Source organism: Anthonomus grandis, chromosome 9 (assembly GCF_022605725.1).
Source record: "Anthonomus grandis grandis chromosome 9, icAntGran1.3, whole genome shotgun sequence".
Lineage (NCBI taxonomy): Eukaryota > Metazoa > Arthropoda > Insecta > Coleoptera > Curculionidae > Anthonomus > Anthonomus grandis.
Genome location: NC_065554.1, coordinates 9,429,071 through 9,567,004, shown reverse-complemented (window position 1 = coordinate 9,567,004; position 137,934 = coordinate 9,429,071). Strand labels below are relative to the sequence as shown.

At 33.0% G+C, this 137,934-nt stretch overlaps 5 protein-coding genes and 1 long non-coding RNA gene across 9 annotated transcripts; 2 read left to right on the top strand and 4 right to left on the bottom strand.

The window, feature by feature from the left end:
* Positions 1 to 2,964: 2,964 nt before the first annotated feature.
* On the bottom strand, positions 2,965 to 10,505 carry LOC126740779 (cytosolic 10-formyltetrahydrofolate dehydrogenase). The gene is made up of 17 exons (XM_050446951.1): positions 10,359 to 10,505; positions 8,598 to 8,751; positions 8,368 to 8,536; positions 8,247 to 8,312; positions 8,047 to 8,181; positions 7,859 to 7,994; positions 7,312 to 7,476; positions 7,142 to 7,244; positions 6,901 to 7,081; positions 6,707 to 6,847; positions 5,209 to 5,460; positions 4,932 to 5,153; positions 4,579 to 4,772; positions 4,331 to 4,524; positions 4,067 to 4,277; positions 3,788 to 3,947; positions 2,965 to 3,462 (listed from the first exon to the last, which is right to left on the bottom strand). Exons 1-17 carry the CDS (start codon positions 10,368 to 10,370, stop codon positions 3,207 to 3,209), a joined length of 2,751 nt encoding a protein of 916 aa, XP_050302908.1. The 5' UTR covers positions 10,371 to 10,505; the 3' UTR covers positions 2,965 to 3,206.
* Positions 10,506 to 30,871: 20,366 nt separating this feature from the next.
* Positions 30,872 to 72,743, top strand: LOC126740778 (uncharacterized). 4 transcript variants are annotated; one of them, XM_050446949.1, is made up of 29 exons: positions 30,872 to 31,105; positions 31,157 to 31,364; positions 31,422 to 31,649; positions 36,604 to 36,871; positions 37,240 to 37,438; positions 44,750 to 44,930; positions 44,991 to 45,141; positions 45,196 to 45,370; positions 45,412 to 45,626; positions 45,677 to 45,820; positions 45,871 to 45,982; positions 46,036 to 46,185; positions 46,243 to 46,368; positions 46,418 to 46,556; positions 52,140 to 52,231; positions 57,343 to 57,519; positions 57,602 to 57,740; positions 57,793 to 57,940; positions 58,556 to 58,707; positions 58,762 to 59,035; positions 59,094 to 59,349; positions 59,406 to 59,602; positions 59,663 to 59,911; positions 59,969 to 60,234; positions 60,617 to 60,900; positions 60,952 to 61,121; positions 72,064 to 72,249; positions 72,299 to 72,407; positions 72,492 to 72,743. In XM_050446949.1, exons 1-29 carry the CDS (start codon positions 30,973 to 30,975, stop codon positions 72,716 to 72,718), a joined length of 5,355 nt encoding a protein of 1,784 aa, XP_050302906.1. In that variant the 5' UTR covers positions 30,872 to 30,972; the 3' UTR covers positions 72,719 to 72,743. The 4 variants fall into 4 exon arrangements, with proteins under 4 accessions (XP_050302906.1, XP_050302904.1, XP_050302905.1 ...); XM_050446947.1 differs by having other exon boundaries at positions 45,421 to 45,626; positions 72,299 to 72,743; XM_050446948.1 differs by having other exon boundaries at positions 59,460 to 59,602; positions 72,299 to 72,743.
* A 2,258-nt stretch (positions 72,744 to 75,001) lies between these two features.
* LOC126740782 (uncharacterized) lies at positions 75,002 to 75,952 on the bottom strand. The gene is made up of 3 exons (XR_007661999.1): positions 75,897 to 75,952; positions 75,217 to 75,332; positions 75,002 to 75,164 (listed from the first exon to the last, which is right to left on the bottom strand). It is a non-coding gene; the product is annotated as an uncharacterized LOC126740782 (long non-coding RNA).
* A 3,909-nt stretch (positions 75,953 to 79,861) lies between these two features.
* Positions 79,862 to 119,468, bottom strand: LOC126740214 (phosphoglycerate kinase). The gene is made up of 10 exons (XM_050446147.1): positions 119,283 to 119,468; positions 116,184 to 116,387; positions 116,016 to 116,131; positions 103,644 to 103,793; positions 103,513 to 103,591; positions 103,322 to 103,460; positions 103,130 to 103,264; positions 93,144 to 93,265; positions 88,312 to 88,412; positions 79,862 to 80,222 (listed from the first exon to the last, which is right to left on the bottom strand). Exons 1-10 carry the CDS (start codon positions 119,432 to 119,434, stop codon positions 80,083 to 80,085), a joined length of 1,338 nt encoding a protein of 445 aa, XP_050302104.1. The 5' UTR covers positions 119,435 to 119,468; the 3' UTR covers positions 79,862 to 80,082.
* LOC126740213 (uncharacterized) lies at positions 80,229 to 88,295 on the bottom strand. The gene is made up of 2 exons (XM_050446146.1): positions 85,369 to 88,295; positions 80,229 to 85,182 (listed from the first exon to the last, which is right to left on the bottom strand). Exon 1 carries the CDS (start codon positions 87,140 to 87,142, stop codon positions 85,616 to 85,618), a length of 1,527 nt encoding a protein of 508 aa, XP_050302103.1. The 5' UTR covers positions 87,143 to 88,295; the 3' UTR covers positions 80,229 to 85,182; positions 85,369 to 85,615.
* On the top strand, positions 112,915 to 114,693 carry LOC126740216 (uncharacterized). The gene is made up of 2 exons (XM_050446148.1): positions 112,915 to 112,951; positions 113,191 to 114,693. The coding sequence occupies exons 1-2, from the start codon at positions 112,930 to 112,932 to the stop codon at positions 113,742 to 113,744; spliced, it is 576 nt and encodes a 191-aa protein (XP_050302105.1). The 5' UTR covers positions 112,915 to 112,929; the 3' UTR covers positions 113,745 to 114,693.
* Positions 119,469 to 137,934: the final 18,466 nt, after the last annotated feature.

Here is a 137,934-nt window from a genome sequence, read left to right as displayed (position 1 = left end):
ATATAGTTTAAATATCTAATCTATTCAGGATATACACTGACATACTAATAGTATATTCCATGTATTACCTAGTGTAGTGTACGTCAGTATTTTATGAATATACTTAGCATTTACATCTCATATATGTTTGCTATGTGGGAATAAATGTTGTTTTCAAAAAATATGTATATATGAAGAGGTTTGAAACAAAACCGAATAAATCCATTTTTTACAAAAATTTAGTTAGCGGCGAATATTGGTGCATCTTGCTGAATTACATCATATTAGCTAAATATTGGCGTGCAAAAACGAATAAATCCTACTTAATTTTAATGGCAATATTGATGTTTTCATGCAAAACCAAATAAATCCACTTTTTGTTTAAACCCGAATAAATCCATAAATACATTAATTCTATTTAAAATTTCTTACTTTATCTTATTATATAAATGTATAATTTGAATAATAGATGGCACTATCACTAATTCACTAGCGATGTCGCAAAAATTTGAACATGCGTGGTCAGCCATTTTGTCGTTGATTCGCCTCTACGTGTTTGCGCACATGGACTGGACAGTAAAATTTTTTTTTAAGATTATTTATTTTATTTTAGATACGAAGATCCAGATCCAGATCTAAAGAAATTTAAGCGTCCTTGTTTATATGATAATAAAACATATCGATGCCAAAATGTTAAAATATCAGATATTAAAAATGTAAGAAGCTAGCTGTATAGCGTACCAAACAACAGTGTTCAAGATGTAAAACTATGTCATATGATAAGCGTTTCTGGTACTGTAAGAAAGAGGTCTGTTAAAGATAACCCTATTGACAAAGAAGAAGGGCTGCAAACTTCTTTTTAAAAATTAAAAAGAACAGATCAGCAGAGGCAGTTAAAGTCAGCAGGACTTTTTTCATGGCAGCAACAGTTGTTAAAAACTACAGGTTGTTTATAGTATGTAAGATTGTTGACTCAGGGGACTGTCCTAAACAGCGAAGAGGAGGTGGCCATATTTCAACAAAAAGTTTGGACAAAAGGGAGAGAGTACGCGAATTCATTTATAAATTGCATGGCACTGAAAGTCATTATAATCGGAAAAAATCTCAGAGGGTTTATTTACCTGCCCATCTAAGCATTAAAAAGTTACAACGTATGTATAATGAACAGGCTGAAAGTAAGTACCAAGTTGGCTACCACATGTTTAGAAAGGTTTTTCTAACAAAACTTAATATTGGATTTTCGTCCCCGGCTTCTGATACCTGTTCCTAATGCACGCGTCTAAAGCATTTAGGTCTGAAAAAGGCCAAAGAGAGGAAACCAAGTATATGACTGAATATAAAGTTCATACAAGAAGAGCAAAAGCATTTTACGAGCTTGGTAAGCAAGAGCCAGAAAATTCCCTGACATTTTGCTTTGACCTGATCCTTGGAACTGGATAATATAACCCAGATTATATTGTTCTGCAATGGATGTGGGGGCTAGAACAAAAATTCCCATTTGATTCATATGTTAATATTTTGGCTGTTAAAGTATTCTCCTGAAAATATCACAAAAGTTTGTATCACCTACCCAGTAAGAGGCCACGGTTTTATGCCAGTAGATAGAGTTTTTGAGCGACTTGAAAAGATATTTAAAAGCAATTTGGACAGGAGTGGAAAAGTGACGAAACTTTTTTGTGATACAAGAATCTGTTATGTGAAAATAAACAAGTTATACATACTGCGGATATAACTAAGGAAGATGAAGAGCTAAGAAATGAGTGTGACTGTTTAGAAGAAGAGTTTGCACTTCATATTTAAATGCACCGTTGCTTTTGCCATAATGTTTCTGTTTGTATTAGTAGTAAGAATAACACTTTTGTTAATTTTTTCTAATAAAGTTGTGAGCAAAATCAAATAAATCAAGTTATTTCAAGCAAAACTATATAAGCCCATTTTTATTTTTATTTTTATTTTATTTTGTACTAATTTATTTTTTTTAATTTATATTCTAGCAAATGCTTTATCATGATGTCTCTAATAGTGCTTGCTAGTAAAAAAAATTAAAAAAATAATACTTTTCTCGTTACAGAAAAATAGTATTTTTCCAAAAAATCATTTTTGGTGGATTTATTCGGTTTTGCTCTAAACCTCCTATCCAATATTATATCTCAGTTAATGAAAGTTCTTCCTGAGTTAAGGGAAGAAAATATTATCTATACTTTAGTCAGACCTTGGATGTAATTAAGAGTCAGAAGAGAATGATATGGACTAATAATATTATAATTCTTCCAACAAAAATATAGAATTTAGTATTTGCAAGCCAAAACATAGAAGGGAAAGTCGGACTCAATTTTTACTGAAGTATATAATTAGCCTAACTAAAATTAACTAATTTTAATAAATAATGATAACACTAAAACATATATTATAAATAAATAAAAGTAACTACTGGGTATTATTAGAACGTAAAATAATTAATCACAAAACTTTAGAAGAACCACCTTACTGAAAATGTTGAACGAGATTTTTGTGTAAGTATTATATGCGAGAGTATACAGGGTGTGCACGAAAGAGCCAGTGTATGTTAACGAGTTTCTAACAAAAGTTATTCGCACGCTAAATAATAACATAAGAAAAATATTTTATTTTATAGAAGATCAATTCTAGTTAGCTAAGAATATTATGAAATTTGTAAAGATGTGAACACGAGGTTATTTAATCTTTTATCAATTCCTTTTTTAGATTAAGATTTTGATGGCTGGAGAATAATTTTAGTCATCTGTCGATGACCATCAATTTATTAATAATAGTTAAGTTTAATGAAAGACTAGGATCTAATTAGAGCTGATGATCAAGACGGGAATATTATCTCCGCTATTATTCCCTTCATTATTGCATTATGTTTGAAGTAAGGGAAAGGTTTAATTTTTACTGTAACTTGGGTCTAAGTTACATTAAAGTCATACTTAGACCTTTTTTCATAAAAAATTAAAAACATATAAATACGTTTATCTGTCAAAACTATTCACATTTATTCATACTTAGAAGCAATGTCAATAAATTTCTTAAATCTATTTATAAAATTAAATAATTTAAAAGTAATATCTAAACTAATATCATTTCCATAAGATAGTATAAATACATTATAGCTGTCATATAATAAGTAGTCAAGAAATCACCTAGTTGGTGAATCTTACCAAGGAACGCCTTAAATGCAATCGACATTTTTCAACAAACTAACTACTCTAATACTCAACAGTAACGCATTTCGTTTTCAAATACTCGTTAAGCGCTTCCTGTCCGAGGTCTTTACCGAACCCACTTTGTTTGAACCCTCCAAATGGAGCAGCAACATCGGTTTTATTGTAGGTATTAATAAACACGGTTCCAGCGTCGATTTTTTCAGAAAATTTCAGCGCTTTCGAGATGTCTTTGGTAAATACTCCTGAGGCCAAACCATACTCTGTCGCGTTTGCTCTTTTGATAACTCCATCCACGTCTCTGAAAAAAGTTACGATTTGGCTATAGTTAATTTATAATATTCAGCAGATATGAATATTTAATTCATAATTCAAAAACCATATAAAAGCAGGATTTTAAAGTTTTATAGTAAAGCAGAAAAATCACTGAAGAAACAGTATGTTATCTAGCTACTAATTCTGACCACGAGAACAACATATTTAGATACTCATACTTTTCGATACTCATCCTTAGCTTTTGGGTTTGGTTAATAAGAATAAGGAAATTAATTTTACGTCATTTAAAAAGAAACTATTTAATAGTTTTTTGGGATTATGTATGTATTAGGTGACCAAATAATACCTACCCATTCGTAAACTTGCTGATGATCATAATGGGTCCAAATGATTCCTCTTTGGCTATATACATGTGATCTTCTACATTAGTAAATATCGCCGGTTCAAAGAAATATCCTGGCTTGTTCACCCTTTTGCCTCCGTATTCTAATTTTGCACCTTCTTTAATCCCTAAAAAAGGAAAAATTGCCTTGTAGCTATAAATATTTAGGATTAATGTCACTGTATGTTCAATTTGGATTGACGTGATAAAAATTTAATGAAAGTTTTTTGAGTGTGCAGATTTTTACCTATTTTTACATATTCCAATAGTTTGTTTAAATGCGCTAAATGATTTTGAGGTCCGTGTGAGGTCGATTTGTTAAGGGGATCACCTATGGCAATTTTCTTAGTTTCTGCTATGACTCTCCTTACAAATTCATCATGTATACTATCTTCTACAAAAAGTCTACCAGCAGCAATGCAGTTTTCACCCTTATTGAAGAATACTGATTGCATGCCCTAAGAGTCTTTGTGTTAGCAATAGTCCTACTTAGTATCAATAAATAACTTACCAATCTCACAGCTTTATCTAAATCACAATCACTAAAAATTACTAAAGGAGATTTGCCCCCCAACTCAAGTGAGACTTTTTTCAAATTTGAATCTGCACAACTTCTCATTATTACTTGTCCTACTTCAGTGCTGCCAGTGAATCCCAGTTTTCTTACTAAAGGATGGCAAGCTAAGGCATTTCCTGCTTCCGAACCTATTACAAAACTATTATTAGAGCCAGTGTTAAAGTTTTTGGTTATTACTTTACCTTTTCCAGGTACAACATTTATAACTCCAGGGGGTATTCCAGCTTTAACAGATAATTCTGCAAACTTAAGAGCTGTTAATGGTGATACTTGGGCAGGTTTGATTACTACAGTGTTGCCAGCCGCTAAGCACGCTGCCATTTTCCATGACAACATCATTAACGGGTAGTTCCAGGGAGTGATTAACGCGCAAACGCTAAAAATTCAAGTTTCTTTTTAACTGTTTAGAAATCTCTTAATAATAATTAAAAGTTTAAATAAGAGTTACAGTTGGTATGTAAGGAAATTAAAAAAAAACTGTAGGTCAGGAAGACTTTAAACCTGCCACCAACAAAATTAATCAATATTTATTTACCCAATAGGTTCCTTCTTTGTAAAACTTAAGTTTCTATTTGGTCTAGCATGGTTAACAGGAATAGTGGATCCATGAATCTTATCTGCCCAGCCAGCAAAGTACTTCCATGTATCAATACTCATACCAACATGCGTTTTCAAGGCTAAAGTATACACGGCTCCAGAGTCTATGCTTTCGATAGTTGCAAGTTCTTCTTTGTGCTGTTGCATCAGATCTGCCAACCTATAAAATTTTAAACATTAGTGGAAATCAAAAATTTGATTTTCAAGCCTCTTACTTAAATAATAATTGTCCTCTTTCTCTAGGGCTAATTTTACTCCACTCTCCTTCCTCAAACGCTTTTTTGGCAGCCAATACAGCTTTGTCTACGTCATTAACTGAAGCACATTGCACATCACAAATAAGTTGTTCAGTTGCGGGGTTTATTGTTGGTAAAGTCTTTCCTCCTTCAGCATCAATAAACTCCCCGTTGATAAACAGTTGGCAGGGAAATTTAATTTTTCGTTTGTTAACATCTAATTCAATTGGTCTGAAAATTAAAAATATACATTATAGCGGGTTATGCAATTCGAGGTTGGCTAAGTACAACCCTGCCGTTTGACATTTGTCAGAAATAAAAGTCATGTGAAGCGTTTCTTTTTAGTTAAAGGTTTGCCATTTATAAATATGGATCGTTTAACAGTCGAACAACGTACTAAAATTATTAAATTGTTCTATAAAAATGGTGATTCTCTTGTGTCAACGTTTAGAGCTTTACGAGCTGATTACGGTTGACATAATCGTCCTACAGATTCGAACACAGTAAGAAAATTTGAAGAGACTGGATCGGTTACTGATATTGTAAGGTACGTACATCACCGTAACGTTCGTTCAGCTGAAAATATCGCTGCTGTGGCTCAAAGTGTGGAGGAAGACCCAAATTTGTCAATTCCTCGGCGTGCTCAAAATTTGGGTTTGTCTTACGGCTCACTGTGGCGAGTTTTGCATTTGGATTTACAGCTCCATCCGTACAAAGTCCAACTCACTTAAGAACTTAAGCCTACAGACCATGGACAACGCAGAACATTCGCAAATTGGGTGCTTGAACAACAAGCTGCTGATGCTGATTTTGCGCTGTGTGGCTACGTAAATAAACAGAATTGCCGCATATGGGGTTCTGAAAATCCTCAAGTGATCCTAGAAAGGCCTTTGCATCCCGAAAAAATGACTGTATGGTGTGCATTAGGGTCTGGTGGTGTCACTGGTCCGTATTTTTTTGGAAACAATCGTGGGAGAGCCTTAACAGTAAACTCTGAGCGGTATGGAAGCATGTTGACCAATTATTTTTGGAGAGAAATCGAAGAAGAAGATCTGGAATATATGCTGTTTCAACAGGACGGGGCTACAAGTCACACAACACAGGTCAACCGAGCTCTTTTGCAAGAGAAGTTTCCGGGACATTTAATTTCAAGACTAGGTGATATCTATTGGCCCCCAGGATCCTGTGATCTCACACCTTTGGATTTTTTTGTGAGGCTATACGAAAGATCGTGTCTACGCCAATAACCCTCAAACTCTTCAACAACTTAAAGCCAACATTCGTGAAGTTCTACCGGGATATCACCTGAAATGTACCGAAAAGTGATTGAAAATTTTCTTAAAAGTTTCAATTTTTAAAACAAAATAAAAATTTCGTCTCTATCTGAATATCTTGTGTGTTTTATTTAACTTTACTTTCCCAAGCATAAAATGGATAACCCTGTATGAAAATGTATAAGGTTAAATACAAAACTAACCTGTATTGAATTTCCACATTACCGGAGGCACCTCTGGATTTTAGTACAACATTTTGGACAAATTCTGAAAACACGGGAGCCAAGAAGACGTCTTCGTTTTCCAATTCAGTCTTGAAAACATCTTTTACTTCTTCCACTAGCCTAACAAAAAATGTGGATTAATTTTATTTAAAAAAAATTTTTGTCTGTATTACCTTACTACATCCATGGATCCAGCTCCTGAAGCAAAAAAGTCAGTATCATCGTCAACATCAATACTCAAAATTGATTCCCAAATATTTTTAATTTCCTCAATTTGCTCCTTTTCTTCTGGAGTGAATTCTATATGGATCTGTTTAGTTTGCTGATCCAAAGTAGCAGCATTTTTCATTCGACCTATAAAGTGAATTGACAAAAATAATTTAAAATGTTTTCGGATTTAAAATGTTAACATACCTCCAACTTTTATTCGTTTGACACAAACATATTTACCATCACCTCCCTCCAAGAGTAAACCTTCGTTAAAAATTATTCCAGGCTTCGTTCCTTCAATCTCTATCTGCAATAAGAATATGAATATTTTATTATTATGAGGTTGGTTTAATAAATGACATTATTAATCATACTTCTTTTCCTATTGGTAGTGAAGATTTCCATAAAGTAGACCCAAATAAACGTGCTTCTTGGAATTCTTCACTTCCTGGTAGTTTAATATTGCACATTGCGCCAGGTACAGAATCCATACCTCTGATAAAATTGTGGAGTTCCAGGGCATATTTAGAAAAGTCAATCTAAAACAATATAAAAATATATATTTAATATAATATTATTAAAATAATGTATAAGGGTTTCGATTTTAGAGATTTTTTTTTAATATAGCAAGAAGTTATAATCAATATAAAAAAATAAAAAGTATTCAGTAGGGTAAAGCTTAGATGGTTTCTCAGATGTAATGCATATCAGACAAAATCTCAACCATATTAAATCAATTGTTTTTCTCCATTATAAATTATGATTTGCATTATCTAACTCGACATCACAAAATCATGACTTTCATTATTCACCTTGAAAATAAAAAATTCTGGTTATTAATTTGTAATGTATACCAACATGCACTGTTTGCATCATCATACAAAATTAGCGTAAAAAATTAGCGGAAAATTTAAAAGTCACCTTATGTAACTCCGGTTTATTCAACATAGGATCGTAGGTAGCGCCCTTTTCGCTTTGTGCAATTTGAGGGGCTGTCCCATTTGCAACCATGTCAACCGCTCGAGCTAAAGCAGAAATACCAACTGGATACAAAAATCTGAAAAGAAAAATATTCAAACATTTATAAATACCAAAATTATATTCAATACCTTTTGTAAAGTGAATCAACAGTGTCGTCTTCAAGAATTTCACATTCCTCTTGCAAAAGTATTGGACCAGTGTCAAGTCCATCATCTGCCCAAAATATTGATAGTCCACCCTTTTTGTCTCCACATATAAGGGTCCTATAATAGTTATGAAATATATGTTACTTATTTAAAAATTAAAAATGGCAAAAAATCGCTCATACCAATTAATGGAGCTGGCGCCTCTATGTCTTGGTAAAATGGATGGATGGTAGCAAATACTTTTTAATCTGAAAAAAAATGTTTTTTACAATATATTTGAAAAAGTAATTTGCCGAAACATACCTAGGGTAGTTAATCACCTCCATAGGAATAAACTGAGAACAATAAGGTAAAACGTTTAGATCGGCATTGACACTCTTGTATTGGCTTAAAACTTCTGGTAGTGGCACCCCTTTGCTTCTCCACGCTTTAATTTTGAAGCAAGGAATGTCATTTTCTTTAGCTGCCTTTGCTAAAGTGAAAACAAAAGTTGATTGTATCATTTTTAATAAAAAATAAAAGTTTAAACTTACCTAAAGGGTCTTCTTTCTTGCCTTTATCCATTATGGTAAAGACACCGACGATTTTATGGCCGTGGCTGACCAATCTCTCCATAACTTCAACAGCAAAAGGACTTTGACCGATGATTGCCACTTTGAGAGATGTGAAGGTAGCAATGGCATTTTGCTGTAAGTGAATTTTAAATGATAATATAGAATAAATATTTGTTCAGGATTCACATTTGTTATATTTAAAGTATTTGTTCGGGAAATCACTTGGGTGTCATTTTTCAATCCATTTCTTTACGGCGACTTTATTAATTTTTTACATATATTTTAGGAATCATATAAGTAAATATATGTTTTGTATTGAATGCTCCACCGTTTGACTTACTTCATTTTCAAGACACAAGCATACATACAAAATTACTCTTCGTGAGAGTAAAAGAATAACTTAAGTAGTGCCTGTGAGAAAATTGGTCTATTTGCATCTTTCTTCCGTTTTGATCATAAAATAATGAAATTTCCAAATAACGATTTGGAAGAAAAACTCAATATAGTTATTTCTTATCAAACGTATTAATTGACATTGGCTTTGTACTCCATCATCCGTTTTCTACTATTTATTTAAGTCAGAGCTAGTATATGTTGCCTAGGAACAGCAAATTGGTTATTAGTTGACAAGTATGACATTGTTATTCAATAATAAAACCAATGTGATATTTCTAACATGTTTGTTGGATTTTCTGGTAAGTTAATAAATTGGAGTTAAAAATAGATATTCAATTATCAATAGCACTAATAGTTTCATGGAGGGAGCTAAAGAGGTTGATTCTGTATATCTCGAATCTTTGAGTATTTTAAAAGCCTTTACTCTCTAAGTAAGTGCACTCATAAAACAGTCATTTTAATAGGATGAGCCTTCCATCAGGAAATTGACAGTACAATCTTGTAGAACAATATTGTATTTCGATTTTTTTTTATATTAAACCTAACTTATCTATAAAGGAAGGCTATTAAAGCGATAAAATATTATATTTAATAAACTGGTTGCAATACTATAGAAATAAGTGTACAAAAGTCTTTATTAAAAGATTTACATGTCATATAGTTGAAAGAGATTTTTTTTTTAATTTTACTTAATTAATTATAACTACATAAAATGAAATAGAAAAATAATTTATAGAAAATTATAAAACCAAAATTTTAATTATTGGCCCTATAATTATTTTTTTTTCTAAATGTAATAAATTACTCAACCTTTTAGATTCTATATAATATATCTAAATACATTTTTTCTAGAAAAAAGTTAAAATTATAAAAAGGACACTTAAACTACAAGTTTGCCGTTGAAAAAAATCTGAAGCAGAAAAAGTGAAACTTTAAATAAAAATAAAAGTCTAATAATAAAAAAACAAAAAATATAGAGGTTTGGGTTCTTATTCTACAAGCATAGACATTTTATTTTTAAGAAATAAAATTGAAAAAAGAATTTAAAATAAGAAAAACAGCAAAATTTTAATTAAATAACTAAAACCTTTAAAAGAAGTTGAAAGTTAATATTAAATATGAGTAAAGATATAATAATGTAACTAAAACAAAATACCGATGCCAAATAGCCATATAAGTTTAAAGCAATTTTTTGTTTTTTTTTGCAAAGATTTAGAACAATGAATCTTAAAAAAACCTTAAAAGAAAAATTTATATATAGCAGGTATTTTATACTAATTAATAAACTTAAAATGATGAAAGAATTGCAAATAAAAAAAAAACAATATACAAAATTATACTTACATTTGGCGGCATTTTTAGTGTTCTATTGGCGATAAAAAGTCACTCACAAAAAAAATCACGAATTAAAATTTCAAAATTTAACGCTCTTCTGTCAATTTATTCATTTGTTAATTCCAGCGTTTCTCGTTGACAACTGAATGCGAGTCTATTCACTGGTCATAATTTATACTAAATTATTACGTGTTATCATATAAAGCGAACGCACACCGTTGACTTTTCCTAAAGATAAATTTAGCGAAGGAGATTTATTTAAATCTAAAATTAGGCTTATTATTAGATTAAATTTTATTATTCATTTAATTTGTTTAGATTTTTTTGAATTAATAGTAATATTGCTTAGAAATTTTTATCTTAAAATTACTGTACTTGGGGCTTGTGAAGAAACTAAACAACAGTGAAGTGAATCCTTATTTCTCATTTAATGATATTAATAATCAATTAAGGCCATATAGTTAAGGCAATAAATATCAAAGTTATATTAGTTTGGCGTTATAATGGGCAGTCTAGGCTGGGTGACGATAATTTAATGTAATTATGTAAAACTAGACATTTAAAATATATTTGATTTACCTGAAATGTTTAAACCACAGTTTATCATTACCTTTTATATGCCATTTTCGATTTATCGATCGTAGGTCAAGTCGGTTTTTTTTTAAAATTGATTGACAAATTAAAAAATTGGTAATATCACTTTTTACCATTTAAAAAATGAATTTCACCTGACAACAGGAATTTTAAAAACTAAAGGTAGGTAACAAGTATGTACCTTATCTTTTTTATAACAGGATGTAGCTGAGCCTTATAATTTGTATTTTCTTCGTTTTTTCTATAATTTACGAGATTTACAAATTATTGGATACGAAGGTATTAAATGGAGTTTCAAATTCGAATTTTTCTTTACAAACATATATAATTTATGACTTCTGAAATCATTTATTTTGCTGCTTAATATTTTTTTGTATTTTACTAAAAAATTTAATAGTATTAGTGGAATTATACACTCTCAATGACTGAAAAATGACAAATTTGTGTACATATATTGAGGTTCCAATACACCCTTTCAGCGGTTCAATATTTATAAATTGTACGTTTTGTAATTTTCTTTTAATTTTTTTAAGTTTTTCTTAAATTAATTTAATGTTTTTTATATCAATTTACCTTACTTTAGGATTTTTATATTAAACTTTTAATAACCGACGAAACTATTTGATGTAAAACTTAAGATTGTTGTGAACAACATTAAGTTCACATTTTTCAGTAGTTCATTGTTATATATCATCGAGTTGAGCATGGCTTGTCCATGTGGTTAAAATGAGGATTTTCTGTAAGATTCTAATGTAAGTTTTACTAAGGTATTATTTCTTACTTCTGAGGTATGTACTTATCTTCTTCTATTCAGAGCATGTTATACACAGAGTGAGGTTACCCTTACATATATAGTTAGATATTTTTTTGTAAAAGTATAATTTTGTTTGAAATATTATTTTGACCACAAAGCGTACGTATGTACCATGTAGCCCTTTTATTTATAAAATATTGGGTTAAAGCGGAATCCAATAGTTAAATCATCTTCTAACTATTGGGTGCAATGCAACAATTGCGTGCAGTGCAGTATTGCCACCGTTAACATAATTGTTGATATAAGTACAGCATTGGCTAGACTTTGTTCTCCAATGTGGCACCAACTTTACAAAAACATCAATATATTTAAGGTCGTTTAAGAGCATCCGTCCTATTTCTACAATCTCCCTTGAACCATCTAAATAGGGTTCAAAATGTTATTCTATGTATAAACTGTTTCAAATAGTTGATGTGTATCTATACTTCTTTAGTTTTACCAACCTCTGCATTCCCGCTTAAGGTTTTTTTGTGTCACATATTATATGACTAGCTTTCTTGGGGTCGAGTTCTGGGTATTACATTTATTAGCACACTTATATAGAAATCACTAAGTCAGGACTGTAAAATGAAATCTATGAGCCGATTTATTTTATGCGTATATAAAAAGACCTATAATAAAGACAATTGTTGTATGTATCAATTGACTGTAAGTATGTTGCTCTACCTCGCATATTTAGTATATGTACGTATTTATTTTTTTTAATTTAAGGAATCCACACAATTAAATCGACTTACATAAATTGATGATTTATTATGATTACCAAGCCATGTATATAATTTACAAGATTACGTTGTCATGTAATATAATATGTATATTTTTTTATGATGCTAAGGTTTACTGTAATACCGAAGCACGTATCGTTTTATGCATATCTTGTAATATTATCCAGTAATATAAGTTGCTCAGAAGTATGAGTTATTGGGAATAAAGGTAACAAAACAAAATTTGAAAGACGAAATAACATCTTATTATGCAAATGTTAATTATCAGATTGTCAATGACTACTTTAGTACTAATTGGATATGTTTTAATAGCAATTGAAGCTTTTGCGATTTATTGCAGATTATAACTATTTGTTTTCACAATTAAGTATTTCTACCGACAACCGTTCTACCTTGCATTATATGCAGTCTATATTAATGCCCTTGCCCTTGCTACCAACTACGGCTTGAAGATTGGCGGAGCTGAAATTAAATAGTAGATAGTTATGTGTACCTTGGCCATGACGTCAGTACCTCAAGGAATAACCAGACATACGAACTAAAGAAAAAGCTCACTCTCTCATGGACAGCTTTTGAAAGACTTAAAGGCGTTTTCAAGAGTGACATTCCTGTCAATCTAAACAGAAGGATTTTCGATCAGTGTACTACTAGTAATGACATATTGCTCAGAAACTCTAATACTAACAATAGCAACTGCTAGGAAACTTAGGGATAGAGAGATACATACTTGGTGTCACCTTGAGAGACCACATAAGAAACGAGGATTTGTGTAAAAGAACCAGTGATAGCTATTGCGAAGCTTAAGTGGAACTGGGCTGGCTACGTTGCACGGATGATCCATAAGAAAACAGGCCTCTTCAGTTGAGACCCAGAACGGACAAGTAGAGGAAAACCGTCTATGCCTTAGTCGGGCCATATTAAGAGGATCCGCAGCAACTGGATACAAACAGCACAAAATCGAAAAGGATTGGGAAGGCCTATGTTCAACAATGGAGAGAGAGGGCTAATTGATGATGATATTAAATCCTCACATTTTTAACATGACTGCTGGGCATTTCTTGATGACTTGTCTATGGTAGTTTCCTCCTTTTCCTAACGCGTAACCACACTCCGAGTTGCCCACGATCGAGTGTGATGGCAGCGTCCTGAATACCAGTGTCCCATTGATAATCAGCGTCTTTTATTTAAAAAATTACATAGAATAACTAGTTTTAACAAACGGCGACATCTAGCATACTTACACCATCTAAAATAAATTCATGAAATAATATTTTTAACTTAATTCACAACAGAACTAATGAAAAAGTGTTTCACTGCCAAAATAAGAATATTAGAAACAAATGAAAGAAGTAAAATAAAACTGAAATATAAATAATTAAATTGCATATTCAGGACTGGTTGATATAACTAAGATCTTGACTTTTGAGATTGATTGAAAAGCAGAACTTTTTTAATCTTATGTTTAAAGTTATTATGTTTAAAATAGGCATAATATTTTAAATCACTGGAGCAACAGCATTATAGCTAAATGATTTTTTAAAATTTAAAAGTCTACTCTTTAGTAATGACAAGTCTAATGCAGTTACGTATATGTCGTGGTGTGGAACACAGCATTATTAAATTTAAATTCCACTTTTATTCAGTGCACTATCATAGGTAATTTTACAGCTTCAAAAGTCATATAATAAAATATAAAACAGGGAAAATTGTTATATTCATTATTAAAATCCCAAATTCTAAAAAAGTGCTACCGTAAAATGGTGTTATTTGGGACGTCGGGGTTATTTGGGACGCAAGATCTCATGTTCTAATTTTGCTAGTGGCAACAACGCAAATATAAACTTAACCTCAATTTAATGTTTTCGGTAGTTGAAGAGCAACAGGTTAATGAATAAATTACATTAATTTTTTCTAAATTGATGATATTTCAGAAGTATAAAAAATACATAAGTGGTGGTCAGAAACACGGCAAAAATAAGTGTTCAAAACTTTATCTGGAAAAGGTAGTCGAAAGGTAAACAGGTAAGTCCAATTATTTTTTTTATTTAATTTGGTATGTTTTCTAAATACTGCTAATATTGTTACCTGCTTTTAGACCTTTTTTTTTAGTTCAGGTCATGGTCATGATTTTGGGTACCTTGGGAAAACCATTGTCCCATGTTAGCCCGTGTCTTAAGTTACCCCATACTATTTAAGGTTTGTTCCAATCCATCAAAAAACCTCCCGAAACGGTCCCAAAAGTGTTTTCACACGCATGCGCAGTGATTATATGCTTTTTTATTAAACCACTGCGCTTGAGACCGTTTCAGGGCGGTTTTTTGATGGGTTGGAACAATCCTTTAATCTGTTTTGTTTTCAGAAATCAACATGCCAAGAAAATATATTCGCAAAGTAGGCTCTAAAAAATATCATGATTTTGAAGAAAAAAATATGGAAAGTGCTATAGAAGACGTGCAATCTGGAATGTCCTATAGAACAGCTTCTGAAAAATGGAAGGTAACCAAGTCAACTTGACAGAGAAGATGTACAAAGCAGAATTTAGGGAGTTATGGAAGACCTACAGTTTTGAAAAAGCGGAAGAAGACAAACTTATTAGAGGGCTAACTACAGCAGCTGAATGGGGATTTCCCTTATCTCACTTTGAAATAAGGTGCATGGTGAAACGATATCTGGATATTAAGGTTGTCATAGAAAAACGATTTAAAGAAAATTTCCCTGGGCCCGATTGGATTTTATCATTTTTGCGTCGACACAGAGGTGAGCTATCCACAAGATTATGTGAAAATATCAAATCATCTAGGGCAGAAGTGGATGAAAACGTGTTAAGGAAATATTTTTAAAATCTAGCGGTTTCGTTGAAGGAATTCCACCGTATCTGATAATAAACTATGATGAGACTAATCTGACCGATGACCCTGGGAAACAGAAGGCCATAGTTAGGCGAGGCTGTAAACGTCCCGAAAGATGTACGTTACAAAGCTAAACATTTGTACGACACTTGGCGGCAAAGAGGTCCAAGAGGAACCAGGTATAACCGATCGAAGAGTGGTTGGTTTGACAGGGTGATTTTTGAAGATTGGTTCAGCAAGATTGCTCTAAAATACTTTCAAAAATATGACAGGGATGTTCCAAAAATGTTAATCGGGGACAACTTAGCTTCACATTTATCTATACATATGATAAACCTCTGCAAAGCATTTAATATTCGTTTTGTGTTACTCCCACCAAACAGTACACATATTTGTCAACCCCTAGATGTTGCTGTGTTTCGACCATTCAAGACTTATTGGAGGCCAGTGATTAATAAATAGAAAATGTTTCATAGAGGGGTATTCCAAAAGATACGTTTCCCAGTCTATTAGCAGAGACACTAGAGAAGCTTAACATAACTATCGAGGAAAATTTAATAAGTGGATTTAGGACAACAGGAATTTTCCTTCTTGATGAGGAGCAGGTATTGAAATGTATCCCTCGAAAAGAACCACCAATGGTAGTACAAGCACTTTATGGTCAGAAACTTTTGCTGATATGCTATCGCAAAGAAGGATAAACCAAAACCCAGAAAAGAAACGGAAAAAGAAATTAAAAGTTCAACAAGGACTAAGTGTAGCTTGCTCTAGCCATAGCAGTTCTAGCGGAGATGAGAGCAGTGGGAACGACGAACAGTTTTCATTGCACGATTCCGAATCCTTAGTTGGCCAGAGAGACTTTGACGATGTGGATATAAACGAAAACCGCGAAGATTTTGACCAAAGTGATATAGAGGAAAACATGACATTAGTTGAACTACGAGATAAGATTAACCAGGAAAGAAATAATAACTAACAAAATGGACAAAAACAAATCATTGATAAGGAAATTAGAAAGGTAGGAATTTCAATCAACGATTTTGTTATTGCCAAATTTACCTTTTCAGCTTCAACAAAAAAGAAACTCGACAAATATTATATTGAACTTGTCAAATCAATCCACACTAAAGACGGACATAAATCATATTTATGCAATTTTATGAGAAAATCTTTAAAAAATAACAAACATTTTGTGTTCCCACATTTAGCCGATGAGTTTGATGTCCCAGAGGATAAAATTGTAGGATTGCTCAAAGCAACGAACGTGAGCATTACTAGAGGCCGCCATACATTTAATGAATTAGAAAATACAGATTGGTTACAATAAGGAGAACGCAAATAATGATTTTCTCGGTTTAGAGAAAGTTTTTTTTTGTTCTTGTGATATTTTTTTGTGTTTAGAGAACATTTTTTTCCTTTCTATTATTCCTTGCGATACAAATCGACAGGCTGTGATTTGGAATTTATTTTTTTTGTTTCTTTTTGCTAATTATGATACAAATCGTAGAGCGATATTACAAGTACCTACCATTATTTTTTTACACAAGTGCCTAGATATGCATTTTTGTAATAAATAAATAAATGAATTTATGAAATTCGTATTAACTCAGGGTTTCCTTTCCTCTGAATAATTATATAAGCAAAAAAAAATCAACACAAGATGTGTGCTGGTCTATTATGTGCATATTTCTGCTGTCCCAAGTAACCACTGAGTAGTTTAACATGCGTTTTCGGCGTAAAACGGGTAGAGTCCCATTTAACCCCAATGGCGGGTTACTTGGGACAGTAAATATTAATATATTTTTTGACAAATATTCTTACATTAGGAGTCATTTATGGTGCTATATAGTTTAAGTTCATATGAAAGAAATTTCTTACGAAGGGATGATCGCTTTTCCTCCCTACAAACTCTGATAAATTACCACATTATTGAAAAAATTAAATTGAATTTGTCCCAAGTAACCCCATTTTACGGTACCTATTTATGGTTCATTAACAAATAAATTTTAAAATTCCTATACTATATATTACGTCGCACAGTAGAATAAAAATTCTACAAATAAAAATTGACACGAGCACAGTAAAATATAGAAACATGCATCAAAGTGTAAATTCTGTAGCGTTTATGAATTCTCCGAAGTCATAATAGAGTTTATTAGTGAGAAGAACCATAATATTTAAAGGACATTCTAGATCATTCTAGCCTATAGTGATTAGGTCTGATCTGATTTACCTGACTTGTTGGATAATGATGGTAGTTAAAATTAAGACTATATTCCTCATAATTCCTGCCGGTACACTAGGTATTTATAAATATACCTGCAGGGTATGGTGATGATACTGTATAAAACTAGGTCTTGCATCAGCCGTATAGTCCACACCAGTGACAACTCTGACTGCTCTCCTTTGCAGATCAAAAATTCTGGACAGGCGAGATGAATGTCCCTAAGCCAAAAGAGTATAGGAAGCCACTGATTGAAATAGAGCATAATATGTCTACAATAAAGAAGAAACTGAAAAAACTATTTTAGACGGACGCCCAGCCAGTAAATCAACATGTCGATCAAACTTCAGAAATGGATCAAAGTATATTCCCAGAAATTTCAAATAAAGAAGGTTGGGCTCAGCAATATCCATCAGACCAAAAGTCATACTCTCAGTTTTAGAATTTTTTAGGGTCAATTGATTTGCACAAAACCAGTCCCTCAAAACATTCATACTCTTATTTTTCTCCGCCTGTCCAGATTTTCTCTATCAAAATCTTTAAAAGTAAAGGTTGTATCACCAGCAAATAATACTAGTTTGGATTGAGGTATAGAGTGATGTATGTCAATTATATAAATCAGAAAAAGCAAGGGGCCCAACATTGATCCTTGAGATGCTCCGGGGATTTCTCGATGGAACTTCATCCGAGGTGCTTTGTCCAAAGGACGTGACTTGATCACACAGGTAGCTGCTTAGTAACTTTACACCAATCATATTTACGCCAGATGCTTCTAACTTCATCACAAAAATGGCCTGTGAAACACAGTCAAAAGTCTTTAAGAGATCACAGCATGTGGTGTTCAGATACAGTCCTTCATCTATAAACTCCAGAAAGAGATAGAGAATTTGTCTCAAAATAATGGTAGAGCTTATTTTTGTAGTATAGTCTCAAAAGTCTTTAATATTATAGGAACCAATGAAATTGGCGGGTAATTTCCAATCATTCTTATCACGTTTTATACTTGATCTCTTCAGAGAGGAAGAAAAATTACTATTTATATAGTAATTATACCATTTATACATGTGTAAAAATTACATTTTATACACATATATATGTGTTTCGTGCAAAGGACTGTCCCTGAATTTTTAAGAGCCTTTAGTATACTAACATTCATTCCTGGATCTCAGAATTGAATAAGACTTACTTCGGAGAAATTAAAAGTTGCAATCAAATGCCTCACTGAGTGATTTAAGGTTAAGCTGTAATTAAAAGACATGTAGGAGTTTTTCATAATACAATTTTGTAAGTAGGATTAGACAGATGCATTAAATACCTATACCGGGTGGTGCGTCGCCGAGCAGAACATAGGAAAAAATAGGAAGAGACCAATCTGGCAAACCCTTGTGTAAAGTTTCTTTTCAAAGAAAATTTTAATAAGCGAATCTTGAATTATTCAATTAAATGTAATTGCAAAATTAGCAAGATTTCGGTTCAGGTGAAACCAGACACCAGCCACCAGCAAACAATTTATTATAAGGCTTTGTCAAATCTGACGTACAGCCGAATACAAGATATGTTTTTTTTCGTTTTATCAATCTCACAACCATACATTCAAAGTAAGACACGTTAACATTACTTTTTTATCTGTTTTCCGCATTGCCACTTAATTATAGCTATTTTTTCGTCGATTGAATAATTCATACTTGTTTTCAAATATCGACTGTCACTGATTTATTGACACTTTTCCTCACGTCAGTGACAATATTCATTTCACTGGTGCCCGTTTGGTTTTACCTGAACCGAAAATTTTCTACTTTCGCAATTACATTTAATTGAATAATTCAAGATTCGCTTATTAAAATTTTTTGAAACTTTGCACAAGGGTTTGCCAGATTGGTCTCTTCAAAAAGTTATCTTACATTTTTTCTATAAAATATACAGGGAAGCCAATAATTGACCCCCTTAAAATTTACATGGGTTTTCCTATGTTGCGCTCGGCGACGCACCACTCGGCATAAAAGCGTCACATAGTCAAAATTCCTACTCAAACTTATAACAAAAATTCTGAAATTTTGCAAACTCTGCTTTACCTTTTTGTTAAGTGTAGGCCCACAGCATATATTACCATAAGAAAAACTAGATAAAACTGATTAATCACATAATTTTAGTTTAACATTGGTTAAAAGAATAGGACCATGAATTTAAGTAGTCAAAGCTTTTTGCATATTTGATTAATTTGTTATTGTCGCCTTTGGTCGATCGAAAAATTGATTAAATCAACTCGAGCTGATTTAAGTAGACTCGTGGTATACTAAAATATCGTTTTTTGTATATTATTAAGTTGACCGATTTAGTGCGGATTATTGTTATTGACGTTTTATACCAAGGCAGATCATTTTGTTACCCCTTTAAAATTATGATCACACAATTTTATTTTTTATTTCAAATACATCATCAATACTTAATTTCCAAGATCTTGCATTATTGATAAACATTCTTTCAAACACACGACCTCTCATATAAAAATATTATGATGGAAGAAGTAAACGAGATTTTAAACCAAAGATGGCATGAATTTCATTCTGAACAAAATTAATGCATAATTTAAAAAATATATAAAATCCATACATAAAAAAACACAAAGTCGCTTATATTCTTAAAAGTCATAAAGATCTTAATTTATGCCTACATGAATAATCCAATTTTACCACAAGCAACTCGACCTATGACGCTAATAAACAAATATTCTAATCACATAAGTAAAACAAAAAAAAATATGTGAAAAACACGCTTTAATTATTACAAGATTTCTTTGATCCGGTTATATCCAGTTTCGGTCTATAGATTACTTGACCTGCTGTTGTTAATTATCATTATTTAATTATTGATTTCATGGTAACGTTAGTTTATACCGGTTAAACTGAAAATAGAAAGTTATGCGGTCTCAGGTTTATTCGATTTACGTTAGATGCAGTTGTTTTAGATGTACGTACATGAACATATTTTATTGTATGTTGTAATCAATTGATAATTGGACTATTTTTATCAAAATAATGAAGATGTTAAAAAAAGATATGAGTTAACGTGGCTGTGATCAAATATTGTAATCAATTTAGATTTTGCAGATTAAAACTCCTATTTGCTTAATGAAAACACAGATTCTTCAACCTGCATCATGTGAGTGTCAAGGTCATTTTAAGACCCAGCGAGCAAAAAATCAACTCCCTCCTTTTCCATTCTAAGCATTTTCAGCTTCTTGAGAGCAGAATGGAAGGGGAGTTGCAATTTTTTTAAGTCCAGAGTATACAAAGTGATTTTAAAATTAAGTCATTTATTTTAACTGCTTGTGGGACTCGTCAAAACGAGACGATATACCAAACATTACCTATATAAAAGTTTCATAATAAAATAGATAGCCAAAAGTAGTTTATTGTTTACTGCTTTTACCGTTTATCAAAATTTGTATTACTAACATATGTTCCTCTAAATGTGAGGCAGAATATGTGGTTCTTAAATAATGGAGCTCTATCACATTTTAGACGGTAAATTCATGAATATCTAAATAATGAGTTTCCGAATAGAGACCCATTTCTAGACCTCCTAACCCTTTGGATTTAACGCCTGGAGAACAAATGGAAACAATTTTAAACATTTTTTATAAAAACGGTAACCATATATAGTTAAATATGAATCTTCTTTTGAATATCTTCTATTCGTTAAAATATATAGTTAAATATGAATCTTCTATTGAATATCTTCTATTCGTTAAAAAGCCTTAGCCATCATTTTTTATGATAAATGGCAAGACTCATACAACGTTTAATATAATTTCTTTATTATCATATCTTCAACATATTGAAGGGGTATTAAAAATTATGATATAAACTATTAAAACGCGTTACACGAGTTCTTAAGTGCTTAATATCTGATGCAATTCGTTATTTTATTGACAATAAATTTTTCGTTGACGATATTAAATACACAAGCTAAATTCGTAGATATGAAATTAAAATGATAAGCTCTATTTAGTGACAAAAGAACATAATTAATATATTGCATTCCTTAACAATTATGAACATATTTCGATGACTAATAAATAGAAATTTTATTAAAAACATGTATCTTGCTCTATTATTTAATTATTTCAAGTTACATAGTTTTAGTTATTCTTCGATAACATAACACAAAGACTTCTTGTGCAACGTGTCTACCCCAAGATAAGAGACTTTTAACACATTATTGTAATGACCTTACACTGCCCCCTTCTGGTGATATTATCGCATATAAACAGTCTTAACTGGATATATCCAGAATATTGGGACTTTTTCGTTTGTTTATAATTTCAACATCAGAATTGTGAAATTCGGATAATAGTTAGTGAAAAAAAAAACATCACGCCGCAGTCATTAGGCAATTGATAACCTACATAAATGAATATGGTTTTATTATAATTAGTAAACTATTACAGGACATATTTTTCCACATCTTTCATTACATTTCTTTCTTTGCTTCTGCCCTAAAGACTATTAATATCAATGATTTTTAGCAAAAAAATTAATAACAAATATTTGAAGGCATTCTAAATGTTTTTTTTTACAATTAAACAGCATTATTGGTCATGGCTCTGTAATTCTGCGTAAGCCTGTAGAGCATTTATTGTATAAAATAAATAAATATACAAATAAGTAAGTTACTACCACTTTACGCACGCAATGACCTTATTGAACTCTGCGAACCAAGGACGGATATCGAAAATCTACGTGCTTATTGACGCAAAACTAGAGTCTCACTCTCCTTCTGAGTTTTAATCTTTCCCTTTATTATTCTTCTAGGCCTAATCTACAGTGTTCAGACAAGCCAATGCCTTTGATATAGTAAGGGAATACCACGTAGTCTTCATCTTACGCATTGCCTATAGAAACGGACCTATTTTGAATAAATCTTTTAGTGACGCTCTAATTGTAGAACTATTTAGGATAAAATAAAGCAAGTCAGTCAATAATATTGATAAAGATACTTCGACTGAATGCTGTGCTTTAAAATGTGCAATGGTAGAAAACAATCTCGGCAGTAGTATTAATGACGTCCAACAAGTAAAATACATAATGTTTCAGAACTATGGGATCAAACTTCTGGGGGTTCTTCAGTGCAACAGAAGAATCCATTTGAGTATAGGAACCTATGTCCGGAAATGCGTCACTACGCCATTACGGCCCTAAGACGCGTTAAAATTTATAAAAAACATTAATTACCTACATAGGATCCGCTGCATTTATTTTTACCTTTTGTACATGATACCATAACAACAATTGCTTAAAATCAACGCTTATCAATGTCAATTCTCAATGTCATGTTTAAAAATTTTATAGCTTTCAATTTTTAAACATTTATTGCTAATGGAAAACTTTACCAATCAAAAATTGGCAGATATGCATTTGGCATACGGAGCAACAAACTGCAATGCACGAGCAGCATCGCGGTTGTATCATGAATGTTATCCCAAACGACAGCGTCCTGGATACAAAAAGTTTATTGCGGTTCATCGGCGGCTCACTGAGACAGGCATGTTTAAGACCAAGATCCATGATACTGGTGTTGCTCGAACCGTAAGAACGGTCGAATTTGAAGAAGAGGTGCTTCAGCGAGTTGCCGATGAACCATCAAATAGCACACGAGACGTTCGATGGCTTCTGGATCACATCATTGAAAATGATGGAAAACATCAGAATCGTTGGTCTGTCAACGTATGGGCAGGCATTGTCGATGATTATTTAATTGCTTTGCCGGCTCACTTTGCTGTACAAGTACGCGAGTATTTGGCTCAGCGGTTTGGGCACTGTTGGATTGCCAGAGGTGGAGCAGTTTCTTGGCCTCCTAGGTCACCCGATTTAACGTTGCTCGATTTTTTCTTGTGAGGACATATAAAGTCTTTAGTCTACGAAACTCCAGTAGAATCAGAGCTAGACTTAATTGGACGAATAACAGCAGCATTTGAAATCATTCAAAACGAGGATCAAATTTTTAGTGTAGTCTGCAAATCATTTGCGGCATTTAAATCGGTGTATTGAGGTTGGAGGAAGACATTTTGAACAATTGTTGTGAGGGTATCACATACAAAGGGTAAAAATAAATGAATCAGATCCTATTTAGGTAATTAATATTTTTTCTAAATTTAAACGCCTCTTAGGGCCGTAGTGGCATAGTGACACATTTATGGACATGGGTTCCTATACTCAAATGGATTCTACTGTTGCACTGAACAACCCCTAGAAGTTTGATCCCATAGTTCTAAAACACCCTGTATAAAAGCGCGATAGGAAGCTACAACCACACTTTTCTTTAACTCTATCTCTGCAATGCATTTCTTCGATAAATGCTATAACCAAAAGTTGAACTCAGTTATCAGATTTGACATTCGTTTATCTACATTTATATAGATTCCGGGTAGGAAATACTACAGAGACTAATCTATAGTACATAGAATATATCAGGTGTGCTTATAGTAGTCACATAAAGTAACGATCTTATAATTTCCCTATAGAGTACATTTTTATTAAGTTTTTGATGTTGCAGGACCTAAAGATTCTATCTAACTATTAATCATTTTCTTAATCATCATTGTTTCGTTAATGATCATTCCAAGGTCATTAATTTAAGTTTTCATTCACAAAATTGCTTAATTTTCCCAGGTTTTTGGCTTTAAATTTCTCGTCCGAACCTGTTCATATATTTTGATCATGTAAGGATGAGGTCGTCAGATGAAGTAACAGCCATACTCCATTCCCGGTATATGTATAAGCAAAAATCAGTTCCTGATCTCTTTAATTAATGTTTTTTGCTATATTTATTAAGTCTTTCATTCTACATACTAGGTGCTTGTACAAAGCTGTACAAAGCTTTATTTAACTTAAGTCCATTAAACTTCGTGTACGCTATTAAGCCTTTAGGTATTTTTGCGTAGATATTTTTAGAGTTATTAACGATCTTATAATTTCCCTATATAGTATACTTTTATTAAGTTCTTGATGTTGCAGGACCTAAAAATTCAATCATTTTATTAATTTTTTTTTCAATCATGGTTGTTTCGTTAATGATCATTCAAAGGTCATCAATTTGAGTTTTCATTCACAAAATTGTTTAATCTTCCCAGGCTTTTAGCTTTAAATTTCTCGTCCGAACCTGTTTAAATTTTAATATATTTTGGTCCTCTAAGGATGATGTCATCCACCCAAAATAATAGCCATTCCCTGTGTATAAGCCAAAATCAATTCCGGATCTCTTTAGTTCAGGTTTTTTGGCAAACTCATAAAATCTTTTATTCCACATACTAGATGCTTTACGTAAGCCGTACACAGTTTTATTTAACAAAATTGTTTTATGTAAAATCAGGAAATTTTGATTTTTCAATTAATTATTTAATAACTACTTGATTACTTTTGAAACGCCAAAACTTTTACAAGTTTATATTGATTAACTAGTTAGCAACCCATCAGAGCAAACATCTTACCTTTAATTTTCTCGAAAACCATCGTTCTGGGCGATGTGAATAAGAGTACCATTTTTGTAGAAAAAAGTATGTATTTTCCAAAAAATGAACCCACGTTGCGAAAAAAATAACCTCAAGAAAGTTATTTACGAAACAACCCTCTATTCTTGCAAAAACTACCCTTTCTTATTTTCCAAATAAATTTTCAGTATCACCAATTAATTCTTAATATGCATTTGCCGCCCTATACTTAGGGAACTTTTTTTACTATTTTTAGCAGTACTCCCCGAATCACCCTCCGAATTTTTTTACATCATTTCAATAACACCCTATATATTTATTTTTCAGACAACAAACAATTATCGTCCTGTACTATCATTTTCGTCAAATCCAAACCAAAAACTTCCAAACCATAATTTCATTTGTCTGAGAATTCAAAGGGCAATATTCAGTGGTACTGTATCCTACAAACCTGACTGGTAATGGTTTAGGTTCAAATTAATCACCAGAGTTGATTTTTCAGTGTCTATGCTTTACTATTACCAAAAATTCTCAGCTTGCTACGGTCAATCTTTCTGTTATAAACACTAACTGGTGTTTTACTATCCCCCGCGGTGACATACAGGAATAGTAACTGTATGTCACCTATTCATTTAATAGGCAGCATTGCTTCTTCCCATAAATGACTCGAATGGTTACAACTTGTCAAATGGTTGTCTAGTTACTTTACCCTCTATATACGGACTGCATTATGTTGTTGTTATTGGAAGTTGCATCTTTCTTAAATATACATCTGATAATAATGTCCTAACCTTTTATGCCAAATATCACCTTTAACTGCAACATAGCACATTTGTTCAGGTCTTAGAACATTGAAAGGCTAGAATTAATAAACAACAACTTTTTTTGAGTTCAACATGTGCAAGAGGGGTGGTTTGTTTACAAAAATATTCATCGATTCTTTGTTGCCAAGTTTACACGCATTTTCAAAAGAAGAAATTTTCAGCTATATGTCAACACATATAATAATGTAACTTATTAATGTTAGATTTTGGGTTAAAAATAAAAAGTAGAAAAAGATATATATTATTCTAAGCGCAAAAATAACATTAAATAAATTATTACCATTCTTATTCCTAAAACCGCTCCTAAAAAATTTGAAATGGCAATACCACAGGCAAAAGCTGATGTCATCTTTGGAAATGTCATTTTGACAAACAGCTTTGTGTTTGCATTCGGCATTTGTGAAGTTCTGTGTTTTTTCTTTAGTTTTTGGTTAAAAAAAAAAGGTTGAGTCATTTGAGTGTTTTTGTCAACCGTTGCCGTAAAAAGGCAATTTAAGCCGATCTTTTCACAAGTAAATATCGATATAAAAATCGATAGACAACTGTCGTAATAAACGTAGAATATAATAAACTTATTAAGAAATCTATAATAAATATAAAAAAAATTAAGTTTCTTGTTTATGATTTAAAGCATAATCTAATAATAATAAATATTAAATATTTATCATGTAAATATTTTTTGACGACATCACTGGTGAAGATTTCTTGTGTCGGAGGAATCAACAATGCCATCGAGCCGCGTTGCGATGTTGTTGCCTTTTTCTCTAATGAACGTTATCTACATTCATTTAACTTTAAATGTTGACTTCTATATATATCTTATCATATTTTATGGGAAAAATGCTTCATATTTTATTAAAGAGGAATAGTATTGTTTTGCGCCTGTCAAAATAAGTATCAAATTTCCATGTTATTATCAAGCTTGTTTTTTTGCCATTTCTACATTAGAATTTGGCATCATTGCATCAGAGATGTTGCAAGCAAACAAACTGTCCATAGTTCCATGACAACGCTAATTCTAACCTTTCAATGTTCTAAGGTTCAGGTAAACTGAAACTACCTATATACAAATTTTTCTATTGCCTTACTAACATTAACGCTACATAAATCTTACATTTAAAATATATTCAACTATCTACCTTATGTTTTTTTGATTACCTGTATCGTTAAATTTCTAAACACTTATTAACGTAAATTATACGTAAATTTTGTAAAATGAGAGCATAAAAATCAATCTTATAATTAAAGTATTCAAAAAAAGTTTATCCCTCTTGTGCACCAGTGAGTTTCCATTTGTCACTCGTTTTCTTATCTCCTTATTAATTTTGACAATATCTGTCATGTACTTCTCTCTATCTTTTGCCACCAAAATATTGATCTTAGAGTCACTATCCTTTAATTTTGGATTCCCTGCACTTACAAATTTAGATGTAAATGAGATCTCAGTCCCATAAACATCCCCATTATAATCTCCTGCTACTTAGATTAGAATGCCGTGGACTACTTCTAAAATTACTTCTCCTAGTTCCTCTCGAGTAACCCTCGAGTAAATTGTAAGGTCTTCTCAAAGGGATTGCATTTTTAGGGCAATGCCTCAAAAAATTATCGCCACCTTATCCAAATCAATTAAGGGCGGAAGACTTCTTGCTATAAAAAGCTGCATCAGACTGGTTTCACTGGTTTTCATGCGTTTCCGAGTCTTTAAACTTTAACTCTGCCACAAATTCTAAGGAAATAGTTCAAGGAAGTCCTTTACAACTGTGTCGTACTTTTGTTTCTGGCATAGTTAAAAAGTAAATAGCATACCTTGCCACTCTCATCCAGAGTTTCTTCAGGACCCTCCAATTTTATGAACAATATTTTAACTTGCATAGAATGTTCTTGAAGCTCCTCTAACGTACATTTAAGTATTAATAACTTTTTCGGACCATACAATTTAGAACATGTGCATTTTCTTTTAAATGCATTCTGCGGACTCTGTGTAGCTTTGGCATCCTTAATGTATTCTTAAGGCCTGTCAGTCACACATTGCATGATAAGGCATTTTACTTTAGTGATATAATTGATTCAACTTATTAGACTCAACCTTATGATTTCCGTTTAACTTACTCTAATTTTTCTAGCATGTTTTCAATATGTCCTAAACTTTGATAAGCAGGTGATAACTATGAAATCGCATTTGACACTTGGGTATGAAAATAAAAAAGTTTTTGCTAATAATTATTGACGTGAAATAATACTTTTCGTCTATAGCAAAATATCAAAACATTCATACAAAGGCATACTACTTTGCGATATATTTTAAAGATTTTCTTAGAAAGTCTTAAATTAAATCGAAGCTCTTAAATTATTATTTTTCAGGAGAAACTGAGATTTTGCGTTGTTGGACATTTGCGCCATTACCTGCTTATAATTATACTGTTGGCGTATTCTTCTTTCGATACGTAAACAAGCAAATCCGTTGTTAAACTCAAGAAAAAAATTCCTGCAAATTAATGCTTACTCTACCGCAGTTCAAAATAATAATTTAAAATATAAACTGCGAATTAAAAAGTCCCCAAAAGAGCGCATCTAAACATCTACGTAAAAAACATAAAATTTGCATGATTTGTTTTAACACATATTTTCTAAATGTAATTCCAATTCATTATACCGCACATGTCAATTCGTCATCACGCCTTGTTACATTTTGTTAATTGCTTGGCGTAACAGGAACCTTCTTTTGCTACTTCTAGCCTACGTACTTTAATTCATCTTATATATATTAGTATACTTTACTGACATTAGAAATAATAAAAATAAAACTTTAGTAGAAGTATTTAAAAATACGTATATTTGAAAAAAAATTCTTTCCTGGCACATAGTTTTGTGTATTAACAAAAATTTATATGTTTTTTTTATTCTTGTACAATCCATAGGAGCTAAAACATTTTTTAAGTATTTATATAATTTTATGTGCATGTATGTACTTCCGCGAGATGTAACTAATGTACGTACGATCTACGTATCTAAAAGTACGTACTAAATACGTTAGTGTTATAACGATGGACGTATGGACATAAATATGACATGAAAATTACGTACCCAGGAAGTGTGATGCTGTTTGGAAAACTCTAAGGGAAAAAATATCTTTTTGGTTGTTTGATCATTTAAGCTTAATCGATTTGATACCACTCCCCCAAGTCACTGCGTGGCTGATCAACTGTAATATCCACACTGTTATGACTGTTATCAAAAATCAAGGATGTTGTGTCATCTAAAGAAATTCGCCGATAGTTCAGGGGTCTATCTTAGATCTTTTTTTTATGTATCGGTATGCCCCTTACAACTTTAAGACAATCGGGGAAAATGCCCTTTGCCATAGATAAGTTAATCAATTTTGTTGTGGTAACAGTAGCCATTTATTTTATGGTTTTAATGAGCCGTGTATTGCAACCATATGCGTCCCTACTTCACTTGATGTATCTGAATATATGTCACTGCAGAAAAAGCAAAGCCAGGGCCACAATTATCAGTCAAATAGGTCAAAGCGTTTCTCGAAGGCGGATGCAGCACAGGACGAAGCAAGATGAAGGTGTTCGGAGCATGAACAAATATCTCATTCATTTAAATTGGTAATGTCTCTTCCACATTATTATTGAAACATTTAATGAATTTTCACATAACTTGAGATGGACTACTGCCTCATTTGCCTCTATTTTTTTCAACTGTGAGCAACCGTTGCTTTCAAAGTTAACAATTCTAAGATATTATTTTCTTAGTGGCTATAAGTCAGTACAACTTTATGGATTTAGAGTTGCATTGGGTACGCTGCATGTGTATATTTTATTGAAATATTTACCCAACAAGTATCAAATCTAACTTTTCAAATCATGTTTATACTAATCACCACAGTTTTAACCCAGCTACTGACCCAGTCTTTTCATTTTTGTCGCAAAAGCAATTAACTTGATCTGTTGAAAATACTAGAAATAAATAAAGCTATACAAAACAACTACCATTACTGTGTTAATAATCAAGTACATCATTCTTGTACTCACTTCTTTAACTCACTGTGTTTTAACTCTTCATAGTCTTTTAATACATCGTTCTTGCCCTTTTCAATTTTTTCTTTTCATATGGTACTGATTCATTGCTCTTTTTCACAACGTACTAATCACTACGTTAATGCGTTATTTATTATGTTGTCCATGAACCTTCTACTTTTCTCCTGCTTTCGTCAAAAATTTTTGTAACAAACGATCTTATAGGATCTCTCAATATACAATCTCTCATTATGTCAAATGGGAACCCCCATCATGTGATACATCATAGTAAGGAGCGTAAAATTCTCTATTCAACGGTACTAAAAAAATTAAATTGGTAAATGTGTAAGCAAATAGTTAGCAAAAATGTCTAGAAATAATGAATATTTTTTTTTTAAGAAAGTTATTAAGGGTGGATCGTTTTGAAATGAAAGCACTGTAGATGCCACCTTAGTTTGAATTTAGTAATTTCTTTAACATACTATTCAGTCTAATTATTGACGTCTCTTTTCATCTTTGTCAATAATAGAATGTAAATAAAAAATATATAAATAAAGGGTTTTTTGACATAAACTCAAATCTTGGTGTGGGTAACTTATACTAATTTTAAACTATGGTAAGCGTGCCTTATATTAATTTTAAGTTTTTTCTGTCTGTATTTTTTTTCTTCTTTCCTTATTCAAACCCGTTTTCTTCCGCTATCCCTTGATGATGAGCACCGCCGTGTCCGAAACATGTCGGGAATTATAAAACGCTAAACGAAGAAAGAATTACGCTTAATAAACAAGTGGACTATAGGACTTTCATTTTAGGAACATATGATTTTTTTTTAATTATTTTCACGTGTACAATACTCACCTGGAGTTTGATGCGTTCCTCTCGAGTCACTCTGTATTCTATAAAATTACCTATTGTTATAAATGAAACTCTTACCTTTATAAAAAAAGGTTGTCAGTGTCAAAATTATTTTTTTTTAAGTAAACTGTCACCATCGCCGTTTATGTAGAAAAAACTCTCACAAAAGCCATTTAGAAAGTTCAAACAGGAATTTGCTCGAGGAAATTCACAGTTAAACAAGCATGTCACACTACATGACCCAAAAACCGGTCATTTTAAGTAAGCATAAAATAAACGTTATTGCACATGGGCGACCATTAAGCCCTATTGGATCGATTAGATCGATTAGCCCTTATGTACCAAGATGTGTTAAGAGTAAGGCTTATTTCAAATTTTAGATTAGTTTGCTTAAAAAACCATTTACAGGTAATCCAGACAAAGAAAACCATGGGCGCTCTTTACCATCTTTGCGATCTGCATCCACAATATCGACAGCAGATTATCAAAGAACTGCACAAGACAATTTGTTATCTATTAGTAATAATTTAAGTAATATGCTGCAAGAGACTTTTTCGGGCATAGATAATATTTGCCAAAAAGTCAGATTGTGTTTAATAGAAACTAATGCTCTAAGGTATCTTTATAACATAAAACAAGATTACTGGTATTATTATTACTGGTGTTATTTTAGTACTCCTGAAAGTCAGCACTTTTTCTCAGTAACGAAAAGTCGCATTGAAAGCAAACTGAGTGTATGTGAAGAAGAAAATGAAGTATTGGACCCTAAAAATCCCAGTCTTAGTGAGTCTGATCCAATAATTACTGTTGCTGAAATAATAGAAGAAAATGTTGAAGAAAAACCCGACATCGAAATTAAAGAAGTTAAAACTGAAGAGGAACCTTTAAAGAAACCTAAAAGGTAAAATTGGAAAATAGAAGACTTTAGTTATTTCCTTGATACATCGTTGTTATACAAAAGTCTGATTTTTAATTATATGAATTAAATAAAATAGATGTTAATTGAATGGCAATAGCAAGAAAAGACTATTTTAACTAAGATATTATTTTTCATTTATATTTTATATTACCACCTGACAATGCATGATCTAAAATTTGTGCGTTTAGTATAATTCTTCCAGTATTTTACATATTTTCCTTTTCACTTTGTCATTATTGCTTCGTCATCGTAATATGGACATTTTCAAAAATAAGTAAAAAACAATTTAATCATTTATGAATAATATACTTTGCCAATCATTCTTCATTCTACCAAATTCCTTAGAGCGTAGTCAATATTTCAGCAACTAGAACTACAAGTAGCACTGTAATTTAGTTGCCTGTAGAAATGACTTGCTTCCGAAATAATCCACCTACAAAAACATCTCGCCTAGACATAGCCTATGGATATGACCTAGGCCATAACCCTAACGTACGGCCTTCAATCAGCCCCATATCGTACCAGAATGCTCTTTTTATTATCTGATAGTTTATAATTTGTTGATTCAAAAAGCAGATAGGTTGAAACTAAACCGAATGAAGTAACAATATTCCTAGTTAATAATATTGTGGATTACTTTAAGAGCAATCTAACAGGAAACCAGTGATCTTTTGGACTCTTAGGATATATATTTAATGAATTTTAACTCATTGAAAATCTTTTAAATGCCATCGTAGTTGCGTTAAAAGATTATTGACGAATTAGAATAAAGGGCAGGAAGGACTTGAAGGTGTGATCTGAACAGTATCAAAATATGAAGAAGGAAAACTGAAAACAAGACTGATAAACGTTCATTTATTTACCAGAGATTATGCAATGACGTATTTTAGATAGATTCATTAAATACCCATGATTTCTTGTATGTATAATAGAATGCATACATCTAGCAGTACCGATTATTTAAGACAGTCCTAAAAGTAAATACAATCCTAAGGTTAAATCAAAACTGATAGAAAAATGGTGCATTGTCCGGGATTAGAACTAAACTACTACTGCTAACATTTTTTTTCCTGGAAATGCTAATTTGTGAGCGAAACACCTATGGCGTAAAGTAAAATCTAAATTGCTGTAATGAATTCATCCTAGGTTGTTGCAATGAACCCTCCGCACTGTGCTGCTGGATACAGGTGCGACAAAGTCAATTAGAGTATAGATGTATATAGATGAATAAGACCCGACATATTAAAATCTGCAGTTAAGTTTCGGCAATCAAAATGGCATCTACCAATAGCGACTGGTGATCGAGCAAAACTCCATGATGAAACAAACATCACGTTGACCAAAGAAAAAGCCACATTTGAACATCTTGTGATAGTGGCTGAGAGTAAGGATAAGGTGATCGTCAGGACAGACATAATAGACACCAAGGGCTTCGAGTTAAGCTTTTAGCAGGGAGTCCTGAATATAGACGATGAGGAAGCTGTTTTGCATCGTGAGAGGGATTACAGTGTTCTTTTTTTCGGAGGAAACTTTGATACCAGAACAAAGCGAGATTATTTTGGAGAACTTCGTGGATGGCAAGACTACGGATGGCAAAATAGTCATTTTTAAACCTGTAATGCATGTTGGTCGAGGGAGAGCAGTATTTGTACGAAGTGCAAGGACTATTCCTGTGGGGGTAATTAATGCAAACTATTATCCTGTACTATTAAAGAAGACCACGGAATTAGGACACTGCTCTGTACAAACCTACCGGAAAGCCATTTTGAAAAAATTATAAGAGCTGATATTATAATCAGACACCGGTCTAAGGCCAGACCAAAGGAGGAGGCTAAGACATTTGGTCCACAGATACCGAGATGTTGTTGATATTGGGAAAAAAGGAAGGGCCAAGATAGTACAGCATAAAATCAATACAGAAAATGCTCGTCCTATCCCGCAGAAAGCTCGAAAACTACCACTGGCCAAAAGAGAGCATGCTGATAACATTGTTTAGACGATGGCCAAAGAAGGTGTCATAGAATCATCTAGCAGTCAATGGTCTTCACTGGTGGTACTGGTAAAGAAGGAAAATTATTTGACCAGATTCTGTGTAGATTACCGCCAGCTTGATAACATGAATAAAAAGGACAGATTTTCTTTTCGTCGCATTGATGACACGTCGGATTGGTGGAGTTGGTCCCTAAATATCGGAAAAAGACAGCTTTCGTGGTGGATGCTGGGTTGTGGTAATTTAACGTGATGCATGCCATTTGAACTGTGCAATGTTCCTACCATTTTTAAAAGCCTGATGGAAGCGATTTTAGGAGAACTGTCCTAAAAGACTTACCCGGTTTACCTTGATGACATTATAGTAGCAGGAAAATCGTTTGAAGACCATATGAAGAATCTATAAGTGTTCCTTGGGCACAGATGACATTTCTTTGAGCCCAACTTTACTTCAGAACCTCGTATCTGAAGTAAAGTTGGGCTCAAAGAAATGTCATCTGTTTCAAAGTGCTGTGAAGTATCTGGGTCACGTCGTTTCCAGTTCAGGAATTGCGGTTAATAAGGCAAAGATTATCAAATATTGGCCAATTCCCAAAAACTTCTTGAGATTATAGACCTATTACTAACACTATGTAGAGAGAAAATTCCAGTGGTCTTGAAATTGTCCAGAAGCTTGCGATCACCTAAAAGAGGCTCCCTAGAGACAAGCGCTAGACAATCTATTCTGAGCTGTTAGCTGGACACCGATGCTAATATGGTCATTGACTATTTTAGTGAGACGCTGTCCAAGACAGTTGCTAATAGTTGTCAAAGCGATAAAGCACTTCTACGAGTTCCTCTATGGGAGAAAGTGCCTGCTGAGAACTAAATGGTCAGTTTAAAAATCTGGTGAATTAACTAGCAAAATGGATAGAGAGGCTACGGGAGTTTGACTTTGACACTGAACAGCAAGAAGGAAAAACTACGGAAACGCAGATGTCTTACCAAGACGACTCTGTCCAGATGACGGCAAACATTGTCAGAGGGCACAGCAGAAAGATGCTCAGTTGCTAAGAGGCACTATCGTCAATGATTCTTGGCAAAATAGGGGGCCAAGAGGAAGATCGCGATATCCAGATGGTCCTAGCCTGGATAAAGTAGTGAAAGCGGCGGAAGCTAGCGGAAAATAGTTAACCACTACGGCAAAAAGGGAAGAAAGCAAATCGTTGGGTCTAAATGTCGGATTTTGGGGTTCCTAGACGCTATCTATGCTGTTGTGTAAGGAGGATATCTTGGAGTAACAAAGACCTAAGAAAGATCTTACTGAGTCTAGAGCAAGGCAGACATAAGGGACTGGTGCAGGAAATGCGTTATATGTGTGGCAAGTAATATACTGCAAAGAGCTTTGAATTAGCAGAAGGCTTTGATGCGTCAGTACAACGTGGGAAGCGATTGGTTTTGACGTCGTCGGTTCGTTTCCCGAATCAGAAACAGGAAAAAATTACATTGTGGTGGTGATGGACTACTTTAGTAAATGGATTGAGGCATATCCTCTACCAAACAGAAAGCCTCTACTATCGTAACGCCTTAATAAAAATATGGATTTTCCTATTTGGTGTACCTTTGGAGGTACAGACCAAAGATAAAATGTTATTCCTAGCTTGTTCCAGAACAACTGTAAGCGCTTGGAATCAATAAAGCGAGAACTACTGCATTATACCCATGTAAAACTATTGAATCGAATGAATAGAACTATTTTTATTCGGTATTTGGCCAAAGTAATATCTAGCTACCAAAGAGACTGGGATAGGTTTCTTCATTCATGCCTGCTGGTTTATCGATTGGTTATCCTTGAAAACATAGTGATGGGAAGAGAACTCCATCTGCCATGCCATCTGAAGTTTGGTTGCCCGCCAAGAACCGATGTTTCCGGAGAAGACTACATCAGTGAGCTGCATAGAAGAATGGATGTTATTCATGTTCAAGTACGTCATTTCTATTTAAGATGCCAGCAATCGAATGAAGGACGCATTTGATGTCAATGCCAAAGACTAGTGCAACAACGGTGTCTTGGTTTGGCTTTATGACCCTAAGAGAAAAGTCTGTCACGGAAACTTCATACATCCTAAGATAGACCATACAAAGTTCTGGAAGCCACCAATGATGTTCTTTATAGAATACAAAAGCCGCTAAGGAATAAAACTAGAGTCATTCACTTAAACCGACTGGCTCCTTAACCACGAATACGCTGAGCTAAAGTAAATCCAACGAGAGTCGGATTTGACTTTCGGTGAATTCAAGGCCCATCATTCTAATGGCCGAACAAATCGTGCGTGAGCACGTGATTCAGTGTGACCTGCGAAGTGCAGCAAGATTCGTTTACTGCTTCAGCTGAGTATGCTCTGGCAAATTGTGTGGCTAAGGATTTATAAATGTCTGGAGAAATAGCTGAGGTTCTTCGTTGAAAGTACGGAAACATTCAAGAGCTGCATGGGTCTAACCCCAGGTTCGGGAAGAACTGAAAATAACTGTTGAAGAAACTGATGTTTTTCAAGCTAGCTACCAAAGAGGCGTTATATCAGAATGGAACCTGTAGGAACGTTTGGGACGCTTTGTGTTCTCTAGCCTAGCGATTTCCAAACTCGCATGTACTCGATAACTTGGATTGGAGGATGATTCGCAATATGTTAGAGCTGGTCTTTAGGTTTACAAGGTTAGATTTTCAACAGGGTTGATTTGCTTTCTGTGCAACTATATTACTTGTTGTTGTATTGTTGTGCGCGTTTATTCTGCCTGTGTTAAATTAAAATTAGTATTATTATTATTATTATTATTATTATTATTATTATTATTATTATTATTATTATTATTATTATTATTATTATTATTATTTTTATTATTATTATTATTTTTATTATATTATTGTATTATTATTATTAATAATATCTAAATACTATTTGTTTATTAGGAGCAATAGCTTGACACCCTTTTTTACCATCCTGAATCCTACAACGCTCTCGGCCGAATCGGTCGGTGTCAAATCGATGTCGTCCAAACTGATGCTTTCACGCAAATGTACCGCTGAAAATTTAAAACATACAATGAAGGAAGTCGAAAAATTGACCAACTACGAAAACTTTTTAACCTCCATGGTTGACGATATCAACAGAGAAATCGATGAATGCTACTCAAACTGTCAAAAGATGGGTGGAGACACAAAAAAGAATAATAAAAAAGTATGTATATATAATGGGTTATAATTATGTTGGCAAATTAAAAGCCAATTCGAAAAGGATTAAAGTTAAGCCACATTGACATAAATTCTCAATGTTGTATCCATAAAACTGCAAACACAAACGCTTTAATTTTAAAAAGATTTCAAAGTTGTTGTTAATAAAATAAACGCCACAGCATTTTAAGTTAAAACTGCTGTCCAATAATAGATGTTCATTTCCAAAATTGGGTTTCGTGATGACATAAACTTATTTAATAATATTAAATTGCGGCCTTACTTTTTTGAACAACCTGTACTTAAATTTACTTAACATGTTGTAACAACTAGTATATTTATCATTTGAATATGTATCTCTGCACTCTATTTTAGCTTAAAAGGCCAAATACGTCTCCTGTGCAAGGGAACGTTGATGGCAATTGTCAAAAATACACTAATACCGCAGCCTTAAATGTCCTTAAGAAAATTAAGAAAATTCATAAAGATGGAAACGAAGAACATTTTTCAGACAATGATTTGCTTTCTAAGTTGTCACCAATAAATCTTAAAAGCAGACATCCTGTTCTAATGAGTAAGTATTTTTAGATCTATCATCATATCATTATATCATATCATAATGAAGAAGTACAAACGATACGATTTAATTTGTTCTAACAATTGACATGTAGTTGAAACATGAAAAAAAACTAATCTAAGTAAAAGTTTACATATTTTTATATCGGGGAAGATCAAAAAAATTACTCAAAAAGTTTATGAAGGTAAAAAACCCTTAAGAGTATTGGTGAAAGGTCGAACGAAAGCTTCTAAAGATATTTCTTAGAAAATAAGTGAAATAGGATATTAAGCACCCACAGTAATAAGAAGTTAAATAACGTGGGTTTTCTTTGGAAGAGTTCTTTTCAAAGTTCGTATAGAAAATCGAACACATCTTACCAATAATGGGATGCAATATTGTTTGATGATTTGATGATGTACATCTTAGTCATCACAAGTTTCACACAGGCTTACAGTAAAATATTGCGCTGGATCTTTCCAAAAGAAAATCCCATGTTGCCAACTAGTTAATTAGTTATCTAGTGAAATGAACAAAATATGGGCATATCGAGATACAATACTATAGACTTATAGAGTATAGAGGAATAATAGGTTCGAAAGGATATAGCACTAAACATTAGCAGATTATGATCTGTGTATAACTTTCTAGTAACTGTTTGCTAGGAAATACTAATTTGTATTCTGTTTACTTTAAAAATAATCTAGTGGTGGCTGATTAAGTAGAAACCTTAATAAGTATTAATAACACATAAAATTTCTGATGTTAAAATAAAACTAGAAACAAGCATATGTCAAATATAGCAAATAAGAAATTGTATATTCGTAGCAACTTTACTCAGCCTTGTCCAAGCTTGTAATTTTTTGGTCAGTGCCTTTTTGCAATAATTCCATTAATATAACATGATTATCGTTGAAATATTTTTATTATGGTCTGTGTGCTTGGGATCGATTTCCTGCTAAAACCTAAGTCACAGGTAATTTTTCCTCAGAAAATGTTATCATTTTCCATTATGTGTACTTTTGAATGGTCACGAACACCAACAAATCATATTTTTAGACCAAAAATGTTTCCTTAGGGAAAAAATAAAAAACTTCTTTCAATGTATTTCCTTAGCCAAATTATATGTACTCTCTACGTACTTATTGGATATTTAGAATTTTTATTTACTTACATTTTTACATTCAACTCACTGTCAATCGTTTACGAGTATATTCCATCAAGCCCTAATTATTATTCTGATTAAACCCCTAGGCCTCATTGAGACGTCTAATATTTTCGAAGATATTTCAAATCTGTGGAGGAGGCTTCAATTTTAATATAACTGTCATAAGCTGTATTTTTTAGCCATTTGAAATTCGATGTTTTCTTTCATTGTCTATGTTCGCGTCGCATATTCTTAAAAAGTCTTAATGTGCTAAATATATTTTCAATGTTTTTTTTTAAAGATCACAACTATACTACTTTGGGTAATCATCGAAATGCAAACTGGTGATTGTAATAAGATCGTACTTGGAAACTGAAGAATTTTAAATTGAAAAATATCATAAATTCCAGATAAATCAATACTAGTAAAAGCTTCAGATCTTTCCAGACTCAGATATTACAGATTTAGATCCAAAAGGCTAATGACAAATGAGTCATCAAGTCAGTAATTTTACCACCGTGACAAGCCAACTCAGAAAATTATAGCAAGCAGAAAGTATAGCAAGAAATTATAGGAAGTATATAAAAAATCATGAGCATTCATCCTAATTCGTGTGATTTAAGCACTACAGTTGTCGCAGTGATATTCAATAGTGTCTTTATAAACCCCTGCACATAGTCATGTACCCAAAACTTACAAATTGTGCACTGAATTCATACTTTCCTTTCTATTTTCTATGCAAATTATGCAACGCCATTCTTTATTTCCTCTGCCTTCTGATTCGGCTTTTTTTTGTACTAATTGCTTTTGACTCCTTTAATTTATTCTTTTTTGCAAATCTTGTTTTTCCCTTAGGCTCTTTATTTAGATTTAATTTTACTTTCGTTTTCTCATTTTCATCAATAAAGTAATTTTTGTATAAACTTTCGGTTAAGGCTTGAGCCGCTCTAGTACCTGTCAAAAATCTATTTTGTACAATTTGACTTCTTAGAATTGGAGACCGGTTTTGGAGACGAAACTTTATTATTATATCTTGATGTAAATTATTTTATGGTGTTGTTTTATCTACGGAGACACTTACTGATGAATTTTCAACGTGTTTAGGATTTTTAAATTGACGTTCCATTGTTCCACCAGTGTTTGTGGATGGCTGTAGATCATTAAACGGATCTACTTGTTCTATTGCAGCTTTTAATATTTTATTTTCTAGAAATTTTTTAGGGTTGTTTTGTGTTAAACTGTGATTTTCGTCGTTACTTTCATCCAATTTTCTATCTTCCTCTTCCATCCTTAGGATATCTATTACAACATATTCCTCTTCTCTGATCGTATGACGATTAGGCGGCCACAAACCACAAGCCTTAAATCTGTGCAATACAGTAGCTATAGCAGCTGCCCTAAGATATGCTATGCCTAACAGTTAAGCAATATCTGTCTGTTTTGTAAAGCTGCCTGGATGTGTGCGTATCCAAGCCTCTGACGTCTAATTAAAATGATGCTTTAAAGATTTGAAAACGAATTTGTATATGCCGGCAGCGATAACATTAGAATTCCATATTCTCTTGCAAGCCCTATGGCTTCAATGTTTTTTGTGTGAGAAGAGTAGCCATCCAAGATCAAAAGCATTTGTTTTATATTACTTTTTTCGAACCAAGTATATCCTATTAAATGCTTTATCCATTCTAAAAACAGGACAGAGGTTATCCGGCCACTGTCAGAGCAAGTGTAAAGGGTATTTGGTGGACCTCCTCTTTTTAGCACATCAGCCATACGTTTCCTCTTATAAATTAATATTAGGGGTATAAATTATCCGGAGGCATTCATACAATAAACAAGTAGTATTTGATCCTCTTTACCACTTGTTACGGCGCCCACTTGTTGCTTTCCCTTTTCCCTTTTTGACCAAAACTTTTGATGCTTTATGGACAGTACTCAACCCAGTTTCGTCAACATTTAGGATTCGATCGGGTAAAAACTTATGCTCATCAAGTATTTTTTCATGCTTGTCAAAGAAATCCGTAACTCATTGTTTACTGAATTCTCTGCAACGCGCGATTGACGTCGGCTCAGGTGTTCTTAAGGATATTTCTGGATGATGGATTTATGATATCATATCGAATCCACCAATCGTTTTTCCTTATTAAATCAATGATAAAGATTATATTTTTCAGTAATTTGGTAGGTCAAGCGACGCAAATCTTTTATCGTTAGGCCAAAGAAATACGACTCCAGTTTTAGAATATGTTGCACTAATTCTTCCACCATGATAGCCTTTTGGTCTTTCGGTCTTCCAATAGTTTTGTGTTTATTTAAATTTGTTATATGACGCCTGAACATAGGTTTAGGAATATTATACGTTCAAATTTCATTAAAGCCCATATTTTTGCTTTGATATTGGTCCAAAGCTTCATTCATGTTAGCCTGTGTCCAAGCATTTTATATTCTTTTAACATTGTTATCTGAAAAAAAGCTGTGCTGTTCAAATTTTCGCAAAATAATCACTAAATAACAATAAAGTTTATTGTTATATAGTTGAAAGTTTAATAATTTATATCCGAAGTTTATAAAACGAAATTAAATAATTTTCTAGGGTTTAGATTATAAAAAATAAATATGCTGTTTTACAATGCTAAAGCAGTTCTATTTTAATGCTTTAAAATGAATTATAAGCAATAACATACAATCAGAAAATGTATATAAAATATATTATGATATTCCTAAATCATACCAGTACGAAATAAGATATGTGGAGGTACGTCTTAGATATATGGCTCTATTTAATATTTTACACGTGTTTTTTACAAACGTATCCTATCAGAACATAATTTATAAGAATTACTTTGTAAATGATGTAACTTTTTAGAAGTATAGTAATAATAACATTTACCCAAGTCTTCATATATTATCTTACAAATTAGGTCCGAATATAACATTAATTTGTGTATAAAATCACTTTGTTAAAATTTACCGACTAAGCAACTTTACACCGTGCCGTTTATGAATTTGCAAAATGGCCGGTAGGTGAGTTCTTAATTGCCACCAAGAGGAGCGCTGCTACACATAATAACCGCGAAATTTGAATGGGGCATGATTTAGGCATAGTTACCCTACTTATAATTATGGTTACATTACATAAATGGAATGCTTGAAGCTTGGAACATTAAAGAAACAAGCTACATCATTTTTGGGCGATCTAAATGATCCAAGTGTTAAAGAATAAACAAACTGTTTTTTTGTGTCTTAGTGAAAAGGAGTGGTGATCTTTTAATCCCTGCAATATACCAAAAACTTACCTATACAGAAAGATATCTAAGAATAAGGCATTTTCCAACCGTTACCAAAACAGGAACAAGGAGTCATAAGAATACAGATTAATTTCGATGGAGTGGACTGTATATAATAATTTACACTGGTTGTTTAAAATGTATAAGTGAATTTATTATTTCATTTACAAAATTACGTTGTTGCTTTAATAAGAAGCTTACACGTCCAAGGTGGGTTAAAGAAGACGGAAGAAGTTAGACGCTTGATCGCTGGATCGATAACACAGTTCAAGCCACAGAACACAAATATATAGTTGTTGGTTCAAGCGTTGATTGAATATATGGGTACTTAAATATTCAATCAACGGTTCAAGCTTGTTCAACCATGTCAAGGCGCGTCGTGTATTCGTAAATTTAGGCCCCATCCCGAAATGGCGCTAGGCGTATATATGAATGTACTTATATCGGTAATAATTCTCCAAATACTAATATGCAGGGTTTGTGCTCTCCAAGATTTGAACGAAGGAATAGAGCACCTCAAAAAAGCCTTTCAGTTCAAATGATATTAGCTTTCTGAGAAATATTTTAATGGAACTAGAATCACACCATATAAAGTCGGGTAAACAAGCAATGATAGAACAAGTATATCTACTCTTTATTCCTAGAATAATTAATCAAATAGGAAAGATCCTGGCTAAACCCAATATAAAAACTGCACAATGTAAAACTGAAAACCAACTTAGATAATAAAACATGCCCTGCGATAAGTAAAAGAAAGCAGAGATCCACTGTCAGCTGTTGAACACAATATGTTTATTCTTCGACAACTTGATCCAGTGTTGCCAGGTACTATTAATTATTTTCGCAATTTTTGACACTAAAATGCGTCACCTTTTAAATTAGCGCAAAACTATTAGTAAAGTAATGAGAAGGGCATACATCAAAGAATCCGTACTTCTGTTCGGCCAATAGTACCGTCAACCTACGAACCTAGAAATGAACCTACGAACCTAGTAGCATCAAAAAGTGCCTAAATTGGATAAAATGGTCCCCCTCCTTTGACCCGTTTTTGAGACACGTCACTCAGAAATTCGAAATTTGACTCACATAAAATGTTGTAGGACATAAAATGAGCAGAAATAAATTCTCTACAATTGGTCTCGTGTAACAAAGTTGTAGAAACTGCGGAAACAAAGCTAGAGGGCGCTATAATCTCACCAAAGCGCAGTTTTTTTCACTTTTCAGGAGGAAATAAATTATTTTTTAGTAGTAGTAGATTTTTGCATGTTTTTTAGTTTAAAAAAACTTGCGACGATAAAAAATAATTTATTTCCCCCTAAAACGTAAAAAAAACCTGCGTTTTGAGGCTTTGGCGCCCTCTAACTTTGTTCTTGTAGGTGTTACGGCTTTACTGCATGAGAATAAAATTGTAGAGAATTTCATTTCATGCATAACTTTTGACTACCAAAGTTTGAGACCAGGAATCAATTTTTTCATTTTCAATACTATATTGAGTATAAGCAGTTCCGGTGTTTGATTATATATTATTCCTACTTGGTTTTTTTTGTAAAAAATGTTTAATTAAAAACAATAGTTGATTAAAATACAGATAAGCCCAACCATAAGGGCACCCGGAACCCGCACGAAAAACTAAATATTAATCATTAGTCCACCGAAATCACTCAAATCGATTTTTTTTAACTTTTATGTTACCATGAGAATGTAAACAACAAACGGAATTGGTGAACTCGTCCGAGCCAATATACGGATTCCTCGATTTATCCCCTGTAAAGTAATGGAAGTTTTAAACACATGGGTCTCTTTTTACCCATAGTTTTCTTGTAAAACTATAAACTCTCGCTATTTTGAAAAATCTTATCAATTATTGATCATATATAAAGACAACCGCCTTTAAATTTAAATACTTAATTCAAAAATATAGGTGCAAAAACAAAATACTTTGCTATATTTAAGTTTTCATTAAATGCGCCACACCTGGCAACACTGACTTGATCTGTGTCTCGAAAAGGAATTTTAGGGAGCGTTACTTATCTATTTAAAGCAAAGTTGTCATATTAATCCCCTAAAAACCAAATATTTTTTTAAAATTTAATATAACTCTCATTGTATATGCTAATTAATTATCTAAAAACTAAAATAAAATTTAACGTTTTTGTAGGTTCTTATTTAAATTGAATAAAAAATATGTAATAATGGATTGACAATGATTTGGATTAAACCAATGCTGCATACGACAACTATTGCCTCATGTCTATTAAAATAAAACCAATATGACAACATAGCACAGCAGAGGTGCGGCGCGCGATCGACAAATTATCTGATTGGCTCGGTTACTACAACAGCAAAATCATGACAGTTTCGCGCCGAGCCAATTTTTAAACTGACTGACCGCAACCCAGATGTGTTTGAGGTTTTTTAGAAAGAGATTCTCTACGACAAACAGAAGCGTAGGCATATTTATTATTTGTTTTGTGCTACACGTGTTTATGAGATTTAAGCTATTTAAATTTTCTGAAAAATAAAAAATAGTACGCCTATGAAGCGGTCATATTTACCTCCCGTCTCATCTATACCTCTAAGCCACAGAATAAACGATCTCAAAGATCTCGAGATCGTTTATTCTGTGTCTAAGCTTTAGATAACTTTGACGACCTTTATGTGGTAAGGTATATCCAAATGCTTAGACATTAGCCTCTGCCAATGGGTAGGTACTATAGAGGACTAGTATGATAACCAAAAACAAAGGATAATTTGTCTAGAAAGAAACCTCATAACTTTTTTAAGTTAAAGTTACTTTTTAAGTCAAAAAATACCAAAGTGCAAGGCTTACTTTATCATTAGAATTTATTTGGATACCTGTTATGTTATTATTTTTAATTTAATGTATTTCGTGTATAGATGAAAAGACAGATTTTTCATACCCTGATGTATATCGTAAAAGAGCAATAACTAATCTATTTGGAAGAATGCAGGCTCAACTAGAGGCCAACGACAGTTTCATCTTTTTTCAAAAATTAATGGCCAAAAACAGAAAAAATTTTGAAAAAAATAGACCAATGTCTAGCGGATCACGCCAAAGGTAATAAAATAAAAACATTAAAACTTTATTGCCCAAAAACTCTCTTAATATTTTGTCTAGTCTGAAGAACTCTAAAATAAAACAGCCAATGCAGTACCTAGTTAGCCAAAAAGCTTTTGAAAAACGACAAAATGAATCTTCGATGCGGAAAAAATCATTGACCGAATTTTTAAGTAAAAAATATCATGACAGCCTATGGTTTAAGAAACAGGTAAGGATCATTATTAATATGTTACATTTTATTTATTTTCTGTTTTGATTTAAGGGAAAACTTGCAAGAAAAGAAAAACACAAAAAGAAACAAATTGAGACAATAAAGAATAGTAAATTCTTAACAAAAAATTATAGTATCGATAGTACTAATAGCTTACCATCATCTAGGCAGACAAATAGAAGTACATCAAAACGATCCTCAAAAGAGAGTAGTGTCAGTCTTAATGGTGAAAAATGACAAATAATTTAATGTAAAATATCTAGTTAGTTTTTTTAGGAACATTATCTAAATATGAAGTAACAGTTACAAATAATCAACCCCTTTCCAACTCCGAAAGATGCAGAATACACTGGATGAGAACGAAATATTCGCAGTTAAGTCATAAAAGGTTAAAATATCTAGATATTCTGGATGATATAAGTGAGAAAGATATTTTGCCTTTTAAAGCTGAATATCCAAGAAAAGATGAAATTAATAACACAGTAAGTAATTAAATTTTTATAAAAGAATTATTGTACAAGTTCATTTTTAGTCACGCAATGTTAAAGACTCCTATTTATACCAAATGATGTATGGAAATGCCAAGGATAAAGCTTGGACTGAATTAATCGAGCCTAGCACGAAAGGATCAAATGAAAACTTAAAACTATGTAGCGATCTTCCAGTTACTCAAAATGTAAGTTATAGAGAACCAAAATAAGATTTTAGAAAAATAACGTTTTATAGGATAAAAATGAAAGGCAACAGATTGAACATGACAAAGCTCAGGTTATCAGGACGCTCTCAAAATACATCTTCAATCACAAAAGTCCAAGTACAATTTTCACAGTGATGCCTGGTAAAATTACCAATAAAAGTCTTTAAAAACTTTCATTGATTTGTCGCTTTTAGTTCACGTATTTTATGATAATCCGAGGCTTAATAATGGCCCTAGAAGAGCGGAAGTCGTGCCACAAAAGTTGCCCTTACCACCAATGAAAGAAACAAAAGAAGTCGTTAAAAAGGCAGAATGGATGACGGATTTATGTAGAAGGCAAAAGCGTACGTTTAATAGCATCATACATATTTTTAATCAAGATTCATTCGTTTGATTTCTAGCGATGAAAGTGGTATTTGATCCAATTCTACGAAAAATCGAAAAGGAAATTCGAATAGTATCTGGAAGGAATGAAAGAAAGCGATCACCTCCCAGGATGAATCTTACTAGTTCTTGGTCTCCAAAAAGTAAGATTTATCACTTACTTGAGATCAGTCAAGTTTATTCGTTTTATAGATTTTAGTAAATTCTGCGCTCCACATAAAACAGCTGGTGTTCGAACAGGATCTGTAAATATTGAATCTCTTCAGATGGTGCAACAACCTAGTAAACATGTAAGAACAGCTCCTATCAATGAGAATCAGAGTACTGCAGGGTAAGATATAATCGTATATATAGGGTGGTAATTCGGTGACAATTTCGATAGCGGAAACTTAAATGGCAGATAGAAAATCTCAAAATAATATCAGTTTGTAATGTAAACTATAGTCGAAAAATGCTTCGTGGCAAAGATGCAACGTGAAAGTTTTAATTCAAAAATTTAAATTTGATTAGAGTTTCAAAACTGCTTTAGATATTTTGATGAAATTTGGCCCGTTTGGTTAGATATTAAAGATACATATTTCTATTATTATTATTATTTTACTCCCACCAGTGGCGTGCGTACAGAAACATTGTACGTCACTGATTTTATTTTAAATAAAAATTATTTCTGGAGTCCTTTCTTAGATTACAACACAAAATTTATATTTTTTTTTTCATTTAATACGTAATTTAATTTAAAAAAATTTAAGTCATTAGGCACTTGGACCTACATTTTTCTTTCAAATTTTGGAGTAGGCTATGAAACAAATAAGGTTATTACTGTTAGTGTTTTTGCATTTTATTAAAGCAGTTTTTTGAATGTTAGGTCATTTATTTTTAAAATAATTATTATTAACATTGCGATTAAAGTTGTGTGAATTTAGGTATTAATCTAAACAATGTTTTTTCATAAGGAATACGCAGATATTCATTTTTGCTTCCGATTTTCTGATGGAAGTGCGAAAGCAACAGTTCGTCAAAATCGTAGATGATACCCTCATAGAAGAATTCTAGATACTCGCGTTTTTATTAGAACTCATCGGAGTTTTCGAAATTTGGCCTGCGTAGTGCTAATTAACAAAATAGAAACCATCAAAATGATAATCTAAATAACCGTATACTTTGTACTTTTGATAGTAATCCAAGGCTTAGATCTCACAAAGCAGCATCTTCAGATATCTAGGTCTAAAATACTACGAATAGTACATGATGACCAGAGACAGTTATATCACATATAGACAGTTCAGGATTTGTGACCCGGTGAAAAAAATATCTTGCAACTGACTTTTAAGTTCAGTGAAGTGAGTCCTCTTTTACGAGACGTGGGATAACAAAGCCCTAATATAATATCCATATTTGGGCATATTAAAATCCCAGAGAAATTCGACCAAGATCATTTCAAAATGAATGTTCGGTAAACGTATGGTTGGGCGTTATTAATGGTAATGTTTGTGGTCCACATGTCCTGCCTCCAATCCTTTAACTCCTATTAACTTATGGCATGAGAGTTGGATTTATTTGGATGGAACTCCTCCGCATTCTGGATTAGGTGTAAAAAATTGTTAAATACAAATTACGCATATGGATGGATTAGCCGGCTGGGAAGAAATTACTTAAATAGTTAACTAATGGTATTAGACGAGTGGCGTGGTTACGTATTGGGTACTATTAAAGATAAAGTTTACACAAATCCTCTATTTAACAGGGATTGGTATATTGGTATTTGGGCTTGTATTTACAAGATTTAATTCAGCAAGCCTGAAACGTGATGCGGCAAAATCCTCATGAAGTGTCAGCTGCAAAACATGCGTTAGTTACAAGATGTCAAAATTGTATTGAAGTAGGTGGACTACATTTAGAGCAATATTTGTAATTTTACGTTAAATTTTGTTATTACTGTTTAAAATTACAAGTTTTAATAATTTTTTTATGTTCGCTGTTTAATTTTTTTTCGAGTTAATATGTATTTTAATTTATTCGTGGTAAATGGTAAGTCAAACAAAAAAAACTTGAAAACAATTTATGTAAAATTGTACAGTGCGAGGCTGTAACTTGGAATAAATTCGATAATAAATAAATGGAGGCGTGTTTGGAACAACACTCGGACACGTCAATTAGATTAGATTATAAGTTGGGCATTTTTTACAATAAAACATTTTTATACAGGATGTGCCATGTAGGCGAAGCTAATACCAACTTTCTTATTTTAAATGGGACACCCTATATGTTATTATATTTTTGGATTCTCCACACTCCAAACATTTTGATGCATCACATGCCATATCTTTATTCGATTGTTTTTAAGAAACAGGCGTTAAAGAAAACGTATTTCATAAACTTAAAGAGGGTTCTTTTAAATCTTTTTCTTTAATAAGTGTTCAAAATGTAAATCATTTACTCTTTGGCAATTTCCTAAACGTACTACAAATTCATTTGAAACGTTTCTTATGCATTCTGGAGAAATGCTTCGATCCTCTTGCCTTATTCTAGTTTTCAACTCCTCAATATTTGCCGGCTTGGTCACATAAACTTTGGATTTCATATATCCCCATAGGAAAAAATTCAGCGGAGTCAAATCGGGCGATCTTGGTGGCCATTCAAAAGGTCCTCTCCTGCCAATCCATCTGCCTGGAAAAATAGTATCCAGATAGTTTCGAACAGGTCTTGCAAAATGGGGAGGCGCACCTTCTTGCTGAAACCAGATGTTTCTATTCGGCATATCAGCTTCTATTGGATCAGGGAATAGAACAGCTAGATTTGGAATTTGTTCTTCTTGTAAAAACTGTAAGTACCTTGCTCCATTTAAAATTTCTTCGAAGAAAATTGGGCCTATAATTTGCTGACCTTGAATTCCTGCCCAAACATTTACTTTTTCTGGGTGTTGAGTGGGGCCTTTCCTCATCCAACATGGATTTTCTTGTGCCCAATAACGGCAATTTTTACGATTTACTTCTCCGTTCAGCATAAATGTCGACTCATCGGTAAAGAGAATGTTTTCTGTAATAAGATTATTATTCCCCATAAATTCCATAAATTGTTCACAAATTCAATTCTTCTATCTGCATCCTCCTCATTGAGTTCCTGAAGAATTGTTAGTTTATAGGGATGACATTTTTCTGCTTCAAGAACCCTTACTACTGAAGACTGGCTCACTTCCAATTCGCGCGCTACCTGCCTAGTGGGAATATTAGGATCCGACAGTAAAGACCCGTCTTGTAGCAATGTCAAAATTTATAAAAATGCCACATTCATAAAATACATTACGAAAAAAAAACTGTTTACTGAAACGCATATTTTTTGAATTTAAAACATTTTTAAAATAAAAAATCAAAACTTAAAAACAGGTGATTAAAGGTATGGCATGTGATATATCAAAATTTTTGAAATTTTGTGCAGAAATCAAAAATATAATATAGGGTGTCCCGTTTAAAGTAAGAAAGTTGGTATTAGCCCCACCTACATGGCATACCTTGTACAAAAAAAAAAATTATTGTAAAAAATGCGCAACTTACAATCTCAATTGACGTGTCTGAGCGTTTTTCCGAACACGCCCCCATTTATTTATTACCGAATTTATTCCAAGTTACAGACTCGCGCTGTATATTATTAAGTAATAATAATATTTTTTATTTATAAAATAATATAATTTTTTTCATATTATATTTATAATATTTAATAATGTAGAATGGCCTTTTATTCGGTTAAACAAATACACAAATTACAACTCATAACTAATAAATCCACAATTTAAAATACATAAATTAATACGTCTCGCCATAATCGAGTCACGTCATAATCTCTACTTGTCAATCACTCAACCTAACAAAACGTAATAGCTGTCAACACATATGACGTTATATCTAAAGGCGCGAAATTCAAATTTTAAAATTAAATACTACAATAATAATTTTTTTCATAGGAACATGCATCGTACGTTTACCTATTCAGACGTACCAAATTTCAATTAAATATCTAAAGTACTTTTGAAAATATATTCAAATTTAAATATTTTAATTAAAACACTGATCCCTGTGTCTTTGTAACGAAGCATTTTTCGAATATAGTTTATATTACAAACTGATATTATTTTGAGGTTTTCTATCTGCCATTTAAGTTTCCGCTTTGGAAATTGGACCACCCTGTATAACTTCTAATATTTTATTAAATCACAAAACAAAAACATAAATAAAAATGTAATGTATACCGGGTGTGCAGGAACTCTACCGACAATTTTACAAGGTGATTCTCCAACAAAAAATAGGAAAATAGGATATAGATATTTTTTTTTTTAAATTTGAAGATGTATTTTAGGCATCAGGAGGCATTTTTTGAGGTACAAGAAAAAAAAATTTACCAGTGATGTCCGTTAGGGGCTTATGGTAAATATTTTGTAATAAAAAAACAGTACGTACTTGGATTTTTCTGAAATAAATGTTATTTTTAAATGCCTGTATAGTTTTGAGCAAATTTGTATTCCCGACTTTTTTTATTCGATGCACTGCTTTTGCGTAAATAAATAAAAACCTTGTTTTGGGAATGCTCATATCAACAAATAAGCAGTAAGTACCTAGCAATGTATTTCATAATTATTTCAAAACTTCACTCCCTTTTTACACCCTCTAAATCAACTCGGATGAATTCGGCTCTGTGGAAAAAAGGTAGCTCTGATTTTTCTGAACAATTTATCTCATGGAGTCAAAATTTCATCCTCCATCTAATTTTTGCATCCATTCTCATACAGCACGACTGTACTATACTGTGGTGTAAACGTTCGGCAATATTTATATCAAATAGATCAAAATAAATGGATAGGAAGGGGTGATTCCTTGGCTTCCTAGATCCCCCGATTTAAATCCCTGTGATTTTTGCAGTTGAGGGTATTTAAAATCGGAAGTTTATGCCGTTCCAATAGAAACTCAAGAACAGCTTGGGGAAAGAATTGGGCAAGCTTGCAATCAATTCCGCAATAAAGTGGGTTTGAATTTTTCAATGAATTCGCTGTTCCTTATCAATAAGAGCAAGATTATGTATTGATCAGATGGCCGTCATCTAGAACACTATATTCACATTATATTTCGTGTTATTTTGTTATTGTTGCTGTTATTGTATTTTTTTTTAAATAAAATAAGGATTTTCTATTTACATTAAAGTTTATAATAAATAAAATTATTTAAACACTAGAATTTAGTACCCAAAAATGTTTGATTTATTAGGAATCTACAATTAAAAATCACTTGCGGTTTGCTTTTTCTACCAGTTATCGTATAAAATGCTGAAAAATTGCATTAATTTTCCAAGAAGATAAAGTTTTTAAAAAAAAATTCATTTAAAAATAATAAACTTAAGACAAATAATTTTCAAATAAAAAAAAACTCAAAAATACAAGTTTGCTCAAAACTAAATAAGGATTTAAAAAACAAAATTTATTTTAGAAAAATGCAGTGGTGTACTGTTTTTTTATTAAAAAATATTTACGATAAGCCCCTTACGGGCGCCACTGGTAAATAATCTTTTTTTCTTGTACGTCAAAAAATGTTCCTTGATACATAAAACACATCTGCAAATTTACAAAAAAATATACCTTGGTAATAGTTATTTAAAAAAACACTTTTTTTTTTAATTTTTAACACCTTGTAGATGCCAAAGTAAGACGTTTAGAACATATTATGTACATTAATATACAAATTTTATTTTATTTTTTGTTGGAGAATCACCCTTTAAAGTTTGTCGGTAGAGTTCCTGGATACCCGGTATAAACTAATTAATAATAAGAACTTTTTATTAGAGCCTTAATAGCCTTTATTAGGGTATTAAAATATAAAGTGTTCAGCTTAAAATATTTTTTAAACCCCTTTCAACAATATTAAATCCACAGCCTTTCCAAAGGAACCGCAGATTCACACCACCCAGTAGTTCCACCATTATGGAATTCCACTCAAGGGATTAATTCTGCCGTGACAAAAAAAGGTAAATTTTATAATACATATACAAAAACATAGTTGTTAACCATTATGCCAAATTGAAATTACCATACTCGAAAATAAATCTATAAAAAGAAAAATAAAAAAATTCCGAAATGTATAATCATATCAATTCAGATATGATCAGAGTATTTCCGCCAATAAATTTGTTTTTGGTAGACAAAGGTTATATAAAAAGTGGCACACCGTGTGTGATACAAACATAGTTTTTTAAATATGATGTTTTTCAAGTTCGGATTTTCTTTGTAAATAAATATTGCAAAAATTACAATAGACTTTCTGAAAAAGCTTTGAGACACGACTTGGCCATCTAGTTGCAAATAAAAATTTTAACCCAAATTTTATAATTTCTGTATGGGTTCAAATTTAACCCATTATTTATAAATTGATTATCCAAACAGATTATCCTAATTTCTTCTAAATTTAACAATTTAAAATACCAAAGCACTGCGAAAGTAATAGTAGTAAAGATGATAAAAAATAGGAGATCTAGGGATTCTTGAGAAGGCGAACACATTTATTGACTTTGAACCGACTGTATTAACTGTAACTAACTGCGATGTGTCATCCAAATAATGGCAAATAATGCTATTGAATAGATTTAAATTTGAAACTAAGACAGTTAACCTTGTGAACCTTATGCACAACAGCGCACGATTGACCAGTTTCACCCTGTTTGCGGCCAACATTATGTCATCTAAGATTCTTCTCTTTTTTGGTAATATCAGAAAAGTAAATTACAATTTGGATGTAAATAAGCTTTTCGAGTAAGAATTAGTAGTAAGCCAAATGTTCTTATATAAGTCTGTTTCACAAGAGTCTTAGCTTTTCAACTCCAGCAACACCACTAGCACTATTCTGTCATTTTCTCGATATTAGATTCTGTTCCGGACCAATAAATAAAGCTTCTAGCCACGGCCTTCATCTTATATATTAAGAAGTGCCCATTGTGCAGGAGTTCACATAATTTTGGTCTTAAAGATTTTGGTATGCATATTCTTGTTCCCCAACACAGAATATCATTCTCAATGCAGATCTCTTGTCTTCTATTAAAGTAAGGTTTAATGCCATCTGAAATTTGCTTAGGCTATTTGTCATTTTGACACAATCAATGACTTGTAGTAGTTCTTAATTTTTTTTTGGTTTCATCGCAATATTTAAATTATCTTCATTGTCATTTTCCATGGCTTTCATTGATGACCTAAATAAAAAATCAGCTAAATGGTTACTTTTGCCCTTGATATGTTCAATATAATAATTATTATTCGAAATATATGCTCTCCACGATTGCAGGCAGTTGCATATGCATCTTGGGGATGCTCTTGTTCTCTCCGAACAAGGATATCAAAGGAATATGGTCACTTCTTAAGGTAATATGCTGTCCTATTAAGTACTGCGAAAGTTTTGTTATGGACCAATAAATTGCTAACGCCTCTCTGTATATTGTTGAGTAGGATGTTTCTGTCTTGGATAAGGTCTTTGACAAAAGCAAACGGGTTTTTCCTCACCAGTGGACATTCTATGTGACATAACAACCGCTATGCCATGTAATGAGGCGTCCGTTGTCACAATTATGGGCGCAGTTTCGGGTCGAAGTGTGTTAAGACTGACGCCATGATTTTCCTAATTTCCTCAAATGCTCTTTGACACTTTTCGTCCCGCTCAAACGTGACATCTTTTTGTAATAATCGATATATTGGGCTGAGAATCTGCGCCAAGTTTTTTACAAATTTGCCGTAAGATTGATACTCCCCAATAAACTTCGAACTTCAGTCAAATTTTTTGGCTCCTGAGCTTCCAGGAGCTTGCACCTTGGACCTCTGGTTTCTTAATCCTTGACTGCTTATTTCATGCCCTAGATACTCGACTCCATTCTGAAAAAAATTAGGTTTATACTTTCTCAGTGTTAGACCAGCCTCTTTTAACCTTTTATATACAGCCCGTAAATTATCAAGGTGAGTTTTTTTTTATCTTCTCCTCTCACAATTACGACAGCACAATAATTTGCAACTCCTTCCATGCCCTGAAACAACTGCTCTAGATATTTTTGAAATTTTCCACTAGCTGGGCAAATACCAAATGGCATTCGTGTCACAGTGTAAACACCTCGGTGTGTCGACCAGTCGCTTTTGCTTCATTGTCAAGCTCAAATTGGTTATAGGCTTGATTTAAATCGAGCTTAGTGAAACATTTTCCCCCCGTGAAGTTTTTCAAAAACTTCATTCGCAGTGGGCATCTGGTAGATCTCATTGACTAAATATTTATTAACAGTTGCTGAATAGTCACCGCACAGTCGAATATTGCCATCGCTTTTCATAACAGCTACCATTGGGTTGAGCTGCATTCCTCGAGGATGCCTTGTTTTATTAGCTTGTCAAGTTCTAAGTCTACAGAATTGGCCTTGGCTTACAATATACTAGTATGGCTCCAGGTTTTAAATTTAAAGAAATTTTTGCAAACTTGAATTTACCGATCATGTGAGAAAAGACTGCAGGAAAATCCCGGATAAGGCCTGCAATGTCCTCTTCCAACCCCGGACCCATCACTGTGGCTACATTATGGCACATTTTTAAAGAAATATCAAATTTATCTAACCAGTTTCGACCAAGAATATTTGCTCCACCATTTTCAACATCATAAAAATATTTTTAATTTTCATTTTTTTTATTTTTTAAAGTTTTTTTAATTTTATTTTTATAATCAATATAAAATTGAGATCTTCGTCCTCAAATCCTGGCCAAACATACGTTTTGCTAGAGTTTATTTACTGGTGCAGTGCTCTGATGTTCGATAGCTGAAAAGAATTCTTGCCACTTTAGGTCTTTAATGATCGATAGAAAATGGCTACATGTCTCTGGTAATCGTCCGATGTCTTTTATTATTTTTAAATGTAAAAGTCTTATACAGGGTGTTTCAGAACTATGGGATCAAACTTCTGGGGGTTGTTCAGTGCAACAGAAGAATCTATTTGAGTATAGGAACCCATGTCCGGAAATGCGTCACTACGCCACTACGGCTCTAAGACGCGTTAAAATTTATAAAAAACATGTATTACCTAAATAGGATCTGCTGCATTTATTTTTACCTTTTGTACATGATACCATAACAACAATTGTTTAAAATCAACGCTTATCAATGTCAATTCTCAATGACATGTTTAAAAATTTTATAGCTTACAATTTTTAAATATTTATTGCTAATGGAAAACTTTACCAATCAAGAATTGGCGGGTATGCATTTGGCATACGGAGCAACAAACTGCAATGCACGAGCAGCATCGTGGTTGTATCATGAATGTTATCCCAAACGACAGCATCCTGGATACAAAAAGTTTATTGCGGTTCATCGGCGGCTCGCTGAGACAGGCATGTTTAAGACCAAGATGCATGATACTGGTGTTGCTCGAACCGTAAGAACGGTCGAATTTGAAGAAGAGGTGCTTCAGCGAGTTGCCGATGAACCATCAAATAGCACACGTGACGTTGCTAAGAATATGAATACGAGTAACGGTTCTGTCTGGCGGGTACTACACGACCAACAACTCCATCCTTACCACTTCCAGAAAGTTCAAGGTATGACTGAGCCGATTACCATCCTAGAGTTCAATTTTGTCGATGGCTTCTGGATCACATTATTTCACAACCAAATTTCTTACGATATGTTTTGTGGACCGATGAAGCCTCTTTCACAAGAGACGGTATTTTTAATAGTAGGAATAGCCATGTTTGGGACGAAGAAAATCCTTATGCAATTTTTCCAAGAAAACATCAGGATCGTTGGTCTGTCAACGTATGGGCAGGCATTGTTGATGATTATTTAATTGGGCCATACCTTCTACCGGAATGGTTAACAGGACCTATTTATCTGCGTTTCTTGGAGGAAGTTCTCCCAGAACTCCTTGAAAATGTTCCACTAAACGTTAGACAGCAAATGTGGTTTCAGCATGATGGAGCGCCGGCTCACTTTGCTGTAAAAGTACGCGAGTATTTGGCTCAGCGGTTTGGGCACCGTTGGATTGGCAGAGGTGGAGCAGTTTCTTGGCCTCCTAGGTCACCCGATTTAACGTCGCTCGATTTTTTCTTGTGGGGACATATACAGTCTTTAGTCTACGAAACTCCAGTAGAATCAGAGCAAGACTTAATTGAATGAATAACAAGAGCATTTGAAATCATTCAAAACGAGGATCAAATTTTTAGTGCAGTCCGCCGAAATCATGTGCGGCGTTTAAATCGGTGTATTGAGGTTGGAGGAAGACATCTTGAACAATTGTTATGATGGTATCATATACAAAAGGTAAAAATAAATGCATCAGATCCTATTTAGGTAATTAATATTTTTTCTAAATTTAAACGCGTCTTAGGGCCGTAGTGGCGTAGTGACACATTTCCGGACATGGGTTCCTATACTCAACTGGATTCTACTGTTGCACTGAACAACCCCTAGAAGTTTGATCCATAGTTCTAAAACCCTGTAGAAGCTTCTGAAATAGCAATATTTTTATTAAATGGTACTTGTTGTAAAGTTGATTCCGGTGTATTATTGCTGCTTTCGGAACCACTCAACACTGATGTTGAGGAGATTGAGTAAAAATATATCTAATAAAAGAATATAATTGTTTAATTTTTTCGAAAACGCAATAAGACCCATCACAACAAAATCAAAGTGAAAATTTTTTCTTCTTGTCTCGGTTTTCAAAATTTTCTTAGTTGGTGGCACTGAAAATGAATGCAAATTTGGATCTTCTTCCGTATATACGGAACCATAACGCGCATTACAGCGAGATATTTAAAACGTTTAAAAATAAAGAGAATTAGGGACGCTAAAACGGTTTATGGGTGTCTAAACATTTTTACACGTTTATCTTAATTCGCATTTCGCTAAAGCGCATTAATGGTTTCGCGTAAACATCGTAATTGACGCATGCAAGCGTTATAAATCATTATTGTCAAATTCAAAATAAGCAGTAGAATTGGATAGGCGGTCAATTAAAAAAAACCTTTCTAATTGGGCAATTCTAAATAAATTATTTGTCTTAACAGTAAATATGAATATAAAATTATACTCACCGTTAATCTCTAATAATGGCTTTGCTTCCAGATACAATCAAAGGTATTCAAAAAGAATTGGACCAGCAAGTAGCCAAATCAAAAGATGATAGAAAAAGAAAAATATGGGAGAATAAATATGGCAAATCTGTTGGGCAAAAACTGTTAAATTTTATAGAAAAACAGCCCAGTGCTTATCAGACTCCCATTCCAAAGTATGCTTTGCCAAGTAAGTGACGTAAGTATGTATGTATATAAAAATATGTATAGACATTTATAGCCCTTTAAGACACTAATAAATATATTTTCAGAGACAGTCAAGGATACGAATAGGCAAAAGCAAATGTTGAACCAACTTCTTTCACTTAAGCAAAAAAATGATGATATTCAAGTGAATATTCAGAAAGCAATTGGAGTAATTGAACAAAAAATGGTGGACATCCTTGGAAAGTAAAAAAGGGACTAATTTGACATATAAAATTTTTAAATCAATAATTTTCAGACCAGCAACTCAAGGTATGGAAGCTTTTGATCAAATGGAGAAAGAAATATCTGACGTTTTAAGCCTAATGAAAACAAATATTCCAAGGAAAAATTGTAATGATAACGTAGACAGCTATTGTAATGATATTGATCAAATTTCAAAGGAGGTATTATGATTAGAATGCGTTTAATAAATACGAATAAATATCCTATATAAACAAAAAATAATAAATACAAAGAGCTAAACTTAAGATTATAAAAATTGATCTATTTGCACTCTTATACAACTTTTAACTAGCTGCTAATGAGCAGTGATTTTAACAAGCAAAGTTTCGTGTACCCATAAATAAATAATTGGAAAATTAAGAGATTAGAGTGTTGCTAAGTACATACTATCCTCCTTAATCTTTCTATTTATTTGTTTCTGCAAATGTGATGGTAATGCCTTGCGTTTCTTTATGTAGTGGTGGTAGTGGTGTAGAAATGATATTTAGACCTTAATTACCTCGACAGAATCAATGAATCAAAACGTCTAGTGCAGAAGGTCAGTTAAAGGAGACCACCGATCACGTACAACGAAAGTGGAATTAACAATAATTATTTTCATATTATTACTCATTTTAATTCACCAGCTTACCTTAATAAATATAGAAATATTTATTTTTGAAGAGTTGGATTGGTTGGTTCCAAACCTGTAAAATACTAACAAATATACCAGTTTATTAAGTTACTTTTGATAATAGTCTCGTAGAAAGTACTCTATAATAGTAAGTATATTTTAGCTTTTTACGAAGTTGGATAAAATATTAGAATCGCCAGTGCTTACATCAGAGAAGAGCAGTGAGCATAATTCATCTAGATGTAAAAAAAGAACTAAACAAAGATTTGCCAGAGATAGGTCGCAAACTGCTGATATGAAGCAAGTTTGTTTTAGGTAACAAATAAAAATAAAATGTTAAATTCTATAGACGCTAACAACAAATTATAGTTCTACTTCTGCTTCGGGAGAAGAGAAATTTACCATCACAGGGATCTCTCCCAGAAAATCGACAAAAAGACCCATGCGTCTTTTAAATTCTTCTCAAAATGCGGATCTGGAATTATTAAATGTACAGAAATTGCGAGATGAAATTCAAGCTCAACGATTGAAAAACTGCAATGAACTTACTGATGCTAATGAGAACCCTAATCAAGTAACAGAATCAATTAATAGCATTCCTAAAAATCTACATACAAGTGATATCAAGCCAGTAGTTGAGCAGGTTAATAGTTCAAGATTACATGATAGCATGTTGTTTTGTTTTATAAAATATTTCTTAGGTGGTGAATTTAGCATTGTGCAGCGTACCTAAAGGAGGCTTTGCTGGAGACCAACCTGAAAAGCGCAAAAAAAGTATAAATATTGAAAGTCCTGTTAATTATAGTATTGAAGATGATGATGAATCAACGCACTCAAAGGGATATGGAGATTCTGGTAATAAACCTTTTGAACCACGCTGTGAGAAAGCTGACGCTAATGGAGATGTAACTGTCAGTCAAATAGGAGAAGTTATACAGGAAACTAAAATTGAAACAGGTATAAATCAATACTAATATTAAATAGTTTTACATTGACGTCTTGTACAATTTAAGAGCTTGAGAAAAATTCTAATCAAACATTAATTTTAAATGACCAAACCCTTCCAGAAGCCAATAAAGATATAAAGGAATTAGCTGACTTATATTACACACCTGCGACCTCCCCGATTTGTAACATACGGGACACGTTTCAAGTTTTGCCTCAAGAGCCTGATATAGGATCTACATGGCAACAGGAACCAGAAATATTGGTAATTTTAAATCTTTAACCAAAAGTCAAAGAAAGAAACTAATTTTCTTTACGATTCTAGAATGATTTCACCAAAGATTTCCCAGTGAAAGAATCTGCAGAGGTTGAAGATGTAACTTGTGAGCAACCTTCTCGTGAAAGTATGCAAGAGCTACAGGATATATCTGAAAGTGTAGCATTGCAACTATCGGAAAGTAGTGAAGATGGGCATAGTACAACAAGCCTTGAGAAGGACGAATTTTATAAAAATGTTACCAGGATAATCACAAGAGTAGAAACGGTATATTCGCAGCTAGATGAATTTGAAGAGGTGAGGCCACAGGTTTGATGAGTTGAGAACTTTGATTAATCAATTTTTGTATTTTAGATTTTATCCAAAGAAGAAGAACAACAGCAACCTAAGATTCCAATATTTCAGGATTCATTAACAAAAAATGAAGAAATTCCTCCTGATACTTTTCTGACCCCTTTCATGCATGATGTTAAAAACCTTAGACAAGCAATTACTGATAAAACAAGTCCCAAAAATTCACCAAGAATATGCAGAAGTCCATCATTTTTTAACGTTATCAATTTATTGGATAATCTGACTGATATTAAGGGGGAAATGCCCATTGAAGTTTACACAGCAAGGTAAACACTAAGTTTTTGTGTGAGTTGTGACATGAGTATTGTAAATTTTGTTTTTGGAAAATTAAAAACGCAATAATAATCTATCGTATTTCATTTCGCATAAGCAAACCATTCTATTATACAATTTAAGGAGTATTTTCTTAATTCTTTTTAAAAGACAAAAATGGATTATGTTGGTCCTAAAATTTGAAAATGCATTTGACATCGGTACGTATATGTAAAATATCAAATCTTAAATAATGTCACTAATGCATTTTTTATTTTAGGTCCAAAATGTCTCAATAAGTGGAAATTATGGAGTAAAGAATCTAGGAAGTACGCCTTTAATGAAGGAGTCTTATCCAAGTCCCATTTTTAATATAAATTAAACATATTCTTTCAGAGTTCTAAACACAGCACTCTTATGCCACATTCCACAAACATTTTGCTTCTCATGGATACAAAACCCAATCTCATATAGTTCGACTGAACTCGCGCACTCAAAGGTTCCAATGAAAAAAAAATCTGGATGCCTCAAAAATCCGTCAAGCCTCGTAAACATGAACACATCGCCGTCGAAAAGTAAGCAGAAAGTTAGCTTTTTACTTCAGAAAGAACACAAGGCCTCTCAGGTGACCATTTGTGCTGTGCATGCTAAATTGTCTACTGAACGCGTGTTAAGCTCTGGTAAGTGTTTATTTAAATTAAAATTCTAAAGGTATAAGTGAAAATTTTCAGATAATTCCACGTTGACTAGTAATTCGTATCAGTCGAAGAAAGACCAACAAGTTAGCGCGTACTTAAATGCGCAAGAAAGTAGAAGTGTTGATAATATAATGTCACTAAATGAGGATGTCACATTACAAACTACTACTGAGTACAGCGAAGAAATTGTTAATAAACTTGAGGTAACTTAAGTGTAAGAATACACGTTGTTTTATACTTTTTACAGGTTATTATCCACAAAAGCCAAATTTTCTCAATCCTAATCACAGGTTTAGTACTAGTCGTTCTTACCGGTTCAATTAGCGTAATCAACAACCACTAAAATAAATCTATTTTTAGTTGAACTTATTTTAAATGGCCCTACATGATCGATATGTATTATGTGAAATGGTACAGATACTTTTTGTTTTGGATGTAGTTTTCCAACTCTTTTTAATTGTGTATTTTTGTAGTATGAACAATTTAGGCACGAATTTACATATTTTATTACAAAACGCCTCATTCCAGCAAACCGATAATTTGATTTTATACTTTTAAAAGTATTTTTTATACTTGTATGTCCATTTTTATCATGACAAAGTACACATATTTGCCATCTTGCTGTCTTAGGTACTACCCATAAGCGGCGATTATCAGGGAATTTTTTAAACAATTTATTATTTTTTAATTTATGCTCAGAAACATATTGCTTGTTATTACCATTCCTGTTATTTCCTTGTAGAATTTTTCTAATTCGTAGAAGCTGGTCACAAGCGCTTAACACCCAATCACCTTCAGTTATATCCACTCCACAAATTTCAACCTTCATTTGCTCTTCATGGTCCCTACTTAAAGCATCAACATAACGCATTGTTGAACCCGGTCGATATTTTATGTCGAACGTAAAGTCCTGAACTTTTAACCACCATCTGAAACTTGTGGAATTAAATCTTTCTTAGAAAACGTAGTTCTTAGCAATCAGTATCGACTATAAACCTAACCAATCCTAACAGGTAGGTTCTAAAATGTTTTAGAGCGTAAACAACAGCCAATGTCTCTAACTCATAGGAGTGATACATTCTTTATTCTAAAGTTATTTGTTTACTATAATAAGCAATCACGCATTGCCTGTTTTCTTTGATTTATATAAGTACTGCTCCAAAACCAAGGGAACTTGCATTTGTGTGTAGTTCGGTGGATAAATTTATATCAAAAATATGTAGAATAGGCCTAGAGGTAAGTATTTGTTTTATTTCTTCAAAGGTGGTTTGTTGTTCCATCGTCCACATCCAATTTGAATTGTTACGAATAAACCTTGTTATAGGCTATAGCTATATTGGTTCAGTAAGTTTCGCGAAATCTTTGCAAAACTTATGAAAATAACCAGCTAAACCAAGAAATTATCTAACTTGCTTAAATTTTTTATGAGTTTCCATCTTTAAGACAGTTTCAATCTTTAATTGACCCTCTGCAATATTTCTCGACCTAGGCAGTTAATTTTCCTTTATAGAAAGACGCATTTCTTTAAGTTTAATGTAAGATTGTGTTTATGTAGGCAATCCAACACTAACTGAAGATTTCTCAGCCCTTCCACTCTTTTTGAAGGAATAATAATATCGTCAATGTATGGAAAACCTACTATATATTTGAGGTTTCCCAATGCATTACTCATCAACCTTTGAAATACTGCTGGAGAATTTGCAAGGCCAAATGGCATCCTAAGAAATTCGTAATGTGAATCGGGAGTAACAAAAGCAGTTTTTGGCACGGAATTCTCATCTACAGGTACCTGATAAAATCCAGAGGCTAAATCTAAAGCGCTAAAATAAGAATTTATTCCAAGTCGATCAATCTGGTCCTCTTTTAGTGGCAAAGAGAACTTATCTTTTATCGTAATCGTATCGTATTCAAGCGGCGGTAATCAACACACATTCGATGTCCTCCGGTTTTTTTCTTAACTAGTAGAACAGGGCTGGCATTTGGAGAAGTGCTTTTCCTTATTATATTATTTTCAAGCAATTCTTGAAGTAATTTTTGCAAATGTCTCGTTCGGCAATTGATAATCTGTAAGGAAAAAAGATTTTCTTAAAACCATTTGATCATAATTTTGGCCTAATTTTTGGTAACAACGAAACCCTCAACGACATACTCAAAGAATTACGAAGAACTAATGCATGAAGATTTAAGGTCACTGCAGAGATAAATATTGCGTTTAACCTTACAAGGAAAAAAATATCCATGACGGAAACCCTTTTCGATCATTTTACTGATAATATGAGTGACTGGGCGTTTTCACACTAGCCGACACTACACCACTACGATAACGAGATACCGGTGGACACGTTATAAATAAATAATTAAAATAAAAACGATTTTTATTAACCTTTATAAGTTACAAAAAAATAAGATACTTAATTACAATGGAAACAAAGAAAAAGTTTGTGTAAACTTAAAAGGAAAAAAGCTGCTATTCTCACTCAACCCATTTAAGCTTCACCTAAGATAAAATATTTGAATACTTAAATACGCTATTCTTGACATATGTTGTATAACTATTTTTCAAGAAAACAAAAATAATACCCTGTCGGTTCATGACTGACCGATGTTGGCAACAGACAATCGACCTCCCTCAGTCGCAGCAAAAACATCGAAAGCACCCCGCGCCCACCGCAGGTCATCACCCAGCACTTCCTTGCATGTTCACACTTGTCTGTTCATTAGAAACTGTCGAGATTTAAATTGAAATTTATTTATATTGAGAATTTTAAAATTGTCTGGTATGAGATTATATAATATTCTGGTGTTGATGGTGTTGAAAATAAAAGATCTCCGAAACATGGCTGTTTTATGTTGTGATTTTAGAAATTGAGACGCTTTCGCCTCAGTAAGCAATTTATGAACAAAATTTAAAAGATGGTGTGTTCTTCGGTTTTCCATGTTCAGCCAGTTGCATTCAGAGATCAAATGAGAGACATAGTCACGTTTACGTATTCCATACAAAACCCTACAGCATGCATTATGTACTTTTTGAATTTTATATTTATCCTCCGCAGTTAGTCACAATAATTAAAATGCGATAAAACAAGGCTCACATAACATCTTTTTTAATAAAAAGTTTAACAGTTGTCGGTTGTTATAAATTAATTTAAGAGCATAAAATCCTTTTTTAATAATCTTCCCTACATGTTCATGAAATTTTAGATCCTCATCCACTATTAAGCCCAAATTTTTGCACAAGATACAAAGGATAAACTTGTGGCGCCAATGTGTAGATTTAACGACTTTTTTACCATGTCTTTTTTGGTTTTACTACCAAAACACAATAACTTTGTCTTGTTGGGGTTTAAGTTAAGATTATGTTCGTAAGCTAATTAATTAACTATATTAAGATCCGAGTTTATTTTTCCAGCAGCTTCCTAAGTATCTTGAGGTTTGAAAAAAAAGTAGATCTGAGTATCATCAGCATAGGCATGTGTACTACAAAAAAAAGGAGCAGCGATAACGTCTATTGTGCCAATAATAAATAAGAGCTTAAAATTATGGGCCTTATCTCGTTTTCATCCAAACTATTCCATAATTGGCCAATATCGCCAGTGAGTCCATATAAAGTGTTAGAAGGGTTAAGAAGCTCTTGAAAATAGCGGTAGATCATGTCCTAAACATCGTCTCAATTGGATTAATATCGAGACTATTTGCTAACCAATCGATAGTTTTAATTCCAACATCATTAAAATAATTTTGAACAATCTGAGCAACATGCGGTCTAGCATTATCCTGCTGAAACAAAAAATTCTCACCAATGTAAGGGCCGAATAAAATCACATGTTCTTGCACAATCTCCCTTGTGTACCTATCAGCTGTTAAACTGCCATTATTAATAGCCACCAAGTCAGTACAAGCAGTTAAAGAGATTCCTCCCCAAAATATTACTGACCCTCCACCAAATAATCTGCTGTTCTGGAAGTTACATTGAGTATATCTTTCATTTGGTCTTCGATAAACTCTTATGCGTCTATCTGAGTTGTAGAGACAGTTTCTGGTTTCATCTGACCAAAGAACTCTTTCCCACTCTTCATTAGCCCAATCAACGTGTTTCCTAGCAAAAGTTAACCGCGTTCTATGATGCAGTCAAAGCTGGTCCTCGCAGTGGGATTCTTGGTCTCAGATTAGATTCAGCTAGGCGTCGACGAACAGTAATAGTTGAAATTCTGAGTTCATCTGCTTCCTGTAGCTGTGTCTGCAGCAATCTTCCTGTCACAAATCGTTGTCTTAAAGCAGAGAGTCTTATGAAACAATCTTGAACTTGTGTAGTTATTCGATGTCTGCCTTGACCAGGTCTTCTTAAGTGCTGACCTGTCTGCCTATAACGCTTAATCATACGGGAAACGGATGCTTGCGATACACCAAATCTCTCTCCAATTTTCAAAAGCTCTATCCCCCTTTCAGTAGAATGACTGTCTCCGTACATTCTTCCGCCGTGTGTAAATTTTCAGTACAAATGATACATTTTACCAATAAAACTTACAAGCAAAAAAAGGTATGTTAATGCAAATTTTATCTGAAAATCCAACAAAATAAAAATAAGACAAGCATACTTCGAGTAAAATAAACACCTGTATAAATTTAAAATGTCTGTAATACGGCAGTTTAATAAAAATGAATCCAATTTTTTTGGATATTTACAAATATAATTCGAAATAATGAAGTGGTCCGTTAATTTTTCTGGCCAGTGTATATTAGCTTTTGAGGCTAATGTAGACAATAACCATGCCCCAGCCAGGATTCGAACATGACACCACAAAATCGAATCGGCTGATATTCCATTAAATCTTAAAAACCTGTTAGACTTCGGCACAAGACATTATATTTAAAATGGGTCTGTTTCTCTTGTAGAAAAGGCAACACGCTATTACTAAAAATATGCGATTATCTAACTTTTACCATTCATTAAATGGCAAATGCCATTTCAAGAAATCGATCGCTTCCGTTTATCTTGGTACACCCTGTATCTACTTTCGAATACGAAAATCGGTAAAGAACGTATTGGCTTTGACTTAAGTCCGACAAATAAAAAAAGTTAATTCGCAAACACTGCAATATCTTACTCTATTTTTTTCTCCCAGAGGGTTGGGTATGAACTTGCAATAATGGGGATTGAAGATCCACGATAATGGATTGAAAATTCATATTTAAACAACCAATTTTCTATGAAAACTAACACATAAACAACATTATTTTTAGTCACTACTCGATAGGGTAGTGTTAAACCACTGCTGTACTATGTTGGAGCTTCAGCATGGGTTCCTCAGGGATACGTGTTTACACCTGTTCTAATTTTAGTGTATGCTAATGACATACCCAACTGTCAACCTGAGTTCATTTTTTACTATTATGCAGAGAATACTATTTGATATAAGATAACAAAATTTTAAAGCCTGTCTTAGCACACACAAAAAAGTGGACTATTTCTAATGGATATTAGTTGAATGAATTAAAGAGCCAAAATATAGTGTTTTCTCTTTGTGGTGCTGATACTCAACAACAGTCCTTAGATTAGTTTATAAACTGTTTGAATGTTACTCTGGATAAAGGCTTGACGTGGCAATGTTAGGTAGAGAAACCTCTACTAGAGACTATTCAGAGAAACTATTCAGAAGCATTTACCTTATCCGTAGCTTGTCTAGTTTCGCATCTACGTATACACAGGAAAGTTTTTTTAGGATATGTCTATAAAATATTTCTAATGACAGTTTATTAAATTGGAGCCTTAAGGATATCAGAACTTGTTGCATATTGCAAGTTAAAATTTAAGGAGCATATTCCTCATTGTTAAAAAAAACGTGTTTAATACTTAAGCTAATTTACTCTCATAGACACTATTTGTCACAGGAAACTAAGGGCGTGCTTTGGGTCGCTAAAGCGCTCTTACCGATTATTAGCTCTAATGAAAAGAAATTCTGTTGATTTGTTCATTTAACCATCAACCATAAAAGGAAAAATAGCTCATTTCCAAATACACTAAAGCATTTAGACAAGAGAAGTTTTGCTAAAGAGGAGAATTGTTTACGTTTACACCATATTGTTTACGTTTCCACTCATGAATTAGCCGCATCCAATAACCATATCACTCACCTTAACATTAATATATCAGATATATTCTCAGACTTCCAGAATAGATCTCTCCAGACCCTTGTACCACATCTTCAATTTCTTCCTTCAAACTGGAGTGGTCTCGGAGTACTGGAAAGAGTTTCCTAAAACCTAGTCATAAGACAGGCGACAAACCTTCCGCTATCAACTATGTGACCCAGTGTACTTAAAAACTGCAGTCCCCAAGGTATTTAAAAAGATTAATATTTGACATCATCACCCCCCTTCTTGAAGCCCCTAATTATTAACCCATTTGACCCTGAAACTATATTTTTCCGAATTTGTATATTTTTTCTTAGAAACGTCCAATAGAAGATCCCATAAGTCGAGAAAAAATCAAGATTTTTTTTTTCAATTTCCAGTTTTGGAAAAAAAGGCGGTCCTTTTAAAAGGACGGTAGGATAAAGGGTTACTATTAGAAAAATAAGTAAAGACTTAAAAATATGTTTATATATCTTACAAAATTCTTAGCAAAATACTTAAAACTTAAACTTAAAAACTAATTTGTATGATAGTCCATAAAACAGTTTTTTGGGTGAAAACCAACTTCACATTTTTGGCACACAAAATTTGCTTTTTTTCACAACACATTTCCGCTGACTCTCGTGATATGTAACTAAATGATCTAGTCTATCGTAACGTGAGAATTGGAATGCAGTTTTTGGCAATTTCGAAGGTCCTCTCTTAGTTGTTTTCCTGTACGTTTCGAGCAGCTGTGTCCCTAGGTCCCTTCTAAACTGAAGTTGGTCAAGAGTACCACCATTATTCCTATGGAGTTGCCACGAGTTTTGTGAGGCCATGTCTACACAGTGGAAAAATAACGGAAAATACCACTTTTTACCTCGTACTGAAATTCTATATTGGCTTATGTTTTTGTCACTACGGTCTACACCTCCCATATTTTCGTAGTATGCCTGATCAATTGAGGCTGATCTAAATAAACATGCTTTTTTTCAGCCTGTGAAAATCGTTTGACCTTATTTACTGGCAAAACTGAACATGCATTGGTGGCTAAAGTAACAACGCTGTTGTCATTCTATTTGCATAATGCGATTTCATTATCGGCATCACCCCATTCAAATGTACCTCGGGTCTTTTTCTTCAGAACTGTCGCATTGCTAAATGGAGATTGTGGGATCCGGTTTTCACGTATAGTACCATGTTCCTCAATTATAGCTCCTTTAGAAGTGACAAAGATGTGAAAAAATTGTCAAAAAATATGTGAAAGGGCTGGTAAGGCATTTTATGCAAAACATCTGCATATTGGAGAACAACTGACGCCTTAGTAGGGATCAAAATAAACAATGTATCCAAGGCGTAGGGTACCTACCCAAAATTTATACCTCCACCTTATAGGCTTGCGTCGAATAAATTGCTTACCGCTATGTCTCCCAAAATACGGTATCATAGCCTCATCAAGGCTGTGATTCTCTTCAACTGGGGCATAATCAAAAAATTTTTTATTTAGGCTCTTGAAAAGAGGACGCAGTTTAGAGTACTTGTCTTTTTTATCAAGGGAAGTATTATCACTGCAATGAAGAATACTCATTATGAATTGAAATCTATCTCTGGAAATAGCGGCTAATATAAGTTTATTCTGGGTATCGTTGTTGTGGTAGATCGTCATCACTGTCCCAGTCGTCTTCACCTTCTACGTCAAATTCAATTTCCGCCAGGGGCCTTAGTTGCACTCCGGGTAAATTATTTGGTACTACGTCGTCTTTAGCCCCAGAATCTACATCGGTATCGCAGTTTTCGTTTTTATTTTCGGGTGGAAAAATTGTAATGCCTGTAGGAATGTCCGACGTAGAGCCGTTCTTCAATTCCTCTAAGATTTCTGCCATGGTTATTGGCTTTTTCCAATACCTGTAAAAAACCACATAGTATATAATCCTACCGTCCTTTTAAAAGGACTCGTTTAATTGAACGCTCCTGGGTTGATCAAGAAGTGTACATAACTACAAATATATAAAAAGGTCAGTATGTTATGTTATTTGTTAAAAACAATCAAAACAAGAACGAAAAAATAAATGAGTTTTAACATGTCTTACCTTGAGTCACTCATTGCAAAATCACTAGATACACAGCGTGTTTTATTCGTCACTATCGATCCAAAAATTAACAAAATCCTAACGACCTTGTTTAAGATGTTAACTAAATATAATGTGACACTGGCGACATCTTCAAACCGTCAGCTGAATCAGAAAAATACAGGTTTTTTTTTAAATCCTTTTAAAAGGACGGTAGGCGTAAATGGGTTAATCAGCAGTTTCGCTTTAGACTACGCAAATCTACGGAGTTGAACCTTCTTGGGTGCCTCAAGGCTCTCATCTTGGGCTAGTTCTTTGTAATATTTTGAATAATGATATAGATGAATGCTTCACTATCTGCCTATTTTTGTTGTTTTCCGATGATTTAAAATTGATCTGTATAATTAAATCCGCTGATGATTGTGACAAATTACAATAAGATCTAAATAATTTGGTGCGAAAGAAATGATATGAAACTTAATCCAACTAAATGTAAAATTATGATTTTTTGCGTTCTATAAATTCTATTCGCTAGCTATCGACTACAGGGTGTCCCAAATTCGAGCCTCACCATTGGTATCTCGTTAACTAGAAAAGATACGAAGTCAGTTAAATTGAGGCAAAGTTGCGCAATTTGGTGCTCATTAAAACGCCCTTTTGAAATTTCAAAAATTCCGAATACCTTAGTTTCCGAAGATATTTGGAAAAAACCGAATAATGGCGATTTATTTTTTATTTTTTTACGGCTCTATTTCTATAGATATAACATAATAAATTACTGATTCTCATTGCTATTTTTTCTATTTTACAAAATGGTGCCGTCAGATTGTCAAACCGACGTTTCGTATTTGAGCTGTCATCATCAAGTTTGTTTTTTTAAATACGGCACTGGACTTTGGTAGAAAGTAAAATGAATAATTTTAAATTATTTTTAAGGTAAATAATAATCCTGGAGCTTCAATTAGAGTTTTCTCAAACGAAGTAGCACTACCGCGAATGACAGTTTGGAGAACTTTACATAATCGTGGATATAAACCTTGTGTATATATTAACCGTGGAAGTAAGACCTCAGGGACGACAATCATTTAATGTATGGGTCGCACAATAAAATTATCGGCCCGTTTTTTCTTGAAGGAAATCTAACTTCCGAAAATTATGCAGAATTAATAAGGACCAATATAATGGATTCTTTAATGGAAGAACCTTTGGATGTATTACGTCAACTATGGTGGCAACAGGACGGTGCCTCACCCCATAATGGACGAGGCGCCACCAATTTATTAAATGAATTGTTCATTAATAAATGGATTGGAAACCAATGACCCGTACGTTGGCCCGCTAGAAGCCCCGACCTAAACCCTACGCCACAAAATCTTATAGCCTTACGTCAAGACCTAACAAAGGAGATCAGGGCTATTCAGCATGCGATTCTTAAAATTCACAGACTGACACGAAAATGCATCCAAGCAGACGGCTTACTATTTGAATATTTGCTTTAATTGTGTTATAAACATAAAACCTCTTTTTATGTTAGTGTTTAGGCCTTTTTTTATTAATGCGTTATTATAAAAAAGGTGTTATATTCTTTATCTTTCTCTTTAACACGAGTCCTTATGGAAATATCCATTAATATAACATTTTTGAATAAGTGCGATACATCGTTGGTTTAGGGACATAAGGGGCTCTTAAAATCCGTAATAAAAGATCTAGGACCGTATTTAAAAAAAAAACTTGATATTGACAGCTCAAATACGAAACGTCGGTTTAAAAATCTGACGACACCAATTTGTAAAATAGAGAAAGTAGGAATGAGAATGAGTAATTTATTTTGTTATATCTATTGAAATAGAGTCGTAAAAAAATAAAAACGAAATCGCGAATATTCGGTTTTTTCCAAATATCTTCCGAAGTATTTGGAATTTTTGAAATTTCAAAAGAACGTTTTAATGAGCACCAAATTGCCCAACTTTGCCTCAATTTGAGCGACGTATCTCTTCTAGTTTACGAGATCCCAATGGTGAGGTTCGAATTTGGGACACCCTGTACATGATCGATCGTTATACCCTTGAAGGAACTTCTCTTCTTAAAGATTTGGGTATCACTCTCGATACAAGCTTACAGTTTTCTTAGCACTTCGATAATGTTATCAATAAGGCTTTCCAGATGCTTAGTTTTATTAGGAGGTGTACTCAAGAGTTCACAAATACTGCGGCTTTAAAAACACTCTACCGTATCCTGGTGCATTCTGATCTGGAGTATGCTTCTTGTGTATAGTCTTCTTTCTATGACCGCATAGACATATTAATGCTCTTCAACTAGTTGAACATAAAGTATTTTAATTAAATATCTCGGATATTTACAATGATGCAGGTATGCTTAATATACTAAATATGGCCCCCCTCAATACCCGCCATAACAGGAGGAATCTTATCACATTTTGCAATATCCTACATGGGAAATCTGAGCTACTTCAGAGCTACTTCAAAAAATCAATATTCATGCTTCAGAATAAAACGTTTTTACTACCCATTCCAACGTACTGACTATAGTCTTAATAATTTCCTTACTAGAAGAATCAGACTAGCAAATCAACATCATAACATTTATCTTTTTGAACATTATAGCAAATTCCTGGGTCAAGTTTTAGTAAACATTAGCTAGAACTTATTAATTATTATTACCTAATAAGTATTATAAATAAATAAAAAATATTGTGTTAAAAGCTTACAAAGTGTACTGCTTAAACAGTTTGCAATGCCAAAAGAGGACTAATAAAATTATTAAAAAAAAAAATTATAAACTTTCGGGTAATGCCGTAATAACCGAACGTTCCATTTAATATCATTTGAAACGGCAAACTTTTCACCTGTTATTTGTTATAACAATACATATTGTTTAACCACATTTCAGAAAATAAACTTCAAGAGTCATATTAAAAAGTATTTTTTTATTATTTACGTCATAGGATCCAATGCCTGAACAAGTGGTTCAAAAAACTCAGGAAAATATTCAAAAACATGACGCAGATGAAAATGAAAATAAGAAAAATGTAGTCGAAATATTCAGAAGTGGAAATCCAGAAGAAGACGGCAAAGAAAAGATTAAAATTTTTCACGATACCTTTGTGAAGGATAAGGACGTTATCAAAGAAGTAAGTAATCATTTAGCTCTAGCAAATCAATAGCTCTTGAAATTTTTAGTGCCTTAAAGGCTTCTACAACGACCACTTTATTACGCAAGCAACGAACTCGCAAAATCAAAACTTTATTGTTAAAAAACATGATGGCAGTGTGGACAAATTGGTTAAAAGTATGAATTCAGAAATTTTATACAATGAGATTCAAAAAGAGGCGCATTTGCTGCAAACGCCTAAAAATGTGAATCATTTTATAGACTCGAATCTACTTAAAAGGGCCATAACAGAAAGGCAAAACCTGAGAATAATGAAAACCAGAAATTTATGCTTATCATTGCAGCAAAAAATAAGTCAGGACGAAATATTAGATAGTAGTGCAGGTATAAGCAGTGGGAAAAAGGAGGGGCTGATTAAAGGGTTTTATGCCTTTGTGTACTTGCTAATGTTTACGGCATTAAATTTAGAGTATAAATGTGTCCAGTGATAAATAAATAAATAAAAAGTCGAAATATGTATGATTTATGATATACCTCGCAAATATTTACATATTGTAGCTTTTTTACTGTTCGTTTAGGTATGAATTAAAACACTCGATGCACGAAAATAATCAACTGACTTATTACACACGTACACACTACTAGAAACATATATTTACACTGTATTTATTTTCTACTATTTTTTCGCCGGTCCAATATTCTGACTTGAACTGGCCTCCTACCAGCGAAGGTTCCTTATATATCTTCTTAGTTCTGACATCATCGCTCTGACAGAAACATGGCTCCAGCCCGACGTTTCAGACTGTGAGCTCTTTACTGGAGAATATATTTTTTTTTTAGAGCTGACAGACAGCTATGGAGAGAAGAAGCCACGCGTGGAGGCGGATTCTTGGTAGCGATCTCCAACTTCATTAAATCAGAGAAAGTTGATCTTGAAATCATAGACAATTTGTTACCATCTATAGATGTTGTAGGTTGTAAGATTACTATTAATTAATTTGTAATTTATCTAATTGTTGTCTACAGCTCACCTTCCACTTGTGACAGCGACTCTAAGACTTTCTGTGCATTAATAACCTTATACTTATTATTCTTGGAGACTTTAATGTCCACACGTTTCAGTAAAGTAAAACAAGTAAATCAAGCTTTAAATAATAAAAGTAAACTATGAAATATAAGTTCTCTCAAACTCTTGGACTCAGAACTGTGATCCGAACATAAATGGCAGGTTTCTTGATTTGGTTTTTGCAAATGTTAACACTTAAGTCAACAAGAATGAGGTTCCTCTTCTGAATGAGGACTTGCTTCAGCCTGTCTTGATGGTTTCGGTCCAAGCTGCTCTACCTCACATTTCAAATACCACAATACAGAAAAACAATATGCCTCAACTTAACTTTAGAAATGCCAACTTTTCACTTATGTATAATCTAATACTGGATGCTGATTGGTCCATGGTTTTATGTTGTAATAATGTTGATGCATGCTGTAGTGAATTTTATAAAATCCTTAACAACAACTTTGTTGCATCAACTTTTTAGAAGAAGTAGGCGATTTCCAGTGTAAATTTCTAAAAATATAGAAAGCATATCGGGATTTTAAATGTTATGGTACTGATACCTATCACCGCTAATTTAACTCTTTACGCCAAACAATAAAATATCAAGTTCGGGAGGCCTTCAAAATCTATGTTATTAGAACAAATGAAGCAATCTTTGAGCAACCCTCCCTCTGCCTTTATTAGGCCCAGGAGGGACCAGTATTTGGTGCCAGCAATAATTTACGATTCTTTTGGAAGAATTTTTGAGGGTACTGCAAATATTAAGGTTCAATTTAAATTTCATTCATATAAAGATTCTAACCAAGCAGATAATACCTATTTAGGTTGTTTTTCGGATTATGTTGAAGTTTCCCCATCAATTTCTGCTGATAAAATTGCAGCTGTAGGTAAAACATTAAAAAATAAAATGACCGCTGGCCCAGATGGAATTTCCAGTTTTATAGCAAAAGATTGTGCATTTATTCTGTGTAACCCCTTATATCATCTTTTTAACCTAATCCTCAAAACCAGTCAGTTTCCCTTTATTTGGAAAACTGCCAATGTACTTCCCATACCCAAGAAAGATGAACTACAGAATATTGAAAATTATCGTCCCGTATCCATTCTATGTAAGTTTTCTAAAATCCTTGAGATTATTATTTAGTTTTATATTTCCTCAAGTTCAATGAAAACTATAGATAAATCAACATGGTTTCTTTACCAAAAGATAATGTATAACCAATCTTTATAGAGTGTTCGGATTTCTCTCCTCTACCTTTGATGAAAAAAGCCAAGTTAATGTAATATATACTGACTTCCGCAAAGCCTTTGACCCAGATCACTACATCTTATTGCAAAAGTTGAGGAAACTGTTTAATGTTCCTGAAAAGCTTACTGCTTTATTATCATCTTATCTCATTGTTCGTCAACAATTTGTCGAAATTGAAGCGCTACAAATCAAAATACTTTATGTCTACATGTGGAGTTCCACAGAAGTCCAATCTAGGTCCACTGCTATTCAACCTGTATGTCAATGACCTATACCATTGCCAATTGCACTTTATGTAGAACGAAATTGTTTAAGAATCTAGAAATTATTTTTGACGATAGGCTTACATTCATCCCTAATATTGATTATATAGTAGCTACTTTTTTAAGACTATTGGGGTATTATTCGGAACTGCAGCTTTTTTTAATTAAGAACGATCTTTTTTTTTAAGTACTACTTAGAACTTTATTTTACTTTGTATTACATTTTGTCATTTAATTTCAACTCTGGCTCGGTCAAATCATTTAATACAGTGTTTAGTTTTTTTTTTGTTAGTTTTTAGTACTTTATGTGTTATATATCTTACCATTGTTAAATTTGATTTTCCGTAATTGGGTTTTGGCCTTTTCTAAAAATAAAGATAAATAAATATCTACTATTGTTCCGGAAGATCCGCTAACCTCCCACGTGTCTCCGGATATGTCGCGCTGTGTGGCCTTCGTTAGTTTTGTGCACCGAGATGATTTCCGAATGACGGTGAACAGTTTCAAAATTTAGTAATTTTGAATTATTTGCACTGTTAATAACAAAACCATTATTTAGCAAACGTAAATTAAATAGAGCAGGACCAGAAATTTTAAGCCTTAAAAGAAAGAAGACTTCAGCAATGTCAACCAGAATGAGAAAATAAAGAGCATTAAAACACCATGAAATAAAAGAGTTTTTGGAAAATTAACTTTTAATTAATTTTTTTAATTGGATATTTTAATAATAATAATAAAAATAATAAATGAAATCCAAAAATCATAAAATACCACCATATAAACATGAACCAAACAATGGTTGAGAACGAGACATCGAAATTTTACTGTGAGGATTCAAACTGATAAGAGAATAGTAAACAAAAAGAACCAAAGGGCTACAATACTTGATTTGGCAACGCTCCTTGATGAAAACATAGGTAATAACATAGGGCATACAATAAAAAACATCAAAAATACAGACTGGCTGACGAACTGAAGGAAATCTGGGAATTAAAACTAATTTAAATGAAATCGATCATAATTCCCTGCATTGATATTGTTCATGCTAAACTTAAAGAACATTTGAAAGGGCTTAACATACATACGTCAATACTTACCAATATGCAAAAAGCAGTGATCCTGGGTACTACCGCTATAGTCCGACGCACACTTTCCACCTAAAAGCACAAAACATTTTAAGCTTGGAACTGTGAGCTCACGGCTAAATGATATTAAGTACCGCACAAGCGTAATAAAAAATAATATACGTTGATTTTCCAAATTAACAAAATTTAACTTAAAACTAACAGTGTCTTATCATCATCATCATCATCATCATAAGCCCAATTGCGTCTACTACTGCTGGACATAAACCTCTCGTAATATGTCCCATTCATAGCGCTGCGGCATCGACTGCATACATTTCGATGCGATGCATTTTATATCATCGGTCCATCTTGTTGGCTGACGTCCCCTGCTTCGGTAGGCCTCATTACTCGGTCTCCATTCAAAGAGTCTTCTGGTCCATCGATTATCTGTTATCCTTGCGATATGCTCATCCTACCTCCATTTCAATGTAGTGATTTTTCTTATGGCATCTGCAACACTGGACCTTTGCCTTACTTTACTGGGATGTGATCGATAAGACTGTCATCCAATATTGACCTCTCCATAGTAGCTCGCTGCGTTACTTGTATTTTGTTTACAATCTTCTTAGTTAAAGTGACTGTCTCTGCTCCATATGTTATTACTGGCAAAACACATTGGTCAAATGATTTTCTTTTTAAGCGTATGGGAATTTCTGATTTAAATACATTTTTAAGGTTACCAAATGCCGCCTATGTCAGACCTACTTTTCTTTGGATCTCGGTCTATACGGAGTTTATGACCGACATATTTATTTGAAGTAACCTCATCAATTTCACCGCCTAGCATGGGAATTTTTCCGGTTGCCACAAGATTGGTCACAAATTGAGCCTTCGAAATATTGATCTTCAATTCAGCCATTTTTGAGGTTTCTTGAAATCTTTCCAACATTTGTGTGGCTTTGTTAATGCCGTCTAATATTAAAACAATATCATCTACAAGTTTTAAATAATTCAGATCTTCTCCGTTTATGTTTACCCAAATTATGCCTATTTTATTGATGCCTATGTTGTTCCAGCAAAGTGGTGAATAACTTGGCGATATCGGTTCATCCTGTCGGACACCGCGTTCTATTTTGCTTTGTTTGTAACCTCATGGAGTCTTTACACATGCATTTGCTGTTTCGTAGATGTTTCTAATTATCGCGGTGTATCGATGGTTGATTCGACAATGAGAGCTTCAAGCATTGGTTTTTGCCTACAGTATCAAACGCTTTCTTGTAGTCTACGAATACAGTGATTTGTTATATTCCACATATTTCTCTATGGGAGTGTTAATGACCGATAATTAGTGATGTTTGTACCAACATCTGATCGGGATTGATGACTACATCGGCTGGGTTGAATCCAACTTGTTTCAAACATCTGTAAGATACTTGGGATCAAGAAAACAAGAACTACTGCATTACACCTGCAATTAGTGGCATGGTGGAACACATGAATAGAACCATTAATCTAAATCTCTGGCTTATCGATCGGCCATTCATGAAAGTACAGGAGACTCTTCAGCTCTAATTTTGGTAAGAGGAGAACTCCGTTTCTTATGCGATCTGAAGTTTAATCGCCCGCCAGGAACTTATCTTGCCAGGGAGGTCTACGCAGGTGAGTGAGCTGTGTAGAAAAATGGATGTCACTGAAGTTCGCATTTTCATTTAAGGTGCCAGCTATCGGATGTAGGACGCATATGATATCAATGCCAAAGGTACAACGATGATTTGGGTTGGCTTTACGACCCTAAGAGATGAAAGGGTCTGTCGCCGAAACCTCAAACATCCTGCGATGGGCCAAGAAGACACTGAGCTGGGGCAAATCCAACCAGAGCCGAATTTGACATTTGATGTATTCATGACCCATCATTCTAATTGACTTGAGAAGTGCAGCAAGACCTATTTACTGCTCCAGCTCTGACACATTGTCTATCTAAAGATTTGTAAATGTCTCGTGGAATAGCTTAGATGTTTTGCATAAAGTTTGGAGTTGGACAAGCACTCACACTTAAGATTGAACTGTCGAAGAGACTGGTACAAACATTTTCTACTTGGTTACCAAGAGGTGTCACATCAGAAACCAACATATAAGGCTGTTTGACGCATTGTATTTTCTAGAGGAGGAGTTTCTCTGCTGAGAAACCTTACAATCCCCAAGCTGGCATGCGGACTCGCTAACTTAGACTGGAGGATGATTCCCAGCACGTTACAATAAGTCCTGAGGTTTAAAGGCGTGCAAGTTCTGGCGTGTTGAAGCGTTTTTATTGTTTTGGTTGCTTTTATAGTGTAATAATTTAATATTGTATGAATAGAACTGATCAAGACATCAAGTGTCTAGTTAATGGCATTTTACAAATATGTAAGTACTCCTAAATGGCGTTAGCTGTTCTTCGCATCTGTTCTCTGCAACTTAAAGCTAAGCAAGGCAACGTTTGTATTTTTGATTGAATTGTCAATTCTTGTAAAACTGTGCCTGCGTGGGATTATCCATCGAAGAGGTACCCAGAAATTGTGTTTTGGCTTTCTTTCCAAATGGTGTGGTCTTCAGGTTAACAAGTTCGAATTGCCCGAGGTTGGAATTCGACCTCATAGTTACCTCATGGCGACACTAGCCATGTTATGTGAAAGATTACTTTAATAGACTTTATAAAAGACTCTCGAACATCTTGAGGTAAGCTTGATTCCTATTCTTTGTTAAACGTTTTCTCATGGTTTTTAAGGCCGCTATTGTTAAGGTTTCACGTGTTAATTTTAGAATCTTATGCCGCGTCCTAAACCAAGTCTTAAGTGAGATCTTAGTTTTAAGGGCCATCCCAAGACCATTCCGCGCCATCTCAGGTGATGTTCCCATCATAAATTAGAGCTTTATCAGGATTTATTGCTTCTTCATGACGTTATTCATTGGACCTTAGCCACCTGCTGTCCTTGCACAATGGGTTACCAGGTTAAAGAAGATAAAAGGAACGTATAAGCAATGTCATGATTTCTGATTTGTTATTGTTATTTTGATTTTGGAACTAGTCATATTGGCTAATTTATATCATTTGATGGCTTCTCAATTTATTGATTATTTTCTAGTGTCTAAGGTTCTTTCTTGGTACTTTACATTATAATGTAATTTACAAATCTACCTAAATAATAATTTATTCAATACCTTTTAATCTCACTATCCGGATTTTCATAAAGTATTATATGTAAGCAACCGCAATGAAAGGTATATTTATTTTTTATTTGATTTAGTACATACATATTGTACAGTGTAATGTGTGGTAGGTTACTGAATTTGGCCAAAGGGTAGTTACATACTAGCAAGATATTGGGTTTTTTAATGTTTTAGAACTTTGGTGCGTAAAGTTTTGATTTCAGGGGTTGTAATTTTAACAAGAAACTGTCTTATAATTTTTACAACAATGATTTAATTGCATTTTTTTATAATATAGTAGTGTTAACGATTAAGGCTTATTTTGTGTTTTACTATGTGCTATATTTCTTAACTGCCTTTTGTTTATTTAAAATAAAACTGGCTATAATTCACTTACCTTTATTCTTGCAGGGCGCGGTGTTTTGAGGCACGCCCAACAAACATCTCCTCTAAACCTTAAAGCACTAACTATAAATTTCTGGTCCTGCACTATTTAATATGTGTCTGGTAAATCACTATTCAATTTGGTTTGGTTATTAACAGTCAACCAAATAAAAGCAATTTAATTAGTCATTTAAACTGCTATGAACAAAAAAACTATATCTAAAAACATTAGCTGCAATAGGCCCCTATAAAAAATCAGAATCCTATAAAAAAAATTATAGCTTAATGTCTTGTCCCTTCAAATAAGAATAAAACGACTATACCCCAAAAACGTATGTTTGTAAGTTTTTTATAAATCATGAATAATCTTTGGTTTATAACTATAAAATTAGTACATACTCCTTCCCTCAAAAAAAAACATTAAATATATCACAAACAAAATTTATTAAAGCAATACATTCATTAAAACGCGTACTTACATCTTTTAACTGTACCATACAATTTGAACATGTTTAAACACATATTTACTTTTAGATATACAGACCGATCTACGAACTCAAGTACACTCATTTTAATAAATAAATTCATCGAAACATCTTACAATTTTCCAATGGTGTTTTGTTGACTACCTCTTTGAACTAAAACTCTATGCATCTGATAGGGCAGCTACTCCAGGTAAAACTTTTCCTTCCAGGAGCTCGAGACTAGCACCACCACCAGTGGAGACGTGGGACACTTTGTCCTCTGTGCCGTATTTAGCACAGCAGGTAGCTGTGTCACCTCCGCCTAAAAATAATTTCTTTAGATATTTTAGGTTACATAATACTAATGCTGGGTATATATAACTTTTCTTAATGCAGTCATAACTTTTATCTCAGAATTCATAACTCAAAAAAGTTAAAACAGTGCTGTTAATTACTGCCATTTACACCGTCGTTTTCATAACTCATTTTATTTTCTATGGTCATAACAGCCGATCACAAGGTTTATTGATTTTTCTTTTTGTGAAAGATAATATACAGTAATGGCAAAATGTAAAGTGCATGCAACTTTTTAAAAATGCCAATAATTTCTTTAAATTTAATATAATATTAGAGATATTCCTTCGAACTAAGTAGACAAATATAATTTGATAAAAACATATTAGAATTTATATCATTTGGTGTTTTTGTGATGAAAAAAGTGGCTCAACTTTGGAATTTTTATACCGCGTTTTAATTTATTTGGTGTTAAAACCGAGTTATATCCGTGAAAACCGTTGACTCTTCACCATAGACTTTTCCAATGGCGTAGTTAACCAAATGATCATCGTGAGAACTGCTGAATCTCACAATCCACAATGTGGTTGGCTACATCAGCATATTTTATCTATATAAACCCTTAGTTTTAAGATCATATGAGATTATTGTGAGCTATTGGATTATTGTAGATTGTACAAGATTTATAACCTGTCACTCTGTCAGTTTTACTTTTTAAAAAGTCATAGTGTCGCATAACGTTCATAGTTACCGCAAATAGTGAAGATTTTCTTAAATAGTAATATGCCTCGTCGTAAATACCTATCAATGGATATTAAATACCGCATTGTAATCTTTTTTTAAAACGGGAAAAAGCCGGCTTATACCCCTAGAATATTTTTCTTAAACAAAAGCATTATTTCCTCCATTCTAAAGAGATTTCGCGAGACAAAAGGCGTATCTGAAGAAAAAAGGTCTGGGACACAAAAAAAACAACTTTATTACGATGAATATAATGTAATATATATACGATGAATTTAATATGATAAAGAAATTTTAGGAATTGCCGAAAATGAACCCTTTATTAGCTCTAACAAAATCCGGGCTCGTATTTCGGAAACTATGGCAATTGGCGTAAATTCAAGGACCATAAGAAGCAGGCTAATTAAAGCAAAATTATATGGCAGGAGACTAGTTAAAAAATCATTACTGTCAAAGAAAAACGCGCCAGGTTAAACTTTGCAAAAGCTCATGTGCACTCGTCAGTGGAGAAAAGTCATGTGGAGCGACGAATCAAAATTCAATTTCGAATCAAAATTCCAGAGTGATGGTATGAGCTACGTAAAACGACCTATCAATGAAAGGCTCAATTACGCGTACACCCGCCCGGAAGTGGTAACGTTTATGGTTTGGGTGTGTTTCTCTGGCTATGGTATGGTGACTAAGCGACGCACGACGCGATCGTGGTCGCCAGCCTCTCACGTTTCCAGAATATATCGATATAAATATCATCGTTGAACATAGCACACAGTATGGTCTACACATAAACGTTGCCAAGACCAACGTGGTTGTGTTGTTCTCCATAGCACCAAGACGTACGATCTTTCAAATTAACAATCAGTCTGTGGAACAAGTGCCGTCCGTTAAATATTCCTTGGAGCCCTTGTAAACGAGAAAAATTGATCGCGAACCTTCGTAGAAAGATGGCGTACTAGGAAGAAGAATGGCTATGTTTCGAGGAATTTGGAGCTCAAACAAAGGGTCCAGTTATTGGAAAGCACCTTAGATGGAATTGAACAGCATGAAAGAGCTAATAACCTAATAATTGTAGGTGTCCCAAAGCAAAAAAGAACCCAACCTACATAAAATAACAAAACAAATTTGTAAAGCCGGGGATGTAACGCTAAGAGTCTTACCAACTAGAGAAGAGAGAAGGGGGAAGAATACTGGTAAAGTTTGAGAAAAAGAGACAGATCATGGTGCAAGTTAGACAGCGGAGGAGAATAACTGTAAGAGGGTGAAATCTGGATGGGAAGGATGGAAAACTTTACCTGAACGATGATATGACTGTTTATAAGAGAAAATTATTTCAAAAAGCTAGAGAACTGAAATCAAGGTTTACCTATAGGGCTGTATACACATCACATGGTAATATTTTTCTAAGGAAATCAGATGGCGATAGGCCTATTAAAATAAAATCAGATCCGGACCTACAGAATGCAGAGGATAGCTTAAACTATTTTTTTTTCTTAAACTTTCTTTCATTTAATCATATGGGTAGAGGTAAGATTGATAAGTTGATAGATAGGACTAATATTAGTCGTTTAAACGTCGCACTTAATGAATACAGAAAGAAGGAGGCAACAGTTTGTGATAATCTTACTCAAGTTCCTTTTTTTAGAGACTCCATAGCAAGCTTAAGTAGAATACATGTAAATATAAAAAGTATATATAAGAATTATGACAATTTTTTAGTTTTTCTCGAATCTAACATTCCAGGATAAACTATTTTTTGGAATGAAAGCATGCTAAATAACTTTGATGGGTGTGCAATTTATGCTAAGACCGATATATTCCAAGAAAGGCATATTATTCAGGCAAATGATATGAAATCTCTTAAAGTTCAGTATCTAAGTGTCACAAAACCATTGATGAACCGTGAAACATTTAAGCTTGCTGCACAATTATGGTTTTTCTGGTATGGTAAATTCACCCACAAGAGTACAGGGGAACTCGGCAACTTGTGTTAATCACTTATTTGTTAAATGCAAGTGAGTGATATATATACAGGGTTTAAATAAATAGATGCGAAAAAATTCAGGGGTTGATTCTTGGGTAAATTTTAAGAAAAAAACTTTATATTATACTTTTAAGATACCAGGTCGTAAAGATTGAAAAAAAATATAAGTTTTTTTACAATACCTGTGAATATTTTAGTAATGTTTGGTATGCATTTTCTACGCATCAAAAGGCATTTTCTGAGGCTAATTTTTTCAATACATTTTTAATTCAATATATTTTTCTTTAATGTTTACCACCCGGTATCTTAAAAGTTACGCCTTTTAAGACATACGTTCATATAAAAATTTTTTCTTAAAATTTTCCCAAAAATCAGTCCCTGAATTTTTTCGCATCTATTTATTTACACGCTATAGAATGAAATAAGTTCAGTTATTTTAAATAGAGACTTTACAGGCCATTATCCTTTCTATTGAATATTAGACTTAAATCTGAGTTTTTTTGTACTAAAAAAAAACGAAATATAAAAAATTGACTATATAAAGTTGGAAAAACTTAGAAAACTATCCAAATTAGGTTGGAATAACATAGTGGCAAATTCACATATAGAGTCCTGTACTGTGAAGTTTCTAACTGTTTTGCAAAATGTGATTGAGACATGTACTTAGAATTGCAAAATTAGTTGTAAAAATCTAAGATTAAGTCTGTGGATCACTCAGGGACTACTAACTTCTATAAGAAAGCGTGACAAACTTAAAAGGCAATGTACATTAAATCCAAATAACACAGATTCAAAACTGCAATAATGATCTAAAAAATACTTGGAAAGTGGTAAGAGGCCACTAATGACATAACAAAAAACTGTGAAATAAAAAAGATTGTCAACGAAAATAGCAGAACCCTGACTGATACCGCCTTGATTGCTGATGAATTTAATAATTATTTTAGTAGAGTAGGGCAAAGGTTGGCAAGTAAAATTAAAAAGTCAAGAGCAAATTATATAGAAAGAACTGAGATTAACTTAAATTCCTTTTACTTCACTCCTTTTACAGAAAATAAATAAATATTACAAATTAAAATCTTAAAAAACAATAGAGCAAGTGGAGATGATTTAATTACTTCTGAGATCATCAAACATAATCACAGACACTTATTATTAAAACCTCTGTCGCATATTGTCAACTGCATTTTTAGTGGTGAAATTTATCCAAGTGTGCTTAAAAAGACAAATATAGTGCCTATTTTTAAACAAGGAAATATAGAGTTAACCACAAACCATAGGACGATATCTATAACAAGCACATTAAGCAAACTGGTTGAAAAGTGCATTTAACCAAGACTACAGTATTTCATAGAAAGTAATAACTTGTTCTCAAAAAACCAGTTTGCCGGAAAACAGAGTCCATTGTAGGTAACTTGTATAAGGGGTAGGAGGGTCTTGGAGATATTTTTCGATTTGGCCAAAGCCTTTGACACTGTGGCGCATCATATTCTACCAGAGAGGCTGGATAAAATGGGAATTAGGGGCAAAAAACCTCATAAAATTAAAATTATTCTCTGAATTAGAAGTAATTCAGTCTTTGTTGACTATGGTGTGCCTCAGGGTATTGTGTTCAATTCCCTTTCTTTTTAATGTTTATATTGATGGCATATTTTCGATTTTGGATCAAGGTGAGGTATACTGTTTTGCTGACGATATTGTAGTTTTCATTGTAGGGGAAACATGGGAGACAACTATTAAAAGGGCAGAGATTGCAATTTCAACAATTAAATACTGGTTAGATAATAGTTTATTGTCATCAAATATTGACAAGACAAAATTTTTTACATTTGCCATGAGTACGAAAACATTACCTGACTTTCATAAATTAAAAACCCACAGTGTATACTGTGAACCTGATATGGGTGTTTGTGATTGGGAGGTGGAAAGAGTGGAGTATCTAAAATATTTGGGTATCTATATAGATAAATGTTTAAAATGGACCATACATTTGGAGTATGTCACTACAAAAATAAAAAAAGTCATGCATACGTTTTATGAATTACGCAACATTTTGACCTTTAAGCTATTAAAAACAATTTACTTTTCTCTTGTAGAGTCTCTTATCAATTATGGGATAATTGTTTGGTAATATTCAATAATTTTAGTTGCGATCCTATAGGTTTGAAATCTTGAGTTTAGTTGTGGGATGGGATCGAAGGAATAAAAACAAACGTCACTTTATGTACTGGCCAACGTTTCGCAATAATTTTATTGCTTCATCAGGGCCCTAAGGTAACAAAAAAGACACAGTAAAAAAGGATTATTATATATAAACAAAATTTAACTTTTTGAGGTTATGTTGATACCACCAAAAAAGAAAAAAACAGAAAAACAAAAAAAAAAAAACAACAAAATCTTAGATTTGAATTAAAAAAAAATTACACAACAAAAAAAAAATGATAAAATTGCTTACATAACAGTGTGATTTTGCTTGTCATAAAAAATCATGTTTACAGGACACACAGGTAACATAGAATATATAAAATATTATTTTTTTAACAAAAACGGTTTAAATTGATGGGTTGTATCACAGACAGTTGCTTTAAAATTGATTCTACGGTGTACAATAATAATTTAGCATCTAGCCAGAAAAACCGGGTATGCGAGAACACAATAGACGCATTCTTTTTAGAGATAAGAACCAAAACAGTCCCAAAAGTTTACATTTTGATTTGATCTATTAGATTAAAATAAGAAGAACTTAGATTGTCTACCGCATTATTATGTTTTTTTATGTTTATCATTTCGGCTAGAAGTCTCTTTTTAAAAAGCTGCTGTTGGCCCATAATTGTAGTCTTGCCAAAATTAAAATTGTGTCCTGTATTCATTTTGTGCTCAGCTAAAGCAGTAGGGTTTTTTTTAAGGGCTAAATTCCTACAATCATACTCATGTTCGTATAGGCGCTGCCTCAAATATCTACCCGTCTGACCAATGTAACACACATCACACCCAGAGCAAGGTATTTTATAAATAATGTTAGAATGTAAATCAAAGGCGTCTTTAGTTTTAAGCTTCGTAAAGAAATGTTTTCTTACCGAGTTTTCACTTCTTTCTGAGATTTTAATAACATCAGATTTTGATTGTATGGTCTTTTTAATTTTATGAGAAAGTGTGTTAATGTAAGGAATCTTGAAATAAGTCAATTGATTATTTTCATTGTTTCGTGTAATATTTTGAGTAATGTTCTCGGTGTCGTTAATTATTTTTTTAATAATTGATAGGGGGTAGTTGTTTTTCTTTAAAATTGTCTGAACATAATGAAGGTTTTTTTTATGATATTCTAGACTAGAAAGTCTCAAGCACCGATGTTTTAGGTTTTTTATTACATTTATTTTGTGTGTCATAGGATGTTCTGAAAAATAATTTAAAATGCGTTTTGAAAAAGTTGGTTTTTGATACCAATCTGTTTTTATGGTACCATCTGTGGATCTTATGACTTTAACATCCAAAAATGGAAGACTACAGTTAATTTCTTGTTCGATAGTGAATTGTAAACGTGGATGGAAACTATTGAAGACTGATAGAATTTCGTTTTCTTTTTTATTTGGAATTGCCGTGATTATGTCATCAACGTACCTACAGAAAAAAGGTACATTAAAAGATAGTTCAGAAATACACTGATCTTGTAGTCGTGCCATTACAATGTCTGAGCATATTGGGGACATGCAGTTTCCCATTCCTAGGCCAAAAATTTGGGTATAGAAATTTTCACCATGTTGGAAATAATTATTCTCAATACAAAAATTAAAAAGAAAAACAACTGTTTCAAGGTCTAGCGATGTATTAGGCCGGATAAGATGCCACTTTTGAGTGATTATATCAGTTACTAGGTCCACCGGTATATTAGTAAATAAAGAAACAACATCCAACGATACAAGAATATAACCTTCAGGGACTGTTTGCTCTTTAATGTAATTAGCGAAATCAAAAGAATTTTTCACATATCGTTCATCTTTTATAAAAAAATGTAAAATGTTGGACAAAAGTTTTGTTAAATTGTAAAGAGGGGAACCAGTAAAAGAGACTATGGGTCGTAGTGGTGTCCCCAATTTATGAATTTTTGGTAAAAAATAGATTTTGGGAGCGACACCATTATTAATTTTTAACCATTTTTGTTGTTCAATCGATATCATTTTTTTATCAAAAATTTGTGATATAATTTTGTTAGTTTTACTTTGAATGTTCATGGTAGGATTTTTATTTAATTTTTTATAAGTTTCAGTATCATTGAGAGCATTAACTATCCTTTGGTCAAAGTCATACTTGTTTTGGATTACGGTGCAATTACCCTTATCTGCTTTTGTGATTACAAGCTCTTTATGGTTACGTATAAATTGTATAGTTTTACTTGTACTTTTCTTGAAATTATTGTTAGTATTTTTGCAAAATTTGTTTTGTCAATTAATTAAGTCAAATAATTGTTTGGGGTAGTGCCTGCAAGAATGTCTTAAATAGTTTAGACATTGCTCAAAAATATATAATAAAAATAATTATGTTTAAAACAAAAAGATACCCGAGTCAATTATTATTCCAAGAAAGTAACCTTTTAAATGTGGAACAACTATATAAGCTGTCATAAGATTTATACTTAATAATGATTATTAAAAAATGTAATAACGCATAAATGCTGTAAAAGGCATGGCGCAAATCTACATTTTTCTTTGACATCTGTAAAGCATGTTGCTACAAAAAGAATTTATATTATATCTTGGTGTTTGAGTTATGGTACGTAGGGTAAAGTCGGGAGAGATGACGCGCCGGGATAGATGACGCAGAGCCAAAATTACGGTGTAACCATACCCAATTTTACCCCAACAGTCGTGTACGCCATTACAAATACCGTTTTCTTTCTGTGAAGTAATTTTTTTTTTGTAAGGGCGTGGATATGGAATGGCATTAGGATCAGGTAACTGTATTTTTTTTGTTTCATTCCAAACAAAGCTGTGAATAGTGTAAATCTTTTGATGGATTTAAATAGACGTGCTTAGATTAAACTAATCTTAAGTTTATTCTGTTTTCCCCTAAAAGCTTCTCAAGAAGCCATTGGGTCCTCAACCAAACAACCACATTAAAAATTGAGGGTGGAGGTCGAAATTACCAAAAGACCGAAATTGAAATATAAAACACTGACCTAAACCAGACAAAAACCGCAAAAAGACGTCAGAGTACTGCTTCCTAACTTATGAATTATCAGGTAAAAAACTCTTTTTTTAATTTAACTATGACTAAAAAGATTTAAACTAAATTTTGAAATTCGAAGTGAAGTCAAGTTTTTCATAAGATTTATACTTTTAAGGACAGAAAAAAAATGATATTGTTAAAATGATTTTTTTTAAAAAACTTAAATAAAACTCACCAATAATTGTAACAGCTCCAGTTTTGGTTACAGCCACAACTTCATCCATGATAGCTTTGGTACCATTGGCAAACTTATCCCATTCGAATACACCAGCAGGTCTAAAATATTTATATTATTGTGCTATATCAGTGCATATGTTAAAAAATTAAACATCTTAAAAGGTTTGATCAAACAAAGAAAAAGGCAGGTGTGCAACAGGACTACAGGGTAACCCAGCAATAATTTATGCCACTTCCATAGTTTGGCATTGGTTTCACTGAAAAATTCTTTCTTTCATTATAGTACAACCCGGTTTTGAGTCAATTTATGAGTTTCGCCTAATAACCTCGTGAAAATATCGATGTTGAACCAAATATGCCTTAGTGAAATGTCGCTTATAAATAAGATACAGGGTATTAAAATGTAATCTTCGAATCTGTTTTTTCTCTATAGCAAGTTGTTTTTGAGATATCGAGATAAAATCTGGGGATGAGAAATATGACTATTCTATTTTTTGACATAAAGTGCAGAAGGCGCTAGTTTTATGCCATAAAATAATGAAAAACAGTTTAATCAATGCGTAAAATATCCACCCTTTAAATTCAAATTTTATTATCTAAATTTGACACAATACAGTGTATGGAATTCGTCCATGTTTAAAGAAGCTGAAATTGCAAACATTATATACCTAAATCTACACTATCACTAAATCTAGCCTGCTTACTCAAAAATATGATTAAGCATATAAAACGAAAATAAATATTTAGGTTACAGCAAGTTATCACTTTGAAAGGTAAGCTTTCAATTTCTTTTAAATTGTTGCCAAACTATTGCAATTTTTTATGTTATTCGGTAATTTATTAAATACTTTTAGACATATTTTCAGGATTGACAATTTTGAATTGACTTGAATTGAATTGAACATTTTTTGAGAGTTAATCTAGTACACAACAAAGATAAATCATTTCTTAGTCTAGTTGGATAATTATGAAAAAAACCATTTGTCACAAATAAATTAAGATTTTTAAAAACAAATAAACACAGTTGAAATATATACATATACGGAACAGTTAAAATCTCAAATTGACTACAAAGCGATCTGCAGGAAGTTTTAGGGGGTTCTCTCTCGGTAGTTATTAGATGTATCCCTCCCGCCATACATCTAATAACTACACGAATATGCCGAAAAACGCCAGAACTGGATCCCATACAAAATCCTAGAGTGGATTATGGCATAGTATATACAAACCAATTGGTTTTTATCCATTAAAGGTCTAATATTTCTTATGGCATAACAAAGGCTACCTAATTTTAATGACAGATCATTGCAATGTGCCTCCCATGAATGTGTGTGTCATCTAATATCATGAGTGTCATCTACTATCAAGCCAAGAAACTTTATTGTTTGTTGACGTTGCAAGAAACTACCATTATTGCTTAAATATATATCAAGATCAAAATTTAATTGATCCCGATGAGTGCAAAAAACCATATAATTTGTTTTCTTGTTATTAAGGCAAAGTTCATTTACAGTAAACCAATTGTTTAGCTCGTGCCATGCTTTTCCCGCAGTAAGGTGCATATGTTCTGTACTTTGTTGTCGAACAAGGGAGGGCTGATGTATCATCCGCGTACATAATAATGTGGCTATACATTAAATCTGGCAATGAATTTACAAATATAAGAAACAACACAAGCCCGAGCACCGAACCTTGAGGTACTCTTAAGTCAGTGTGAAGATTGTTTTAACAATATGAATATAATTTATTTTTTAATTCCACGTGTTGTGTCCGATATGCTAAAAAGGAGGCGAACCAATTTAAGACGACATCTCTAATGCCGTATGATTTCATCTTGCACAACAAAGCATCATGGCTGACACAGTCGAACGCTCTAGTTAGGTCGCAAAAGATCCTTACAGAGCGCTCACCTATCTCATGTGCATCGAAAACCTCAAATAAAAACGACAAAATGGCAGACGAGTTAGATCTACCCAACAGAAAACCGTGTTGTCTTTCCGAACATATTTTGTTTTTTATGAGATAAGCTAAAAGCCTATCAAGCATTGCATATTCCAATATTTTAGAGAAACAGGAAGTTAAAGCTGGCTTATAGTTCTCAACCAAATTAGAATTCTCTTTTTTAAAAACAGGAATAACCTTACAATTTTTTTGAATTTGAAAATATTCCCTACAGATTATGACAATAAGAAATTTGAAATAAAGTAACTATACTTTGTTTCAGACAGGTATAGGGCAAAAACATCTCATCAGGTGTGCAAAAGGACTACAAGGTAACCCAACAATAATTTATGCCACTTCGATTCACTTCCAGGCATTTTCTTAACCATTTCACCAAATAGTGCCTTACTTGGAATATATAGTTCATTGTTTATTCCTGATAACATTGGTGGAATCATGAATTTTTTGCAATAGTTGCTCTCGTGCAAGGTTTTCTTCTATATAAACTCTATATACATATACGTTCCCTAAATACGTGTTAATATTTAAGGGGGTGATTTCTGGACCCATTTTAAGAAAAAAAGTTCCTATAAACATATGTCCTAAATGTCTTTACTTTTGAGATACAGGGTGTTAAAGTTTTCAAAAAAAAATCAGTTTTTTAATAATAACTTAAACAATATTGTAGACATTTTTATGAAATTTGGTACATTTATTCTATGCATCAAGACGCATTTTTTGATGCATAGAATTGCAAATTGCAAAAAAAATATTTTCTCTGCCAGTGGCGTCCCTATAGGTCTTCTATTGAATATTTTTAGTGAAAAAAAGACTACGTTACTGCTTTTTCTTAAAATAAAGATTATTTTTAAAATCCTCAATCACTTTTTAGCAAATCTGATCTCTTGGTTTTTTTCTGCCGACGCGTTCCGACGAGTTTTTAATTAACGTTATAAGACCATAACACCGGTTATAAGACCTATTTTTCAAATTAATAAGTGTCAATATGCCTGACTTTAGTCTAATGATTGTTACGTATCCATGACTACGTTAATTTGTTATCGGTATTTAGTAGATTTGACTGTGCAACAGAACGTTTAAATGCAATTATTTCGAAAACGGATTTTTTAACCAAAATAAACGTAGTATATCATTTTTTCTTAAAACCCATCATTTTATCAATCACTTTAATAAAAAATAATAAAACTGTACTAGGAAGAAAGTTACGGAATGAAATAGCGTATGAATATGATGTAACTAGCGCCCTCTACACTTAGTAATAATTTTATTCTAAAAATAGAATAAAATTATATTCCTCATTCCCAAAAACCTCCGATTCCCCATTTGAAGTTGAGCTATATAGAAAAAACAGATCCACTAAGGCATATTTGGCTCAACATCGATATTTTCACGAAGTTAACGTAAAATTGCTTTTTGGCATTCATTACCGACCACCCTGTATAATAGAGATAGCACATTAAACTAAAAAGCCGTCTTATATGACTGAAATGAATTATTTAAAAGCCTAACTTCTCTGTTTCTTACCGTACTTCGTTCTATGGAAGCCAATAGGAAATAAATTAAATTTTGTCTCAGCCTTAACTTGGAAAAGTAAATCAGGATAAGTTGTAATGTCATTTAGTAACTTACACATAAAACCAATATCAAACAATCTTATTGTACTGAAAATGAGGTCTGATGATGTCGTAAGGCGAAACGCGTAACCTAACTAATAGACTAACTAATACATTTGTGATACTTTGACTTTTTTTTTCCTCCTTGTTATACATTATTAAAGTCTCTTTGATTTTGTTTGAACACGTTCCAACAATGATTTAAGATATTATATTAAGACGTCTAGATAACTGAACTATACTTAAGCTAAATCACAAATCATATGTTTGATGATGATTTCAACATTATTTGAGATCATCATCGAACATTATCACAATTTTCCAGGAAATCTCTAAGATCATTAACAAACAGGTTAAATAGTAATCTAAGAGTGGTGTCCACCTAGGGAACCCTAAAACACACTTCAATCTTATTTGATATACCTTTACCTATTTTAGCTCTGCCCCCTAAAATCACCCAAAAACTAAGTGATACGCCATCTCTAAACACACGCTGTTCATCAATAAAAATCCCCTTACAATGCGAGTTCAAAAGACTTGAATAATTTTGAATATCATTACCCTGACTGAAATATAGAAAATGTGTATAAAAGAATATCTGTACATACGTCATTCAAATAATTTGACTAAAGGTTTTTTCAGGAGGTGCTGATATTGCATTTAATTAAACTGTAGAAAAATGAGTAGCAAACCAGTTCCTGGCCATTACTAACGACAGAATTAGTTCAAACCATTTTCTTTGAAATATCATTTGATATTCTTTTTTTATTAATGAATTTCAAATTTTTTTGTCATACTAATTAGATCTTCATTTGCAGTTAAAAAATAATAGAATATTGTACTCTTGAAGGTTCAATCCCAATCTGCATCACTGTGAGAAAGCTCATATTTTTTATGTTTTATCTTTTTAAATTATATAAACTTTCTTAAAAACCTTGAATAACAAAAAAGAGCCGCCCTTCTTTGTGCCAAACAGTTAAAAAAAATACAACTTTACATACTTTTCAGATTTTGCCTGTATATAGGAAACAACTGAAAATTTGGAAACTCTCTAAACATAAGATTAATTGATGACAAATGTTTTTTTCTACTAACCGACGTCCTTTAATCTACATATCTTTTATCTTTTGAATATCTTTGAAAAGCTACAGTGATATCATTTTAAATGCCCCCTGACACTGGATTATAAATGGTTTATGTTATAAATTATTGACTTTAGTTACGAAAAAAATTATGGTATTATAAAAGCCCTTACCCATTCCACACAATAACTTTAGCTCTCCTGATTGGTTCTTTAAATAGCTCAATGGTTTTTTGTCCAATATCCAAACCCATCCATCCATCTGGAATGCCACTTTCAACAGAGGCACAGCTGGACTGAAAAAAAAAAGATCTTTTACAGAGTGTTTCACATGTAAACGAGATTTAATTTTACAGTAAAACGCTTATTAAGAGATATTACAACATTCATATTTCTCAAATTCCACACAACATGTACTCTGTTCAACCAGTATTTTTTATATGTGCTATCGATCTATTCGATAATATCGTAATGATGTCTTGTATCGATTGGTTTTATATACGAATTAAATTAATATTTAAAAAACATATTATGGGTACTGAAATTTGTGTATTGTTGATGTATTAAAAGAATTATGACTGTATCTATACAGATATAATCATTCAAACCTCGCCTATAGGAAATAGTCTATGAGCGTAAGCGAGAGGAGACATATTATGGAGTCCGCAAGAGACAGATAGAGGGCACAATACATGCCGTTTCCAAATTAATACGTTTGGCAACACTGATATTTCTGCCGCACGGTTCTCCGCTCGTTCATCGAAAAAGGAGACAATTCTTATCCCCAACACACTGCACCGCCAATATGAGATTGCATTTTAAACGTTTAACGTTATTTTTATTCCTAGCTTCATGCTTAATCAGCAAAGATTAAATTTAAAACCGTTCGCTATTTTCTTGTTAAAATGTGTCTCTCAAATTATTAGGTATTATGCCGGCAGTTCTGTCGATGAAATATCAGGCAGAATTGCATTCACGTTCGAAAATCGGCCCATTCCCGTACGCAGCACAATTTTTGCAATTATCCATAGGTTTGAGACCTTTGGGTGCTTGCAAAATTGCAGGAAATAATAATAATAATAATAAGCTTTATTTCCAACAGGTTACATATACCCAGTTACAGGAAAATCAATTAAATATATAAATGTACGAATGCATGAATTGTATTAGATTCATGCAACTAAACTATAAAAGAACTATAAAAGAATTGCTATATAATAAAAAAAAAAGTAGTGAACTTGAGAAAATAAATAATAAAAAATCAACACTAAATTAGGATAAGAATCAAGAATTAATTTAAATCAAAAGAGCAAAAAAAAATGAGTAAATAAATGTATTCAAGCTAAAAACTAAATAACTAAAAACTAAATAACCTAGCCTCCCCCACCGACCATACGCAGGTGATTCAAGATAAGTGCAAAATCGTCATGGTGAATGTCACAAGAATCAGCAATAGTGTTAAAATTTTGACACATCAAGTGAATAGGACTCTGGTACAGAATGTTGGACCTGGCTGTGTCCAAGTTAAAAGCTGGACACTGTCTGGATCCTGGGCGTGGTATATGAAAGCAAATCCGTTGCAAAAGGGATGGGCAGTCAATTTTATGGTTAAGTAAATTAAACAAGAATTTCACCGAATGCATTTCTCTCCTCTTCGCAAGTGACCGTTCAGTATATCTAGAGAGCAGCAGGTTATGGTCAAAACCCCTTGGAGGATAGACTCCATCATCCTTAAATGCCAAACATTTAAGGAATCGCCGTTGGACTGATTCTAATAGGTGAATGTGCTGGTTGTAAATGGGAGACCAAATGAGGGAGCAGTAGTCCAGCCTGGATCTAACAAATGCATAGTAGAGAGTTTTGGTAGTGGCAGTGTTCAAAAAAAGTTTGCAATTTCTAATAATAAAGCCTAGCATGCGAGTAGCTCTAGAAACAGTATCTTCGATGTGAGGGATAAAAGAAAATTTTTGGTCAAAGGTGACTCCAAGATCCTTGAAACAGATAGACCTTGCCAGAGACTCTCCATTAACTGAGTAATTAAAGGCAATTGGACTTTTGATACGAAAGTAGCTGGCCACATTACACTTGGAAACATTAAGGTTAAGCCGGTTCAAAGTGCACCAATGGTGTACAGTATTGATGTTCTCTTGCAGTAGACCACAATCTGCTATAGAGTCAATCCTATGGAAAAGCTTTAGGTCATCAGCATATGCTAACCGAGAGCAATTGAGAGTGGAGATCAAGTCATTAGCGAAAACGTTAAAGAGAAGGGGGCCCAAGTTAGAGCCCTGAGGAACTCCAGAGGTGGGTGAAAAACAAGCAGATCTAAAGCCTTCGACCACTACAAACTGAGAGCGGTCAACTAAATAGGAGTTAAGGAGCTTTATCAAGCCATCGGAGAATCCAAACTGGCGTTCAAGCTTATTTAATAGGATGAAGTGGTCAATCTGGTCAAAAGCCTTTTGAAAGTCTGTGTAGATAACATCGATTTGACTTCTATCATTAAGTGCTTCGCACACAAACTGAGAGAAGAATGCTAGGTTTGTAGTACATGAGCGGCCAGAAACAAAGCCATATTGATCGTTGGCCAGCATGGACTTAACCTTGGGAAAAATTAATTTATAAAGAGCCAACTCGAATAACTTTGAGAAATTGCACAAAATGGATATAGGGCGGTAATTCTCTATTGTTCCAGCATCGCCCTTTTTAAAGATAGGGCAAACTTTAGCTTACTTCCAGATATTGGGAAAAATACCTGTGTTAAGGATCAGATTAAAGATGTGGAGCAGAGGGTCTGTAAGTGCAACAGAGCAGTCCTTAGCTAAAAAACTAGGAATTAGATTTGGGCCAGAGGTCATTTTGCTTTTGAGACACTTGCTCGCCATTATAATGTCGGTAGCCGCGAGCGCGACGACGTCTATGCAAGTTAAGGGAGGTTCAGAGACGACAGGATGATCGCTGGGAAGTGAGTTCGTTTATACACTCCTGAAATCATCTCCAAAAACGGACACAATGCTGTCAGGCGTATTGTATGATTGGTTAGAAAGCTTCATTGAGCCGGGGATTTGAGACTGATTACGTTTGCTTCGAATAAAAGACCAAAATTCACTCGGATCGGAGGTTATTTTGTTCTCAATACTATGGATGTACATTTTGTAGGCTTGTGCAGTTAGAGCTTTAATTGTCTTGCTACGCAAATGAGCAACCACCTGTTGTTAGACCGCTAGGCGAAGAAAGGGAGCTTCGAGAGGTTAATGTTTGTGCCGTTGCTGAAATGAAATTTCCTTGCAATAGTACAACCAAAAAGCAATTGCCAAAGAAACGGGTATTGAGCCTTTAAGGGTTAGAAGAAGTTTAAAAAGAAATAAGTACAAGTGCTATAAGTTGCAAAAAACCCAAGAAATTTTTCCACAGGACCATGAGAGATGGATGGAATTTTGCCATGAAGTATTGGAAAGGGCAAATCGGGACGAAATGTTTATTAGTAATATTTTGTTTTCAGATGAGTCCTCTTTCTCTATTTGTGGTAAACATAATCCGTCCATTAGAGTGGGTTATTCGAGGGAAAATAAGCACATAAGCATACAAACACGTACACAATACCCTCAAAAGGTTAATGTATGGGCTGGCATTTTAGGTGATTCAATTATAGGCTCTTTTTTTATCGATGGAAACCTTAATGCCAACAAATACCTTAATCTTTTGAGGGATGAAGTTCTTCCTGCTATTCGAGTGCTCAATATCAATTTGGAACAAGTTTGGTTTCAACAGAATGGTTGTCCCGCTCATAACGCATTGGTGGTACGACAATTTCTCGAAACGTCTTTCCTAAATTTGTTTATTTTTACAATTTTGTTGAAATCTTTGAATTTTTTGAAAAAATAATTGTTTTAGAGGAAAAAGTTCAATAAGAAATTATTATAGATAATCTATAACATTTGTATTTACACTTTTTTCATAGAACCGCAAAAATTTCGAGAAAAACTTGAAAAACGTTTTTTATTTTATTTAATTTCACGAAAATTTCGTGAATTTACTAAAGTCACTGAATTACAGCATATAGAAAAAGAAAGAAATATAGAAGAAAATTAGAATTGTAACAAAAGAAAGAAAATAACAAAAATAATTATATAAAAAAATAAAACAGGTCATGTTCATAGAGTGCTAAACTCAAAATGAAACAGAGTTATATAGGTAGATATATTGTGTTTAAGTAATATTAGTTAAAACTTTTAAAGAATCACTAATGTATTACAACAAAAATATGATGGGGCTTAAGTAAGCATATTAGATCTGGGGCGATCGCAATGAAAAGTTAACGAAGATCTAGCGTTAATTCTAGGAACAATTCACTTTATCTCATTTAACAAATCACTACAGTCTACTTGATTGTGTAAAAATTTGAAGAAAAAAGTCAATGCTACTTTATGTCTTCTTGTTCACAAAGAATTAACTTGAAATCTCTTAAGTAGTTCAGAATGATCCAGTCCTCTAGCAGGATAAACACCATCCTCCTTATACGGCATGTATTTTTAAAACTCCCGTTGAACCCATTTAAGTTTGCTAGTATCATTTTGATAATTTGGGTGCCAAATTAGACATCCGCATGGCATATTCTAGTTTTGGCCGCACAAAACTGAAATATAGCAATTTAATTGTGAGTATTAAAAAATCTTTTACAATTGATCAAGATCTAGAGGCGGCTGAGATTACATTCTTTAAGTGAATTTTAATATCAAAATTCTGGACAAAAGTTATTCCAAGATCTTTAGTTTCAGTATACCTGGCTAGAGGGCAATTATCTACAGAGTAATTAAATAGAATGGGATTTTTCTTTCGACAATAAGAAACGATTCAAATAAAGTCTATTTCTCAAACACCCTTCATTTGTTATATTTGTTCTTGTAATACTAAGCAGTTTTAGACAGTAGTTATTTTGAGAGGCTTGAAACCTGCTGCGAATTTGAGCTTAGGGCAATCAGAAATAAGTTTTCTTATCTATGAAAATTATATAAATTATATATGAATGTATCTATGAAAATTAAGAATAATGGTTCTCCTCAAACTTCTAAGAGAGAAACCCATCAATTTCAACAAACTAATAACGGTCCGTTAAATAGGAGCGAGACAGACTAACTAAGATATTTGGAAACCCGAAAGCTTCGATTTTAAGAAGAAAAATTTCATGATGAATTTGATCAAAAGCTTTTTGGAAATTCATATATGCCACATCAACTTGCCCTATCTGATCTGATGTACTGCATATGATTTATGCTATTAACTCAAATCAGTGACGCAAGATCTATTTTGCATAAACCCGTGCTGATTGGTAGAAACATAGTTTTTTGTTCGGTAATAAATCTGATGATATATGCATGATTCAAAAAGTTTTGAAAAATTACAGATTTTGCATTACCTTTCTAATTTATATTATAAAATAAATATTTTTGTTGAAAAAAATATATAGGAAAATTGCTACAATATTTGAATGGGTGAGTGAAAGAACGATACAAGCGACAAAATATGACATTTAAAAGTCAGATAGCCAAAAGGCTTTAAATGCGTTAATACACCATTGGGCGAAAGAACAGTGCATAAACATCTCCTTTACCTAAGAATTAACAGTGCCATTTCGTGCCAAGTGCGGCGCTTATACTGTTTTTTCACTCAATAGTCGTCACCACACGTGGCATCGCAATGCCTAGTTCGGTTGCAAAAACATGCTGATTGCACAAATTTTAAAGTCATTCTACAGGGTGTCCGCTAATTAATGGTACATGGAAAAACCACAGACTCCTGATGCAAAAATATTACGATTTATCTATATTTACCTATATCCAAAAGTTGATATTAACTGAGATACAGGGTGTTAAACTTAAAACTTTTTTTTTGTTTTTCCCCAATAACTTTAACAAAAGTTAACTTTTTTTCACAAATTTGTAGTTAGGGGTTTTTTAGGTCGGGAAATTAATTTTTTTAACAAATTGAGTGTACAATGTAGGGGGCGCTGTTTGCGACATCTTTTTCTCTTTCATAAGGTCATAACTTTTTTGTGCTTAACTGTATTTAAGTTTTTATTGAAAATAATACTTTTTTCATATTTTTTACGTAAAAAAGGTATACTACTTTCGGGTCGCTCAGAGTCGCCGTTTTCGAGATATCTGCCTTCAAATTATTTGGTACAGCAGCTCAAGCAAGCAATAATGTCTTGTTACTCTTTACCAATCATTTTTTACATCATAAATAATGTTTTAGTATAAGTCATTGAGAATAATGCAGACAAAAATTGGATTATCATTTAATTAACTTTATTTAAAATAACTATGACACTAGAAAATCTATTGAAAGAAAATAACATTAACGAAAACAAACTTAACTATGCGACTGATAACTTTTCCATTTTGAAACTGTGACGAGATTTAGTAAAAAAATAGATCTGCTTTTGACAAAAACTATTCAAAATGTCTACCATTCACTTCAATACATTTAACAGTTCTTTTGCTGAAAGATCTCCTAATTTAAAAAAATAATTGTTTGTTTCGTAGCTTTTGTGCAGCATATAAAATTCTCTGCCATAGTTCTTCTCTGGAATTCACTATTTCTTTGTAAACGAGCGACTTCATATAGCCCCATACACAAAAATCCAGCGGGTTAAAATTGGGACTTCGCGCCGGCCATGGCCTCTGGCTCCCACGACCTATCCAGCGATTAGGAAAACGGTTGTTCAGGTACTCTCTGACAGCTCTAGAAAAGTGTGCTGGCGCTCCGTCTTGCATGAAATACATATGTTGCCTTATGTCCAGCGGAATATCATCGAGAAAATCTGGTAAATGTGTTTCTAGGAACTCAAGGTAGAGTTCCCCGTTTAAATTGGGCGGTAGTTCGAAAGAGCCCAATAAATGATTATCGATTATACCACACCATACATTAATTTTGAATTCATGTTGGAAATGACGTTCGTGTACTGAATGTGGATTTTGTAATGCCCATGTGTGTTTATTTCTAAAATTGAAAATGCCTCTACGTGTAACGTTGCTTCATCAGTAAATAGTATCTTATTCAGAAACATGGGGTCGGCATTTATTTGGGCACGGCAAAAACGGGCAAATTCTATCCTGGGCGCAAAATCATTTTCTAATAAATTTTACACAGGAGTGAAATGATACGGATAAAGACCCTCTTCGTGAAATATTTTACAAATGGATGACTTGCCTACTCCAGTTGCCGCAGCAGCATGTCTTGCACTTATTTCCGGATTTTCAGCCACGCGGACCAGAATTTCTTCTTCTTGTTCTGGAGTTATAACCTCCGGGCGCCCTGCGGAATTCCGTTTAGGACGAAATGTACCTGTTTCTCCTAATCGATCGTAAAGATTTTTGAAGATCTTGAAATCAGGTTGTCTTCGATTTGGATAGAGTTCTGAATATCGTCTATAGGCTTCGCGTCCATTAAAATTTGCCTGCGCATATACACACAACATATCCCTCATTTCGGCATTTGAAAAAAGATTGTGCCTCGGCATTGTTTCTCAACTTACGAAAAATTTAAAAATTCAACAAAACAGTAAACTGGATGCAAAATCGCAGAAAACACTAATTAAATATTTTCTGACAACTTTAAACTAATCAACAAACAACAACAACATGGCGGTTTCCTAACAACTGCGTCTCTAAAGTTCATTTGCTTTCTCATAGCTTACTTTAAAAAAGCGAATTATTTCCCGATTATATTAATTATTCAGCCGGGGTCAAGTGCATGGTGCACTAAATAATTTAAATTCAAATATCTCCAAAACGGTAACTCTGAGCGACTTCAACTTAGTATACCTTTTTTACGTAAAAAATATGAAAAAAGTATTATTTTCAATAAAAACTTAAATACAGTAAAGCACAAAAAAGTTATGACCTTATGAAAGAGAAAAAGATGTCGCAGACAGCGCAAACAGACCCTACATTGTACACTCAATTTGTTAAAAAAATGAATTTCTCGACCTAAAAAACCCCTAACTACAAATTTTTGTGAAAAAAAGTTAACTTTTGTTAAAGTTATTGGGGAAAAACAAAAAAAAAGTTTTAAGTTTAACACCCTGTATCTCAGTTAATATCAACTTTTGGATATAGGTAAATATGCTTTTAAGAAGGAATAATGTCTAATACAAGCAGTAGTAGTAGTACTGAAAGATGCTCTTGATAGATCCTTAAAGAAAAAAAAGCAACCCCATACCGCAAAATTTATTGAAAATAAGACTTCAATACCAACTGAGTGAGTTATTTGTTAGTTCCAAACAATATAGTAATGTAGACATTATCATATTTTTTAGGTGTTAAGATAAATGTCCGGCAGGAATTTATCGCAGGAAGCAAGAGACGCAATACTATCAACATTTCTAGCAATAGAGTCTAAAAATGGGCAGGATATTCATTTAACTTGTCTTATGGAAAACAAGCCAGTGGCAAGACGACGCACTGATACTTTTACTAGAAACACAACGTTCGCATACTACATTGGACCAGAAGAGCAAAGAGTCTCAGTTTGCAAGAAAGCCTTTTTGAGCCTACATGCTATAACCAATTCACGGTTGCAGCGACTAAATAAAATTTCAAAATCTGGAGATTCTCCAATAGATTTGCGCGGAAAACAATGTTCGGAGGCATGTCCAACCATAGGAAATACAACATTAAAATAAAAAAAAAATACATCGAGTCGTTTCCCGGCAAAACCTGTCATTATAGCAATTCCAAAGTGTTGAAGTGTTGAATACTTTAATGAAAACTATTCGCTAAGATTTGGACGTCCCCAAGTAGATGTTTGTAGTGAATGTGAACGATTAGAACAAGACTAAGAAATCCAAATCTAAATGATCATGAAAGAAGGGTCACTGCAGCCGAATTAATAGTACGCAAACGTCGGCCGTGCTAAAAAATGTTATACGTAAATTTAAAACGTATAAAACTTGTGCTGAAAGTGAAGACCTTTCTGCATTACCATTTGACTTTATGCAAAATTTGCCTTTGCCCAAAATATCACTGTACAGGAAATTTCTACTACCGCCATTTATGGGTTTACGAGTTTCAAATCTATCACTTGAAAGATAACACTGGCCATTTTTGACACCTATTACGAGGGGCAGCTTATAAAAGACCTAATGAGGTCTGTACTTTTTTTCTGGATTATATTGAAAACAAACTGTCACCAGAAATAACAGAGTTGCACATGTTTTCGGATGGATGTCCTGTCCAAAATCGTAACCAAACAATGGTGAGGTTTTCGTTGACACTTGCAGCCACAAAGCGTTATGTCAAAAATATATGTCATTATTTTCCAATTCGCGGTCACTCTTTCATGTCGTGTGATCACGATTTTGGAACGGTTAAAAAAGTAATAAGCAAATGTGATCGAGTTTATTTACCGGATGAGTATCACCATATGATAAAATCTTCCAGGAAGACAAGTCCTTTTACCATTGACACTGTTACTTAGGCCAAGTTATCTAGACAACTTGAAAGAATGAAATAGCAGAGAAGTGCGCGCCATAACTCCGGAAATGATTGAAAATGTGCAACAAGACTTTATTGATCGCTTGGATATTGTCAAGCCGTGAATGGCAACCATTTTGAACATTTAACTTAATTTTATTTGTTACATGAATCGTCTTTTTTGCGATAACTGTTGACTTTAGGTATAAGACATGATGCATGAAACATACGTAGAATTCGACGCGAAATTCAAAAATGAAATAAAATGAAGGTGCATTTTATTTGAAAAAATTAAGTTGGTCGTAATTTATTTTTGAGCAACCCTGTATATACAAACTTCACGTACAAAAATGCGCAACTTGAAATAAAAATCGACGGGTCCGAATTTTAAATGATTTTAGACATAACTTTTGGGATGCACTGTATGTATGTAAATGTCTTTTGTCTCTAAAAAACTTGTTTACTTGAATTTTTTTCAAAAGTTAAAATTCGTCTTCTTTTTGTAAACTACTAGTTCTACCATCTCCAAATACATAAAAAAACTATACCTATTATAGTTTTATACATATACACTTCTTCATTTTCTTAAAAAAAAGCAAACTCTCGCTTGTACCGTTCTTTCACTCACCTATTTATCTCTTTTACAAGATCTTAATCCACGCATGCAATAACATGTATCCTTACCTGTGCTTTTTCATCAAATTTATCTGCAGTAATAAAATCTACAGGCAAATGAATTTTCACATTGTTCTTTTCAGCTTTCGCCATCAGGTCTTTGACTATTTTGGCACCTTCTGCATCAAACAATGAGTTTCCAATCTACAAAACAAAATTACAATTCTACTATACTCATCAACTTTTAAAGTTGTTTCCTACATTTATGCCCTTCAGTTCTTTGAGGAATGTGTAAGCCATACCACCACCAATAATCATTTCATTGACTTTGTCCAAGAGGTTGTTAATAAGTTGGATCTTATCAGCTACTTTGGCACCACCCAGAATAGCAAGGAATGGTCTAAAATGTAATTAAGTTTTTTATTGGAATAATAGAAATCAAGTGTACAAACCTTTCGGGGTTATCCAAAGCTTTGGCAAAATAAGCAAGCTCTTTCTTCAGTAAAAATCCAGAGGCTCTCTGTTCAAATCCTAAAATTATTTTGTAAAAATCTGTTGTAATTGTTAGTGAATAAGCATTTACCTTCGCCAAGCATAGAGGCATGAGCTCTATGTGCAGTTCCAAATGCATCATTAACATATACATCACCTAATTTTCTTAGGCCAGCTTTGAATGCAGTAACTTTGTCCTTATCAGCTTTAATTTTGTTGCCTGCGGCATCTACCCCTTTGCCTGATCAAAAACATTGAAAATGTTATTATTTATAATATTAATTATAATAATAATAACATAGAACATTGAATGCCTAGAATAAGCCTAGCTGCAAACCATACGCGAGGTTGTTTGAGTTCACCATCTCTCAAACAATGATGTCAAAGCGACTTTTCAATTTTTCATTCAATATATAATTTTCTTAATTCCCTACATATTTTTTCAGTGTGTACTCTTTAAAAGTTTAGCTTATTTGCTAACTAATAATATATACTTTAAGAGTAATCAACAAATTTATCAGAATAAAAAAAAAGATTCCTGACAAAAAAGTTAATGAAAATTTATTTATTTATATACACGGAACCCCATTACAAAAAATATATATATTTCTGAAAAAGAAATAAAAGCTATACTACCTAACCACTAATTACTAATTAACAATAATTATCAGACTTAATCTTAATACCAAGGATAATTAAACCGTTTTACAAGTAGTAACAATATTCTCTCAAAATCAGAACAATTAACAATGCAAAATTAGCTAAGAAAAAACAAAATATATTATTATCAATGACAATGATCAAATGTATTTCAAATTATTAATCATGGAGCAAAATTAATTCAAAAAACAAAATCCTACAAACTCTTAATAAGACTCCTAAAATGCAATAAGGAAATTCCCAAAACTTCAATTCCAGTAGAGTTTACCAGCCTCAAGGTCCTTTCGACAGGCGAGTGCATAGCATAGTTGGTACGATGATAAGGCAAAGAAAACAATCGATTTGCCCTCAGATTACGGTATGGAATATTAAATGAAATCCTATTAAGTAGTTCGGGACAAATCACAAGGCCATTCAAAAGTTTATAAATAAACACCAAATCATTCTCAGTGCGTCTCTTAAGTAAACTCCACATATTCAGCAAGTTCATTGCTTCATCATAACAATGGTCATTAGGAACTGGAATGCGAAGTTTATAAAGGCAGAATCGTAGAAATTTATTTTGAACCCTCTCCAGTGCCATACAATTATTCATGTAAAGAGGAGACCAAATTATTGATCCATACTCCAACAAAGAGACAACAAGTGATATGTACAACCTTTTGCAAGTTTCAACCGACAGACCCTTACAATTGCGCAGGACAAAACCAAGGACCTTAGATGCTTTAGTTATAATAGTATTTACATGAGTATTAAAATTCAATTGTTCATCAAAAAAGATACCAAGGTCCTTTACTACTTCACTGTACCTAAGATTAACATTATCAATAGTATAGGAGGAAGTTACCCGTTTGTTTCTTTTGTAGAAACTAATGTAACTGCATTTACCCACATTCAGAGCCAAACTATTACCAACACACCATTCACACAATCTATTCAGATCATCTTGCAAGAGAACCATGTCTTGTTCTGAACTGATCACCTTATAAAACTTTAAATCATCGGCAAATAACAAAAAATTACTATTTTTAAAGCAAACCAAAATATCATTAATGAAAATATTGAACAACAGGGGAGAACAATGACCACCCTGTGGAACCCCAGAGGTCACACTGATAAGATGCGACCTAGCATCCCCAATTTGTACCTTAAAATTTAATGAAAATTGTGATATAGCAGTGGCGGCTCGTGGGAATAGGCAGGGTAGGCCGGGCCTACTAAAATTTTGAGCATACAAAATACAAAAAAAATTTTAAAAATATTTTATTTTAATTAAATATCATGTTTATACACACCAATTTATTTATTATCTTAACCCGCAAATATATTTTATTTAACGCAAAAAGCATCAAATCGCTTAAACGCACTTAAAAAACCACTAATAGGCCCGAACGAATCTGGCCGACCCCATCCACAATATATCCCTATAGAAAAATCGCGCGACGCTGACTGAATCAACGCGTCGGAGGATGAATTTTATATGCGCGCTTACGGAAGTCATTTAGGCCCGACACGAGGTGGCCTGCGTTTGTTTTCGCGGTTGAATGTTTGTTTTTAGCGGAAAAATTTATCGATTTGTACTTGAATTTGTTCTTAATTTGCTAATTCGTAATTTGAGGGTTCGTGGTTAAATGTTTTCGTGAATTAAAAAGTTGTAGTGTTTTTAATTTAAAAGTTGTAGACATTGGTAAAGTGAAGTTGGTGAAGACCCTAATAATTAAATCCAGAAATTTGCAATGTTTTTACAAGGCTTTTGCCTATTACGTTTTTTTTTTTTAATTTAACACTGGTTGCGTAATTAAGATAAAGGCGTAAGAGGCCAAAGCCTTTTATTAGGCCTTTATTTTAAATTTTTATTTAAAAATTAAAGGCTATGTTTGAGGACTTAAATATTACTTTTTTTGGAATAGTAAGATAATATAATAGACAAAAATGAGTTTATTTGAGCCTGAACTTTTACCAAGTTGCAGTACTAGTACCAATAATGTTATGTTGGCACTTGGCAGTGGATTGGACATTATTGTTTCGTTGTTGGAATTACCATACCACAAAAGACCTGAGGCTGAAAGACGAAAAATTATTCTGAGTGACAGGCCTATTCCAAAACTGTGTATTGACCAAAAAGATGGGAAAAAAGTACGTACTTTTAATATCTCTTGGTATGATGTATATAAATGGCTGTGTGGAAGTTGTATTACAAAGAAACTGTATTGTTGGCCATGTTTGTTGCTTTCGAATAAAAAGTGTGTATGGAATTGTGAAGGATACTCCAATTTAAAAAAATATATCTGCATCGCTTAAGAAACATTCAACTTGTAAAGAGCATTTAAGTAGTTTAATTGTCGTTTAAGTAAGTCTTTAAGGATGTACAAAAAAGAGAGTTTTCTGTTCGTGACTTGCTAGACGAACGGTCGAAAACTTCAAAAGTTAAGTATAATGCTGAAGTTAAAATAAACCGAGAAATTATTAAAAAATTAATTACTTTAACTTGTACTTTAGCTAAACAGGAACTGGCTTTTCGTGGCCACGATGAGTCAGATGACTCTCTAAATCCTGGAAATTTCAAAGCAATTTGGGAATTAATGTTAAATTCAAATCCAGAACTAAAAGATCACTAGCAAAAAAAGACTTATTTTAGAGGCCTCTCAAAAACGATACAAAATGAACTCATTGATCTGATTAAAGAGAAAATTTCCATTTTTATTCAAAATGCCATCATTAATTCCCCATTTTTTGCATGTATTGTTGATGAAACAACTGATATAACTGAAAAGGCACAGTGTTCAATTGTATGCAGGTTAGTAGATGCAAAAGGCATAGTTCAAGAATATTTCTTAGGATTCTTTGATTTAGGGGAAGATCGAAATGTTCCAGCGTTACGCGATTTACTGTTTAGTGTGATTGGTAAATTTGACTGTAAAGCGAAACTAATTGCTCAAACCTATGATGGAGCTAGTGTTATGTCGGGCCAACTAAACGGACTACAAAAATTAGTAAAAGACTGCACCATTAGCTATTTTTACCCATTGTTTTGCGCATCGCCTTAATTTAGTTTTACAGCAAAGTTGCTCCAATATTACGGCAATAAAAATATTTTTTTCGACTCTTCAAGGAATTCCGGCTTATTTTCACCATTCCTCCAAAAGATCCCATTTCTTAAATAAATTTGTCGGAAAACGAATTCCTACAAATAGCGAAGTGAGATGGAACTCGAATGCTAAACTGTTAAATGCCGTATTACAGGAGAGAAAAAAATTAATTGAAGTATTTCAGGAGATAATGAATTGTCCAGAATCAAATGCGAAATCAATTAGGCAGGCAGATGGGTTTAAAAGAAAACTGGATGATCTGGAATTCGTATTTTTATTAAACGTTTTTAGCGACATATTTCGACAAACAGAGCTCTTATACAATGTGTTACAGAAAAAAAAAATAATGACATACAGTTTTGTAACAATTCCGTTTCCAGATGTCTTGAAGTGTTAAAAAGCTGGAGAAATGACCTGACCTTTTCTAAGCATATTAACGTTGCTTTTAGCGAGACATATACAGAACTGACCTTAAATCGTAATGAACTTGGTGGTTTACCTAAAAATGATGGTAATCAAAGCACTTTGAATAAAGCCAAAACTAAATTTAGACGAATACTTTTTTAAATTTTGGACAATAATATAACTCAATTAGAGCAACGTTTTTCGGACTATGGCAAGTTTCAATTTCTGCAGTTGGGTGATATATATGGAGGAGTATTTCCGCAAAAACCATTGGACTCGTTTTGATAAATCATTATTGAAAACAGAACTAGAAACCATTTTCTCACCAATACACCGTGAACAATTTTACGATAAAAGTTTGTTGGGTCTAATTAAAAGATGCATGATAACGACACAAATGAAATTCTTCCTGAAAGTTACAGGTTGTTCTGTTTACTAGCTACAATACCTGCAACCAGTGTGTACAATCCTTAACCGCCTCAGTGGCGCCAGCGGCTTATTTGTAGTTTTATTAAATGGACAAAATATCAATTTCATGCAACTCGTAAAAACCTTCAGACTTTCCGCAGCCAGATCAGCATTTTTTTGGGGTTCAGACTTTTTTCGAACAACCAAATTGGCTCGTGTGTGAAAATTAATATAATTCGTATTAAGATTATCGAGAGTAGCGCACTCATTTTCATCGTCATCGTTTTTCTTTAATAAAAAGAAGCTATAGCGCACACAGTGCTTCAGTTGAAAGGACTTTTTCTACGTTAAAGCGAATAAAAACATCTTTGCGGAACACAATGACTCATAATCGGCTTTCATCCTTATCTATTTTATCAATCCAAAAGGACATTCTCGCTCAATTAGTGGAAACTGGGGACACATTTTACGATAGGGTAATTGACAAATTTGCACGAAACAAAGATAGAAGAATTAACTTGCTTTATAGGTAATAAAACTCAAAACTGATAATTTGTTTGTGTTCAAAATACTTTTAAATGACTCCTTCTTTCTGTGCCATTTTTAGTAGTTACTTGTTACTTTTATGTACGTAGGTAACAATAAATGTACATATTAAGCTTAATTACTGTCGTTTCTTTTCATAGTGTCCCCCTTTTTAGTTCTCCAGTTTTCCCAAATTTTTTAAATTTGATAGAAAAAAAAAATGTTTTTTTTTTTTTGGAAAAAATTCTTAGAGTTAATGTTTTAAATGTATAATTACTTGACAACACCGGCCTATTATATGATTCTTCGGGCTTCATCGTGAGTGGGCGCTCCTGCTATGGCCTACCCAAAATTTAACCCCACGAGCCGCCACTGTGATATAGTCATTTACCATAGATCTATGAAAGAATATAGTACTGATAGGTTATAAAATTATGTTTTTGGGACTGAATGGACGAATGACAGTGCGGATGTAAATGTGTTAGCAAATATTTTTGTAAACGACATTACTAATATTTGCATAAGGGGTGGATAACTGAAAATATTAGGGAAAAGATGGATCAAAGGGACAAACTGTATGTTAGAGCCATCAGGGAGAATAATGATGTCATCTGGAGGGAATACAAGAAATGTGGAAAAACCTAAAAACATTACTTCCAGGAAAAAACTCTTCATTGCCTCGAAGAGATTAAATTCGACATTCAATTAATATCTAAGGAATTAACAATAGCTACAGAATTTAACAAATATTTCATAAATAGTATTGAGGAAATTGTAAATACCATTCCAGGGAATTCTTTTTTTGCAGATGAGATGGATGCCACTGTTGACCAGTCTAGTTTTCATTTTTCAAAGAAATAATTTTAATTGATTTAAAGAAAATTTTAAAGAATTTAAAAAATGTGGGGGGTGGTGAGAATAGGATCTCAAAACGGGTGTTGTGCGATGTTTGTGATGTTGTTGAATATTGTAAATGCATCACTTTCAAGTGGGATTTTTGAGGTATGGAAGGAGTCGATTGCAATTCCTGTGCCAAAGGTTCAAAATACTTTTTATCATAGTGAATTTAGACCCATAAATACAGTAGAAATATATGAAAAGGTGTTAGAACTTGTTGTAAAAGAACAATTACTGAATTACTGCAATAATAACAATATTTTGGTTATAAATTAGTCTGGTTTCCGTGAAAGTCACTCTTCTGAATCTGTAATTATTAATATCTGTTATAGTTTTCTAAAGGAAATTAACAAGGGTAACAATGTATTGGCAGTATTTTTTAGATTTCCGAAGGGCATTTGAAACAGTTGATAGAAAGATCTTATTAAAAAACTTTAATTTCTTGGTATTGGGCAGACCATATTAAATTGGTTTGAATCATATTTATCCAGTAGGCGACAAAAAGTTAAATTTAAAAACTTTGTTTCAGAGTCATTAAATGTTGAGTTTGGAGTTCCGCAGGGTAGTGTTTTGGGTCCTCTATTATTTCTACTTTACATAAATGATATAGTCAAATCTGTTAATCGATGCAAAATCGAATTATTTGCTGATGATACAATGATTTATTTGTCAGGGAATGATATAAACCATATGCAAGAGAGTGTGAATAACGATCTAAAAGGCTTGTTTGAGTGGCTTTGTAATAATAATCTTAGTATTAATGCATTGAAATCAAAATTTTGTTTGTTTGGAAAAAAAAATAAGTTGTCGAATATTGATTTGAAAAACTTGAATATTAGGATCAATGACACAAGAATAAGTCACGAAAACCAAATTAAATATTTAGGAGTTATGTTTGATTCAAATCTAAGTTTTTATGCACATGCTGACTATATCACAAGAAAATTTACAAAAAAAGTTGGTTTTATTGCCAGAGTAGGATCTAAATTGTCAGTGGGTGCAAACTTGTTATTGTATAATAGCATTGCAGCCCCACAAATTTTAAAATAGAAAAACTGCAACTTGTAAAAAATAGAGCTATGAGAACCATTTTAAACTGTAATAGATACACACCTATCTCAACAATGCTTAATGTATGCAATATGTTATCTGTAAAACAAAAAATTATGTTCAATGTATATGTTTTATTATTAAAAATTAAAAATAACATGTTACCACAGTATATTTTTAATAAGATTAAATTTTTCAGTGATGTACAATGTACATAGTTATAACACAAGAAATTGTAATGATGTTATTTTAACCGATAGATGTGCATCTAGTCAAATGTTGAATTCTGTTTTATATAAAAGGGCTTGTATGAATATAATATGTTGCCAATTACTATAAAAAATTGTGGTGGTTTAACTGCATTTAAAAAACTTCTGAAAGAGCATGTTTAAGTTTAAATTATTATTTGTGTATTTTATTAACTGTGTATAATTTTTTCTTACGCCGTTTCTTTTTTTATTTTATCTGTTTAAACAATACGTTAGTAGGAGTGCATTTGTGGTCTTGTATGTGGCTTTTAACAATTTTTGGATGGGCCACTGTGGGGGAAAGGCCTAGGTCGGGGCCGAGACGGTGTTTGCGGATCGGAATAAAGCGGCATCCATGGATTACCGGGATGCTGTGGTTCCTGGAAAAACCGGGGCACCGCGGGTTCTCGCCGGGTTGACCCCCATTGAACCCAATTCAACTAGGCCACAACTTGACCCAGATACAGGTGTCGTCATTGCCGCTATGCGATTTTATATTTCTATAGTTTACAATAACTTGTTTTGTCAAATCATCGGTTTGCAGTGACCCACGTATGTATTAATTCGATATTTGTTAGTCCTGCTTAAGAAAGTAGGTTATAAAGTACTGGGTTTACAAAAATATTATAATTTCATTGAACTTTGTAAAAATGTATTGTATTTTATATGTAGCTTTTTCTTATGCTAAATAAAGATTATTATTATTATTAAAAAAATAGACAACTTGGCAACTTAGAATACCTCTATGTTTACAATGCACGTATCCGATGTTGTGCCACTTTTTGTTGTTTTTCTAGATATTTTTTCAAATTTGTGAAGCTACCGCCCAATCGATATCCAGTAACCGAAATCTTTTTGTCTAGATATTTATAAAATAAAATTAGTATAGTATTGCTGCTCTTTAACTCAAGGTGCAACATGCCACGCGGAATTAGATTCTCTCTTGATTTAAGACAACGCATTATTAATGCATATCGCGCGGGTGCATATCAATGCATATCAATCGTCAAATTGAGATTGCTCGTAGATTTGATGTTAAAAGAAAAGCTGTTTGGGCAATTATCAAAAGATATGAAAGGACAGGATCATTAGAGCCAAAAAAATAAATCTGGAAGTTTAATTTGTTTAATGGAATTTTGATGGAATTCAATATGTTAGACGTCCTTCAGGCCAGCGTTTGGATCCCAAGTACACAAAACCCACAGTTAAGCATGGAGGTGGATCAGTGATGGTTTGGGGTTGCTTCTCAGGTTATGGAATGGGCCTATTACATCCCATAGAGGGCATAATGAACAGGTTTATGTACAGGGATATTCTCAGAGATGTTATGTTGCCCTATGTCGAAGACAATTTACCATTGAGATTCCAATTAAAGCAAGATGATGACCCGAAGCATTCCTACAAAATTATGAAGCAATTTTTCAAAGAAGAAAAAATCCCATTTTTTAAATGGCCATCCCAGTCAGCCAATCTTAATCCCATCGAAAATTTATGGAAAATTGTAGATCGTGATATTAGGGATACAAACTATTCAAATAAAGGTGAATTATTCGAACGGTTGCAACAGAAATGGAAAAATATTAGTTTTAAACTCATAGACAATCTTATTGAATCAATGCCACATAGATATCAGGCTGTAATAGACAATAATGGGTATTTTACAAAATACTAATATTGTAGATGGTTTAGTTTGTAATTAAAAAAAATTACTTCGAAAAAAAAAGAGTATTGGTTATTTTTTAAATTTGTCTCTCTACTTTTGTCCAGCGTACGTCATATATTTAGTTATTTCTTATTATTTACCAAATTAGGTGATTGTTTCTAAAGAATGTTTTATTATTTTTTTACATGTTTATGTTGCCCATAATATACTTAAATATCTTTATTATAGCCTCTTCAGTCTACACGTCCAGCCCGCTGTACATTTTTCAAAATATATTAGTACGGGCTCACGACGACTTAACGTGATTTGGAGCCCGCCGTTTAGCGTACTGGACGTGCATACATACGCCAAAAAATATTTGGTTAAAAATATTTGGCAACGTTGGATTTTTTTCCGTTTTGTTTTGACGGAACAGGTGTTGTGTTGTAAATCATGGCGTCGTATCAGAAACTAGGTAATATTTGCATTATTTTCGATTGTTTTCATAAAATACTGATTAAAATCAAATAAATTGACTGCTATTTAGTAAATCAACAAATATACGTACAGAAAATGTAACGTCGATCTACAGAGTGTTCGGCTTTTGATTTTGTGCAGTATTTTGGACGTCGGGACTGTATTTGGTTCAAATTTTTACTTTTTATCCAAAAATTTTAAATTTTATTGTTGTTATTATTTCGTATTTTTTTTAAGGTGGTATGCAACCACTGACGGATAAAGATCTTGAAGAGATTCTAAATGACAGTGACTTCTACTTGAGCGATGATGATAAGGAAATCACCGCCGAAAACAGTGAATCAATTGAGGCAAATGATAATGAAGACGACGAGCCGGTGCCGGCAGACGCAGATTCGGTTTCTGATACCATTGAAGAGGAGTCTGATGACGATAATGTTCCCTTATCCAGAATAAGAGAGCAGGTTCTCCAGGAGCAAACAAAAAATAAAACCGCAGAAGTAAAATGGAAAAGAAATGTTTTTGAAAGTCGAGAAGATGTCTACCTTGATCCGGAATGGCAGTTACAAGATGATCATGAGTATTGGACACCCCTGAACTATTTTTATGAATACTTTCCAGATTATTCTTGGGAAAATTTATCAGAACAAAGTAATATTCGTGCCATGCAAGCAAATGAAAAAAAACAACTAAAGTCAACAGCCAAAGAATATCGAATATTGACTGGAATACATATTTTAATGGGCATTTTTGGACCACGGCTGCGGTTGTGGGAACAGGGACAATTATGAACAACAGAATTCCGCGAGATCTTAAGAGCAAAATAAAAAATGATAAAGAGCTCCTCTCGAATGGTCGTGGTTCCTTTGATGAGTTTGTGCGAGAAGACAAAAAATTACCTTTCTGAAATGGATGGACAGCTATGGATCAATAACAATGGCATCAACATCTTCAGGCTCTGCGCCAGTAACAGAAGTACGCCGATGGGACAAGAAAAATAATAAGTACCTTCTTGTTTCATGTCCAAACTCTGTCACTAGTTACAACCATTCTATGGGAGGAGCGGACATGTGTGACTAATTTCTTACTATCGCATTTGTATGCGAACAAAAAAATGGCCGGTAAGAGTTTTCTGGCATTTTGTAGCCCTTGGGGCACAAGCAAAAGGTTTTCAAGATCCAACTTCTTCATTAGATGAAGAAACAAGTCAACCTGCTAAAAAATGCAAGAAGTCGGAGATGCCACCAAGAGATGTCAGGACCACTGGTAATGAACATCTACCAAAACGCAGTGTTAATAACAAAAATTCCTATATGCGCTGCCGTAATCAAGGCTGTACAAAGAAAACAAGATTTTTTTGTGTGAAATGTAAGCTTTATTTATGCATTTCTCCAGAGAGGCAATGTTTTTTTTTTGAGTTTCATAATTAAAGACTTAAGTCCAATTGTCCAAAATACTAGACATGTCATATTTTTTTCTGTAGTAATTTTTTTTTGTAAAATTTTTTTTTTGCTTTTTTTAAATCCTAATAAACCTATTTTATTAAACGTTTCACTAAAAAAAAGTAAAACAATTCCTTGGGACTGAAGAGGATAGAATTTTTATTTCCTTTGATTTTTTTAAAAAACCATTTGTCTATCTACTTTTAGCCATTATTGTACTTTGATTTATGATGTTTAGTACCTTGGTTCTACTCAAGACAAAATAATTGTTTTTAATTAAATTTTCGGCATATTGAGTGTTAAGATACCGTAACAATCCCTCTTTCTTGTTATTATTCCAATTTGCTTTTAAGTGTGGTATTTGGATTTTTTTTAAACAATTTTTTTTTAAATTAAATTTACAGAATATTGAGTATTAACAATACTTTATCATGACAGTTTTTTGTCATTGTTTCAATTTGCTACAAGTGTGGTGTTTAGACTTTATGTAGGACAAAAAAGATGTATGTTACTTTAATTATGTATTATTGTTGAGAATTTAAAAGTTTAACACAAATGTAATTCGGCCCGTTTATAAATGAATATAACTAAATAAAATTGTTTAAAAATGCATTTAACACAATTTCTTAACTTTTTAGATTTAAAAACCAAAAAGGTTACAACAGATAATATAAGATAATAACGTTCGATCAAAATGAAAAGGCTGCATAAACACTTACATATATCGTACATCGTCTTAATAATAACACCAAGTTATAATAATAATTGTAAAACCATAATAAGCTCAGATGTCCTATGGGCATCCAAAGAATTAATCTTTTTGGAAATATAAAAGTCCAATGGACATCCTTTAATTTCTTTAGAAAATCTAATGGATTGTGCCTTGACAGATTGCAAAAGTAGACCACTAATACCATTGAATAACATTGTCCACTGGATGAATAGTTGGACATACAGGGTGCCTCCAATTAAGTCGGCACTATTGGCATCTTTATCAATATTGAAGATACAGGGCCGGGTAAATTAGCAAACTAGTAGAATTTTTTCTGCTGATTAAAATATTGAAAACAGAAAAAAAAAAGATCGCGTTTCCGAGAATTTTTTTTTTTAATATAAAAGTTTATTTACACTTTAGCTTACAATTTAGCCTGAACCTAAAAATAATAAAATTATAGCGATGTAGGTGTAATTTTAATTAATTTATAATGCTTTTAATATTTTGCCGGCAAATACGATAATTTCACTTAAAAGTGACGACGCTGGTTACAACTGGCGCCTTCAAGGTGTTGAGTAAAAGACGGACGCGGGGAATCACTTGCAAATGAGAATTGAAGACACAAATGGATAAAGGTGTCATGTCACATTTTTTAAAAATATCGTTTTTCTTGATAAATATTCTTAAAAGATGCCATATTTTTTATATTTACGAGTTTTTTTCTTCTAATATTAAAAATAAACAAGATTCCCAGAGGTTAAAGGTGTCATGTACCACACTATTAGGAGTTTTTTATTGCATAAACGTACTAAGGTAAGATGACACCTTTATCCACTTATACACCAGAAGTGTATAAAAAAAATACAGCAGTTGAAAATTAAATAAAATACATGATTAAAAATTACCTTCTTCCTCAATATGGAATCTCAGATTTTCCAACAAAATTACTGATCCTGGAGCAGGGTTTGCACAAGCTTGTTCCACCTCAGGTCCAACACAATCAGGCAAAAATTGTATTTTTCTACAAAAAAATCATGGTCAATTATTATTTTTCATTGTTTTCAGTTATTTACTTATTTAATAGTTTCTCCAGCTCAGCAGCTACCGGTGCAAGAGAATATTTGGGATTTGGAGAGCCATCTGGACGTCCCAAATGTGAACATAAAACAACACTTTTAGCATTTTTTTCCAAGGCATATTTAATAGAGTCAAGGGCTGCTACGATACGCTGATTGTTACTTATTTTCCCATCCTTTAATGGAACATTGAAGTCTACCCTGAAATATGAAAAATATTAAATAAATAATGGGCCAGTAAAAATAAAAATAAGAAAAATGAAGATTCCAAGTTGGAAATTGTGTGATAATTCTGCAAGAATAATTTAAACAAAAAGAAGCAAGTTTGAAATTAAAATTGCAATATAAAAAATAATAAAAAAGGCAATGTATTGCATATGATTACCCTAAGGACAATAACGATATTTAAAAAAAAAATACAGAACAATCCATTGAGAACACAATCACAATCTTAACTAACCAAATGCATTGAGGCATTCTGTGGTGTCTCGTGAATTATTTTTTCGAGCAAGATTGTTTTCACTTCAATTTTGAAATTTTTCAAGGGTAATGACTTAAGTGACTTAGGGAGTGAGGAAGAACATTAAAAAAATTTATTGCAAAGAAATTGGGACCATTCTAACACCTCCCCAGCAATTGGTATGCTGGCACTAGCATATTTCTGTGTCCAGTATCATATCGATGGATTTCCCTATGCACCCTGTATGTATGAACTCACATTGGGCTTAATGTATAAAAGATTGTTAAGTATGTATTGGGATGGAAATGTCAAAATATTAAGACTTCTAAAGGCTTGTCTGCAGTCATCCCTAAACCCCAACCTGGCCAGAAACCGTACTACCTCCTCTGCAGCCCAAAAATGTTTCCAGAGTGAGTAGCATGACCCCAGATCAAGATGGAATATGACATAACAAAGTGAAATAGGGCATGTTATGCAGTTCTTAAAACATCAGGGGAAATGTATTCAGATAGAGTGCGGAGAGCAAACATAGAGCTACTAAGTCTCCTTCAAGTTTTTGAGTATGACAATCCCATTTTAAGGGTAGCCTTATATACATCCAAGAATTTCATACAGTTAAGATCCCCATTAAAAACCCTGTTGTTCCTTCTAAGAGCAAATAGCATCTTGTTTGTCTTTGTAAAATAGCAACCTGTTTGCATTGAACCAGGCTTTTGCACTCTCCTGCATGACCATCAACCTCTTCATAGCCTCCTCCTGTGAACTGGCCGATGAAGATATTGTAGTGTCATCTGCAAAACAAGTATAGCTCTCACCAGTGATGTTAATAAATAAATCATTTATGTAAATTAAGAACAGGATTGCCTCCAAAATCAACCCTGGGGCACTATGTCCAGAACCCTTTCTGCAGAAGACAGTCTCTCAACCCTCACAACCTGTTTGACAAATATAACTCTATTAATGCTATGCTTTTCTTGGTAAATTTATAAAATGCAAGCTTTTTAAGGAGGATTTGATAGTTGACACAATTGAATGCCTTTGACAGGACCCAAAACATGACAACATTGCACTGTAGATCCTCAAATGATTTTGACATTTTTGATACAACATCTAAGATACCCAGAATGGTGCCACTCGCCCTGCGGAAACCAAATTCACACTTCATCAAGATTCCACCAGCCTCAATATTGATTGATTGAATTGATTTCTCAATAACTTTAGATATTACTGGTAGTAAGAAAATTGGCCTATAATTACAAACATCTTCACAATCCCTTAATTGTTTAAAAAGAGGTATAACAACTGCTCATTTTATATAGCCTATAGCCTTCACAACAAACTTTTTAATTAATAATAAAATACAAAAAACCATAAGTACTGTGTGATACAACCAATGCTTCGCCTACTTAAACAATAAGTTTTTAAAAATTACAACTACCAAAATTAGACTGCCACTAGAAAGTTATTAAATCTTACAAAATGTTTAGGTTTAATAAATTATTTCTGACTGCAGACACAAGAAAACCTCATATATATTATTAAATTATATTCTATATAGACATTAAAAAGTATGAAACTTGTTTTCATAACAAGACCACCTACTTCAGATTCTGCCTATCATGGATTTTCCTGTCATTGGCACTTTAAGATTCAAGTTTTAGAATTCTTTTTAATCTCCTGACTTGGAAACAATAGAGAATCTTTGGAAACAATTAAAAAATCAAATTAGAAAAAGAACATCAAAAACAGAGAATATTATATTCAGTTCATTTCACTGAAGATTGTTATCCCCGATAATCGAAACTTAAAACTAAAAATTATTGCAGCAAATTTAATAAAAATATTCATTACAATTTTAAGAAAGGTGATTCTGATTTTGTATAAGGAGTTTCAAAGTATTCATTGTGAAAATATATGATTTTATGTGATTCTAACTAATCCTGTAATTTTATATTTGTTGTAAAATTTTAAGGAAAATCATTGACTTAAGTAAACACCACATTCAGTGTATTAAAAACCAATAAAGTATGTGAATGGTACAGTATCTATATGATTATAAATAAAAAAAGAATGATTATTTAATTATTTTGAATGTATAAGAAATATACACTTGGGTCCTTATTGTGTAATGAGGTCCAATTGGTCCATCAGCTTCAATTTAGCCAACATTATTCAGGATGAACTTTAGGAAGGAATAATTATTAATACTATTGATGATTCTTAGATGTGGATTTTAATAATTGGTATTTTTTAGGTCACTAACTAATGCAGTTTTGTTTTGTTCACTTGAAAACTGATAAGTCAGTTCTGCTATATCTGAAGTTATGATATTTAAACACTTGAAAATGTTTTGTTTTCAAATTGTGTGTAAAAAAGTGTTTATTACTATTATAGTATTATTTATTACTATATTAGTACTTATTGCTCACGGGAAGCCTTATGCAATTATTAGCAATTGTTTTGTTCTGAACTGTGGGGATGACAATATAGCATTGGACATTATGGTTTGTGATTACTAGAACACTTTAAAAATATTAAAATGTGTAATATAGGGTAAAAAAAACTAGATACAGGTTTTCTGGGTCTAATTAAAGGTCTGGGTGTCATAACAAAAAAATAACCTATTTTTAAGTTACCTCATGAGCACACGTTTGCCATTAAGGTCCAAAGCGTCAATTGCAAGTTTATTCAAAGCCATTTTTGTAAAATATTTTACTATATTCGCACTTTTGACCGGTGAAACACAAAATTTTCCTACAAGAACAAAATTAAAGAACCCCAATGTCATATGAAGGTCGCACTCCGTATACCCCCTCAATATTATTCTATGCACTCCGCAGAGTCAGCTGACAAGTATTGACAAGAATGACAGGGATCAATAATTTGATTTCTGTTTGATTAGTTCATGCAACTTGGAGCAAAAAAATGTTCAAAATATTGTAACAATATTGGCAACTATACCAATAGGAGCTGTTCATTCTGTCGTGCCTTCTGCTCCTTAAGGGCACTTTGCCAGTTCATTAGGTGGTGCTCGGGTTGTGCCTGACTCTCAACTATATCCCGAACACTCTTTGAGTGAAAGAATAAGTCGATAATTTTCACAATACGAAGGGATGGTTCCAAATATGGCTGTTTACAAAAAATTTAATTTTTAAGCTATTCCTATTTAAGGGTTTCTGTTAGTTCCAAAGTATTTGAATTTGGAGCCAAAATTTGCATTTCACAAAGTGTCCATCTACTTTTCAAATATTTGTGTTAGTTCCAAATATGTTCAAAATCATAGCTATGTGAGTTTTGGCAGCGTAAAAATATATTTTTGGTAATTCCAAATCTGTCCAACATCACATAGCCTGTACTGGAATTAATTAATTTAAGTGAAATTTTCGCGCGCTTTGCAGTTCGCTACTTGTTTGGACGAGTCAGTTGATTTAGAATACGTGGTTTAGTTTGTTTTTAGAAGCAGTGAGTTGTGGCTAGATAAGCATTGTGTGTGCATTAGTCATTTATTTATTTATTTAATTACAAGGCTCTCCTACAGATAGACTAAGCAATCCAATAACAGGAAAGCACAAAGTATCTTATGAATTTAAATACAAGTAAGCGCTTTGCCAAACATTACAAATATACCAAGCAATATAAACCTAACTAACTTATGTAATAGTATCTCTTATAAACAATAAAGAAGCATATATACATATGAATAATGACAATAGAAAAAAAAACAATATTTATCGTTCTTTGCGAAATTAGGTAGAATTTCTTAAGTATCGCTTAAATGAAGCCATACTGGAGAAACATATAGCATTATTCAAATTATTAAAACTACGGGCGCACCTGAACAATGGAGAGTTAGACAAATAGTTTGAAGAATATCTTGAGATGCTAAAGGTCGATCTATTGCGCAAAATATAAGGATTAACGTTAATATGTAAATTTTCCAGACAGAAAGAGCAGTCTATTAAATTAATAATAATTTTATAAATCAATATTAAATCAAAATTGTTTCTACGACACTCTAAGGCCCGGTTGTACAAGCAGTGGTTTAATTTAAGTTCTACTAAACTGCAGTTCTTCGTTGAACGTAGTTCAGAGGTTCGTGTGTTGTTCCAGTACAAGTTTAGTTAAACTAGGTTCTATTTAAAGTATGCAATGGCCACGTAAAAAAGAAGAAAAAGAAAAGAAGAACCTAACCTATTCATTAAAATTAATTTATTAATTTACTTTTTATTTATTTATTTACTTTGTTTTTTGTCTATTGCCGATTATAAGTATTTTTTGAACACAAAAAATACCATAAATTCGGAGGTGTTGGTTGTTTAAAAGTGTTTTGTGCCGCCTTGCCACTTGCCAAACCATTTGGGTCTGCTTATCTGACATGGAAAAAAAATTAGGACAAGCAATTTCTCTGTGAGAGAAGAAAATGTTCTTATTAATTTGGTAAAGAAATACAAGGAAAGCATAGAATGTAAGAAAACGGATCACAACAATAATGAAATTTAAGCAGAAGTCTTGGAGAAAATTTGTCAGGAATTTAACAGTGTTCTCGGAGAGCCCCTTAGAACTGTTACATTTCTAAAAAATAAGCATGAGACTATGAAACAAGAGCCATTCAAAAATTTATAACAATAACTGCAAGCGAGAGTGATATCCATGAAATATTAGGAAGCCAACTTACAGGACTAACATCAAAATATGACATTGATGCTACTGCAGGTTTTTTTAACTTGTTTTAAATCATTTTAAATCTTAAATATTGTAAAATTTTTAGAATCAATTGTTATTCAGATTGAAAGCAAAAATGCTGACGATATTCTGTCTAAAAGTATTTTTGAAGTCGATAAATAGTGTAATTGAACTAATACAAATCATCATACTTGTCCGTAACCGATGAAATTTGTTCAGAAATTCTATCTACTATGAATCTTACAGCTTGCTTTTCCAACCTAAATCTAGCCTTAAATTTTTTATCATCCTAAATGTTTAAATGATCCAGTCTATCCCTGTACACCTGTGATGATCTAGGGTGTACAATTTTATTTACTAATTCCAGAAAATTTTCGTCATCCGTAATATCTTCCCAAATAGGATCCATTTTTATATTTATGGTTTGTAAACTAAATCTAGGGTACCTAGTAACTAATAAATTAGCACCTTACCAAACAGAATAATTATTGAAAGGCGGCTGTATTTACATAAATAAAAAATATCAAAATGATAAACTAAATATTAATTTAATCTCAAAAATTTGCTTGAACTCCCTTTGAACGCTTCTCCCTTTGAACGCTTCTCGAACGGTGATCGTTTAAACCAACATTGTACAACGGATTAATTCCGCTAAACCGGAGATCTTCATGAACTGTTGTTGAACGCCCATTGTACAACCGGGCCTAAGGTCTTTAAACCATAAAACTTAAAGTTCATAGTAAGTAGTCATAGTTCATAGTCATCATAGTAAGTAAAAAAAGGTATTTGTCTATTAAAGCAGAAATTTACTATATTTACAAAGTTGCGTTGTACTCTTTCAATTTGGTCAATATATTTGTGAGACATCGGATTCCAAGCCACTGTCGCATATTCTTTAGTAGGTTTAACGAATGCAATTAACGAATTATATAATAATATTAATGATGTTTGATTACTAAAACCCTTTGTAATTCGAGGTATTAAACCGAGATTTTTTAGAGCTTTCTGAACAATGTTTTCTATTTGAACGTCGAAGAGCAGTCTGGAATCCAACGTCACACCTAAATCCTTAATAAACTATACATACTTCAAGATAGTGCCCCCGAGATAGACATCACATTTGTTTTGTGTCTGAGATGGTTTTCTGCTAAAACGTATAGAATGACACAGGTACAGTACCTTTCAAAATTTGCAAGATCAGATTGCAGGGCACGAAAATCTGATACCTTCTTAATTGTTGTAAAGATTTTTAGGTCAGCTGCATATGCAAAATATTTACAGATAGAGAAACATTAACCAATGTCATTTAAAAATATTGAGAATAAAATCGGTCCCAAATGAGAACCTTGCGGTACTCCTGAAGTTATGTTATTAAAGAGTGAAAATCCAATTTTTTTTCTTATAAAATGCGCTCCAGAGGCAAAAAGATATTAGCTATGCTGCCCAAAAAAACACCCTTAGAAAGTATTGGATTTCATGCCAAACCATAATATGTTTTATTTCTATTTTTGGATTAAATGTAGAACACGAATTAGCCAGGAAGAAAGAATAAATATATTTACATAATTTTGGAATCTTTATAATGTTGACAGGCAACGAGATTTTCTGAATAATCTAGTAGAGGTTATGGATTATAAAAGAAGGACAACTGGAACTAACAAACACTCACGAAGATCCAAATCTATTACATTTTTGTATGCATTAAGGACTCTAGAATAAGTATATGTAGAACAATGCTACTTAATACCCTTAGTGTTAAAAAAGAATTTCTTAATTTTGCTATTAAAAAGCGTGTTTCAAATAGTAACACTTTGAATTACTAGTAACACAAAATCATAAGAGAGGCGGTTATCGTACCTCAAAAATAAAAGAACACGCACTTAATTTCTTAAAACAACATATTTAAAAATTTACTACAGTCTCTTCTCATTACTGTAGGAAAGATTCGAAAGAAATATACTTAGATCCAAAACTAAACATAAAGCAGATGCACAGATTGTACAAATAAGAATTCCATAAGCCCAGAAAGGATCAATGTCCAACATGTATATCGTATGAACCTGCAAACGCGGAAGCCAAAGCAAATATGCTAGAAAAATATGAAGACCACATCAAATGTAAAGAGAGAGTCGGACAAGAAAAAAAGTTGGGCAAGGATGCAGCTAAAGAAAATCCTGAAAAAGTATATTCGGCTAACTTTGATTTGCAGCAAGTATTGTATGTGCCAACAGATCCCATTAACCCCATTCTGCTTTCGAAGACCAAGTTATTTTTAACTGTGGAGATAATACTGGAAAATGCTACATCTGAATTGAAGTAGAAGGTTCACGTCGCCCGTGCGAAATAGTATCATGTTTATTTCACCATCTCAAGAGTCTTCCTGCAACTATTCAAAATGTAAGGCTTTTGAGCGACACATGTGGGGGCCAAAATAAAAACAAATTTGTAGCTGCTATGATTATCTATGCCGTGCAAGTTTTACCAGTAGAGGTCATTCATCAAGAGTTTGTAATTTCCGGCCACAGCAAATGCTGCAAATTAACGAAGTTAATTTTAAAATGTCTTAAATTTATGTCCTTAAAATATTACTTTGTAGAGGGATATTGCCCATGTTCTGGAAAGCTTTCCTTTAAAGAGTGCAGTAGGTCGCGAACTAGTTGCCAGTAAATAGAAATTTTAAAACATGTATACCATTTCTTTCTAGACCTCTTCTCTGTCGGTTCGAGTTGAGTTGTTTAAAACTTTTAACTGTAGAGCTTCTCTTTCTTAAGTTACCAATTTTTCTTTTTATAATTTTATTTAAAAAATAAAACCTGTTTTATATATGCATTGGTTAGCTCCTTAAAACATTAAAAGGCTGGAATTAGCATTGCCGTGGAACTATGGGCAGTTTGTTTGCTTACAACATCTCTGATGCAATGATGCCAAATGTTTATGTAGAAATGGCAAAAAAACACACTTAATAATATCATTAAAATTTTACCGTTATACTTATTTTGATAGGCGCAAAACAAAACTATTCCACTTTAATAAAATATGAACCACTTTTTTTCATAAATTATCATAAAATACTCTATAAAGAAGTCAACATTCAAAGTTAAATGAATGTAGATAACGTATATTAGAGAAAAAGGCAACAACATCGCAACGCCGCTCGATCGCATTGTTGGTTCCACCGACACAAGTAATCTTTACCAGTGACTTCGTGAAAAAATATTTACATGATAAATATTTATAATTAATAGATTATCTTAAAAAATTGAAAGCCTAGAATTAGTAAACAAAACTTTGTCTGAGTTCAACATGTGCACAGGAGCAAGAGGGATGTTTTGTTTACAAACATATTCACCGATTCTCTGTTGTCAAGCAATTTTCAGTTTATATATCAACACATATAAAAATGTTAATTTAACTTATTGGATTAAAAATAGAAATAGTTATTATAATGTATATGTTATTCTAAGAACAAAAATAACATCTTCAAAGCAAAAAAAAATTATTAACTTTCTTATTCCTAAAACCACTTCTAAAAAATTTGAAACACCGCAGGATAGTTGAGTTGGAAGCTGTCATCTTGAGAAATGTCATCTTGACAAACGGCTTTGTGTTTGCATTCAGGATTTGTGAAGTTCTGTGTTTTTTCTTTAGTTTTTGGTTTAAAAAGGAAAAAAGTTGTTGTCATGTCAGTGTTTTTGTAAACTGTTACGATAGTAAAAACTTGTGCCGTTTGTGCCGCACCATGGGAAATATGCGATTTAGGCTGATCTGCCTGCAGTGTTGCCATTTCAAATTTTTTAGAAGCGGTTTTAGGAATAAGAATGTTAATAATTTTTTTTGCTTCTAAGATGTTATTTTTGGCGCTTAGAATAAGCTATATCTATTTCTACTTTTTATTTTTAATCCAAAATCTGACAATCAATAAGTTCAACATCAAATGATAGGGTTTCAATACCCTTTCTTTGTAATTTCAAAAATTTTAATGAAACCCATAATTTAAAGTGCATGCATCTAACCCTGTAAGTTAATTGAAAGTTTGTACATTTTAACGAGATTTTGAAACAAGTAGAAAAAAATATGTATCAGAACTAATGCAACTATCTTAAATTCTTGACTAAATGTAACTTTCTATTTGGTTATTGTAAACATAACCAAAAACTTAAATTGTTTTGTTTCCCTACAGTTGGCACCAATGAAATTTGTCAGAGTGACCAACATCGAAAGGACACAATCACGCAAAATGGCGGCCACCTGGCAGTGGTCATTTATTTTTCAGTGGATTCAGTCGAGGTACATTTATTAAGTTCGTGGATACGAGGAATTGGAAAGGACAAAGAACTACCACATCTTGACTGGGTAAATTATCATGTTAATTATGTACGTGTAAAATAAATTCGTTTCTAAAATCTAACGAACATAAAAAACAGTACACGGTGGCCAACTAAGAATGCTAACTAAGAATGCGAGGAGATTCTTTTCAAGAGAAAAACTTGGAAAATATTGATTTGATAGAATATATATTGATTTGTGGCCATGAAAAGGGCCGATTTAAAAGAAAGTGGTTTTTAATGCCTTCCGTAGATGTTCAAAATGTAGAATTATGCTCTATATATTCCTGAAGCCTCTCATGGGTAGACAGAGCTAGTTCGGAGTAGAATATTCCTAATTGCATTGCGAATCCGGTTTTTCATATCTTCTCTGGCCGTAGGTTGACTCTGAAACACGATATCTTTTATTCGACCCCATAAATAAAAATCAACACAAGTTAAATCTGGTGATCGTGGAGGCCATAGAAAGACCTCTTCCAATCCACCTCTGTTGAAAAACTGCATTAATGTGCTGTCTCACGGCAAAAACATGTTTTGCCGCAATTCGAATGAACCACATCTTTCACCTACAATGGCAATTGATTGGTTAAAATGTTAAGACAGAGGTTATCATTTAGGGATTGTTCGATAAAGAATGACCCAATAATTGTACCTCCTAGTATACCACACCACACATTTAAGCTCCAACCACCTTGGTGCTGAACTTCACGCAACCAATGTGGATTATCTGCTGACCAGTAATGCATATTAACTCTACCATTGCTTAAATTAAAGGTGACTTCATCGGTCCAAAGAATTTTCAATAAAAATTCTCTATTTTCCCGAATCATTCCCAACATCCAATGACAATAGTCCAACCTTCGATCAAAGTCTTCTTTCTAAACTTTTAAAATTACTAGTAAAAATTAAAATATCAGATTGTCCTCAACTTTAAAGGTCAGGTATTTCTTTGTTGGCTAATACAGGGTGTCTCACGACGAATAGACGCGATCGATATCTCGGAAACTAATTTTTCAAAAATTTTGAAAATTTGGCAACATGACACAGTCGATGGGGGCTACACAACTAAAATATATTGACAGTTGTGACGTTTCCGGTTATACCGGAAGTAGGTGTCAACTTCGTTATTTTAAATGGAACACCCTGTATATTTTTACATTTTTGGCTTTTACGTCAAATTCTAAGTATATTTTGTGTATAATGTCCTATACCTAAGTGTAACCGTTTTTGACATATTTTTAATTTCATGTGAAAAACTATGTTTATAAGCCCTAACATAATTACCGATTACTCCCTTTTAGTAACCTTTATTTATTGGTTAGTTTTGGTTTTATTTTAGAGGAAGGACCACTTTAAAAGACTATTTTAAAATTTGGCTAAAAAAAAGATACAGGGTGGTCAAAAACTAGCATTAAAAATTAAAATGAAAAAATCATTAAAAGTCAATTTTTTTAAATGGAAACCCCCTATTTTTATAATTTTTTCATAAAGATAATTAAAAATAAGGTTAACTTTGTATAAGGTTATCTAGTCTAAAAATTGATAGTTTCCGAAATATTGGCAGTTTAAATTTGGTCTAATATTAAAAGCCGTATAGTAACACGGCTCAAGGATTGTTGATTAGTTGGGCATGACGGTTGTCATAGTAACCGCTAGAAGCGGCAGTAAGACAATGGATTATATGCATTAAATTTATAAGTTACTTGCTATTTAAGTTTTCTTCGTAAAAGTGTAATTTAATTAAAAAGTGTACATTTCTGTTATAATCCATCATCTTACTGCCGCTTCTAGCGGTTACTATGACAACCGTCATGCCCAACTAATCAACAATCCTTGAGCCGTGTTACTATACGGCTTTTAATATTAGACCAAATTTAAACTGCCAATATTTCGGAAACTATCAATTTTTAGACTAGATAACCTTATACAAAGTTAACCTTATTTTTAATTATCTTTATGAAAAAATTATAAAAATAGGGGGTTTCCATTTAAAAAAATTGACTTTTAATGATTTTTTCATTTTAATTTTTAATGCTAGTTTTTGACCACCCTGTATCTTTTTTTTAGCCAAATTTTAAAATAGTCTTTTAAAGTGGTCCTTCCTCTAAAATAAAACCAAAACTAACCAATAAATAAAGGCTACTAAAAGGGAGTAATCGGTAATTATGTTAGGGCTTATAAACATAGTTTTTCACATGAAATTAAAAATATGTCAAAAACGGTTACACTTAGGTATAGGACATTATACACAAAATATACTTAGAATTTGACGTAAAAGCCAAAAATGTAAAAATATACAGGGTGTTCCATTTAAAATAACGAAGTTGACACCTACTTCCGGTATAACCGGAAACGTCACAACTGTCAATATATTTTAGTTGTGTAGCCCCCCTCGACTGTGTCATGTTGCCAAATTTTCAAAATTTTTGAAAAATTAGTTTCCGAGATATCGATCGCGTCTATTCGTCGTGAGACACCCTGTATATCGAAATTCACAAAAACTTTACTTTTTTAGATTTAAGATCGCAGTTACGCCCTTTAGCGGTCATTTTAGAAACTTAAAAAAAAATTTCCAGGAGTACGTTCCGAGATACAGTACCTCGCATTCTTAGCCACCTTGTACATTGGTCTCAGGTGCGGGGTTGTGAACTGTTGACTGATGCCCAAGTCAACTGGTGGTAAATCGGACAAAACTGGTGGAGTTAAAAGTTGATGCTGAGTTGAAAAGGGAGCTGGAGGAAAGGGACTGCGCTACGACGAGAAATAAAGCGGACTTGCAGGAGCGCCTTCATAACGCAAGCGATGACCCGGACAACTTTGTTTTTGCTGGTGCAAGCAATATCGGTCAAATATTATAAGGTCTGTAATAAGATATTCCGATCCCTCCATATTTTATTTAACTGTACCATTGCTGAACTAGCAAGCTGAATACGGCGTCTTATTTTGCCATTATATCCCTCAGTTTTTGCTACTTGGGCTTCAAGATAGACAAAACTGTTAACAACGTCACAATGTCCAATATTCCGAGTTTCAGGATTAATATTTTGTTCTCTATTATTAATCATAATTTTGGTTTTATTATTATTTATGTTTAGGACTAAAAGAGAGCACACATGTTTCTAAATTTTTCTCTAGGATGCATCTAACAAGGTCGTATCATCAGCAAATCTTAAGTTAGACAATTTTATGCCGCCAATATTTACTCCACCATGCCAGTCCTCTAGAACCTGTCTCATAATAAATTTACTATAGATATTAAAAAAGTAAAAAGCGGCGTGAGAACACAGCTCTTACGTTACGCTTTTCCCATTTTACGTTATAAAAAGTTTAACTATAATTAACAAAACATAAAGACGTGGAAATATGGAACTTTCTCGAGTTTTTAATGATTTGTCTAATATTTAGAATTTGCTCCCTAGTGCCCCTTTTTCTTGTGAATCCAGTTTGATCAGGGGATATATGTCATAGAATATGTGTTCCGAACGAGATTGACGATTATACAGGAAAATTTTGCTGGTATTAATCTACTGGCAAGTAATCTATAGTTATCACAGTTATTGGTGTCACCTTTTTATAGTGTTAAGTACAGAATATCCAGTTCAACCTGGGTGATGTTGTTTTTACGATTCTTAATATAGTTACTGTCAGCATAAAGATCCATACAATACCGATGCTAGACTACAATCACCTGATCCAGATCAGCAGCTTCTCTAACTGTATAATTTTTTGCTTTAAATTTTCGGGTAAGTAGCTTGATTTGCTTGTAAAACAAGTTTGTGGTAGTATTAAGGCTGAAATGAGATTGTATTTCTTTATATTTTTCTTGGATGAAAATCTTTTTGTCCTTCAGCATACAGCATACCTTGGGTAGTATTTTATGCGTGGTTTTCCGATATTTTTTAAAAGATTGTTGAACTGTGCACATAAAGAGTTGGTGGTCGGAGCCACAATCTGAGCCTGGTAACGTCTTACATAACCTTATGAATAATTCCCAACGATTTTTGTTCATAATATAATTAATTATATACAAGTATAAAGACAATAGTAATAAGACAAAAAGTAATGCGAAAACATGGTGTTACTTATAGAAAATCCATTCCCTAAACAAAACTGAATTAAGTGCTTTCCGCTTTAAAATGCATATTCGGAATAAAAGATGAACTTAGTAGGTGCAATAAATGTATTTTTATAAATATAATTTTGTATTCTTGCCAAAACTAAGGCAATGCTCTTTCATTCAACCGTCGCTATTAATACGAAAGTAACAAAGATCTTTGTTTCGCTGCTAAGCAGATAATGTATTAGCAAAAAAATATATTTTTCTATAATAAATTTAAACTCAAAACTACAATATTAAATTATTAAAAGATTTTAGTAACTTCAATCATAAATAAATTTTGATAAAAATATATTTTCTTTCATAACCAAACGGGGTTTGGTTATAAACACATTAAAATGGTCTACGGGACAAAGAAGAAAGTCGATATATTTTTAGACGAAAAAACTTGTTTTTTGGTTAAATTGTGTTCATTATTTGTTGGGCATTCCTTTGAACAAATCTTGTTGCATTAAGTTATTATTAATGATATTTAATAAATAGTTTAAACTCTTCAAGGCCTATTTGGTAAACTGAAAAATGTATTCAGTACAATTAGTCTGCCAGTGCAAAGATAATTTGTTTTAATTGTGCATGCAACATAGTCTATATACAAAGATAACACGCTGTTGGTATGAACATCCGCGACGTCGCAGAAGCTGTAAATTCTGCCTAAAGCACTATGGGAAGGTTGTGCCAGAGACTTGAAGAGTCTGGTGATGTGAGGTGAGAGAAAGGCATACTGGTAAAAGCAACATAACCTATATATGATAAGTTTATTCGCCTACAGGCATTACGAAATCCCAATGTTACTGCCAACCAACCAACTAAGAAGTAATCTTTAAAATGTTCATGCTGTTAGTGTCACTACTCAATGCATTAGATTACATGAAATACTCTTTACGTCAGACTTCATGTTACAGCTTCAGTACTATCCCATGAAAACCACATTAAGTAGATAAGGATGGGCCAGAGAACATTAGAACTGGCAAGAGTGTGAATGGAGATGCATTCTTTTTACGGATGAATCAGGGTTTTGTTGAAGTTCTGATTCAAGAAGGCGAACACCTGGCAACTCTTTTCACTTGCAAACGATTTAAAAAATTGACATGTACCAAGGCGGAACTTTGGTGGTTTGAGCTTCCTATTGAATGTTTTTCACAGTAAAACAATAAACAATCAAACAATAACATTACAAACATAATTATCAAATGTTAATTCATTTTTTCTGATATCATTAAGAAGATTAACCAAACTGGCACAAGTACTAAAGTTCTTTATAAAACCTGCCTGGCATTGAGGAATTAAAGAATGTGATTTATTATATGCCCAAATTTGTGGGTGAATAATTTTTTCCAAGATTTTGGATACTAACGGCAATATACTTATAGGCCTGAGGTCTTTGAATTCTATTGGATTACTGATCTTTGCTAAGAGTTTTATAATTGCCTTTTTCCAGATTGTAGGATAAAAATTTTGTAAAATGCAACTGTTCATAATATTAAGTAATGGCTTTAAGCAAAAAGGCATACAGAGATGTAAATCTTTAAAAAAACTCGTCTTCACCAATCAGACTGCATTAAAGTAAAATGGTTCACTCTAATGTATATGTACAATAGAATGGTTTTTACAATTTTAAGTAAAGTTGACATTAAAGTAAATTTTAATTCAGATTTCATCTTATCATGTTTATGTGATTTATAAAATTGTATTTTCTCATTAGATGTTGTATTAGCTATATTACTCAAATTTGTAAAATAGTAATTAATAGCCGTTGAATCAGACATCGTATCAGGAAGATCAGAATCCTTGTTACGGCCGAGATTTAAATTATTTGCGTCCCTCCAGAATTCTTTGTCGTGCATGTTTTTGAGACATTAAATTAAAGTAAGTAATTTTTTTCCTAGCAATAGCATGTTTTGCGTAATTCCTTATTTTTCTGTAATATTGCAAGCGTGCGTCAGTTCTTTGTTTTAAGTATTTACTGTAGGTTTTATTCCTTTCCTTCATGAGCAATTTGATAGTATTGGTAATCCACGGCGTAAATGGTTTATCGCGTATATTTCTAATTAAAAGAGATGCTTGCATGTTTATTAAATGCACTGTATTTTTATTGAAAATTTCAATTTTCTTATCTATATCAGGAGTGTAATAAATTTGATGCCAATTTAATTGACTTGCATCCAAATGTAACTGATTTAAATCTATATTTTTGTAATTTTTATATTGAATTGGATTAATGTTATTATTATTCATAGGAAAATCGAAGACTGAAAATACCATATTATGGTCAGTTATATTCTTTGATATATTTATAGAGCCCGATTTTTTTATTATGGAGGTTTGATTAGTTACTATTAGATCAATAAGACTTGAAGTGTTATAAAATTATGTCGTGTAGACTCAGTAATGACTTGCTTTAAATTAAAAATATGAAGTAACTGTTGGAGTTTGATTTTTCCTGTATTTTGCCTTAAAAAATCAATATTGAAATTTTCTACACATATGACCTGGTCAGAGCAAAGAATAGTTAAACCAAATATTTGCTCCATTCAATCAATAAAATGATTAATATTAGAGGATGGTGGACGATAAATAGTGATGAACAAAATTGACTTTTTGTTCATGTTAAATTTAATACTAGCATACTCAAATTCATTCGGCGCAATGTTAAAAATCAATAGTTTCAAATTTTAATTTACTTTTTATATAGATTCCCGCACCACCCCCTCTTCCAATTCGATCTCGCCTGACAAACCTGGTATTCTAAAAGAATTATCGTCATCATTCGATGTTAACCATATTTCTGATAGCCCCAGAATATCGTAGTTTATTATCCAGAATATAATTAACAAATTCGTCAAAACCAGATCAAATTGTAGAACCCATTGTTCATCATGTTCATTGAAAATTTTGTACTTATGCACGACAATGAGTAAGTATAAAACTCCCAATATTGCATGAACCGCTAGCCACACAGAATTCAGGTATTACTATGGCCCGTGCAATCCCATGACTTAAATCCTATCGAGCAGGCTTAGGCTCTGTTGAAAAGACATGTTTTAAATCAAGGCAAGAGCAATAGCTATAAGCCCAGTTGTCGACTTCTTATTAAGAACATCACTCTATTAATACAGACTTTATTTTCTATTAACTTTTCTTAAATTTTTTTTATTTCTGATTTTCGATATTTTACATCTTTAAATTGTCATTCATATTAATCCCCCGGCATACTACAATGAATTCAGATGTGTTTAATTTAAATATATTTCAAATACATTTTAAATTTTTTATTTATTTGTCTTACTTCTGTATATATGACATTTAAGAAGACTCTTTTAAATAGGGTGTAAAATGGTATTATTAAGTATCATTGCGAAGACCCTGAGAATGTTTCTGAAAAATGCACAAGGTCAAAAAAACAACAGCCGATGCCGGTTCATTGAACGAATATCCTATGAAAATCTATATTGTGTTTCCGGGGTGAACTTATTAAGCAGAGAGCTAGATTAAACTAGACAGGGTGATCTCTCAAGGTTCAAACAGAACAAGGATAGAAAAGTTAGTTTTTCCCTTGAGATATGCAACACATTTAGGGCACCTGTCGAAATAAAAATCGGAAAGAAAAAATAGTTTTGGATATTGTATATATTGACAGCCATTAATATTCGTTTGAGAATAGCGAATTCTACCTAAATCTGGTAAAGTTTATATTGATGATTATGTTGATAACCACATTGTGCTCCATGCTCCATGGTGCCAACAATCGGTTAGCTCAACCATGCAGACCATGAGTGCAATTGCAGTGAATGCAAAAAAGTTATCAGCAAAAACTACACGTGCTGACTTGGGATATACTACAGCAAGTTTTATGTTTTTTAAAATGTTTTTTAAACGAGGTTTTAATCATGCATTTAAAAATATTTAAAGTCATTTAATATATTTCACTCACACTCTGTATATATGACATTTATAATGATTCATTTAAATAGGGTGTCAAATAGAATTATTAAGTAGCTTCGCGAAGATCCTGAGAATTTTCCTTAGATATGCGCAAGGACAATAAAACAGGAAACGATGCCGGGTCATTGAACGAACAACCTATGAAAATCTATATTGGAGCTAGTTTAAACTAGACAGGGTGATCTCTTCCCAAACAGAAAAAGAAAAAAATATGAAAACTTCTCCCTTGAGATAAACTCTTTTTTTCTTTATTTTTTCTCGATCCAAATGAAAAACTAAAATGTTTATATTTAAAACGTGTTTTGTAAAGCAAGAAAATATAGGACAACCATTGGCAGATTTATTTTAGTTCGTTAATAATAAAATAACCATTGATTATAGGATATACTGCACGTTTGTGAAAGTTTATCCAGCTAGTAATGTATAGCCAAAGTACAGCTAATATTTTTATTTGTTTATTGCTGGTATGTTGTTAACTTGCAAATAATTTTAAGTATAAATAAATAACTCCTGAGTGTTACAGTTAACCATTTCCAGAATATGTTAATAACATATTAATATATACCCGTATAATAATATTAGGTTAAGTAATGGACGCTAAATGATCCTGTATACAACCTATATAAAGTTTATTTCTTTATTTCGATAAAAATGCAATATTAAAATTATGTTTACGCAAAACATTTCTTTTTTATAACATCACATTAAATTTGAATCTGTCATAAGGTAGAGCAGAAAAAATATTACAACTTTTTTAAGGTAGATTTTAAAATAAATTTTAAGGTTTGTAACAAATCACTATGTTAATTCAACAATCTATAGAGATTTTGAAACACTTTAAATACGTTTTAAATTGGCAGCTTTTTTCTAGCTTAGCCAACCTCTAGTCGGCGAGAGGCGGAATTTACCAGGCTTTAAATCTCCCACTATGTATTAGACTCGCCTAACATTGGGGCAGGAGGTCAAAAACTTTAGACAGCAAACTCACGTTTAAAACTCACGTAAAGCAGTACGTAAATAAAGCAATCTAATATGGCAATTACGGTTCCCATGTTCACCCGTCTGTATAGTGCAGTCATACGACTGAAGGAGGTTCATATGGATGATACGGATCCGTGGTATGGTGGCCAGTGACATTAAAGGTCACCAATGCCCAAAAACTGGCTAGACTGCAAAGACTGGTCTGTTTGGGAATTACTGGAACCATGAGAATAACACTTGCGGAACCTCAAAGCATTCTTCTTCGGCTTCCTGAACCACCAGGCTGGATTGAAGCCATCGCGGCGTCCATAAGAGGATGAAGGATAGCGGAGAATGGTGCAAACGTTCCCATACCAATTATGACATCTAGCTGTACTATACTGTTAAAAAAAGACAAGACTTTCAGGTAGAAATACCGACAAGGGAAGAATGGTCAACGAACCAAATCAAAGAGTTAAACAGTTTTCAGGCCTAGTAAACAGATGGGTCATGGATAAAAAGCACCAAGTCAGCCAGAGCCGAAGTGTACAGGATGGAAATGAACACAGGGGAATCCTTTTATTTAGGGAAACACACCACAGTTTTCTAAGCGGAGATGTTTGCTATACTTAAAGTGGCAAACAAACGGGAAGCATTAAAAGGTAACGAGGGGATTTGTATCTACCCTGATAGTGAAGCTGCCCTCAGGGCGATCTAAAAACCCAGAGCCAGCTCAGCGCTAGTCTAGGAGTGCAGAAACCAGTTCCAGAACACCAGGGTGACGAGGGCAATGAACGAGCTGATGAACTAGAAGGTTTCATTAGCCTCTTGTAGGGCTCGAGCCGTCTCTCGATTTCAGTACACAACTTCCCAAAAACTTAATCATTGCGACTTGGAAAAAACAAGGAGGAATTAAAGAAGGACAGAAGGATGAAGACAGGCCAAGGAAATGATACCAAATCATGACGGTTTTAAAGTAAGGCGACTGCTAACAAAGAGCCGACAGGGGATCAAAGACTTTGTAGGCATCTTAACTGGACATCACTACCTAAACTAGTATCTAAACCTTCTTGGTATAAAATAAAGTCTGATCTGTCCGAATTGCGGTACAAGGGAGGAAACTTCCTAATATGAGAAAACCACTTATTAGGAATTTGCGATAGGTGGAGCAGTTTAAGAAGGAAAATTTTTGGAGCAACGGCAGTCCAACGGGAAGATCTTAAGAGGACGGATGGGCTTAGTGAAGACCGTGCATTGGGATTGGAGGCGTAATGGTGGGTGATTCAGAAAAAGGGACTTTTCAGGCCTACTTGCCGAGCTCTAGCTCCCTTGCCCTTACTACTACTACTGCTATGTCAAAACTACTCTTTTTTATTTCCAAGTAAGTATTTAACTATAATATACCTAATAGGATAGTTCTTGGAACATGCCATCAAAGTTCTATACTCATGTATTCTAGGTTACTTTAGAAATACCCATGGAATGCCTGGTATACTATGAATAGACCAAAGGTTTTTAGTTCTCTGAGGGAAAAAATCCAGCAAAACTAAGGTTATGTTGACGTCAAGTGTTGAAAACCTAACGTTATTTTATTTTGTCAAGAACTTTGTATTGAAACATTAATTTAACATTATCTAAAAAGAGAGTTAAAACTTTAAAAGAGAGTTAAGGTGTAAAGCTCTAACGAAGACTTGCTACCAGAACTTTGGACCAATTACTTTATACAAACCCTAAAAGTTTTTGGCATAAGTTTAATAACAGGAAAGCAACAAATAGGCTTCCTGATGATTTGATGACCTGTAAAAATAGGGAGCTTGCTGCAGGTTGTGAACAAATTGCAGAGGAGTTTGCCCATTTTTTTCTACTGTCTATACTGGGGATAATAAGGTCTTACCTTCTCGGCAGGTTGGTGTAAACATGACTATTCCTAATCCTAAATTATCTGTTGGATTAATTTTTGATAAGATCTTTCGATTACCCCTTAAACTTAGTGCTGGCCCTGATGGTATACCCAATTATTTTTTGAGAAAATGTGTATGTGCTCTTTCTTATACCCTCTTTATTTTATTCAGTAGGTCATTAGACTTGACAATTTTTCCATCCCAGTGGAAACTCAGTTTTATTACGCCTATATTTAAATGTGGTGCTGCTAATGAAATGATCAATTACAGGAGTGTGTGCGTATAGTCTGCCATTCCAAAACTTCTGGACAGTCTTATTTATACCCAAATGAATTTTTATTGCAAAGAAGTTCTGTTAAGTGAATAGCATGGCTTCAGTCGTGCCAAGTCTGCTATGATAAACTTATTGTTGTATCAGAGAGGCTTGTTGAATGCCTTGGAGAGGGGTGAATAAGTGGATGTAACATATATAGATTTTTCCAAGGCATTTGATAGTGTCAACCATAGCTTATTACTAGAAAATTTGGAACTTTTTGGCTTTTCAGATTGTTTGGTGGCCTGGTTTTCAAGTTTTCTTTCTGGCAGACTTCAGCAGGTGCAAATGCTAGGTCACACCTTATCAGTGTGACCTCTGGGGTTCCACAGGGTGGTCATTGTTCTCCTCTGTTGTTCAATATTTTCGGTAATAATATTTTGGTTTGCTTTGAAAATAGTAATTTTTTGTTGTTTGCCGACGATTAAGTTTTATAGGGTGATCAGTTCAGAACAAGACATGGTTCTGTTGCAAGATGATCTGATTGTGTAAATGGTGTGTTGGTAATAGTTTGGCTTTGAATGTGGGTAAATGCAGAACATTAGTTTTTACAAAAGACATAAACAGGTAATTTCCTCCTATACAGTTGATAATGTTAATCTTAGATACACTGAAGTAGTAAAGGACCTTGGTATCTTTTTTGATAAGCAATTGAATTTTAATATTCATGTGAATACTATTATAACTGAAGCATCTCGTTCTTGTTTTTTTCCTGTGCAATTGACCTATCGATTAAAACTTGCAAAAGGTTGTACATATCACTTGTTGTCTCTTTGTTGGAGTATGGATCAATGATTTGTTCTCCTCTTTAAAAAGAACGATTTAATGTTTATTTATAAACTTTTGAATGGCCTTGTGATTTGTCCCGAACTACTTTTTTAACTAAAATTTCATTTAATATTCCACTACGGTGTGGAATATTAATCTGAGGGTAAATTGATTGTTTTCTTTGCCTCATCAACGTTTCAACTATGCTATGCACTCGCCTGTTGAAAGAACCTTGAGGCTAGTAAACTCTACTGGAATTGAAGTTTTGGGAATTTCCTT

Coding starts and splice junctions, on each gene's coding strand:
- LOC126740779 (XM_050446951.1), bottom strand. Junction 8,537..8,597: donor CAAGAAAGAAGACCCTTTAG/GTAAGTTTAAAC, acceptor TTTTCACTTTAG/CAAAGGCAGCTAAAGAAAAT. Junction 8,182..8,246: donor GGCGCCAGCTCCATTAATTG/GTATGAGCGATT, acceptor TAACTATTATAG/GACCCTTATATGTGGAGACA.
- LOC126740778 (XM_050446946.1), top strand. CDS start 30,973: ATGTCACACTACATGACCCAAAAACCGGTCATTTTAAGTAAGCATAAA. Junction 31,650..36,603: donor CCTTTAAAGAAACCTAAAAG/GTAAAATTGGAA, acceptor TTTGTTTATTAG/GAGCAATAGCTTGACACCCT. Junction 61,122..72,063: donor AAATTGTTAATAAACTTGAG/GTAACTTAAGTG, acceptor TTTACGTCATAG/GATCCAATGCCTGAACAAGT.
- LOC126740213 (XM_050446146.1), bottom strand. CDS start 87,142: ATGAACATTCAAAGTAAAACTAACAAAATTATATCACAAATTTTTGAT.
- LOC126740216 (XM_050446148.1), top strand. CDS start 112,930: ATGGCGTCGTATCAGAAACTAG. Junction 112,952..113,190: donor GGCGTCGTATCAGAAACTAG/GTAATATTTGCA, acceptor ATTTTTTTTAAG/GTGGTATGCAACCACTGACG.
- LOC126740214 (XM_050446147.1), bottom strand. CDS start 119,434: ATGACATTGGGGTTCTTTAATTTTGTTCTTGTAGGAAAATTTTGTGTT. Junction 116,132..116,183: donor CTGGAGAAACTATTAAATAA/GTAAATAACTGA, acceptor ATTTTTTTGTAG/AAAAATACAATTTTTGCCTG. Junction 103,592..103,643: donor TGCCTCTATGCTTGGCGAAG/GTAAATGCTTAT, acceptor AAATAATTTTAG/GATTTGAACAGAGAGCCTCT.